Here is a 113529-nt window from a genome sequence, read left to right on the forward strand (position 1 = left end):
AAAGAGTTGGGGTCAGGAGAGTTGAATAAAGATAATTTAGAAAATGGGCTCCAGCACAGTGCTGCCTCTGTAGCCCCCTGTTCCCTCCACACATTCAACTCCCCAAGGCTGCTCTGCTCATGTTTGTTTTGATTTGGCTCCCAGAATTTGGGTCGGGAGGTGGTGGGATGGGTGTGGGGGGTTTGCAGGGGGGCAGGGTGGTTATGTTATGTTATGTTAAGTTATGTTGGAGGACTAAGATGCATGGCAGTGATTAGACAATCTAACTAAACTAGACGGAGTCATGTTATACTGTAGATGTGCTTCTCCAGCTCCTTGTTTTTATGACATGATAGAGAGTTGGAAATGTCTGGCTGCCTGTGGTTAATAAAAAATTAAATAAATAAAATAGGTGGAAGCTGTGCAGAATTTCTGCAGGCTTGGCATTGAAATGTGCCACATGTTAGGCAACAAACTTATGACTACTCAACACACAGAGGCTGTTTTATCACACAAAGCTGTGAAACATCCATCCAGACCAAAGATTTAACAAAGGAGAGCAGCACCAGTTCACGTTATTTCTAACATAACGTCTTAACGTGTACTTGTGTTAATTTATGAACAATGTGGCTACAGGACCACAAAGCTCGATTTAAACCTTGTAGTTTGAACTAAATCTGTTTCTTCTGTCTTGTAAAAGAAATTAATTTTGTGCCCCTTTCACTGTTCCACTCCTCATTTGGACGTCACCATAGTAATATTTTTTCAAAACAGGTATCCACCTCACACCTGGCTGCAGTGCTAAATGACTCTTTTACAATTTGTTAATGACTTGTAAATAGCAAAGCAAGTGTGAAACAAGCCCTGAATGGTTGCTTGGTCTGAAACTGTTGGTTCGTCAGAGTTTATTGGTGAAGTCAGTGAATACACGACTCCTTCTGATACCGGTCCTCCTGAAATGTGTTTCAACTTGATTCTAAACTGTAACTAGAAAACTTTTGTGCCAATACATGGTTATTGTGCAGCAAGCACAGACATAAATATGTCAATAAGTATGTAATCCTGGACATTTACTACTTTGCTACATGACCTGAACCTGGTGAATCCTACATGTTCATGATCGTCAGTACTCGAACATTCTTCAACTGTGTGCACAGTAAATTAGTGAGCTACTCCAAAATACTGACCTACAGCTTAAGCTGATTGACTTGATGGCTGGAGAATATCTATACCATAAAGGCTGCAACACACTGCTGCTACACACACACATCCAAATAGGGACATAGAAAGTTTAATTAGACATTCTCATATTCGCGGTCACACTTTCTCATTACTTTGTGGACAAATCACATCATTACACAACATCAGCTCATAAACATTTTATTATAAAACTCATTTCCTCACAAGACACTGCTCTGAGACATTTTCTTCTATGTTTCCGTAAGATGAGAGGACAATATCCGAGCTACATTTGTTTGTTTATATTGTCATTAAATCCATATATACACATTCTTCAAATTCTAGCTTCATAATTTAACATTTATCAGTATGGTTCAAGGCTTCATTACAGAAGTAAAATGTTTTACGTTTGATACAACAAGTAGCAGAGCTTCATTACAAGTGATCAATACTAACGCAAATGTTGCTTTTACTTTCCCTTTTAATGGAACAGCTTAATGTAGAGAAGTGGCAAAAAGGAAGTGAGGCTGAAAAGCTGCTGGTTTCAATCCCTGGACTATCGATGCGGACCACCTACCAGACATCATTAGTCCAGTAGCTGTGCTGTGCGTCTTCTTAAGTAAATGTGTGCAACAAAGATAATCTCAATATATGCTAAATAAAAACCTTCCGAGTACATCGTACTATTCAGTATGTTTGTGAAATTGACGAAACCGTGTTTAATGCATTTGTGCAAGATCTCTACAGGCCCCTGGTCCAATCAGCAACACTTGAACACTGTGTGACAACATCATTAACATACATTCAACATGTGCTCTTCTGTTCAGTCCAGACCTGCTATGTTTGCTGATTACTGTGTTGCTGCACCCTCCGCTCAAAACACCCAGATTGTTTTAAACGGTTTTCATCCATATGCAACAAAGACCTATATGAGACCCATTGACACGAGCAGCAGACAGGCTTTCCTGGGTTGTTGCTCGAGGAGCAAAGAGAGGTCTAGTCGTATAAGGGGGGCAGGCTGTAGAGAAGAGGAAGGGGGGGGGGGGGGGGTCTCAGGAAAAGTTCAATAAAACAATCTCAAATGGGGGAGGGGCCCCAGACAGAGTGCTGGAGAGGCACTTCTGTTAATTTAAGTACTTGATTCCACACCCTTGCCTGTCCTCTGACTGTTCCCACAAATATTTGAAGTGTGGTTGCTGCAACAATGCTGAGGCCCCTGAAATGGAGAGCAGAGCAAACAGAAACTGGATGGGTCCAATGTTTGTCTAAGGTCTTAATAAAGCCACCCTTCAAGCACCATTGAAACCAAACAAACAGCAGCTCTTTAAAGGCACACAGAACAACTGGGCCCTGCAACAAAATCTAGTTTGGGTCATTTCCTGCCATTATCACCTGATACCATTTTTAGCCTTTGTGACAGCAGGCTTTCCCTCTGGCTTCCAAAAAAGCGAGCGTCACACTGAGAGTACTGTAAGGCCAACTACAGCATGTGGGGTTTGGAATCGCAAATCATAAGAACAGTTTTCCTGAGTGAGATGTGCACGGAGAAAAAAATTACTATGCAAATTGTACAGTTGTGGAAAACCTACACAAATCACTACCATGCTCTCTGTCACCACACAACCAAACTGGGATTGCAAGGAGGCCTGAGGGTGAAAATCCATTTCTGAACATTCTTTCTTCATCCAGCAGAGCTGCCTTCAAGGCCTGTCTGTCACACTGTCATTCGTAAATCCAACAAGTACGCATGGTCTCAGTATAATATTCGTGCTAGAGGAAGAACCAGGAGCGCCACGCAGCAGCTGGAGCTCTGGGACGCAGAGGAATGGTCGGTGTACGGTTCCTCTCTGTCATGTTTAGGATCATAGTCCTCGTCCTCATATATGTCATCTACCTCAGGCTGGTCTGAAACTATGTGGTCCCCTATGGCGCACAGTTTGCTCATGTTCTCCTTGACCACTTCGCAGAAAGGCCTCTCCACCCCATCGCAAACGCAGCGGTTCAGCAGCATGCCATTTGGGATAAACAGCATCTGCTGAATGGTGGCTTTACACTTGGAGGAGCACTTCCTGCCATTGAACAGCTGTCCGCAGTACGATAAGTAGGCCGTGAGGGAGGTGTGGCAGTTGCTGTCCTCCTCGCAGCGCTGCCGGGCCTCCATGCACCCTATCCCCCCGGCATCGCTCGGGTACCTGCGCGGGAGGCACGGCTCTATGGCTCGCTTGGCGCTGAGGCACTCCGCGTCCTGGGCGCAGTCGCAGGTCTCCAGGTCTGGCCCGCTGCGGGTGTGATTCAGTCTTATGAGAGCGTTGATGCAGTGGCTGGGGCACTGCCTCCTGGTCCCTCTGATGTTCCCCTCACATGCTGCTAAGTACTGATTGTACGCAAGACCACATTCGGGTTCGTCGTGGCACCGAATAAGCGCCTGCCAGCAGATTAGCTGGGCATCTAAAGCCACCAGCACCCATGGGAGAAGTGCCAGGGCTCTGCACCAACATTTCATGCTTGGATGGAGTTGTAGTTGTGTGACGTGCACTTTCTCCGCCAGCACATTAGAGTCGGGACCATTTACACATTGAATATGACTGAAGTTCACACGGGTGAACACACAAACAGTTTGTTTCCAGCTCAGTCGTAACAATACGGTTGATCTACAAGAAATTAGCCACAAACGTGCTCGTTAGTTGCCTCCTCCTGGTCAGCTTTGCAACTGTGCGCGTCAGGCTCTGAGTGGGGGGGGTTCACCACGCGTGGCTGCAAAGTCCAGAACCAGCGCCGCTACCGTCACTCCGCGAAGCATGTCCGGTGTAAAAGAGGGGAAATCCTAATCCAGAGTGCGGTCGGTGTCTGCTCAGTGCCAACGCTGCAGCTAGGAGTCGGACGCGCCGCTATCCAAAGTTAACGCACAGTCTGCCCGCAGTAATGGTCCACAGCTCAGCTCGTACACTTGAACTCATCCCTGTTGCCATTGTTAGTCTCGACTCCTCTCCCCAGCTCGACCACGTTTAGCATCCATCCGCGCATTGCCTTGTTGTTATTGTTGTTTGTATTATTATTATTATTATTTGGAAGAGGCTGCTCTCTGTCGCCTTCTGTCCCGCTATGTGCGTCTTTGTCCCTCGTTCTGCTGTTTCGCTTCACGCTCCGCAGAGCATTTCCCCACAACACCCTCCCCCTGTCGAGAAAAAAAAAAAAAAAGAAAAACACAGAAAGAAAAGTTTTCCTTCCCCCCTCTCCCTCTTTCTCTCTCATTTACAATCCTGGCCACCGATTGGTCGTCTTTGAGGAGTTAGCCGTGGGACCCACTTCCACTTCCAGGCCTACAGCAGCACAGCTTTGCGCACAAATCCTCTCAGTACATGACGAGAAAGACTGGATGAAAATGTGGATCACTTTCCACGCATGTAACTCAGGAGCGTCCTCTTGCAGCAAAAACACAAGGTGGGAGCTTGCAAAACGCATTCCTCTTGCAAGAGACACACACACACACACACGGGCAACTTCCCTGTGCAGAAAAAACCAACAAATGTGTTTCTTTTTAGACGTGAACCAGAGCCAGGGGGAAGCTCAGCGATAAGGTTTTCACTGAAAGGTTCGCGCTAATTGTCACTCTTCACTCCTCTCTCTCCCTCTCCCATGCCTCGGAGTTTTAAAGCCCCGATTGACAGAGGAGAATGGAAGAGAATAGTATTTTCTGGCCCGTTTCACCCTAATTGTGTCAGTTTGGCCATGCAGTGGCCCAGTGTCTTTCCAGACTGAAGAATGTTCACGCACTGCGGCCTGTCAATAGAGAGGGGTTTCACCATCAATATATATTACAGCTCCCCCCATTCATCCAACACTTGAAAACTACCAATAGCCCAGGCTTTCCTGCTATTGAAATGGTAACTAACTTGATCCTTTTTTTTTTTTTTTACAAAGCACTGTCAGGTCCCCCCCCCCCACTGAGGGGCTGTGCCAGTTTTGCACCAGCTCCACAAAACCAGATGGATGCCCAACCTGATATCTATTCAAGACTACACTATGTAAGCTGCCTCTGAAAACTACATTTTTGTCTTAACACAAAATGTTGGCAACAACTAGAGAGTTATTTATATTTAAACTTATTATACTGTACAACACAGAAACTTTGGTCTAATGCAAAAACACTAATGCTTCTAAAATATATATATATATATATATATAATTCTGTATTAGTTCAGGTTTTAGTTCACATTGGAGCATGTACTGATTATTTTATTTATTATTCCTTAGCAGTGTTGCTCCATAATGATTTCTTTCCCCACCAAATGTAATACAGTGTTATAATAGGTGCGTCTTTAAATGTTGTGACAACATCCCATCACTGACCTATCAGTCATAATCAATCCGCCTCCCTCCTGGATAAATCTGAGGTTGATTGAGTGAGTGTAGTTTTTGTCTCCACCTGGTGTTCAAGCTGCTGCAGATGGAAGAATGCCAATTACTAACTAAATGCAACATGAGGCTGTTCACTGTGTGAGGGAAATAAAACAAACAAACCAGAAAGGAGGTGCATTATCCTAAAAATCAGTTTATTGCAGTTAAAACTCCAATCACTGAAATACTTCCAGAGATAGAATGATAGAGATACTGAGAAATAAAGAAACAGCCAAAGATCCAGAAGACACTGCGTGTCATGGCAGCCATATGCTAAAAAAATAAAGTTGCACAGGATGACAACACAAAAATTACATCTCTGTATTATTACTATTGTTATTATTATTATTATTATTGAATTATTGTCTCAAGTCACACACTCATACAAAGCAAACAGTTTGCTTTATGGCTTCGGTTCCAACCATTAATGTAGTGTCATCAAACATCTCTATTATAAAATCTCTTATTGCATCGTTTCCTCTGCTTCATATTGACTGAAATGCTCCAAATAAACTGGTCATCTATCACAGGACAGAAACCACTGGCATGAAAATGTGGAGCGTCTCCTCAGTTTTCATTCAGCACTTGTTTGGCACCTACAGAAACGAACAGTCGACATGTTTTGCTCAGATTTTCTCTAAAACTAAAATGTGTACGACTAATGTGTCAAATTCAAACTTTCATAACCTGTTTTTTTGCAGTTGAACCATAAGAGGAAGCAAAGTGGGAACAGATGTGAGATCAGAGCTGACTCAATCAAAGTATATATGAACATCAACAACGTCCTCTCTTGACTCGACGACTGAGCCTTCACTTACCTTTGGCTAGAAAACAACAGAGACGGAGCAGAGCAGCGAGCCCACAGCGACTGCAGAACAACAACGCGAAGAGCGCTTTCAACCACACAGCCTTGTTTTTTTGTTTACAGAGACACCACTTGACATATCACATTGTCTAAACAACACAAATCCACCAGCACAAAACACCACCACTGAGACGCGAGGGGGGTCAATGAGATGGAGGACGGGTCAAAGGTCATGTCAAGGTCGACAGCACTACGAGATCCAGCGAGCTGATGAAAACAGGGTGGAGGGTGAGCCGCTGGACAGCTGATACATTTATATCTTACACAACATGAATATTTTGTTTTCTACACACACTGCAGTTCCACAGTTTGACTTATTTCTGCCATTTCCTTTATATTTGTTCGAGTGGTTTCACTAAAGGCTTCGGCATACAACTCCTAAAGCATTTACAGTTCTCTCATCTGAGCAGCTTTTGTTCGTTTTCCTCTGGATGCAGCACAAAACACAGATTTACTCCCTATGTAGCTGATACTGATGCTAGGTTAAACTATATAGTAATACATATGAAATGAGCAGCAAATCTATCCTGGCCTCTCAAGCATGATTAGCTTTTTACTCCGTTATCGGCTCCGTTTATCTTAATCAAACTACAAACAAGGAATCTGTAGAGACTAAATTAACGGCTTGTCTTAGTAAGAAGTAGCTTACACGTTGTAGAAGTCTACAGAAGACGACTTTGTTTGGACATCCAAGGCACACTGAAGCACGGAGGGGGAAAAAAAAACCTTTATAATGATATGTCTAGGAAAGGCTTAAAAGACTGATGAGGCTCACAGGGAGCTTTCATCAGGACATCAGCGTGCCAACATTAGTAAGCTACTTATGACAAAGATCAGCCTCATTAGTTGCTCTAAATGAATATTGCCCGTTTGAAGAGTTTGTGCTTTTGTACGAGGAATAAAAACAACCCCACAATTCACCGGGTTTCCCAACACATGGCCTCCTCACACGTGTGCGCGTTTTCCTTCCAATCGAGAAGCCGATTTCGCTGACACGCGCCCCCGTCTGGTTGGACACGCACAAGTATGTCAGTGAAATCAGCTCCTGTGCGTTGGAAAGAAAATAAATCAATAAATCAAAACAACCCAAACACACCTGAGACCTCTGCTGCTGGATGGTATTGGTTATCTCATATTTTATCACTGGTCACGTAAGGTAAGGAGAGTGAGGGAGCAGAGGATTTAACAGACAAATATTTGTCAGAGGAAGAGTTATTCTAAAGGCAGATATCTCATTGGTTAAACCTCAATGGGAAGAGAAAATAGGTCGATTTCAACACTGAAGTATGAAGGACGTTCACATTTTCTAGTCAATTTGAAGGTCAGTGGGAAAACTAACTAATTAACTCACCGAGGAGAAACTATTTCGAATCATTTTCTTCCCGTTTAGTAAGACGAACCCCAGGTTTCCTAACGTCACCTTCCTCGTTTCTTGCTTTCTTTTCTGCAGGGCGTCTGTCTAACTTTGTGCAACAACTAAAACTGTTATTATGTGGCTCTGACATTCCACTAAAGCAACAAGAATATTTCTGTCTCCACAGCAGTTCTGCCTCTGAAAAATATTTGTACAAGTAAAATGCTAATCTCTGGGGACTCCGAGGGAGCCAGATCACATGAGACTGCAGTTCTCCGTCTGCTTTTTGAGGTCTTCCAGTGTGGCCTGGGCTTTGTCTTTCAGCTGGTCCATGTCCATGTTCTGGATGTTGGACAGCTGGCCCAGCACGGACTGCTTGTGTGTTTCCTCCTGGTTGTCTTCAGCGATCATCTTGGCCAGCTCTGTTGGCAACACCACGTCATCCCCCGCCTGCTGGATCTGGGTCTCATCTACCTCGTTCTGAGGTGGATACACAAGTGGTTAGACACACATGATTGACACATTCAGCAGGACAGGAGATGAAAAAACACAAAGTTCAAATCCAACCATTGGCTATAACACGTACTAGACCACAGATCATCTTTACCTCTAGTGATGATGGGTTATTTTACCTTTGGTAGTCTGTACTTTTCCCGAAAATGACTTCTAACTGTGGCTCTCTCAGCTTTTTTCTGGGCAAAATTGGCTTCTCGTTCTTTTCTGCAGAAAAAAAAGTAGATCTCAGCTTCAACCAAATGACTTTTTTAATCTTTTTCAAACTGTATGGCCTTTCACTCATGCTACAGGCTTTGAGTTGAACAATGCTAACTCCACAGCCCCACAGATTATGAAAATCAGTGTTCTTTCGCTGCCATGTGCAGTTGTATCTCTGCTTTAAGAGCATCATAAGACGCCTGCTGTATTTGGACCTTGGAGCCCAGCGTTACCACGTGCCCTCTTAACTACAGAGCGCGGAGCCAACAGAAGGTGGAGCAGCGGCAATGCCGTGGGGAGAAAAGCAGGAAGAGATGTTCATCTTACGTGTAGGAGCCCCAGATGCAGTGTCCTGTCAGTCCAGCACTCCTCTGAGGGCTTTCAGTCCTCTTGGGATGTGGACTACTAGAGGTAACCCACTAACTGCAGCAGTTAAACAGCTGTCAGGCCCTCCCACACACATCCTGGACTCACCTCCCTTCGGTTTCAGTGTTTTCATCAAATGGCAAACAAGCAGTTTAGCTTAAACAATGTGAAAAGTGGAGCATCCATTAGAACCATCTCCAACCTACGAAACTGTTTAATAGTTAAAATGAGTGTTTTGCTATTTGTCTTTACAAACATAACAGTATGTGACACCTCCAGCAGAGGGCAGGCAACAAGCTGCTAGCAAAGCTCTCTCCGCTCAGTGCCACTGGAATATTGATGGCTTCAGCTTAGTTCATAATTGTGCCTGATAAATTGTTAAGTTTGCTGAGATGAAGTGTAGCGTCGTGAGTCAACAACATGACATGCTGCCTAAAAAATCTGCTGCTGTGGCTCGAGGGCAAATACAGCCTGAGTAGAGTGGTATTACATCAAGAGAAATCCAGTAGGCGCTCACAGAAACATGAACACCACAGATGATGTTCTACAGAGCAGAGCTACAGTGGCAGAGGTTACATTGGACACCCGGAAGGATCAAATTCTGCCGCATAATCTAAAGACGGAAGGACACTGGAGCACCACGGGCGCGGCGTTTCTGTCTGTGTCCGGTGTGTCAGTGGAAGGTCATTTTATCACGAGGCGCGGCGTTCGTGGTGCTGTCTGTGTGAGCCCGAGTTCACTTTGTGCGAACACTAGCGGGCTCAACACCCAACAGCACACAGGCCCTCGCAGCGCTCGCTTTGCAGCCAGTGAGCAAAGCTTTGTGTCTTTCCCTCCCAAGGGCATCAGATGACCAGGGTTGTCACTGTGGCCTGGCCGCTGAGGGTGATAAACTGTCTACATGCGATATACCAACGTGAGCAATCCACCCCCTCACAGTCTTCTTCTGCTTTAATCCCAGCAAGACTGCTCCATGCTCATCTTCAGCTCCTCTGACCATTTACTCCCTTCCACTGAAGGTCACATTATGATGGGCGTTAAGCACCTTACCATGCCTCCTGTAGTGTGCAGTGGGCTCAGATCAGTTTTAATACTGTCAGACTTATGACTACACTTCCCACTCATGCATTAAACGTCTGCACATGGTACAGTGAGACACTTGGGATTTTTAATCCATGGTAACTATGACCCAGACTGTGAACATCTGAATAGTGGAGTGTTGCTCCAAGTGAGGCATCATGCTCATCTAGTGAGTTACTGTTTGGCAGATGACCTTGTTGTTACCTGACGTCGTCCTCCAGTGGACTCAGGAGATAAACACCACAACAAATGTGCACATTTTGAAAAAGGGATACATCAAGAATTCACTTTTGCAGGTGCCAGGGCGGAAAGATTGAAATGATAACAGCAGGCGTGACGAAAGAATTACATGGCTCTTAGTTGGAGGCTGGTAGCTATTAATACATTGAGCAAAACACAAGTAGATCCAAAAACCAATCTAAACACAATGTGTCCACTCGCTTTGAATGTTTTATATGTAAATTAATCTCAAATGATGAATGATGAAAGTCAAGCCAAGGAAGAGAAAAACTAAATTAATTCAAATGAGTTAATGCTCTCTGATAATATCCAAACATCTATTTTACACACACGCAGCCGGATTCGTTATTCAGCCGCACGCACAGCAGTAGGAACAGTTTGCGCTCCGGGCATCAATCCCTGTAGACATTTCCGTGGAAGAATGATTTCAGGAATCCCAAATTAAAAACGGCTCCACATAATTTGCCGAAGATAAGAGACAGAGAGACGGAGAGCTCCCTGGGCGAGAGGAGCAGCTGTGTGTGGAGCGCTCATGTAATCGCACTGATGCGTAAAAAAGCGCGCGGCGCGCTGGGAGCTCTCAGCTTATTTACCCACAAAAACAGGGCGTTTAATAAACACGCCGAACTTCCACATACTGTAGATTTTCATTACCACTTAACAATCACACGCTTCTATCATTGCCTTACTTTTCCTCCTCTAACTGTTGCTGGTATTGTTCGAATTCCTCTTGAGTCATCCCCTTCGTGGCGGCGTCTGATTTCTCTCCTTCGGATTTCTCCTCCGTCAGTCCGCCTGTCAGGTTCTTCAGCTGTCCTCCCACCACGTGTTTCACCATGAAAGCCATGGCTGCGCTTCTGGTTTTGGGCTAAGAAGTTGAAGGCTTGGTGCGCTCCGGGGAGAGCGGTGACGGCGGATAGAAATCCGTCAAGTGAAGCTTAAACCAGACGTCTGGAGCTGTCACGCAAGAGGATATATCTTTGAAAAGGCTCGAGCGGAGCAAACAAACTGAACTAAATGATTCCAACGGCGCCTCGGAAGCTGGCAGGTTCAGCACCACAAGCCCTGGACAGCTCCGCGCCGTGAACGCTGGAGAGGAGCTGCTCAGTTTATGAGTCAACAAGTTTGGCGGTGAACTCTACCAATCCCGAGACTCCGTCCGCAGCCACCACTCCCTCCACCCAATCCTAGGCACCGCCGAATTGGGTGTGCGCTTTTGCGCGGCGCGCGTCGGGATCCTGGGACGCGCGGGACCCCGCGATTCGTCGTCTGATTATAACTCACGACGGAGTCAGACAGGGCTCCGGGGCGGACACACACCACACGTGACGAGCCTCAGTGTCCTCCTGGCTGTGTTGGTGCCTCTGTGTCTCTCAGGGTCATCAGCGCGCTGGAGCCTGATGCGCAGTTTGTCAACACACGAAGGGCTTCCTAATTGCAAATTAGTCAAATGGCTGTCTGTGGTTAAAACGGCGTGAGTTCGGTTTATCGGCCTAATCACTTAGAAATGACGACGCGCTGTCTCCTCAACAAGGGCTTGTTTAATGTACACGGAAAAGCTCATTTTCCACAAGATGAGTGGAGCCTGAAACGCAGGAGCCCCCGTGGAGTGCGCAAAATGCATCCTTCAATCTACGCAGCTTTTCATCATCTGTTCCCATTCACTGCCTCTGTGAACGTCCTTTGCCCCCAACATGCAGGAATCGGCTAAAATTAGATTTGTTTTTTGTTTCCAGCTGCACCACGACAACACTCACTCTCACACTGACTCGTGTCTGTAGAAGCCTACACAAAAGGCAGTTTACCATGTCAGGTCTGCTGTAGGGGTGTCTGTGCTACTTGCTCCAGTGTTTCTGTGTTTGCTTGAATTTGATTGGGGTGGGGGTGGGGGTGGGGGTGAACAGTTCAACATCCATCGCCATAAAAGATGATTTATTAAAAGGCTGGGTGCTTCTGGGTGACACTGTGTGACGCAGTATTCAGATGGAAAGCCTCACTTCTAAAAATATGATCTACGCATGTGTGTGTGTGTGTGTGTGTGTGTGTGTGTGTGAGGAGTATTTTAAATCTCTGTTTCTCTCTCTGTGAGATTTTTGACATCTAAAACTGTGAAAAGGAACTTTGATCACAAGCCAACAACTCCAACGTCCTGATCCTCGCAGCAGTCTGACACCGAGCCTGGCCTACTTTTCCAGTCCCTGTGGATCAGGAGAGACACGGTGCACAGTCTCTGTGTCTTTTTGTCACGAGCTTAGCGAGGCCCTGTTACCCTATACCTGCCTGGCTTTAAAATTTCCCTTCAACTTCAAAGCTGCTAACAGTGAATAGATTGAAACGTACCCCAGTGAATAAGATCAGAAGTGTAATCTCTGTGAAATTAAATAAAAAGAAAGAATCTGCCTCACCAGCATGTTTCAACATCAGTTCCTATGGTTGTGCTTCTGATATTCACATCTACTCTATCTGTTCCCAACCCAGGTCTCACTCACTTTTTTTTTTTCATGGATTATCACGGAGCCCTGACTACAGGTGCTCTAGCAGGTGCACAGCAGGAGGTTTTAATCCAAGATGATGTATATTGTACACACACACACACACACACACACACACAGTTAGTGAAAAGTGAAATTCACACGTTTCAGAGCTACAGTCCTCACATAATGACATGTTTTGGCAGCTGAGCCGCACACAACAGTGAGCCTGGTCCCAAAAAATGTGACAGCAGAAATGTGTTTATTGGCAAGTACACTAAACTCATGACTAATACATCAGCTGTTTTCACCCCGTTCTTGTGATATACTGTCATCACTGTCGACATGCAAGGTATTATTAGACCCAGAAGAGACACAGTGAGCTCCGGCTTGCACACACACACACACACACACACACACACGACGTCCCTCTTTAAATCATTAGTTTTATTCATGACTTAATGTCTCCTGGAGCTGAATGAGGAGGATCATTACAAAGTAGATGATCCTTTTTATTGTAGTCTCGTTCAGTGGGTACATTTGGAGCGTGCGAGGTAGGTTTACATGCAGTCGTAGGGTGATGCTGATGAAGGCACAAACAGACGTGTGCATGTTTTAGGATGAGCTAGCAGAGGAGGCTTGTTTGGAGGCTGCATGCTGTCTGTGATGACAACATGTTCGCCTGCTTGCGAGGGCAGTTTTCCTCTAAGGATTATTTTTTTGTTTTCTGACTGTGCGGTCGGATATGAAACATAGGAGAAAGACAGAGAGAGAGGTATGACGTTACAAAAATAAAAGCCAGTCAGGAGGAGTGGATGTTGTGGTTACGCAGTTTGTGCTTTAACCTTTTTTTCCACTTTTGTTCATACTTTCTACTTGTGCTGAATTAGTTAAGGCCTTTTACAACATCCATCTAGACCAGTTGTCCTGTCAAAGGTCGTGGATTTGGCTTCAACCGATTTCAGCTGTCATTCAGCAAGAGGCAGGGTTCAGTTTAGACAGGTCACCAGTCTATCACAGGGCTGACACAGAGACATGCAACCATACCCGCTGACATTCGCACCTGCTGACAATTTAGAGTCAGCAATTAACTTAAATGCGTGCCTTTGGACTTTGGGAGGAAACCACAGACCATGACCTTCTAGCTTTGAGACCGTTCCTCTATTGTGCTGCCTTTTTTTGTTCAGCATTTATGAAGCATATGTGCAAGCAAAGCCTTCACAGATGTTTACTCTATAGGACACATGGGTAAGGATCTGAAAAACGGATGAGACAAAGACAGAAATTTACATTTTAAATTACGGACAGACTCAAATAGTCAGTTTGGATTTTAACTTAGAAGAATTCCTGTGGAAAAGGCAACAAAAGGTCACACAGGCCTGTAATACTGTGTTTGTAGCGAGCCAGGAGCAAACACTGTGTGACTCAACGTAAAAGCAAAAGCAACTAGCTGGCTCCCACCCAGACACACTTCCAGCACGGTTACACTTGATCTCCTCGGATTAGGAGCCTGTGTAGGATCAGGAGAGATGGGTTTATGTACACCATCACTCGCCCTCGCTGATCCTCAACCGAGCGCTACACCTTTGTTTCTTTAGACAAGAGATTAGACTCGTCAAATGAATGTGCCCTGCAGCACACAATATCCCCATTCAGGGAGTTTTTAAATTCACACATGTAGAAATGACACCATTAACAAGTCCGTGGCGCGCTTGTCTTAAGGAAAGCAGTGTCAGTGTGTGTGTGTGTGTGTGTGTGTGTGTGTGTGTGGCGCCCACCTCGTGAGATGAGAAAACATCATGCTAATCCCATTAGAAGTGAAAAATGCTCTGTGTACTTGAGGGAAAAAAGGAGTTTTTGTGTCCAGAAACCGTCTGACGGCATTGGGAGAGACGAGAGGTTTGCTGAGATTTGTTTAGCCGTGTCAGGTCGTGACCAGAGATCAAACAGGCAGGTGGGGTCACAGGAGCATGGCACCATATGGTGACGAGCGAGGCGCCCCAGCAGAGGCGGGTTTGATGCCCCACGGGCTGTCTGCAAGGTGTTGCACTGCACCGCATGTCAGCATGGCCACTGTCCCCCCAGCTAACATCAACTACATCCACACGAGCTGAATACTATGGTGACACAGAGACAAAGACCATTTTAACTTTTGGACCTGGGCGTTTGAAGCGTAACAGAGTTGGAAGCCTGGTTTGGATAAATGTTAATCTTAAAGGGTTAATTCACCCAAATTCTGAAGAAGACAAACTGAAAAAATACATTCAAAATTTCAGCAACACGTCCTCCTGGATTCACTGTCCCTATTAGCCCGGATAATCCACAGAACACACTGCCTAACATTTTCAGAGGGACTATTTCTTCAGCAGAAAACAGTTCAGAAGAAAACTGTTGACAGCAAAGTCTGCGGATTATCCAGAATAAATGGGACAGTGTTTCAGGAAAGAGAGGCTGCTGGGAAATGTGTGTTTTTATGTCTTTGCTTTGCACATGATCCAATAAAAAAAAACACTTTACACTATAAACTTACTGTTTTCAGGTGTTTTTAAATGCACTTTCAAGGAAAGCTGTCATTTTACGTTTCTCAGCACTCGGGCTTCCATGAACCAGATACTAACATGAACAGTATTCTGGGGGAATGAATGTAAAAATAACGCTCGGTGTTGCCTGTGAGAAGTCCTGGGTTTAAATCCTGGATGACGCCCCATTTGTCTCAAACTGGCAAATGGGACAAGGAGGAAGTCCATGTTGTCCATGTTGAAGGCCCATTAAAGTCCACACAAAACAAAAAGAGATGCTGCCTTTTATACATCGATGGGTAAATGGAGAAATAAAAGACAAAAGATGTCCTGTACTGATGTATACCAAAATCGTATTTGTTACTTCTGTGTTTCATGGTTTTCTTCAGATTGGATATGTACAATTTCACAGATTCTTTCAACGTAGAAAAAAAAATAAAATTTCTGTGAAAAGTGGAAACTGAAAGCCCAGGCTGGGATTCAGATTACACATTGGCATGGTTGAAAGTGTGAAAACAAGCTGCTAAGAGACACACTCGGTGAGAGAATTCACAGCAGACAAATGTGCAGATCAAAAGTGAGAAAGATGAAACGCAAATGTTCCGAGAACTGGCTGAAATAGGTTGTGAAACTGAGTGTGAGCGGGAAAAAAAAAAGGCCCAGAATGGTCCGAAACATAGCTTCCTCCAAAATTCATCTTCGGTAATGGAGCTTCTTGAATATTGTTTATCCACCTAGCTCTTGTTCCACACTGTCAGACATGTGTTGTTATAATTTACACACTCACACTCACACCTGTCTCAGACTCTCGGAGTCTGTAATATTTCTGTTCTCAAACCCGTGTTGTTTAATCCACACACTGTGCACGTTCTTTTCTGTAAAACTGCTGCCAGTCCGTTAAAGCCACTTTAAAGAAACCAGCCTATATCAAATGCAGCTCCTATCTCCATGTATGCATAGCGTAGTATTAACATTAGCATGCTCCACTTCTGTGCATTCAAATGCATGAACTTGTATTAATGTAAGTAGCTCTGGTGGGTTTAAACCGTATAAGCATTGCAGCTTTACGCCACGCTTTACCCTCTGGGCTACAAAGTGGGCTAAGTCGCCGCCCAGTGAGACACTCTGTGAGTCTCTATGTTACACATCAAGTGATAAAAAAAGGCCTGGATTTTTATCCACGTTTAATTAAGTGCTTCAAATGACCCTTAGCTGCAGCTCTTATCTTATCCAGGAGAAGATTTACAAGTAACTGGGAGCTGTGTGTGAAAATGGAATGACAAAAATGAGAGAGCTAATAGTGTGTTACATAAGGAAAATGTTATTTCACAGAAGACAGCATAAGGACGCTGGGTGTAGAGAGACGGGACGAGCGAGGCAGGAAAGGTCATGGGTCAGCTTCGAGTCCACATTATGACACTATGACACATTTTGCACCTCTCCCTCACTGCTCTTGCGCGTTTGCTTTCCTCTCAGCCGCTCTGCTTCTTATCCTCTCTCCTGTTTCTTCCTCACCCCCTCCCCTCGCTCCTTCTTTCCTTCCAAAGCCTCACCATCCTCCCACCCTCCATCCATCCGTCTATCCATCCATCCATCCCTCCCTCCCTCGTCTGCCCTGCCTGATTTAGACCTCTTGCCTGAGAGGAACATCAGAGCACAATGGGTTAGTGCCGGCTGAGCTTAAATGGAATGAGAAAACCGGAAAATTCTCTTCATGAATAGATGCAAACAATCGGCAGTGTGAGGGTGAACGGAGGCGAGGAGGGCGAGATAAAGCAGGCTGGGAAGTAAGAGCAGCGAGACAAGGATGCAGAGAAATGGTTGGTGAGATAGCTGGAGAAGGCTGAAGGTCAGCGGGGAGGGGGAGGAGGAGGCGAGGAGTGAAGGGTCTTAACTCCAAAAGCCACTTTGACAACAAATTGTTTCCTGACATGACATTTGTGACTTAATAATATGCTGCAGATAATCCCGTGCTTGTGTAGTGGAGTTTTTAGGAGCAGGGTCCTCAATTTCCTAATGCTTTCAATAACGCTCTGCTCCGTTCACCCTCTGCTCTGCTCTGCTCTGCTCGGAGTATCATGTTACGTTTAAGCCGATTTTCTAAGTTTAGAATTTACTGTCTCGTCCTAATTTCTCTACAACCTGTTTCATTTTGTAATAGTGTACACAGGAGTCGCAAAAACTTCAAACCAACTAAACAACACTGCAAACGTGTCAGAAGCATTTATTCAGGTGGTGAATGTCCATCAAATCTGTTAATATGTGCCACGTTATCCTGTGTCAGTGTTAGATATACTATTAAATACATATTTCAAGTGCTGTACCTGAGAGATGCTGTGGTCACCTCACGTGTCACAGCGCTCGCTGTAGTGTGGCCAAAGGTTTTCGAGCATGGTTGCCTCCTCCAACCAGTCAGAGAAGGTTGCACCCTGTGCATCTCATTCTAATATAAAATTACATGTTCTCTTCCAGAAAACTCATCAGCAGATCCAAATCTAGGTTTACAGACCTGTAAAATTCACCGTGGGTTATTTGGTCTGACAGCAGTGGCACATATTGGCAAACGTCTAGATATAGTCCACTGACTTTGACTCTTTATAACTTCAGCTGTGTTTTAGCACTCATCATCATCCAACTGCTGCTTCATGTATGTTTCTTTAGCTGCTAAATGCTCACTGTTCATCAGCCAACTGTGTCTGACGGGTGAGGCCAAAACCAACACTATGAGAGGTGAAAGTTTTAGCTGGACTGGTAAGGAATGAATTAAATGAAAGTCGCTACATATCAGGTAAAACCGAAAGGAGCTGGTTTGTCGGGGATGTTGATCTGTGTGTTGATACTATTCATAAACCTTCTCTGCAAACTCTCAGTACAATGCAATTCTCCACGGAGTCGGAACACACCACAAACACTGCATACTTAATATTTCCCTTGATGCAGCATGCCATATCTTCTCTATAGATCCTATCATCCTGTCGTGTCCCCGAGGTCTGCCTGAAGCCTCAACACTCCATCTGTTTCATGTGCATTAGAGTTGCTGCTTCATTTCTGTCTCTCTCACTCACACACACACACGGTATACTGGGAAACTGTCACATATTCACATAAGTAAAAAAAAAACAAAAAACCATCTTCTGGAAACTGGCTTTATTAGCAGTGGCAGCCATGGTGGAGGTGTTCCTAGCTCCAAATACACAACACCAACCAAATTATGACTTAAAGTCTGCAGCATGGTCCTCACCCCTGTTCCTCCTGTCACACTGACCCAACCTGCACCACAACATCCTCACTGGCCGTGTGTATGTTTGTTTGCCTTTGCATTGCGGCCTCTCTGTCTGACCATTCACGCTTGTGAGCCATGATGTTTACATGGTCCCAGTGGACGCGACCGATTTGAGAACAGCTGAACCATCTCAGGCACGAGGCCGTGTACTGTACTGATCGGAACGGGGGAGGATGACGCCTATATGTGCAGACGTGTGTTCACACAGCAGCGGCTCAATGCCGATGCTCTCTTATGGGCTATAAATAGGTGTCCGACTCATGCAAATGGCACTCGATACGCCTGTTAACAGCAGCATGCAAATTGAGAGCTATAACTCTATTATGTTATGGTTTGAAGCATGTATACTGACAGACTCTTGAATTATAGGCAAGACCTCATGAGAAAAGGTGGATTAGATGCTCATCCTACGATTTCAAATGAGCAGATATATGTCTGATTGTTTTGATTTAAACATCTATTTTGTGTTTTTGATATAATAAATATTGACGAATGATGAAATATTTGATATAAATAATATCTTCTTCTTTCTACTTTCTACAAATGCAAAAATGTCAATATTCGGATAGATGCTGTAACTGTGAGCATCCTCCTCTACACTCGAGCTTCTTTCTCCCTGTACTGCTCTCAAAAACACACATAGCTGACTTCCTGACGGGGCTGCTGCTCACTCCTCTAAGCTCACCATCCCTGATGACCTCATCTGATATAGGCCCTTACACATCACTGCCTCTGAATCCCAGTTAGCCTTATATCAGTAAACACCAAGCGCGCGCGCGCACACACACACACACACACACACACACACACACACACACACACACACACACACACACACACACACACACACACACACACTTAGTGATGTAATGAGAGGCTGTGTTGTTTTCCATGTGAGGACAGACTATGAGTCAGTGTGTGTCTGTGTGCACGTGCGATAGAGTGGGTGGAGGTGGGGCCAGTCGTCCTCATCCTGTCACTTCCCCAGTTCCTCTGTCTGCTCAGGTTCTGGGACGACTCTACAGATAAACAACGGACTACGAAGACAGGTTGTACACCTACTGACAAAAATCAGCTGCTCGTTCACCACAAACATGTTGGTTTTCCAAAAAGTTGATTCTTTAAATCCAACAGAACAACACGTGTGGAAGGATCAGAACAGCACAGCAGGTCTCATCTCTCTAGTTAGCACCATGATGAGCAGCCTGAAGTGTTTTGATTTGACTTGGAGTATTTTTAAAATAAGAAATGTATTAAATGTGCATCTAATAGAGCAGCATTACTGGAAAGTAAAGAAAAGGAACGTATGAACTCATGTAGTGTAAGTAAAAACTAATTTGAGGTACTTTACTTCAGTACTTCCGTCTTATGATACTTCATGTACTCATTAATGCAACATATAATATGCACCATTCTGACAGTGAGTCATTCTGCAGATTTACTTCACTGCATATTTATGCTTCCTGCATATTTTAAACCTTTACTTCATTGATAAGACTGAGAGTTGTGGAAATTCATTAAAGGGTGAGTTCACCATAATTACAATTAAAAAGAACATAATTTGTCACTACCCTCAAAAGGTGTAACAAAAACTAATCTTTGGACAAACAGTGTCAGAGTTGCCCTGGATAATCCAATGACAACAGTGTCAACTGTTTTTCAAGGCTGGATTACCAAACCAGCAAAGCAGGAAACTCCTCCAGGGACTTTCTGGAAACCCTGAGGGCTGAGAGTGTTTGTGTTGCAATGACTTTGTGCTAATTTAAGTGTCATTAACTCAAATATTGAGGGCCTTCAACCTGCCTCTTTGATTTAAAATAGTCTTGAGTATGTAAGTTGATATTGTAAGATAGTATTTAGGCGCAGAAATGGTGTCTGGCTGAACTGATTGAGGAGTAAAGCATGTGTTAACACTGTGTAGAAAGCAAGACGTTGTTTGAATGTTTGAATTGCAAATTAAATAGCTCAAGTAATTCAGCTTTACTGTACTGTGATGGGAGAAGAAATGTCAGTGACAGTGTCTCAAAACCTGAAGGAATAAATCAGCGTGGAGACCGATGCCACTAGTGTCAGTTGAGGAAAGTATTTTTCCACTGTAATTTGAGTGAGCTGATCCTTTAAAACTTCCTCTCCTGTAACATGCAAGCCACTCATCCAGCACAGCACAGGGAGCAGTTACATAAGGTCCTGTGTATCGGTAAATGTCTTCCCGACCTCCGATGCCCCCTACCCAGCCCAAACAACATAAGGCCAGCCCTGATGAAACCCACTGAAAACTGCTCACATGCTCTACTGAATCAAGCCCTCGCCCTTAAGGCAAACTCATCATCTTCATCCCTGCTGGAGTGCTAACGTCCCCTTCCTCTCCTCTCTCTTCCCCTCTGTCAGCCCTTTGCTCACCAAATTCAATTAACTCGGGCTCAATCAGAGCGTCTCTGCACACTTCGCGGCTGAAGGTGAAGGTGAGGTGAGCTCCTAAAGTAGGCCGCTGGTGTCTGTGAAGTCAGGGCCAAATGCCGGAGCCATCTAACTTCCAGACGCTGGACAGGAGGTGGGATTTATGTGACAGGTTGCTTGAAGAAAGTACCATTCCTGGGTGTCGCGGACCTTGCCAAGGTGATGGTGTCCTTGAAGCACCACATAGACACAGGCTACAGAGAGAGTGTCCATCACAGCTTTGTCCCTGCTAACCATGCAACCTGTCACAGTCCAGCAGCGTACACCTGGCTGACACATCCCAGGAAACACAGCAGTTACACAAATATCACAATAAGACAAAGTGCTGTGTGCTGCGGTTGTGGGTGTAAATATAGACTTGAAAATGTGAAGTCTATACATAAAATAATCCGACTCAAACATCTGGACTTCAGTGATGTGAGCTCATGCGGAAAGTGATTGACAGCGGTGCTTTCACAGCCCTTCTTGTCACACATTAGCTGAGACACTTTCGCTTTCTCGTCTTTATTTATGCCATTTTTCTCTCAACGCTTCTCAAATCTAAAGCCGAACATTTGACCCATCACCCGTCGTCCTGCTTTTAAAACACAGAGTGTTCTTAGTTTCACACAGCGTGACGGCTAAAGTAATGCAGTGGTCCCATTTGCATAGTAGCGTAGTAGGACTACACACTACACATGTAGAACTGAATATAGGCTTTTTCCAGGATGTGTTTTCCAAGAAGAATTGAAAGCAAACATTTGTTTGCAATGGAAAATGTCCAAGCAGTAAGAAGTGGATGAACAGGGAGCGGAAATGAGAAACAGTGTCACTGTGAATCGATCAAACTATTAATTCTACACTGACCCACTGTGAATGAGAGTAAAATATTTCCCCTCGAAACGTCTTTGAGGGCTTCACAGGTGCCTTCGTGAGCAACAAACGTCTAAGAGCTCCCACCTCAGCTGTAAGTAAAGCACTGAGCATGTCTTTTAGCCAGTGCAGAGTTAAATTGAACATTCTTGAGAGCCACGTGAGTCATGTGTGACGTTGCAGCTCACGACTGTGTGTGTGTGTGTGTGTGTGTGTGTGTGTGTGTGTGTGCTGGGGTGGGGGGCTGATGAGTAATCCAGCTTGGACTGAGGCAGCAGGCGAGTCTTTGAAGCCAAGTCTCAGCAGAGTGGGGAAATATTGAAGCACAGACCAATCTAAACACACCACTAATGCATCTCTAATGCCAGTAAAGGCACATTTGTGTGAGTTAGTCACCTTGACTGTATGTACGTTAGGTTTACAGACAACTGTCTCCATGAAATAACGTAGGCCACAATAATAACACAGTAGTTTGTTATTACAGCCAGCTGAGCAGGAATAAACTCCTGACTCTTGACCTAGTTGACCAAAACATCCCTGTTGTGGCAGGAATAATCCGGAGTAGAGCGGCTGCAAGAACACAAAAGCTGTAATGTAAAATTGGCTTCAGGCTGCATGATCAGCAACACGTAATGCTTACATAAAGCGTATCCATGGACTGATGTCACTACTATCGGCCAAGTCAGAGCTCAGGTGGCAGCCAGTCAAACCAATCAGCCAATCACACAGAGACAGATCTGACATCCCACAGGAGGCGCAAACGTCAGTCACTTATCCCAAATTTGAGATGTGATGGTCATGATCAAAATAATAGAGAAGGGATGAAATGATCAGCTAAGAGTTGACATGAGATGGGAGTGAGAAAGCTGTGACGCAGCATAGCCTGTAAAGACGTGACAGGTAAAGAAGTTTACATGTTCTTCAGCCAAGATGTTGATGTGGATAATAGGAATTCCCACACATCCACATCCAACCAAGACAAATGATTGCATAATAGTAGAGAGGTGGAGCCTTGGTGTGATGATGAGATGAGTTCAGACCGGTGTCTTCCTGCATAGCGGCAACTACGTTTATTGTAAATATTCCAAATCTGAATAGAAGAGTTTCAGAAATGCTGTAAAACGACTGCAGTTCACGATGATAATTGTTTTTTTGCACACAGTAATAAGAACAAACCATTATCATGCAGTTATGCAACATTTAGAAGACACAGCACTAACACACACACACACACACACACACACACACACACACACACACACACACACACACACACACACACACACACACACACACAAAGGCAGTTGTGGTAGCAGCGTCAACGCCATGATTTGAAATGATCTCTGTTTCCACCCAAATAGTCCTTTAACAAACACAAATGATTTGTAAGGCCTTTGAAGGAGTGATCCATTAAGCCGAGAACACAGACAGACGGGGTCAAAGGTTCAAGCACTGCCCTGAGTGCTGTTCTGTTCGATCTACACATGACGTGACAGCAGTGCAATCGTCCACATTTCATATATTTCATATATTCCTTAACAACAAAAACAAAACAAGCTACTGTACATTACTTTCCGTGCAGCATGCGTGCTCGCTAACAGCTTGCTTTGCTGCGGCTGTGTGATTATACATGTCTATTCACATGTGAGTTGCCACGATGCATCAACTTAATTAATGTGAATGTGCTCGGTGCAGCCCGGAGTCATTCCTGCCCACGGTAAAGAGGCTGTTAGATCACTCACACACTCACACATGTGCACACAGAGAGCTGAACACACTCATACTGGAGCTATTTGGAGACATTTCCCTGCATCTGCGGGTGCACTAATCATGTTTTTGCTCCTCGTAATATCCAAGACAAATCTGTGTTCGTTCGTTGTACTTGCGGAGCCATTCCTGCCTCTTTTGTTTTCCTTTTCAGAGCAGTTTCAGTCGGGTGGCGTGCGCTGTGGGGCTGCAGCTGCTGAGCCACACACTGACTCCTGGCTGCATTCATTAGCTTCTGTGTTTCTAGGAGGGTCTGGCTTATAACCCAGCACAGGCTTTCAGCCTTCATCTGTGTCTCTCCTCCCCCTGCCCTCCATGCCAGGCTGCAGGAGTAAAGCTCAGTTAGTGTGTGTGTGTGTGTGTGTGTGTGTGTGTGAGTGTGTGTGGTCCCACCCCCAGCCTGTGGCTGCACCGGGGCACTGCTTGGGCAAAGGGACGGGCCTTTGGCTACTCAGAGGCAGTGTTTGTTTTTGCTCAAATGTGTCCTCACAGACAACAGAAATCCATCTTGATGCCAAAGTTAATGACTTATATTTTATTATATTACAATCCGAGACAAAATAATCCAGCCTATATGTTTTAAATAAGTGTTGCTGCAGGAGTGAGCTAATGTGCTCTGACCCCAAGGTGCTCCTTAAATTACTAACATCTCTAAAATAAAAAAACAAACTAAAACAATCCAAGGATGTAGCTGTGAATGTCCAGTTGTGACAAGCCTTCGACTGCACGGTTTTGTTTGCAGTCTCCGAGGCATTTTGTGAACCTTAACATTACTCGCGGTCGACTGCGGTTCCTCATGTGTCACAACAGTTTAAAGTCTGTTCTCTTGGGATGCTCGCCGAGTTACCGAAATGAAGCCTGGGTCAGTGGCGAAGGTGGAAAACCCGAAAGACGGAACATTCATTTTCAATTCTGAGACAGCAAATGTTCAGACGCCTCCTCTTCGGCTTCTCGTTACGTCTCTTCGTTTCACAACAAGCATGTCAGGGTGAACACTGCCTCTTGATCATATTCAGTAATATTTCCTATTTCTAATTGTCATGCAATCACTAGTGTCTAGTTTCTAGGTCGTGTCTCAATCTCAAGTGTTTGACTCCCACTATAAATGTTAAATAAAAGTCAGTGTGTGCTCATGCAGCCTGCCACCCAGCTTGTCTATAATAAAAAGTGATAAACTCCTGCTTCTGAATGACAGCAGCCGTGATGAATCCCCGGCGTCGGACTGTTGCTGTGACTCATACTGCGAGGATTCATCAAACCTCACATCATCTGCCAGCTTGTCTGGAGAGAAGATTCTTTCAAGCTGAACCAACAAACTTTGCACACTAGCGTCTCCAAATGGCAGCGAGACATCCCTGAAAAATATTTGAACTTCAAAACCCAGAAATGCTGTGATGTGATGTCAGTAAACTACAGTCGGCCTGTTCGTGTTTACCAGCGCCATTTGTTGCTCGACGTCACGGTACCTAAAAAAAACAAAAACAACAACAAAAAAATCGTTGTTCTGCAGATGGCTTTCGCTTTGTTGTTGAGTTTCATGTAATTGCGTCCTGTGGATGGAGTGTATTTGTATTTTGTCATGTAGTGTTGATGCTGGCCTGCATGTGTGTCTGTGAAGCTGTGCACAGTATTTGCTGTGGTTGGCGTAGCCATAGCACACGGTGCTATCCTTTTAACTCTGTTTTGGGCTCTTGAGCTGATAAGTGATCCTCACTGTTCACCAGGAACACAATACTTTGCCAACTGGTGCTGCTGATCCACTGTTAATATGGAAACATTGATTAGAGCAGCTTTAAGAGAGCATCGACGTTGGAATTGGGTTGTGTTCTTCTAATATTACACTTTTTACACGTTTGTTCACCTCTCATTGTCTGTCCGTCTCCTTTTTAAGAGGACAATATATAAAGGAAAGTTACAACATCAAGTGGTATCTTAATGGTGACTCCCAGGGGCCGCGGGGCCCTTCACGCTCTCCTTATTGAGATGTGTGTTGGCATGGTTCCCCACCGCTGGCAACCAGCGAGCTGGAGGCCCGGGGCAGGAGAAGGTGAAATGTCACGAGCAAAATGCAAATTCATCCTGACAAGCGGTGCAGAAAACATGTTCTCTTCGACTCGGGGAACCTTGATATTTTACAAAGTCAAATGAACATGTCAGCCAACACTGTAGGGCAACTATTGAGTTATTTAAAGAGGAGGTCCTAAAAGCAGGTCGGTGTTACATCACAGGCAGCAGGAACTGTTTACGTGCAGCGCGGTGGACGAGGCTCGCCTTTGTTTTTGGTCGTTATCCTGCTTCTCCAGCTTCGCTCCGTCTGTGAGCCATCACGACCCTCGGAGCGAGACGCGAGGGTGGGCCCATAGAGGAGACGCATCCCGGTTTGCATCAGTCCATCATGACATCACTGCTGCACTTTAAATCCATCAGATCCACTGTCGGACCCGGCCCCTGTGTGTTATCGGTCCCAAGCATGAGCTTCTAAACAGTGTGGCCCACAGCGTGAGCGCTGATTAGCAGCAAGACACAATTAAGTCTTAAGCACATTCAACCTCAGACTTAATTAATTTAAATAGCTTTCTAACTACAATACACTGTTAACGTGGAGATCACACTGTGAGGATGTTTAGAACGTACCGCTCTTCTTACTGTGTTGGTTGTTATGCCAATTAAGCTTAGAGAACTTCACCTATTACCATAAAACCCTCTACTGTGTTAATGTGAATCTGAGCACATTCAGTCCCAATGACTTTAGGCAACAGCAGGTTGACATTTTTATGGCTGTGTGCGAGCGGCATGAGCTCTGGAGTACTTTGGAGAACCATTCTCACTTAACTCAGTCCAGAGCTGCACTGAGAAATCAACCTGACAATAATGATGTTGTAAGGTGGAAGCCGTACATGAATTCTGTACAGAAACACTGCCGGTGTCTCTTATGTCTTAGTGAAAACATGTCCATGTTTCAGAGTTACATCTGTGATGGTATGTGGACATCAGTGCCCATAACATGGGTGACCCTCACAGTATATGTGAGGGTACCATCGACACAGAGGTGTACATTAGGATTTTACAGAGACATATTCCACAATAAAGTCAAAGTCTTTTTCCAGAGGTCAGTGGATTATTTTCAGCAGGCCTCGATCTGCATGTGCTACAACAGTATAGCATCTATTACAAGCAACTGCATTGGGTAGGGATCGCTTCACAGCTCATATGGAGAGAGTGTGGATGCTGTAACATGATACTGACAGGAGGACAGGACATACAGAGAGGAGAAGTCGGGCAGCTGACCCCCGACCCTAGAGATGATGAGCGTCCACTCACTGTCGTTCCCTGAAGAAGAACTATACAATATTTACCAAATGTAAAACATTAGTATGTGAAACATTTAAATAAGACATGAGTTCCTGTATTTCACTCAGAGGAGCTGAAGATCTGTTGGTATAGCACAGGATGTCCTGATGCTGCTCTCTGACTGACATCTGAAGTCATGCTCCCTCCTGTCTCGCAGTCTCTGAACTGTCGCTGTGCTGATGAGTAGCTCTGTTTATTAGGTCATGCCTCCTGCAGTCAGACATGAAAACAGAGAGTTGTCGGCACAAGAGCGAGTCATACTAAGCTCCACTGCAGCACTCACATACGTTAACAGAAAACCAAGGCCGCTGAGAACAAAACGGTGACTAATGGTAAAATTAAGACATCAACATTTACATCGCAGACACAACTGTTACTGTATCAGAGTAAATAGAGCTTGGAGTTGAATAAACTCCATATGTTGCATGTGGCCAACAGGGGACTGATTCAGGCTGCTACACAGCTGTGACACAGCACCAGACACTGAATGCAGCGTTTCACACAAGGACAAAAAAGTGGCACCCGTGTCTGAAAGACTAACATTGTTTTCGGTGCAACTGTCCCCAAATAGAAACTAATTGCAGCAGGAAACAGCCTATTTTTAGGCCTTTCAGCAAAGTGGCGAGGGGAGAAACCGTACAGAAAAAAGGCATGTGATGAGGGAAGATCTCTGTCACCGGGGCCATGTGCACATTTGACACAGCCAGCCGAATGTTGGCCTGATAATGTCAATATCATTTACTTCATCTCCTGTCAGCTCGACGCCCGCTCCCTGTCCCTGAAACAGGCTGAAAATGGAGAACTCCCACACTCTCGATGACAGCGCCGGAGCTGTGCAAACAAACCCCTCAGTAGTGTCAGTAATTCAGGGGTAACGGGAGTTTCTTCCCTACAATCTGCAGCATCACTGAGCCGTCTGGAATAGTTTGACATCTTAGGCAAAACGCTTTCGCTGCGAGTGACATGAAAAGATCAACAGCACTCTCGTGTCTTAGACTGTACAGTAAAGACTGGAGTGGACTTCTGCGTTTTGTCATGGGTTGAAGGTAAAAACTTGTGAGTGGGTGTAAGCAATAACCAACATAAGAGAGGAAGTAGAAACGCAAACCAGAGGTGACCGCCTCTCACTTGTAGGGTAAGTTCGAGTTAAGGTACCATGTTCCAGTTTAGTTAGTTCCTGCGGTTGAAAAGTCCTAAAATGAGCCAGGCCAACTGTTTCCGGTCTTTATGTTTAATTGGCAGCAGCTCTAGTTTCCTAGTTATTTCCTAGTTAGTCACAGGATGTAGTGCTAAGCTTCTCGTCTGACTTTTGCCAAAAAAAATAAAAAATAAAATTGGACGGGTTCAGAGAAAAACATTTCTCACCCACCAGAAAATAACTACTGTTGTGTTTCCCTTGAAAAAACTGAATCATTATGGGTGTGAAAACATGCAGTGGTTTAATGGATTCACATAAGTGTGAAAAGCTTGAGAAACCTGGGAAAAAGTTAAGGTGGAAGCGGTCCATCTGTGCGAATAGAAAGCAGGCTGGAGCTGCAAAAACAACAACAACAACAACAACAACAACAAAAGTTGATAAATGAGAAAAGAGAAGAAGAAAATAAAAAAGCTGACTCATCGTGGGCCAGAGAGACACACAGAAATGTGTCTCTACCAGCGAGACGTGTGGCTTCATGAAATCTGCCACCATGTAACCCAGCAACAGAACATGAAGCCAAGACTGAAGGCAAAAAAACAACACATCTCACTACTTCACCCTCATTCTGTCACAAATGTAAATCTGTCAGGTCCAGCTTGACACAAAGGAGGGCCACAAAAAGCCAGCCGGCTCCCAGTGTCTGCTCCCGGCTCCCCCCTCCCAGCCAAGAGAAAAGAATCGTAATCAGATGAATTCAGGGACTAATTTGTTGCTGTTAAGTTCCGCGTGGCTGCCGTCAGTAGCACAGATCCATAACTTATCGAGAGCTGATTAACACATCAGTCCGCCTGCTAAGACCGCGGAGCTGTGTGGTTGTCAGGATTAGTTAAGTGTGAATGAAAGAGCGAAGCATCCAGACATGAGAGCTGTGCGTTTACGCTCTCTCTCTCTCTCTCTTTTCTGTCAAGACAGGCTCCTGTGGTACCTCACGTTGAGCTCTAATTAATATAATTCATCATGTTTAAAGAGAAATTACAAAGTTTTACTGTACTACGAACATGCTGTAATGTGAAGGGATGTTTTTCTGTCTCTACAGTGACAAGTTGAACAAGAAACTGAATGTCATGACCTTTGCCCCCTGACTTACAATGTAACCATGATGTGTAATATCTCATGTTATATGAATATTAATCCCTCTGACATCACTCCTTCCCAGTTGCAATTTAAGACTTAGGCCCGTGTTGCTCCTTTTCAGCACCCTTGGGTTCTCAGACAGTCTGAGGGCTCCTGGTGGCGACTGTTGGCTAGCAACATTCAAAAATCTTCCCACAATCGGCTAATGACTTGTACTTTTTGCCAGAGCCGAGGAGACAAACGGAGGGGTGGGGGCTCTGCAGCTCTGCATCTCGTGCAGCCATGGCAGCATGGTAAATTGGAGCTGGCGTGATAGGTCCTGACAGCAGCACAGTCTTGGCCATGAGCACACAAACTGCCTTGCTTATGTAACCAGACCCATTGTTACTGCCCTGTCACCGCCATTAAAATTCATAGGAATCACATGAAATTATGCTCCAAATATCCGTTTGCTGCAGTGAGAGACGATACAGGAGGGAGAGCAGGGTTTGGTCAAAATCAAAAAGACAAGCGCTGAAGGAGTTAAAGTGGAAGCACAAGGCTGGAAGATTGTTGGTCTCAACCCACAGTGGGTGAGTGGACGTTCTCCAAAGAGCAGAGGAGGCTCCGTGTTAACTTCTGCAAACCACTCGACTGACAGAACACGAACATAACATACCGCTTCACACCTATGAGGCCGCGCTGACACTTTGCCACCTGTTCGTAGCGCTGATGCTGTCAAAAGATTATCACAGGAGGATTATTTATAGTCGTACATCTGTGAAGAGATCAGGCTTTGAGAGAGACACAAGACACACTTCTTTAGATCATCAGCTCACGGTCGTTTTGTCTCAGGATCTGTGTCACAAGTTACTTACGGCGTGTTAAACAGTCAAATCAAAGAACAAATTTCTCCTCTCATGCGGCTGTTCGACGCTGTTGGATGGGGATGGGAAGCTAAAAGCTAGGTGTCATTTTATTTAGATACGAGGACAAAGCCTGTTGAGAAAATAGGAGCATTTTGCATCTTCAAGCCCCTCACATTTACCTTGTAACGCTCTGTAGAATCCAGAGAGTTCGGTTACTCGAGTGTGGCTGAAAACACAGAAATAATCAGTTAATCTTAATCTAAATACCTGTGCTCTATTATAGCAGTTGAGCTGCTGGCTCGAAATCTAGTAGGAGAATGAATGAACTATGAATGACACTTACTCCTCCTCATCGTCTACTACTATCAAGGTGCCCTTGAGCAAGACACTCAACACTGATCATCTCCTGTCACACTGTTGAGAGACAGAACACGTGCTTTACTGCTGTGTCATGAACTCCAGGAGATGGAATATGTCTCAAACACCATAATGTGGCCTCTTATTAACAGTATTCAGAATAGCAATAGGTCTCTCACTCACTCACACACACACACGCTGATATAATGATGGTGTTTCCACACGGTTCAGATGGAATGATTTATTCATAATCATGATAGCATAATAAAACAATGAACATTGAAAGCACTGACAACTGAACCCCAAGGCCTCTCACACAGCATGCACCACCCCGACCCCAGCGGTCACAGAGACACTGAGCATTCCTAACACCAGGACGTTCCTGGCTTCTGAAAGTCCTTTTCGTTTTCTCTGCCACAGTCAGTTTTATCCTTGTTCTTTTTTTTTTTTTCTTTTTTAAATCCTTTAAATATATTTTGATATAAAAACAAGCCCACGTATGATGACTCGACCATGTTTGTGAACTACTTCTCCTCCTGTTACTGTCCTGCCCCCCCACCCCAACTGGTCCTCTGAGCTGTCTTGGTTGGAGGATAAACGTGATGCTGGCTCCCAAATTCACTCTCTTCCTGTTAATGCTCTCTTAAAAAAAAATAAAAACAAAAACAACAAAAATCCAGCCTGACGAGGAGATGTTGGAGGCGGAGGAGACAGCGTTAAAAAAACGGTTTAGTAACCTCCCTGAAAGAAAAAAAAAAAGAAAGTAAAAGGAAAAAGAATAAAAAAAGGAAACAATAAAAAAGATTTCTTTAAAAAAAGTAATAAAAAAAACTCAAACCACAATAGTCCAATTGAAAAGAAGTGCTGGAGGGAAGTCTGGAGCTCTGTAGACTGGAGGCACTTTGGCACAGAGCGAAGGCCCCACACCTGACACCATGCCGAGGGGAGGGAGGGATCGAAGAAGAGAAGGATGGAATGACAGAGATCTGGGCTAAAAAGCATGCAGAGCCACACGGCGATACAGAATCCAGGAATGATGAGGGGACTGGGGGGAGCACCTGACAAACATGGAGGAAAAGGCCAGCCTCCCCTCCAGTTAATGCCATGTTCAGGAGAGGAGGAGGGGGGATGGAAAATGTAAGAAAGAGAGGGAATATGTAGGAAGAAGAGAAACTTGGACCAAGAGAGGAGAGAGCGAGTGAGCAGTGGCAGGTCTAGAAGGAGGAAAGAGCAGTGGCCCGTCGAAAGAGGAGGGAAAACTGGCAAAAAGCTATACAACACAAACAGGAAGCCGTCCTTTGTGTGGGAGCAGAGGACGTCTGGTGGTGGACGTCTGGAGGTTGGGGGAGGGGGCACAGTTATGGCAGTCCCATGGGTCAACAGACTGGGCAGACAGGAGGAAGGGGCTATGGTCCCTCTTTTTTATTTCCTCCTCCTTCCACTTTGCAGCTGTGCTGGGCTGCGTCTCGCCCCCGCCTCCTCTCCCTCCTACGCCCCCTCCCCCCTCATGCCTCCTCTTCACAGGTAGAGCTCCTTGGCTCTGATATGCTGCAGCTTCTCCCTCAACATACGGAAGGAGGGCCGCATCACTGGGTCCAGGGTCCAGCACTGCTTCATTAGGTCGTACACCACCGGCGGGCAGCCGTCGGGGGCGTCCATCTTGTACCCCTTCTCCACCCGGGGCACCACCTCCTTCAACGGCTGCGGGACAGAGACAGCGATGTTAATGTGAGATTCAGCTGATGCACCTGACTGACTCAACTCCAGCACAAAATTCCAGGCAGAGGTAATAAATATGTTAATGTAACACGGAAAACTAAATTCATAATTTACAGTGCAAATAGAGGCATTTTCATCACCTGCTCCAGCGGTGAAATGCCAAAAATCTAATTATTCTGAGGTCAACACTGAAGGTGCAGAACATTTGATTAATCTTGTAGAAAATAAAAAATAAATAAATATAAATATCTTGATCTCAGCAATGAAGCCTGCCACCTGCTGGCATACATCAGACCTGATTGATTCACAGAGACTTACAATTCTAGGGTAAGGCACGCGCCCAAACGAGTAGATCTCCCAGAGGAGGATTCCGTAACTCCAGACGTCCGACTTGGTGGAAAACCTCTGTTGGAAGAGCCCACATTTCAAACATTAGACAAAAGATCATTGTGCAGCTTCTATGCATCCAAACCAGGTTTTAGGTTGTTTTTATTGATAGTTCAGACATTGGAGTAAAGAAATGTGAGGACATTTGATTTATTAATATCCTTTATTAATATTTATTTATATCATTTTATTGGTGTGCATATTATAATGTCAATCTCACTCTGACAGCTGTCTGACTCCTGTCTGCAGACGTCTGTCAGGTAGAAAATCCTGTTACACCCGACACTGCAGCAGTACACACCCTCAATATTCTGTTTCCCATCTCTTACAGTCACGTTCCCTTGACTACCCCACACTGTTAGTAAGGTGTTTTCAGCATCTTTCTTCTTTATTTCTGTTGCAGTATAACAATGACAAGTTGCTGACAGCTGCATCTTTTCTAATTGTTGTGGGTCCCCCAGTACAATTACTCACAAAGCAAAACTGTATTATTTGTCTGTTGATTCCACTCCACTGAGCTCCACAGAGAGAAATTGCTCCTTTACTCAGAGGAACTAGTAGCCTTAAATAACAATGTAGGTGCACTGGTTGTGCATCAGAAACCCCCTTTATGTAACTTATATCTGTGTTTTCTGCACCTCGTGTAGTTTATGTGTCGTCAGAAAACGTTTACAAATGTTATAAAAATAATCTTAGGTGTTACCAAGCTCTGCTACCTGTCCACCTCTTGTCCTCTCTCACCTTCTCTCTTAGTGCTTCAGGGGAGGTCCATTTGACAGGCAGCTTGGCAGTGTCCTGTATAGAGGAGGCCTCCTTAGTGAGGCCGAAATCGCTGACCTTGGCGATGTTGTCATCGGACACTAGCACGTTACGAGCTGCTAGATCTCGGTGCACAAAGTTGTTAGCCTCCAGGTACTCCATGGCTTCACACACGTCACTAGCATGAGAGATGATGGATGAAGACTGAGATCATTTGACCTTTATAATGATATCATCATTTTGAAGTTAAGCATTCCAAAAAACAGAAGAACACAACAAGCTGAATCAGAGAATACTAGACAATACTTCACACAGCTCACGCTGGAAATGAATCATGAAGGACCTCATGTAGACGCATTCATTTATGCCCACTAATCTGAGTGCAATGGTTTCTGGTTTACAGCATCAGCTAAATGACTGTTAAATTAAAAATTTATGAGGACTTTAAAGCACTTGACTTGCAGATAAAGACGCCATTTATCAAGGCAAACAAGCTGTGTTATGGTTGCTTGTGAAAACAATGGCTCTTTTATGTTTCCAGTCAAGTGAGTGACGCTGTTCTTTTGAAATTCAACTCAAACCCTGACAAGTACAGAGCAGCAGTTCAGCCTAGACCCGGAGCTGTGCTGAATAAACATCTGACATTTGTACAAATCTAACAGGTACTTGAACGCTGATGATGAACAGGACTCACAGTGAGAACTTGAGTAAGCAATCTCCACCGAGCACGGTCCGTCCACGAGAGCGTAAGTAGTCCACTAGGCTGCCCTGTGAAATAGTTCACATTATTATTACACCACAGTTTTATTATGGTTTCATCCTTTTGAGTTCTTATTAAATAGGTATTTAGACTGTTGTCATTTTATATTTATTTATAAGGCTTGTGAAAGATGTTTTAGGCATTTTCTATTAAAGGGAACTACAAAAACGTGTGCTGCTGACCTTGGCCATGTACTCTGTCACGATGTAGAGACTGCCCCTCTCCTCAACAATTACCCCTAGCAACTGCACCAGGTTGTTGTGTCTCAGTTGCCTGTAAAAAAAAAAAGAAAGGGAAAAAATGAATACAACATTTCAAATACTCTGAAGAATGTATAAGACAAATGAACAAAAAACCATCATTTTCATTGGGAGTGTTAAGGAAAGAGTTGGAGGATCTTACGTCATGACGGAGGCCTCTGCGACGAACGCCTGCGCTGTGGCATCATTTTTGATGCACTTGACCGCCACCTTGGTCCCTCTGTAGTCTCCTACCATAACGTCTGACAAGGACACAGACAGAATCAGGTTTTAGTACAATAACCTTGGTCTCCATTACCATGGCTCCATCATTGCTGTCATGAAGTAAGAAAATAAATGAAACTGATTTGCACACCTCCAAACTCTCCTTTGCCAATGGTCTGAAGGAGTTTTAGCTCCTTTCTGTTCAAGGCCCAGCCACCTACAAAGTAAGGACAGATAACCATAAACAGAGCTCACAGTCAGAGAAGCAAATCATCATGTCGTGGTCTGTTATTGTTACTCAACAACTTTGAGGGAAAAACAACTAAGATTTATTAATATGACTTTAGAAGTAAATAACCACAACTACTAAACTACTCAGCAAATAAGTTATATTTAGAAGCAAGTTATACATTCAAAGTAGAGTAAAAATTTCTCTGGTTTTCAATGATAGATTCTTCATCATTTCTCACCTTCCTAATGTAAGAATTAGCCAGCTCAGATGGGCACATAAAGAGCATAGGACAAAAACAGTGGAGAAGAAAGACTCAGTTTGACCTTGAGGGCTGGTGAAGCCCAGCAGTTGTCCCCAGACACACAAAGATTAATTACCCTCTGTTGATTAATGCTATTAGGACTGGGATGATAATGGAGTCTTGTAGGACACTGCATGTTTTGTCTGCATATTGTGTGTACATACATCCTGCAATCCACTTCATGTTTCTGAGGACAGTGTGTCAGTCCATACATAAAAGCACAATAATGTCCCTGTGTGCATTGGTGCCAGTGTCTCTAATGAGCTTAGAGTGTCCTTACTCCTGGAGAACTCGTCTTGTGCTGCCACTGTTCCTTCCATCAACTTCGGTTTAATCAGCCTGGTACAAAGGCCGTCTGCGTCTTTGGTGTAATGCTGGGGACAGAGGAACAGACAAATTACATCAAATGCAAATATTTGGGGAAAAAAGGGAAAAGTCAGTATGTAAGTGGCAAGAATGTGGAAAGTGGAAACAATGAAAATACATGTTTTCATATTTTGTTAAAGAAAAGGATTACATCACTTTGTCTAAATCTGTAGGCATCTAATGTATGGAAATTTCCACTCTACCATCGTAGACCTACTTGAGTGATGTGAAGCTGCTATTCACAAATTCATTCTGACTGGAGAGTCTCTATCCAAGCTTTTAATATGTAAAATGATGTTACCAGAGGTACTTCACAGGACAACATACAATAAGCAATAAAAAGAAGGTTTTATTGCTACTTGTCTTCACTTTAACTCTGTGCTCAGAGTTAATGTGAGCACGTCCCTCTACTTCTGGGTGTTTGTAAAATTAAGGGCGCCTCCACCAAAGAGACACAACATAACAGGCTGAAATTTAGACAGTAGACCAGGGTTAGCCACTGGACCCCAGAAATACAAACACAAACACAAACACTAGCCAAAACCAAACAAACAACAACAAAACAACAACAACAAAAAACAAACAAACAAATCTTTACTTGCTAAACCAATACCTGCCAATTTCAGATTAGACATTAACAATAAATATGCAGATGTTGATGTTTTGGAAATATTCTAATACAATATGAGAAAAAAATCACCTACTACAAGTGTAAAAGACAGAAGTAGAAGAAACCATGTGAGACATAGAATGAATTAATTCCTTCCTTCAGACAGCTGAGGTGATATGTATTAACATATTCTGTGTGTAATCACTAAATTAATAGAACAGCTAAAAGAAGAAGCTCCCTGACCAACAAAATCAGTGCTATACAATTGTCACGTGGTGTATAGACCACAAGTACAAGTTACAATTTTAACCACCAGGGGGCAGCATGGTGAAACAGAGGGCAGCTCATTTTAGTCTAAACAGCACTGAAAGTACAGTAACAACAAATACACAAACTTAGATTTTCTTCGGCATAATTCATTGTCATTTGTCAATAACTGTGCACTGTTTCTACATAATCCGCATCTGGATGCTGCATAATTAATACTATGTCTTTAACACATAGAATTACTTAAATACAGTGTTTTAATGCATGAAAATGTATTTTTAGTACACAATGGTACTGGATAAATCAAGATCTCACCATATATAATTAACAGACAAGGGTGTAATCACTGGGTAAAAATACACAATGGGAATTATAGCTGACAATACATTCACTATACTGTTACACCCTTTTAATCCCATATAAAGCCATCTTTCTAACCACTTCACCAGTATCACTAGATCACTAGATGTGAACAACATACACATCATCATCATTGTGGGTGTGGTGACTGATAAGAAGGAGGCCTGGACCTGTCACTTTACATTTATGCATATACTGTGTATATCTATATTTAGATCTAGAGTATGTGAAGTCTGCTGCAACAGGCCAATAAGAGCAGGGCAGGCAGAGCAGGGGAATAGTCAGCAAGCCGGAAAAACACACAAGAATGTGTGGAATGCTCTCATGGTCTATTACAGAGAGAGAGAGGGAGAGAGAGAGGACACTGGGGAGTGCAGACAGGACAGAACGACTAGAGGAGGGAAAGCAATGTAAAGACTGACATGGATAACTAAGAGACAATATTCCAGGTAACAACGAGACAGGGGGAGAAAGAGAAGGAGGAAGTGGAGGCAGGACCGAGCCCGAAGGGTGTGAGCATGAGAGAGATAAAGAGAGAGATAGAGAGAGATTGTGGGTGGCTGATAACCAGAATGCACCAGGGATGTAGATGGTCTTCATGCCAGCTGGCACATTCCTGTTGTCCACTTTCAATGTCCCGCAAGGCAAAGAGATGACGCACAATTAAAAGTGTGATAGCCGCCAATCCAGCTCTTCTCTTTTATCTGAGAGGATGAAAGCCCCCCCAGTCCTTTCGCTGTCTCTCTTCTTCCCCGCTGCTATCATGACTCCTGTCTTTCCCTCTTCATCTAGAACTTGCTTTCAGATAACAGGCAGGGAATGAGAGGATGAGACTGCTTTTTGAAGAACATCAATGTGCTGTCTAGTTGGATTTTTAGGGAACTTTCCTGGGGACACTGAATTTGTTTGTGCGTTTGTGTTATGTAATGGGTTAATGGAAGTCTTCAGGTGAACAGCAAGATAATCAGAAATGCCACCCTAGCCTCCATGCCAAGGACTAATTTAGCCACTAACTACAATATAAGAAGCTCTGTGTAATAGAGCAGCCTGACAACACACAACCTACATTTCACTGACTTTCAGGAGAGAGGAAGTATCTATTGGAACATGAAAACACAGTGACATTTACAGACAGAGTGTCAGTGGTCAAAGCTTTTCTTACAAACAACACTCTTAACAGCCCCCCCTCTGTGGTTCAGCAGAACACGTTGTGCCTCACAGTTCCTACTGTTATTAAGTGTAGAGACCCACCAACCAATTGGTGCTGGTAATGATGGCCAATTATCCTTTACAGCTGCTACACAGAAAGCCAAGAGTATTATGGGTATCAAGGGTATTATGTAAAGAAAAAATAGGAGCTTAGATGACAGCTATGTTCTCTACTGTCTCCCACCTCCACCAGCTGCATGAGGTTCTCAAAGTACTCCTCCTCGTCGATGGTGAGCTTGCCGTTGTGGTAGATGATGCGATAGTGCTCCACCTTGCCGTCGCAGCTGACGCACAGGGTATAATCACCGGGATAGTTGGTGCTCTCCCTCACCAGGAACAAACCCGTCTCTGGAGGGTAAAGCAGCCGCTCGGCCTGCTCCCGAGTTATCTTCCCATGAAACCAACTTCAGGGAGGGAAGAGAGGCAGAAAATAAAGGTTAGGAAGGGTAAAAGAGAAGTAAACTGATGAGAAGGTGTGTGAGATCAAAAGAAAAGAAAGTAAGACATTTTTGGGAATTGTCTGAGATTGAAAAAGTATAAAATGTTCATGGCCACACAGGTTAATGGACAATAATAGAGTAGTAGAGACCAATTTGATTCATGTATGACAACAGAGAATATCATCTCCTCCCTTTTACAGTTCATACAACATATCAGTTTTCAATTTCACTGCCGCACAGAAGGATCCACTTCCACGTATCACGACCCACAGCCTCCTTCTGAAAAGAGAAGTGAAAAACAACTGTGGGGCGGTAATAGGAAGCCGGTAGCAGCACTTCCAGTCTGTTCAGCTTGAGCAGTACAGAGGCAGGGCCCTGTCTCGTCTTGTGGAGTCACTGAGAAAGTACCTGAACCCAATCAACAGGAAACATGGCACACACACACACACACACACACACACACACACACACACACACACACACACACACACACACACACACACACACACACACACACACACACACACACACACACACACACACACACAAAGCCAAGGGGACGAGTCAGTGCAGCCAGCACTGCAATAACAGGAAAATGTAAAAATGGCTCTGATTAAATGGTGGATAGGACAGGACCATCTCACCTACTTCTGACTCAGAGAGACCAAGAGATGAGCAGACTATTTAACACACACAGTTAGGTAATCAGAGGAAAAAATTATGCTCTGCTAAGATAAAAAGATAAAATGCTAAAATGCTAGTTTTAACTGAGAACAAATAAACCTCCTGATTTAGTAGCTGTTGCCTCAGCAGCACTACATGGTCTTATGGATATATGTATAGACTAATAACAATGGATTATTCTCTCCAACTATTGCCCCATGGCATTTATCACTAACATGAGGTTACTTAACTTATAAAATACAGTAATTCTATAACACAACCTGAGTCATCATTGTAAGGATTCAGAATTTTGATATTTCTTCATTTTTGCTTCAATAGAGTTGTGGTCCAATAGAGCTCAAACACATCACCATCTCAACAACCTCAACCACAATACAACACACCATAGTCCATCGATTTATGTCACTCCTTGTGTGAAAGGTCGTTTTAGCAGCAAATAGTTGCAGCCCACAGGGTCTCTCTATCCGTCTTGGCTGGTGAATGGGTGGTAATCAACATTTATAATTGATTTAGCCCATTTTCCCGTGGCTGCCCCGTCACTCCCTCCTCCTCTTCGTACTCGGCCTGCTCAGACAGCAGAGGCCCTTGTGGTAAAGCAGCTTAATACGGGTTGAGTTGATTAGATCAGCGCAGGCAGCTTCTCCGGTGGACAGCAGCTCCTTAACTCCCACTAATCCGAGTGCAGGCGCCAAGCGTGGAAGTCACAGAGAGACCCATAGTCCCTTGGTGGACACACACTAGTAGTTCTGTCTGCAGCAATTAACTGCAGTTTTCACAAATTACATTATGCCGAAATAAAAGAATGAAATTTGGTAAACAACTTGGTGGAGACAACAGGAAAGAGGAAAGTCAGACAGCATGGTTGGAGACTCCAGATTTCTTTAAGAAAGGTGCTGTAATTTGGAGCAGATGTTTGCCACATGGGGGCAAAAGAGAAAGAAGGCTGAGAAAGGCCAGGGAAGGAGGCGAGGACCATCTCTGCTGCCGACTATAAAGCCATCCGGGTGAGTATGGGGACAGAAGACCACAGCTGAACTCTTATGCAATGCAAAAGAGAGGGAGAGGTCTTCCCCAAGACATCTGTTTGTGATTCATAACGGAGTCAGTAAATCCATGTGGGTCATAACTAATGGCTCCAGAGGAAAGACTTCTGATGGCTTGGGTTAGCAAACAAACAAAAAACACTTAACCATGAGTGATCTCAAAGGCAGCGGTTTGGGCGTCTATTCATTCCTTTAAGTGAAAGTAAGAATAATGACAGCAGTTGGTTTGTTCAACCAACGCTATGAAGCTGTAGTTAACACTGGAGGCAGTTAACTCATGCTGTGTTTGTTTGCAAAACCCTCGCTAGCTAAACTAACGATACCACTGGGCCTCTTAAGAGTCTACACACAACAAGGAGACCTGCTAAACATGTTAAACATGGTGTGGACAGGCGGTATGAGTGTTGGCAAGTGGAGGGGTGGAGGTCAAAGCTTTCAGCAAAAGTTGACAACATGAGACAAATGGGTCAAAAAGTCAATTTAAAGGTTTCCTGAAAGCACTATGTTACAATGTCATAGCACTGACTATTGTGAGCTCTGTATGCGATGCTGGAAAGAAGGCCATGGTTATAACTGTAGACCTTTGGCCAAACAGTTGGGTTTCTCCTTTGTCTCCCTTTTGGTACTTACGGCATAAGACTGAGTTTCCCTCCTGACTTGACTCCTTCCCTTTTCTGGACATAGTTAGCGGGGATGGTGCCCTCTCTGCCCACAGTATTTCTTGCTCTGTACCAGTTGGGATCCTGAAACAACCGAAAACAAGACAACAGAATCTTAATACTGGCATTACAATAAAGTTCCTCTGTAGGTGATAAGCATTCTTTGCCCTCATATCCTCTCTTTAAATACACTCAAAACATACATTAATTTTAGGATTATCTGTTTAATGTAAGTAATACCACCATACATCTGTTAATACTTGTGTTGGTGTCAGCTATAACAACTAAATAAAGAATAAGCTGTTTGAGAAAAAGCAGCTTGAGGGCTTACTTAGTATAATGTGCATTATTTGGAGTTGTGTGCTGAGCTGCCTGCTTTCTTACCCTGGTGACTCCGATGATGGTCAGTACATCTCCTTTACAGAAGGGCAGGTCCTGTTCGTTGGCAGTCTGGAAGTTGTACTTGGCTACACACTCTGTGCCAGTCGACCATGGTGCCTTCATTAAAAAGGACAGAGAGGAACCAGCGTTAATCACGTCAGCTTTTAATGGATATTCAAAAAGGTCTAAATGCATCTAAGAGATTTCCACACATGAAGTACCACAATTTGCTCAAGAACATATGGGGGTGGGGGTTGGGGGGGGTGGGGGAGGGCATGATTAATATCTCAAACATCAAACTGAATGTAAGAACAGAAGGTGTGGTGTAAATTCCAAGCAATAATTTATTTCTGTGTTGTTGTGAATGCTAACCCCACCCACATTAAAGTCTGTGATTAACACACCACAAGGTGGTGAGTCTTGAAAAAGGTTTGAGAAAAATGCTATGACCTGCAAAGATGAGTAACAACAGAGCCATTGAAGTAGGCTAAAGTTTTCATGTTGCCTGGCAAACCTTCTAAACTGTACCGCTACTGTATTTCCTTCCATCTTCTCCTTTTAAACATTTTGCCTGGGTAAACTTTGCTTATTCACGGTTCATAGCTAAATACAATAAAAATAAAAGTAAGCGTATCTCTCTTTTGCTAGATGTTTGTGATTCTGTCTAATACTACGACTGAAATCAATATAGTACTTCAAGTTTTAACTGAATATATTTCAAAGTAAGGATACTTAATCACCAAAATACATTAATTTACACAAGAGCAATAATGTGAGATGGCAGATACTTAGACTTGCAAAGCTAGTTTGCATTAGCAGGAATTAAACTGTCCTGCCTCCGATCCTCTTTTTTCCATCACAATTGAGTTTACAGGATGTCTTATTTAGTTTTGTAGAATAGTAATGTGAATTACTATTCATTACAATGGATAATTTCCATTTTTTAGAGAACAGCCCCTGTGAGTTGGCTAGTTTTAGCTTTAAAGATTTAGTTATAGCTGAGCTTAAGCAGTGCCATGTCACCAGCTAGCCATGGTATTTTGTTACAGCAGACGGTCGGAGACAAAGCATGGGTTAAGTATACAAAATAAAAAAGTGAATTTTTTTGAATGACGCAGAAGCACTAAACAACTGTATAAACAACTGCCTGAAACGTGGAACAAGCCTTTGGCTTATGTTTCACATCTGTTAATATCATCACCCCCAAAAGAGATTAAACAGGTAATAGAAATTAATACATGTCATAATAGCTTACAATGACCATAGATGGAATGCAATTCATACTGGTTTGTTACTTTAAAACAGAATTCTGCTGAACTTTTAACTCAACAGAGGGTTTATCAGACAAAAAAAAAAAAGAAAAAAAGAAAAATACTGTCTAAAATATAATTGTAAATGACCACAAAACCATTGCATCTATTCAGTTTGCACTGTTAGATTGAGTGCTGTGATCGTCAATACAGCAAAACAGAGAGAATGAGATGAAATGAGAAAACCAGGGAACAAAGCAGCAGGTGTGAGTGAGCGAGTTAAGGTCTTTGTACAAGCTGCTTTATTCCTGAAAACACCCAGTACAGCTGAATGTGTCTGATGCAGTCCCAGTCACTATTGCATATTGAGTTTGGACTACTCCTGACAACTGTGCGTAAAAGCTATGTGGATACAAAGAAACCTTGCTTGTCCACAGTTGTTCATTTCTGTACGGCCACTTGAACTGAGGAACTTATTTATGAAAACTGGTTTTGCATGTACTGTTGGAGAAATGTGTAACCTTGTACAAGAAATAAAGCTACTCATGGACAAAATTGTTGGTACCCTTCCATTAAAGAAACAAAAACCCACAAAGGTCAATGACATACCTTGAAACTGACTGAAGTAATAATAAATAAAAAATTACTAAAAAATTAACTCAGAATCAGACATAGCTTTTGAGTTTTGTTTCAACAGAAGTTAAAAAAAACAAAACAAAAAAAAAAACTAATGAAACAGGCCTGGACAAAACTGATAGTACCCTGATCTTACTATTTTGTTGCACAATCTTTTGAAGCAATCTACAATCAAACGATGTCTGTAACTGTCAATAAGACTTCTGCATCTGTCGACAGGTATTTTTGCCCACTACTCATGAGCAAACTGCTCCAGCTGACTCAGGTTTGAGGGGTTCCTCCTCCAGAGTGCATGTTTCAGCTCCTTTCAAATATGTTCAATGTGATTTAGATCAGAACTCATAGAAGGCCACTTAAAAATAGTCCAGTGATTTGTTCTTAGCCATGTTTTTAGCTGTGTTTTGGACTTTACTAATCTCTATAGAAGTTGTTCTGGGTTCTTTAGTTGCCATTTGTATTTTCTGTCTCTTCAATTTGTCATCAATATTTCTCTTATGGTCATGTCCTGGGTTGTTGGCTGCAGTCCCATGAACCTTAAACTTCTGAATAATATGTGCAACTGTAGTCACAGGAACATCAAGATGGTCTTACAGCCTTTACCTTTAACATGTTTGTCTATCATTTTTATTTCTAATCTCCTGAGACAACTCTGTCCTTAGCTTTCTGTGGTTCATATTGAGTGTGGTACACACCATAAACAGCACAGTGACCACTTTTTACCATTTAAATAGGCAGACTAACTGATTACAAGTGTGAAGAAACCTGTGAAGCTAGTTACAGGACACACTTTAGTTTACCATGTTCCTTGGTCAAATTATTTTACATCTTTTCTAGGGGTACCATCATTTTTGTCCAGGCCTGTTTCATTAGTTTGGTTTTTTTTAAAGTTCTGTTGAACCACAACTCATAAACAATATCTGATTTTTGTGAGTTAATTTTTTGTAGTAAATTTTTATTTATTATTACTTTTGTTAGTTTCTTTCTTTAACGGAAGGGTACCAACAATTTTGTCCACTTGTGTAAGTCTAGTTTACCTTTGGAGTGAAATACAAGTCACTCTGTGGTCTGCTGACGGAGGCACTATCGGCTATTAAATCTTTGACCTCTTGGTTGGTTTGGTTGTGGGTTGCTTATATTGCCAGTAGGTCACAGCCCTGCTACTCAAAATGTCTGGAGTCAAGATTTCCCCTGGCGTTATGACATCCTTGCAGAAACCTACTATTTAACTTTAGTGACACACTGCCATCACTGAGAAGCCAGGGCAACACTGAAATCTGTAACTCATTTATGTTGCCATAATCCACATTTATAGCAGGGTCTGAGACTTAAACATCCTGTAACACCTGGATATTGCCTTTGGCATTACAACATAATCAATTACTTGCAACTCTGATTCACTGGCAAAAATCATAACGACAACTTCAGAAAGTTAGTAAGACTCAAGACATGAGAAGAATACATCTAGTGCTTGCATCACAGCCTGAGACATTCAAGAAAATACTAAAATCTTTTATCTTATTTTGCACAAGATTCAAAGTGTTTTGCTTGTCTCTCTGAATTCTCGAAAAGGTGATGTTTTTAAAGACTGCCTGACTGTAGTGAAGCTCTGTGGCATGACAGATGAAAACAACCTGGATCAATAAAGACATGTGAAGGCACAGGATGTAGGACAGAAAGTAATCCCACTCAATGGCTTTAGTTAAACCACTGTGACAGCCTGGTAATGTGAAACCACCAAAAGTGAGCTGAGCACTTTGATGGATGTGTGCACACCAGCTATGAAAACTAAGAAGGTGCTACTGATACAGGTTCATTTCAGAACCTCAGTGCGTTACATAGGTTCTGTTGTGTGTGGCACAACAAAGTTGGCTAGTTTAAAAGGTAGCAATATAAGTTTAAGTTTATATAAGTTTAACATACTGTTGAGTTAACAAATTAACAGAGTTAGCAAGTGTTAATACTTCTATCATCCATGGGGGAAGCACTGCAATGCATTGGATATGTTATCCTGTCAGCGTGACTTCATGTAAGTGGAAGATTCAAAGTGAAACTCACAGCTAAATGCTAATTACCAGGCTTCAGTGTGGGAAATGTTTACAGGCTTAAAATATTGACATCACTAAGCATTTTCATTCTTGACGTTGCAATCAGCAGTTTTACAGAAAAAAACCCTGTGACTGCATGTTACAGAAAGCACTAAAACATAAAAAAGACCTTAAACAAAGAAGATCATCTAAACTGTTTTGAGGACTATGATTGAAGCAAGCTGTACAAGCATTTATATCTGATGTTTAAGCTTAACACTTCAGTGACATGTGACAGTAAACTGCATAAATCCCTTCACAGTCAACATTATAACAACTGACAGTCAAAATAAATGTGAAAGCCACTGGACTCAGACAACATGGCTGTCACTTACTGGTAGTAAGGTGCTAATAAATTAACTAGACAGAAGCCCATTTAGAGAGTCAGAAACATATGTTTGTCATTCATATCTTACATCCTATATATTACGAGGAGCTGTATAACCTCTTTCCGCTGGTCTAGCTGCTAAGAAGCCAGAAGTAGCTTGTGTCAAATGCAAATACAAGTACAAATACAGTGCATCCATAACGTACTTACAATACTTTACAATACTTAACTTTTACCACACTTTGTTATGTCACAGCTTTATTCCAAAATGGATTAAATTCATTATTTTCCTAAAAGAAATCTACAAACAATACCCCATAATGACAATGCGAAAGAATTTGTTTGAGATCTCAGCAAATATAATAACTATTTAGAAAAAAGAAAAAAATCACATGTATCAGATTGTAATCAGATTCCAAACTCTCCGCCATGGCCAAGACCAAAGAGCTGTCCAAGGATGTCAGGGACAAGATTGTAGACCTACACAAGGCTGGAATGGGTTAAAAGAGCATCGCCAACCAGCTTAGAGAGACAGTCACAACAGTTGGTGCGATTTTTAGCAAATGTAAGAAACACAAAAAACTGTCAATCTCCCTCTGTCTGGTGTTTTTCTGGGGGACAGGACAACTGTACTGCATTAATGAGACGATGGTCAGGGCAAGTACTGTCAAATCTCGGGTGAGAACCTGCTTCCCTCACCCAGGGCATTGAAAATGGGTTGTGGATGGGTATTCCAGCATGACGATGACCCAAAACACATGGTCAAGGCAACAAAGAAGTGGCTCAAGATGAAGCACATTAAGGTCCTGGAGTGGCCCAGCCAGTCTCCAGACCTTAATGTCAGCCTCTGAACCTTCATGAGTTGGAGAGGATCTGCAAAGAGGAGTCTGACAAAATTTCTCCTGAGATGTGTGAACACCTGATGAACAACTACAGGAAACGTATGACCTCTGTGATTGCCGATAAGGGTTTTGACGCCAAGTACTAAGTCATGTTTTGTCAAAGGGGTCAAATACTTATTTCATTTATTAAAATGCAATTCAATTTATAACTTTTTATATGCATGGATTTTTTGTTGTTATTCTGTCTCTCACTGTTAAAATAAACCTACCATTAAAATTATAGACTGATCAACTCTATGTCAATGGGAAAACCTACAAAATCAGCAGGGGATTAAATACTTCTTTCCCTCACTGTAGGTATTCCCAGTCTTTGCCATGCCACTCAAAATTGAGCTCTGGTGCATCCCGATTCCACTGATCATCCTTGGGATGTTTCTACAACTTGACTGGAGTCCATCTGTGGGAAATATAGTTGATAGGACATGATTTGGAAAGGGATACACCTGTCTATATAAGGTCCCACAGTTAACAGTGCACATCAGAGCAGAAACCAAGCCATGATGTCCTAGGAATTGTCTGTAGACCTACAAGACAGGATTGTATCGAGGCACAGATGTGGGGAAAGTTACAGAACAAATTCTGCAGCATTGAAGGTTCCAATGAGCACAGTGACCTCCATCATACATAAAGGAAAGAAGTTTGGAACCACCAGGAGTTTTCCTAGAGCGGGCCGTTAGGCCAAACTGGGCAATTGAGGGAGAAGAGTGTAGAAGAAGAACAACCATCTGCGCGGCATTTCACCAATCAGGCCTGTATGATAGAGTGGCCATACAGAATCCACTCCTCAGTAAAAGGCAAATGATAACCCGTTTTTTTTTTTTTTATTAAAAGTAACTTAATTTAGATATATATATATATATTATATTTATTAAATAACTTAATTTATTTAAGATTTCAAACAACCCTCTTCCACATTGTCATTATGGTGTACTGTAGAATTACGAGGAAATGTATTTTAGAGTAATACTGTAAGCACTGTGAATACTTTCTGGATGGACTGTAGTATGAAATCTAATGCTGAAGAAGTGTTTGTCTACAAGTCTAGCTGTAAGCCAGTGTAATTGGAAAACGTCCTGTGTGTTTCACTTACATGGATCCCAGACATGATGAAGGGAATTGGGCAGCAGGTGTCCTCAGGCAGGTAGCGGTTACTGTTCACCTAGTACCATCAGAACTGGAACAAAAAAAGCAGAGTTTTAGAAATACAACATGTCTCTCTTATTACAGATGAACCACTATTAACATAGATGACTAAGTAAAAAAAAAAAAAAAAAAAAAAGGAACAGCGAAGCACAGCAAGCAGTAGAATAACCATTTGAAATTTGTTTTCTCAAATTACTTTACAGTGTGTCATTTTATATGCTCACTCTACAGTGGGGGTGGGTGATTTGACTGTTACAAACAGAAAACGTGTGTAATTATGTGCCAATTTAAGATGCCTAAACTGTCCACATGCATCCTCTTCATTTCTAATTTTTATTTCCTTTGACCAACAAGTTAGATTGCTAATAAGAGACATTTAAAAGATGCACAGCTAGCTGAAACGTGGCTCTTTAATCAACCAAGTTCTAAGGAATAATACAGACTGGATGCAAAAAATGCATGTCTGAGATAATAAATGAGTAGAAGACAGCTCTCTGAAATTAGCCAAGTTTATTGAGCTTCTGCAGCTAACTGGTAGTATTTTAAATGTGACCTTGATGCAGTGACAGAGAAGAGAGAGGAGAGAAACAAAGAGGAAAGAGGGAGAAACAACATGGAGACAAAACTTTCAGAGTTCTTTTTATTAGTCTCTCATTTTAATTTGTGGTTGGCTGTATTTGCCTAGAATAGCGTGGAATTTGTGAAAGGATGTATAGGGTGGTTGTGTGTCCTCATGTGTGCCAACATTAACCCATATGTTTGGCTTTTTATGTCACTGAAAACCCAATGTGTGTGTTTTGTGCATCTTTTAACTATAGCATATCCTTTAAAAATGTTTTCTTTATTTCTACTGTGGCCTTCCATTATCGTAGACACAGTAATAACTCTGCAGTATAGTAAATATTACAACAGCTTGAAGGTGTAACAGTGAGTGAGTTAAGTTTCCCGAAGCAGTCTCCATTCAAAGCATTTCACTTCCGACCAGCCCAGAGAACAGGAAGTTGAAATAGGGAGGGATGTGAGTGAGAGAAGGAGGAAGCAGATGACGCATGTTTTCCAGTATGAGGTAGGGAGGGGCTCTAGCTGGAGTCCAGCGTGAGCGTGAGCACTGTGGTCAATGCCTCCCTTTGGAATGACTATAGCCACTTTCAGGTCAGGTCAGAATAGGTCGCAGCATAAACAAAGTGCTACAAATAACTTCAGTATAATTCACAGTTCAGTTATCCTAGCTAAAGTGTATTCGTAATCCTCTCCTGCCGCTTGGTTTTCTCCCGCATAACTGGGGCAGATGAAACTAATAAGAGTTTAGAGTTTTTACTTATATTCAGTGTATTTAATGAAAAGTAATATTTTGTCCACCAAGTGTAAGCCAATTGCTTTCCACAAGCCCTCTCAAAGTAATTCAGTGGCCAATGTAATTTTAGATCAATGTAAATCATACAGTAAATCCCTTTCAGAGAGCCTGGTGACTTGCTGGCATGCTCTGTGAGAGCATCAACGGCCGAGCTTTACTGCATAGCCATATCCTGTGTTCAAACAGGAAAACAGCCTAATTGCAGACCATTGCAGATCTGTATGAAAAGTGACAGAGTAAAATACATACAAGACTAGGTTGCTCTGGTGGACCTCGAGGGCCCCGCTCCTTTCTCTTTGCCTTTCTACATTTACGGCAATGCTGTTGGAACAGAGCAATGTGGCTCACCAACCCACAGCCACACTAGCTAGCCAATAGAGTAGAGACAAGTGAGTGCTATTCTTATCTCTCTCTTTCTTTCCAGGCTTGAGGAATGCCTGAAAGCTATTCAAGAGCTTCAGCATCTCACTGGTCACATCACTCGCCTTAAGTTAGTCAAATGGTACTCACTATAGGTTGCCAGTAAAAAGAGGTCTTCAGTTAATTTTTTCTATAGCACACAGTAGGGAAACCGTACCAACCATATACACCAACATTTCATTGGGTTTCTTGTAGAAAAGCTATTTCACCAATCACTTAAGCTGAAAATGTGTTAAAATACCAAGAGTGGATTATAAGGTTCAAGGCTGATGGTGCCAAGAACTTCAGGATTGGCGGTTCAATTCCTGGTTCTTGGCCATATGTCGCATGAGACACTATACCCACATAGTAATGTCATAATGTTAGAATTACCCTGGGGATCAAGGGGATAAAGTATATCAAATATTTTTGTGTACATAGATGTACACAGAAACACAATTGGTGGAGCAATATTATGAATGCAATACAATTCACCTTAAGTACATGGCCCTGCTACAGACTGTAGAGAGAAACGGGTTCAGGAAAGATTAATACACTGGATTACTTTTATATTTTATCTACTCCTGACAGTAAAGTAAGCCACAAACCTACATAAAGGCACCAGAATACATGAAAAAGAAAATCCCATGATATACTGCAAATATTTGGTCAACCTAGCTCAGCAGTAGGTTACACATCAAAGTGTACATTTAGCATTCTGGTTCACCCTGTCTACCCGATGTGCCGCAAACAAGTGGAAATCACTTCCTTCTCTGCTCGCCTCCTCCCTTTTCTCTCTGTGCAGAGGAAGCTGCTGGTGACACTGTCATGGCAACATGGCCTTTGATGTAGCACTTCCCAGAGTGTAGAACAACCTTTTCCTTTGCTGTGCCAGATCACAGAAATATTACTATTGTTTGTGTCTTGTGTGCCATTTTCATTATCACTTGTATTGTGTCCTAAATCATTTTTTTCTTGGTCTCATTTTCTGTCTTTGTATTTCCTATCAGCTGCTGTAACCTTCTGCAATGAAGCTGCCTTGCCAAGTGAATAAAGTATCCTGTTGCTCATTTACTGTCTATTGTATAGTATGTCTATATCATCATACCACAATAATAGTTCACTCTGCCCATTCATAAGACTAATTTATTATACCCAGTGTGCTAAATCCTGCTACAACTATACAAAGGCTAAAATTATAGATGTTGAAACAATAAGTTTGAAACTGCCTAATGTGTTTCCTTTAAAATATGTGACTGATTATTCTTTAGGGTGACAACATGTGGGAGACACTACTGTGAAAGAGCTGGGATATCTCCAACAGGAAGTCTGCGGGTTGGGTGATGAGGAGGTTGAGATTGTAACACAAGACTGTGGATATGTGTTGTAGTTTCAGCCTTTGTTTTTCAGAACCATTTCATTCCTAGTTAAAAGTTTAAAACCCTTTCATTATTGCACAAATCAGCCTTCCACTTCCTTGTCACTGGATTAGCTCAAGGATTTTTGGCTTACACTCTAAACCTGGTCTTATTAGCAGACACTCAACTCAAGAAACACAGCACTTAGGTTTGGGATGGGTTTCTACTGGAAACCAACCATGTGAAATGTTTATCTGATTGTTGCTCTGTCATCTTTCTCCAGATGAATAAAAACTTAGAGACCACCAGAGAGGGCTGGGTTGTTGGCTTCTAAAACTACTGTGCCAAATTTTTGTGTTATGTAAACAGGACACTCTGGTACCGGGTAGGCCTAGGGCCATCCCTGATCCAGATTACTCCTCCAAGCACGGTGTCTTTGAGACTTTACAAGTCTACTTCTACTAGGGGACAACTTAGTTCAGCCTAGTTATATGTCTATTTAAAATCAGGATGTCAGTTACAGTCCTGAATGAAATTCAACGTAATGAGCCAGCGTTAAACAATAGCTCCTATCATACTGCACAGAGTGACAGCGTTATATAAACATTAACCAATAAACAACAGTCCCATTCATTTCAAAGTCAGGTTGACCAAGTAAAGCAACATGCATGAACTGTTTGTTGCTAAGACAGCACTTTACAGAGCACCAAATATTTTTATGCTGCAGGTGTATTTGAGAATGCAGTTTTTAAACATGCTTCTAAATGATTAGCTTTTTTCTCTACTGCTTAAACACTGTCCTCAATGGAATAAAATTGCTAGCTATGCTGTTTTTGAAACAAGTAACAAAATTAGACCTAAGTAAACCTCTACACATGTTGGTGACAGTGTTTAAACTGACCAAAAGCATGCCAAAATTTGTTTTTAAGTAAAAAAAAAGAAAATAAAGAAAGTTTACACAACTTAGAACCACCTTTTGTTTGAACCCAACCATTTTTCATATGAGTGAAAGTATAGGAGTATAGGAGTATGTGTGTGTGTCATGCGTGTATTTTTAATCATGATATAATTTAAACTGGGAAACTGTAAAGGCTGTGACACAACTGTAGAGCTGATATAACTATCGAACCCTGACTAATGCTCAGTACAAAGTTTGTAATGCAAAGTATACTGGCATAAAAAAGAAACAGGGGAGAAATATGGAAATGTGTCCTGCTGGGTATGCAAATATACAGTATAAGCTCATGAGGGGGAGAAAAAAAGACAACGCTCACAGGGCCAGGGGCTCTGTACAGTGCAAAGACAGCATGGAACAGTCAACAACAAATGACTGTACTGCATTTGCCCATATGTAAAGTACTTGCCATTAGGTCTTTACGTGTTTCACCGTTTTAGATCACTATGTAATGTTACAAAAATGTATAGTTTGGACTGCAATTATAAACAAACACAGCAACCAACTCTTTCATTTATGGTTGAGGTGGTCACCAATCAGCACAAGTGATTCTGCTCCTTAAGCCCCTTTTCATCAGTAAATCCTTATAACCACACTGCAATCTGACAAAATCCCACTTCTCTGTTCTCCATCTGTCTGCTTACCAAAGCTATGCTCAGTGCACTGATGGTTATAGCATCCGGTACTATCAATTCCATCCAGAGACGATCTGCAGCCATTCTCGATAGCGTGTGCATGCTGGTTATGTTTCTGCTGGCGTTACTCACAACCCAGATGGGTGAATGAATAAAAAAATGCCTGTGCTTCTTCACAATTAACTTCCAATTCAATTTTAAGAATGCATTTTAGTTATTACTGAGTTACCATTTGTCTTAATACATACACAGCCACGGTCATTTACCTATACCTAAACTGTAACTGACATTAAGATGATATACACTGCCCATCCAAAAAAAAAAAAAAAAAGTCACCACCTTGATTTTACTAAGCAAATAGGTAAGAGCCTCCCATTGGATAATTACTGCATGGGCCATTATGTGTTAGCTGGCAACACGTTATTTGACTCAAACTGATGCAGTGAGTAGCTTCTCATTACTTAAACAACCATTTAGGAAGACAAATTATAGGAGACTGATGAAAATACTAAAATTGGGTTAAGAACTGTCCAATGGAAGAAGGTCATGTGGTCTGTTGAGTCCAGATTTACCTTGTTGCAAAATGATACGTTTACGTTCCAAAAGAATAAGGTCAGCTGACTACCAGAATATACTGAATGACCAGGATATTCCATTAATGATTTTTTTTTCTTTGTGTGAAAGGGTGGTTCAGGGAGCATGACACATCATTTTCACACATGACTTTGCCAGACCTCAACCGCACTGAAAATCTTTTAGATGTGCTGAAGAAGACTTTGTGCAGTGGTCCGACTCTCCCATCATCAATACAAGATCTAAAAATGAATACAACTCTGGACGGGAATAAATATTAGGGTAGACATAAATGCTACATTTGTTAGATATGATGTCTGTTCACTAGAACTCTCAACATGAAATCAAAAGAGATGTCTATGCAAATGAAGAAGGCCATTGTTGGGTTGAAAAACAAACCTATCAATGAGAGATAGCCAAAACTTTGGGAGTGGACAATTCAGCAACTTGGAACATTCTTAAAATTAAGGAAATAACTAGCTCAGCAACAGCAGAAGGCCTGGATGACGTGAAGACAACTAAAGTAATTTACCACAGAATTCTGTCTAAGGTGAAGAAAAAACATTTCATAACATCTAGTCAAGTCAAGCATACTCAGGAGGAGGTAGTTGTATCATTGTCAATGTGTACAATCAAGAGACGCTTTATGAATGTAAATACAGAGGCTTCTTGAAGGATGAAATCAAGATTAACTTGGACCAGAAAGATGCGTAGAGATTATCATCTGTGAACATGGTGGAGGTTTTTATGGTATGGGCATGTATGGCTGATAAAAGTAGCAGTATCAATTATGAGGGTATAGGCAAAAAAACCTAATGCAGCTGCGGTAAAGGCCTGACAAAGCAAGGAAGAAACTCAGCATTTGGTCATTGGGTCTTTGAGTTGCATACTTCCAGCAGTAAATGACTGCAAAGGATTTTCATCCAAGTATTGAATGCAGCCCTTATGGTTTTAATTATGAGCTGTACCACAAAAATAGGGGTGTGTGTATAAAAACAGCCGTTTTGTCACAACCCTTGAATTAAAGCTGAAAGTTTTGACTTGGTTTGCTTTTATTTCACATTCAACTGGGTGGAAAGTTGGGTATCCTACTGGAGCCTACATTAATCACTGTACCCTGTATATAAGTATCTCTTTCTGCACCCTAAGCTTTGTTGAGAACTAGAGTAATATTCCACTATGGTGATACCAAAACCTCAGCACAACCCAGTGTCAGCAGATACAATTTGTCACCAATGATCCCTTAACCAAACCTTTCCAACAAAGAAGTGTGCTATACACACAACTTCAGACATTTTAGTATGGATTCTTGATGCTGCAAGATATTCCTCAGCTTATTCAAGACAGCATTTAGAGGGGGAGACTGAAATGGCATAAGGACTAGTGTAAGGAGTCAGGAGATGGTAAATAATACAAGAGAAGAAGAAAGTTCAGAGAAACTGTGGCTTTTCAGTCTTTACTGTGTGTCTGCCTCTGCCATCTGCCACATGAAACATTTCTAGCCATGATTTTATTATTTAATTATTTATTTTTGCTGGGCTGTTTTTACCATCCCACAGAAACTCTTCTCCCTGTGCTCTTCGGCTCAGTGGCAATAGAATGACATAACTTTAAAATGCTGCCCAAGCACAACCACTTTCAGCAACAACCAGCAGCTGCACTAGAAGGATTAATTTTAAGTGCCTTGCTCAAGGGCATCTGAATGTTAATTGTTAAGGGGGGTAAAGGAACGCAAGGTTAATGATATTTTTTTGGCACAGACTCCCCAGATTTGAATAATAATAATAATAATGATAATAATAATAATAATAATAATAATAATATGATAATAATAATAATATAACTTCAGTAGGTAAGTAAGTAAGTGCACTTCTACAACCCAAACTGAAAGTAAGGATGTATACCAAATATTAACAGAAATAAGCAGAAAAAAACAAACAGACGTGAATATTTAATCCACAGCTGCCGTTCCCGATCTGAACGAAAAATAGTAAAGCATGACAGAGAAACCTCTCCCACCACAGTCAGTCAGTTAGTCAGACAGACAGGCAGCCCTCCTGCCTCTCTGACGTAAGATGTGACAGGCTCTAGCTTGCCACTGATGACAGATTACAAAAGCAGGGAGGCAGGAAGTGGAAGAAAGAAAGGAAGAGGGAGAAAGAGAGAGAGAATCCCCCTCTTGAGCTCCCGGAGGCTGCTGGACTGAAGAAAGCAGAGGGGAGGAAGGGTTGTGGTGACGGCTTATTGTTTGAGCTCTGTGTGCTGTGGTTCCAGTCTCAGCGCACAGTCATGCAGCACAGGCTATTTATATCCTCACAATATCCATGTAGGCAGAGGCAGGCTGCAGTCGCTTCCATCATTGCATACATTATGGAGACACTGCATTAAAGAGTCTGCCTGCTGGGGGAGTGCTTGCTTGTACTGCTTTTCTTACAGGATTTCCCCATTTATATTTAGACCACATTGGGAGCTGTTTACTGTGTTTTTTGCTTTTAAACAAGAATGCTAGAAAAAAGGTTTTCAAAAAATTGCAACAAAAGAAAAATACTTTTCAATTATTGTGCTACTAAATATGTAGGAAAAAAAAAACGCTGGTATCAACAATTCCCATATTGCAACTCAACAGCATGATTTTTGTGAAAGTAGCACAGCTTGAATTATTTTTTAAAGACTGTAGTAGATGAACTCCAGAGTAACTATTTTTACAGGATAAATTCTGTTCATGGTAAATTAATTAAAAATGGATGTGTAAAATGTGTGGATCAAATTTGCTCAATGTTATTCCCCTCAGCTCTTTAAATTTACACTGCAGTGTAGAATGCCAAACAATATGGCTCTTTCGTCAGACTATGGATACACAGTAGGCCAAATCTACTTGTATGAAGCTTTTTTTTTTTTCTTCAGGAAATGCAGACAGTAAGACAAAACAGTACTGGTATACAGTACAGCAGGATGCTCAGTACAAGCTTCATTTACTAATAGTAAACTGAATTAATGTACTCACAGGCACAGTAACAGCAGTGTAACTGCGGGCAGATATACAGACTTTCTTCAATAGATAATACAAGAAAGATGAAGAAGAGATCTTGCAGGTAAAGGTACAGAATGACAAGGGACTACTCATTCCAGAGTAGTCTCCCGTCATTCTGTCCTTCTGGAACTAACATGTGGAGACAGATAAGAGTAGAAAGCTCTCAGGATGGTGGTGGGGGGTACAGGCTGAGAGCCAGAGGGTTGGGGAGGCTCACTGTTCTTCTGACAGGACATCTGCCTCACTACTGCACATGCACGCACACTCTGCAGTGCTTTGCTTATGCTGTCAGTGTTGCTGAACTCTCACTGACAACACACAACCACATGAGTACACACAATGCCCTCTTCCACCTAATATATTCTGCCACTTACATACATTTGCATACACATTCTTCAACCAGACCCTAATGTATGCCGTCTCTCAAACAAACACGCACACACACCTACTGAAGTGGGTGGCTTTGAGCATCCCAGGGGGTGAGCTTTCCTCCTCCTTTGACGGCAACACATGACAACTCTTCCATTCAAAGCGAAGAGGAGGAGGAGACGAAGAAGCTAAGCACTGGGACGGAGACACAAAGAACGTCATTAGCAGCAGCCACAGTAGGCTGCTGGTACAATATGGTAGTGGCATTAGTGGTGACTGGAGATCCAAATCTCTTTAATAAAAGCAGCATTCAGTGGCAAAAGCACTGACACCATCGAGAAAAATCAGTGGACTAAAAATGTGAAAAAGCCGTTTAGAGAGGGAACGGCTAAAGGCAAAATCCATATAGAAAATGACAACTGAATACTGTTTGACTCAAAATAGAGCCTATACAGATTACCTAAGAATGGAGTAATTCCAAATTGAGAAAAAAATTGACACACACACAGATTCTAAAAACACACTGACAAACGTGGTTTACCAAAGGAGAACACAATGACAGAGCAGTACTTTCTTTTGAAAACTTTAAACCCATCAACTAACGTTCAACTAGCTGAAACACAAAGGTTGTCAGTGGTCTACAGTAAATGTGGTGTTCTGAAAAATCTGTGTGACAAGACTGGTCTTGGTCACCACAGAATAACAGTCAAATCATAAAGAACGAGATGTAGAAAGAGAGCTATAGAAAACACAAAGATGTTTACAGATGGAGGGGATCAAAAGAGCAAGGGCACAGAGGACAAGTTAAAGCCAGGGTCACTAGGGTCCATGTTACGTCATCTGAAATCTGCAAGGGTCTGTGAGGACGTGCAGTGACTGAGCACGTGTCACACCATTAAAGTGGACACGCTATTTCCCATCCTTGGTTGTGTTATTGTTCTCTTCCTAAAACAACAAACAAAAGAGCTCTTTTTGTTGTCAGGAGGTCCCCATTGTGTTTTCTAAAGCGCATGTGTGGAACACAAAAAGTTACTGTGTAGACTGCAGGCTGTAGAAGTGGATCCATGTTTGTGCACCTCTGAGGGCAAGCACAAACCATGAAGGAGCCTTTAAGAGCACAGACGAGTGGTGGGTATAAATGGAGGAAGGAGACAGATATGAAAGTGATGAAAACTCCCTGGTTTCTTGGCGGAGGACTTTCCCTGCTGATCCTTAATATTAAAAACAGTCATCTGTCGGTTCCAGTGCCAACCATGAATAATAGAGGCTCCACCCAGCTATGGCAGATCTTTGAATTATTAATTCACATCCACAGACTTGCATTAGTGAACAGTGTGGGGCACTCTCCACTGTGTGACGCAGACAAATATGCTACAAACACTGCACTGAACTGAAAATGTGTGTTTACATATAGCATGTGTGCACTAGCATTAAACACATCTTGCTTGCACATTCACATTGACTGGAATTACTGTGCTCTTAAATACATTCAGCATGTATTTCCTTAGAAAAGACCAGTGCAGAGCTGCTAAAACCTTTTACTTTACAGCAAAATACTATTTATATGTTGTTACTTTTATGTCATGTGTTGATCCATTTCAGTCAGACATTTGTAATGCTACCATTACCAGCATTCCAGCAATGCTGAAAAAAGTATTTATATGTAGAAATCATTTTGAAGAAGTGGAATGTGTATATCGCAAGGAGAAATTGAGGAGCAAGCCAACAGGTCATGTTCAGTTGTGATGAAGCTTCTCAGATTATGGCTGAAAACCTGGTTAATGTGCTTTTAGCAATTTGTTGCTAGAAATGAAGGTAATACAAAGTCACTACCCTCATGTTTTCGCTGTGTATCTGTGTATGTCGAATACTGTTGAAATTGTTCCCTTTAAATATGAAATGGCAATTTTGCTTGAAATGCCCACCCCTAATAGTAACCTGGAATGATTTTCAATTTATAGGCTGCTTTGAAAGGGTTCATTTATGACATTTCTTGGCTTCTTAATACGCTTTAGACGTTAAGCTGTCTCGTGAAGACAAAGGGTGGGTACAGAGTCAATATCTCTGATACTGGTGATGGCAGTGACTTGATCGAAGTGGAGAAAATACTTAACCAACATGGCTAAACAAAAAAGCTAATTAAAAAGTCAATGATGTAAAATGAGCTATGTGCGCTATGAACTGTTCGCTCAATATGAAGTAAAATAACCAGTTAATAATCATTAGCGTTTCAGTCACAATAGCCGAACCCTAGAGACAATGTTAACTAGGTCATTCATTTCTTTTTACAGGCTAGCTTCAGAAACATAGCCTAATTAGATGAAAGGAGAACTGTGCGACAGATGTAAAGCAGTGCAATGTTACTTTAGTAGTACGTTACTATGTACAAATGTCAGTCTAGATGTGTGTGGTCAGGGCCAAAAGACTGAGGCATATGTTGTGACTTTTCAGGATAGTTTCGGCCTAGTTTTAAACCCTACGAAAATACCATAACATTACACATACATCCACATGCAAGGACAATGACATGCACACTGACAAATGTGACTCTTGTCACTGGCTCTGCATCTGCAGCATTTACAGCAAGAATTACTTCACCTAGAAAACAATGCTTCCAAGTTACATCTCTCTTGATTAAAGGAGAAGCAACTCACCTTACACACACACACACTGAGTGAACCAACACAACCTGCCAACCAGTCTAGTGTCAAGCAGGAAAAACATCAGCTGTAAACAGTCTCCAATGAACAAATACATGCAGACAAAAGTATTTTAGAGTGTGTGTTCAACAGAGATGGTTGTGTAGGCTGACAATTTGCATTTGGGCAGCACATCCAGAGTCTGGTTTCAACTGTATGTGAGGAGGTTGGCTGATAAGGTCATGGTGTTGGTGTGGGTAAGAAAACCCAGGTAGATGGTAAGGCATACGAGAGGACAATTTCTGCTAATGCAGAGGCAATGTTTGCAGAGGTAGCAACAGCAAATCTTGCCTGCGGAAAGCAGGCCTAAGGGACTTCTTTGGTAAATTCACAAAGGCTCACACACACACACTCACACACACACTCACACACACACACACACACACACACACACACACACACACACACACACACACACACACACACTCACACTCACACACACTCACACTCACACACACTCACACACACTCACACACACTCACACACACTCACACACTTGTGCAGTTATAATCCTGTTCGCTCTCACACCTAGGGATAGGCATATGCCTTTAAGAGAAGTCTGTGTAAACAGGGCTGAGTAGTCTGATCTTAAATTTATTTCACAGTATATGTTCCACATTGATCAGTAACAGTGTGATCTATTTCACAATATGGAACAGCATACCTTACAATTTCCACAAACTGTGACTTTATGCACAAACAGAAACTTCTCCCCGAGTGCCCTTGCCATATTCTCTCTGGGTTCAGTCTAGATACATACGTTGTGTCTTCACACATGAGATAGGTGGCTTTATTTTCCTCAGATGCTGACTCAGATGCCTGGACATCACCAAGAACAACAGATGATGATGTGCGTGAGAGAGTGATAGATAAAGAACAAGATAATGACCCAGTAATAATATATGGGTTTGTATGAGTTTAAGTGAACATGTGTGTGCACCTGGGTAAGAGAATAGAGACTGTAGGTAATTATGAATGAATGAGGGAAAACAAATAAAAATCAGTCGATAAGCAATGCCAGTACCAACGATAATAACAACAAACACTCAACGTCAGTAATCTCATTTCCACAAAAGACCAACACAAATTCTAGGAACCAAGAAGTGAACAAGTTCATGCCATGCTGAAAGGCAGGGAGAGATGAGGTAACTTGCCGTACACTTTCATCACCTACTATATTCATATTCATCATGAAAAGACGTACTGACATCTGGCTAGCTTACTGCCTTGACTAAATAATTTCCAGAGAGAACCCCTATATGAGGTGGAGAAATTACACTGAAGCTTGACACCTGGGCTAATGGCCTGTTTACACCTATAGCCCTTTAGTTCGTTAATAGAACTGAAGTTCGTTTTTCCTCGTGCTTCAGTTCTTTTTGTCTGGTGTGAACATAGTAATCACACTCTGGTGTAGCCCTAAACAAATGCACCGCCTAGAAAACTCTGGTGTGGTCTTCCTGGTGAGAAAGTATAACAAAACAAAACTGGACTAAAAGCTATGAGGGAATTGGATTAGAGAACAGACATTCATGTCTGCATGTTAAACAGGAAAGTAAAACCAAGCAAAAGTCACAACTGCTGCGATTTTACTACAGAGTTTCATGTTGCTCCTATGTAACAATACCTCATAGGGGTCCTCCAGCCAAACACTGCTGACTTTTTTATTAGAATGGATGAGATTTAGCCAGGTGTCTAATAACCTGGCAAAATACTGGCTTCTTCTGTTAGACCAAAACATTTCACAGTTTAGCTTCAATTCTCATTCAGAGTGCTGTGCAACAACAAACCACCGATTGCCTATTTCCAACACTTCAGTCAGCAATTGGAAGAGTTTAAGCAGCAGTATCATGATGATTACATTGTTATGCTCATTCTGTTTGTGACAATATGGGAAAGATACGACCTAAAGAGGAACCCATCTGTCTGCCTCCAAGTCCATCAATCTGTATCCATTTCCACATTCATATCTTTAGCTCCATAGCTCTACGTAAATCATGGGGCTCATTAACTAGTATATTAGTAATATGACCAGATGTAGGCCACAGTCAACAATAAATGTCTCTACACAGTGCAGATCTCTTGGTTTAATCTCTCGGTTTAATCTCTCATTTGAAAACACCCAGGAAAAAATGTCACTTTTATTAAAATGATAGCCTGAGGGGAGTCTTAAACAGAGAAAAGATCCAATAAAATGTTCCTTTAAAAGGAAACCCTGTATTGAAGTAGACCTAAATCAGGTCACTTTACTTCTCAACACTCTATGTGACATCATTAAAGCAGAAACAGTTACTGTATCTTTCAAGTGCAGCGGCTGACTCAACTGCACAAAAACTACCCTGGAGTGCATCAAATGGCAGATAAAAAGAGGAAGCACTGGAGGCTCCCTGCTGAGACAGAACCCACGGTCATTATCAACATCATCAGTGATTCGTCTTTTGTTCTTTTTAGGACACCCATAATAACGACAGCAGAGTTTATTATGTGTATAACTGGAAAAGAACACCATCATCTTCACAATGACTGCACTACTTCCTCTCTATCTCTGTTTTGGCCTAAATAAGGAGGAACCAGGACACAGGTGCGGCGTGTGGGGCAGCAGAGTGATCAGGCAGTGGAAGTAAGCAGGGAAAGCCCCAAATATAAACAGCATGTTGGCATGGGTCGTTGGTTCTGCCCGCTTCTTGCTTGGCTGGGCAACTGGAAAAGGTCAGAGATCAGTTGAATAATTCATCTCTGTCTGACAGTGTGTACGTGGCACTGCATTGCTCTAGCCAAACAACGGTGCGGTATGGCACCACACTGTACGTAAGATATGGATAATGCTGTCCGCATCATGAGACCTGCTCACACATTATTTCACAAAGAAAAATTACTATGGCTGCTATTTAGATTATAAACTTGTAACCAAGACATCACATAACACAACATGCCAACAGGATCTCACCTTAACATATCACACTTAGTATTATTAGTTTGGTTCAATGCAAATTATACAAGCAGCTAATTATCATGTTGGAACAAATAGTAGAACCCTCTGAGCTACTTCCAGTAAGAATCTCGGGATACAAGAATTCAGTCAAAATTAGCCGAGATGTGAAAGGTATAATTCATGGACCTTATCAGACAGTGCAACAGCACTGATCTGATCAATTGTTGAAGTTACACGGAGATGTTACACAGAAATGGACCAAAATTCCATCTTTCCATCTATACAGTAATTACTGGAGACTGGTTAAACATAAAGGCAAATGTGGTTCTGATGTTTTTTGAAACACAGCATCAATACCCAATCATCAATTTTTCTTCTACATCTTCATACTAAACTATATTGTAATGTAGACTGTGCCAAACGATTAACGATTAAGCCCAATAATAGAAAAAGAATCATATCCCTTTTGACTGTTGACAAAGGATCATCTTTCAAGTGTGGTCAAAATAAATGGGTCTATACTAGGGCTGTGCAATATATTCATATATGATATGATGAACAACCAAAATAATTATTATTCATATTATTACAGTATATAGCACTTTTCAAAACAATGTTAGATAATGCTGCACAATAAAAAGACATAGGACATGCAATATAAGTATAACTATTAAAAAAAACAGTAGTTCATAAACAACTGAAGAGATAAATATAAAAACTGTGGTACATAAAAACAAAATATAAAAACAGCAATTCATGAATATATATTTATAACATTTAGCTTTAAGTTACATAAGTAGTGTACACATGCTGCCAACACAGACATGAATGTGCATACACATGTACCTATAATCATACACATCTATTGATAAACAGTTGTAGAAACTAGAAGAGATTAATACAGTGAGTTATAAGAATGCTCTCCTATAGAGACATGTTTGAAGGTCTGATTCAAAAATAGACACTGATTTAGATTGGCTGAAATCCTCTGGAAGTGAATTTCATAAGTGCAAGACTCAATCTCCCTCTGGTGCAAATTAGAGCTAGAAATAGTCTGCAAGTTCTTGCCAGAGCAGTATAAGCAGTGCTTTGGCTCATAACATAACTATAAACTTTAACCCCCTTCTATCTTAATGATTCTTTGCCACATGGCATGCTGTGGTCAAAAGTCATCATCTGAGTTTGGGGTTTGTTTTAAGCATTAAACTCTACTTGTGTGGTTCTAACCTGTAGACTTTCTCTGTCCTGCTTGACATGATTCTTGCATAGGTGGTAAAAAAGGTTAGTGGTGTTTTAAGTGTGTTGTAGGGTCTACAGTACAACAGTACAGTACAGTTCGCAAAGCACGATTTACTGGTCCACTTTTAATACACAAACCACATGCATGTGACAGAAGTAGAGCTGCCTGACATCAAAACAAACTATAATAAATAAAAAGAGGTTGCTAGTGCAGTTGGTGCAGAGAAAAGAGCAGCACATGCATTTTGATATATAAACTATTTCCTCCCAGTAAAACAAACCAAATAAACAATAATCAGATTGCAAGCTCACTAAGTCATTCAGTTTAAAGTGTTCCCACATTCACTATGATGAATAAGAGGGAGTGTGGGGATGTTTGAGTTTGAGCCCTACACAGAAGTAGACTTTTTTTTTTTTTTAGGAAAGAGCTCCTTGTTTTGTCTTGGCTAGTTGGAGTGCTTATCCTGTTCTGAATTGCCCCGTTCTGTGTCATGTTCCCTCTACTCAATGTTTGTTTGAGTTGCACATAGTGCTGTTTGGAACAACACAGTGTCATCCAAATTACAAAAAAATACAATAGAGCATAACATCAAATGTTTCATCTTTTGTGACAATACACACTGCTAGTCTACAGTGATCATCGTACCCTGAGTGGCGACCATCCGTCTCAACCCGAGTTAAACACAGTTGGACACAGGCTTTAAACAGGCACAGGAGACAAATCTAATTTGATGTCCCTGACATTTCCACAATCATCACTACACTGACAATTGTAAAAAGGAGTACGTCAGGAGAAACTAAAGCAGCCAAGTCAGGTCTCTACGAAAGGAGACCATGAACTCTCAAATAAAAAGGAAGCGCCTCCTGCTCATCTCACCCTCAGCTGAAATTTTTATTTGAAACCATTAATTCAAATCAGCTCTAGCACAACCCTAAAACACAAGGATGATGTCATCCAGCTGCTGAGCCACTCATTTAAATCAGAAACCATTTTGTCATGCTGGGTTTCTGTGTAGGTCAGCTCTAGCAATAGAAGCAGGGTAATTAGAGAAGGGAAGCTAAGCTAAGTCAAACCTGGTGACTTAGTAGTTTTTGATTGGCTTATATTGTGTATCTGAGTAGTTTCTCATATTGACGTTTCCAAATTATCACCTCAGGTAGAAACTTGTTAGGTGCTGGTCATAGGAATGCATTTTGTGATCTGATGCATGAATGGAGTCCCTAAACTATGAACTTCGAGATTCAGTAGCAACACATGAACAGCGCAAATGGGAAAAATAAATACAGATCCATTTGACTGGAACAGCATGATCTGAAAATACTAAATCTGGGATTTTTATTAGCTTAGTTTAAAGCAGTCCCCACTGGGGAAATCACTTGAGGCTGTGGGCGTAGTGAAAGACCAGGCATGTGTCAGGCCTGCGGCTCTGCTCATTGTTCAGCTAGCCAGCAGGTGTGGCGGTGGAAGCCTCTTGGCCTTCAAGAACCTGCCTGACTGACCAGCCGCTGCCCAGATGGAGAGGCCTCGGCGAGTGTGCACGCAAGATGGCAGTCATGACAATGGTACTATTCTACTGGGTAACATGATCTCTTGGAGGCAGGGTATGAGGGGGTTGTCTATCATAGCTCAGTAGATGCTGAGCAGGCAACAAGACACAGGAGTGACGCTGTAGCATTAAAAGGTAATGACTGATGACAACGGAGGCCTTTGTCCTCGAGTACCTTTAGTGGATATTATATTAACATTAAGTGTTAGCTTGTTGTGGTGCTGAAACCTGGTGTCCAGATGTAGAAAAAGAGAAAAACAAAGAACTTCAACCCATTGTGCAGCAAATGTGTATGTGAGATAATGTATTAATAGTTTACTTAATCTATAGTAAATATTAGTCAACACAGACCAAGTTCAAAAAGACAGATGGAACTTGTGATAAATAAATTAATTACCTATCAAAAAAGTATCTGTATTACTTCACAATGCTAGTAGCAATTTAAGTGTACGATGAACAGACAACAATAGCGCAGAGTATGTGTCTGGTAAAATTACACAGAACTAGTACTGACCATAACAGACAAATAGCTGTACACATTGCAAACAGTGCTATTGTATGATGCACCTGTTCTGTTTCTAAAGCAGTTTAAAAAGAGGAAGCAGTGCAGGTGCAATGCATTTCTGCTGCTAGTTTCACTTTACATCGCTCTTCCTAAATAGGTGGACCATAGCCCTGCTTGACGCTTTGCATTTTGCAATATCTAAACCTGCATAACTCAGACTGTTCACATACCTTATCAGACACTGTAAAATATTATGATCACAATTAATCATGATGTAAACTGGGAGTGTCTGTATATAAAGTCTAGCCATTCAGTGTACTTCTTTTTAAAGCTAATAACACACTTTACCAGATTGCTAAAATGCAAACAGCCATGAAGTAAATGGTGTTGAATGTATCTGTGCAGACTGATACAGCCTACTGTGTCGAGTATGTCTTCAGCCATCTGTGATGTCCTGTTGCTCATGAGTGTCAGTATAGTGTTAAACTCTGCACCAGAGTCACTATGATAAATCTCTCATCTGCTGTTACATTTGCTGATTAAAGAGACAGTGGACGTTGGAAAGAAGAAGCCACAGGGAGAAAACAAACGAAGCATGGTCATTGTGTTGAGGTTTGAAGGACCTTGGACAGGCTTCAAATGTGCAATCAGATGGTCAGTGTCCAGACAGTGAAGCCATTACTTCCCTGCTGAGCACATAAGCCAGGCTTGGAGCTTAACATAAGACAGTAACACAGCTCAGCTCCTTGCTGCATTACGGATGGAGCAGACTGCAAGTTTCTTTCCTCCTATTAACTCATTGCTACAACACAGCCAATACTGTATGTAGCTGGGCTTCTAGACTTATCCTGTCAGCTCTAGTACTAGTCAAGCTGCACCTCAATTCGAAAGCTCTCACCTAGCCATCAGTCAGTCAGTGAGACCTATTGACATAGAGAAGATAGGAAGGAGAAGAACTAAGTGTGGTCTCCTGCCACCTTTCTAGAAGGGTCTGACTTCACCAACGGAGAGCTGAACAGTCTGACTTCTCAGACTGGGGCTGAGTCACGCTGCGCTTGTGTGCTTCAAATGTTGTCACACAGAAGTGACTTGAATTCTTACACCAGCAGAAAAAGGCACTATTTGCAGCCACTCAGCACAGACCCTCGAGGCACTGTGTCGGGCAGCCTAACACATAGGCAGCAGGTTAGTCCTGACAGACACAGCATATGGATTCCTAACATATTACAGTCTGGTTAACCAGATTCCTCTGGGGATAATGAATGCCAAGCCCTCACACCACCACCTCACTCCAACCAATCCTGACAACAGATTTTACTAAGAGAAAACCCTAAGCCATTATTCTGCCTTTTCAGCACTCTACACTTACTGCACTCAGTTCAGCTTTTATGACAGGTGGGCATCAAAATAAAATGAACTATTTGACAGAAAAGATAATACAGTTTTTAGTCACAATTGAGAAGAAACTTTCACATAAACTAACTCTGAAGACAAAACTGTGTTGTCAAACTGACGTGCAAAAAAGCAAATGTATTGTAATTAAGTCCTTTTGCCAATGTCTACATTCTAACTGATGGTCAACCACAAACCTACTAGCAGTCAGGTACGACAATAGGCAGCAAGATGCGGAGGGTTGATACTTTAGATTCTGAGCAGTAACATGTCTGATAACAACAGGCACTGAGATAATAAGCTAATCTTAACATTTGTTCCCTCAAAACAACCCAGGAGTAAGATTGTAAGAGATTAGGCATATTACAAAGCAGATCAGTGAGGCAGTCTTCACTTAAGACTACACAATTAAAGTAACAATAAACTACAGACACTACATCACTTATGTTGGTTATGCCGCAGCTTGCAGAGGTATGTCAATGTCAACATTACAGTTAGACAGTTACCTGAAGGCACCAAGTGAAGCATGAACAAACAAAAGATGCAGGGAGATCAGGCTTTATGCTGATCTGATTCATGAAATACCTACATTTAACAACAACAAAACTACTGCTGGTGCATTTCATGGTCTTTAACCTAATAAGCCTCAAGCATCCACTCGTTTTCTTTTATAACAAGTAGTTTTCAACAATCATCCGCTGTCGTTATCAACAAGACACCTCTTTTGTAGCGCCTCTCTTTCTCTAAGTATTTGCAGGGACAGGTATTAATCTAAACCCAAGGCAAATAGTAATAGAGGTAATAGTGGACACATTAAGAGGATATGAATGGACAGACAGGGATCAGTGTTTCCTCAAAGTATGGCGCTAAACCCCGTTTCTAGCGCAGCGCGGAGGTGGCTACAGTATCTGGGTCCATTATCGGACATAATCAGCCTCTCCTGCTTTTCGTCCTCACCCCCTCAGCAACATACAACACTGCCAAGCTAAAGTATTAGCACCAGTGCAGTAATGCATGGTGTTTAAATAACAACAACACACACACACTGTCCCTCATTAGGGGCATGATCCACGACAACAAAACGCGTATTAATGCCTAATTTGAGCAGGTCTGTTATACAATAGCAGTTTTATCTTTGGGTCTCCTGACAGTAGCTGACCACGGAGTGTCGGCACATGCTTTAGGAAGACAATATAGATATAGAGAAAATAAAAAGGTTGAGCTCACAAAGCGTTAGCAACGTGTCCGACCATGGAACCAGTGGGAAAGATTGGGGAGGGGGTGGCTCGGAGGTTTTGGGCACAACCGCAAAATCGCCCATAACAGGAGTATAATTGGAGGCAAGATATGCGAACGGGACAGGCTAGTTTTAACAGAGGTTTTGTTTGTGTGTTTGTTAACGTATGAGGGACCAGACTGGAGAGGCAACTAAGATATGTTGAGACCTAGCATAAACCGTGTCCGAAAACGGATCTCGTACCGTCCCACTGGCCGTTAACTAGCAGCTAAGGCTAACGCTCTCAAACAGGTTTCACAGTAGTTAGCCGTGTACGGGTAAAAACCGCTAACCATAACAAAACCCCGCAAAGCCGTGAAGTAAAGCTGAGGCAAAAGCAGAATACGCAGCCCAACAATGACGCCCCCCCCCCCCCTATCAGTGCGCTATCCTGAAGCTCTCCATGCTAAAACATTGCAGCGAGACAAAACGGTGTCTGTGGGCAACTCACCCCGAAGAGACCACTGTGCTGTCGACCAGGTGCTGCTGCAGATCAGCGGTGAAGGCCCATTAGGATGGCTGCTGTGGTCGGGGGGCATCCAGATTTTGTGGCGTTAAGATTAGACAATCCCAAACGTGGCTTTGATTTGACGGTCGTCCGTACTCCGCATATGTGTGTGTGTCACTGTGTGTGTGTGTGTGTGTGTGTGTGTATTAGAGCTGTACGAGGCCTGCTGCTGGAGGAAATGGTCTCCGCTCCGTCAACGGAACGCGCATGCGCAGCGTGGCACAGCCGCGGGGTCAGCGGTGTGTGAGCACAGCCGTGTGGCCAACAGGTGACCACGACAGAGGAGCCGGGGTTCAAACCACCGACCCTGCTGACCTGTTGTCGTTTTTCGTCGTTTTTAGTTGTCTATTTGTGTCTTTTTTTTTTTTTTTGTCGTCATGCCTCTTTTAGGTCATACTGTTTGTGGTCATCTTTTTTGCGTTATTGATCATTTTTGTCGCTTTTGGGTTGTTTTGCATCTTCTCTCAGAGCTCCGTGACTTTAAACAATAAATATTGTCACAATTTAGGTCATTGTGGTAACTTATTCATATACAGCAAGTGGTAACTCAGTGGAGCATGTGTAAAGAGGACTTCCATTGACAAGTATCTTTGATCAAGATCTCCCTGAGGATAATTGATGGCAGGACTTGAAATATGTTATTAAAATATTTAAAAACAAATGTATACAATGATGACAGTTGCAATGATGTATACCAACTATCTGTTTTTTGATCATGCATGCCCTCCCAAGTGTTGAAAAATAAAATAAATGTTTGTCCATTTAACCAATAATCCATCCATGCATCCACCATCCTTACTGCTTGTCCTCTTAATGTTATTAACAGGGCTGCTGGGTCCTATCCAAGCTGTCACTGAGTGAGAGGCGGGGTACACCCTGGACAGGTCACCAGTCTATCACAGAGCTGACAACTATGGACAATTTAGAGTCACCAATTAACCTAACTGCATGTCATTTGATGGTGGGAGGCAAGTGAGAGTGCTCGGATGCAGACACAAAACTCATGAAAATATGACAAACTAACAACATCAGTGAAGCATTAAGGTAGAAATGTGATTATCTGGGGATGCTTTGGCACCCACTTGAATAACTGCAAAAAATTATCAGCAGAATATCACAGATTTGTCAGGCAGTCATTGCTGCAAAGGCTGTTTCTTTCGATGAATGGAAACATGCAAATTAGGTTTCACCATTTGATGACCATTATTCTTTGCTCAAATATGCCTTAAAATGAATTGTTTATATTTTCATGTTTTGTGATGCATTTACAACTATTTAACTGAAAAAAAAAGAATCCACAGGTGTAGAGTTACCTTCTTGACCATGTCATGAAGAACACTTTGTCGCATATAATATATAATAGCGGTTTTAGAGCTTATTGTGTTGCAATCTCTGTTTTTTTTGTATGTTATTACCTTGATTAGCATTTAGATTTTGATGTTTATTCCCCAGACAACTCTTCCTGACTAATTACAACAAATTACAATAAGTACAAACAGGTGTAGTATTGCTGCCCCCTTGTGAGTTAACCTGAACAGTTTCAAAGCGCAGCTTTAACTGATAACGTTAATGTTGGCACCACTATATTCAGTACTCCTGTAAGCTAGAAATGATGAGTTGAGTTGCTTCAGTTGTAGTATCCCCATACTGTGCTTTGTTAACTGTATTAGTACATACTTCTTATGAGACACAATTTCTGTTGCTGAAAATAAGACGAATTACAATAATAAGTTAATTGATGGAAGAGTTTACTTCATGTTCAATTACTGTTACTGACTTGGTAAATACAACTATGCTGATGCAGCTGGTTAAGTTGGAATTAATTCTACCTCCTTTGTGGAGCAGCTAAATCTACAATACACCATATTTGACACTGAACCCTAAACATGTAGAGTCTTAAACACAGCTGCCTGTTCACAAGGATTTCCCCAAGGGCATTAATAAAGTGTCACTAATAATTCATTAATTTATAATCTATAAATTAATTAATCATTTAATTTAATATTAAAATCACAATCATCAAGGTTATTTTATATATTTATAAAGGTCAAGGTTATTTATATAGTATTTTCTCAGTAATAAACCACTCGAAAGTGTAGTCTTTCTGATTTACAAACCCATCAATCAGTAAGACATGTAAGTCTTTGTGCTTTTATTAAATTCTTTGTTTCTTTACAACATGATTTGCCACAGTCATGATACATTTTTCACTGTTTTATTTAGTTTTTGCTGCAGTGGAGAAGAGAAAGGATAATAGTTGTAAGGAAGCACAGAAAAAGAAGCTGTGCTCTTTGGAACCGTTTAATATCCTGAGTACCATTCATTACCTTCGAACACTGTCTTATTCTCCACATATTCTCTGATTGCTATTTTTGGCAGCATCGCCACCATGCACTGTTTTGCCTCCCCTAAAAATTAGCAAAAGGTGTGTAGTGACAAAGTTTTATTTTATTGTGAAAGAGAGTTCCTTACACAAGGACTTGTTATGTAGCTGCCAGTCGAAGAAGAGGTCTTCTTTTTTGGTCCTGAAAGACTTATGCTTTGCACAAGATATCAATGCTGGACGGAGTCAAACAAACTACTATTACTACTACTAGAACTATTGGTTGACGTAGTTTTTAGTAGCTGAAGTTCATACCTCAAAAAAGAGTGTTAAAACAGGCAAACTTCACTCATTTTTAACTTGATTCCTATAGTTCTAGTTTGGAGACTACATGTATATGAATAGCATTAAGCTTCTGTCTGTCTTACCTAGATTAAAAAACATGTTTCTAGCTGAAGAACTATACATGTACAAACTAGAACCATACAAAGCAAGTTTAAAACAACCATCAAATGAAAGCACTCTTTAATAACTAGCTTTTGATACACCGGACTGGACATAATTCCAACAGATGAAGCTAGTCCTTGAATGGTCACTTGTCATTTCACTGTGAGTAGTTGTAATTTCAAGACACACAACAGTGCAGCAAGAGTGCACTCAATTGTAAGACAAATGCAAATATAGATTTTTTTTAATTTTTCATACATTATTCCTGAGATGTATTCAAAAAAATTCAATACAAATATATATTCTGTGTTATGCCACCTGCAACCATTATTTGCCAAAAACACCCATTTGAGTAAAAAAACAAAAGACTACATTAAATTGAAAGACAACGGACATCAAGTGTGTGATGTGCTGTGGGTTAAAGGGTTAAGACTAGATTTTACATGCAATCTAAAGGAGGAAACAGGAACTACGTCTCTGCTGCTCTACTGCTGCTCACCGGGTCAGAGGTCACAGATAGACTCACAGTGGTCAGCATTTTGTAAACATATTTGCATCGTCACAGAGCCCTTATCAAAACACACCAAAGAACAGGAAACCTTTCCTAGTCAAAAACAAGAGGTGTCACATGCAACATGCAGCAACCTCTGGGAGTTTCCAGCAGGTCAGGTGACAAACTTACAGAATGTGCATAGTTTTTTTCCCCCTGACGTTCCCAGTTGTTGCCCCCACTTTGTAACAGAGTGTTGTTTTGTTCCTATAGTTGCTACATGCACAATTGTGCCTTTAGGCAAACACACACCACGGGTGATGTGTGTTGTCCTTTCGCTGTGAAAAAGCAAACCATTGTCCCTATTGTCCATGTTTGCAATAAGAAATGAGTGGATATTTTTTTATGCTGCGTGCAGTGGAATGACAAATTTACATCCAAAAGGTGAGTGGTAACTGATTCCAACTTCCTGGAACACCAGCTTAGGAATGCCAATGTCACAGAGGTAGACTCTGCTGTCTGTGTTGGGTAAAGGTAGAGGAAGTCCCAAAGACAGGGTCCACTTCGCCTCGATGGTCGGATGCTGCTCACTGACTGGAGGATCGATACTGAGTACTGGAGCCCGGTTCTGGTTGGCCCAGTCTGCAGCTGACTGGTACCAGGACTGTTCTTTTAGCAGTGGGTTCTCGTGGCAGTCCAAGCAGTTGATGACCAGATCGACTGGGCTCGCAGGCAGATCTGAAAAACATTATAAGGAGAAAACAATGCCTGCCTTAAAGTCAAAAGGGAAATTTTTCAGTATTTTTAGTGCATGTGATCTTGCTGCTCTACTTAGGAGACATTCCAAAACAATCTTCACTATCTATCCACAGGAATCTGAAATGTTAAAAACATCCGAAGACACTGAAACCTGCACTTCCACTCTGTTGCATCTAGCTTGTCCCTGCATCACACTACAGACCTGATGATTACTTAGCATCTATTATCAAGTGTGCTCTTCACACATTTGCTTAATATAACTGCACATTTAAAAGAAAGAAATGAGACCACAAAATGGTCTGTTTTACAAAAGTGCTTCCAAATGATCACTCAGCAAGTGTTCTGAATGTTGCACCTCCACTAGAGGGCAACATTTGTCTGTGCTGGTTTATTTTAAGGAGTCAAAATGACCTAATGCTCACTTAGATACTCTGTCAGAAACTGGCCCACACGCCCAACTTAGTCCATTTCATCATTGTCTCTGAATGTTGAGTAAACAAGGATTTGATCATCTACAGTAAATGCTCTTTTACCTTGGACGCTGGCCACCTGCTTGCTACTAGTCCTGCCGTAAAGGTTGACCTCACTGGTGACCGACTCCTGCATCTTGACAAAGTTGGGCAGGAACAGGATGACCTCAACTTCGTGGTTGGCCAAGTGTCTACCACAGCTGATTCCCTGAGCTCCTTGAATATGGGGCCCGCACAGAAGGACCACGGTGGGCCTCTGGTGGTTGTTTTTTGGAGTGAGTCTGAGGACATTCAAGAAATGAGATTACTCCACAGAAATGAACAGACAACCCTTTTACAATACCTGTTTAATCAAACAACATTAAAATCACGATTTCAGACACAGGTGAAGCTGACAGGCTAATATCCGACTCAACCCAACAGTACATTAGAACAGCTATGTAAAAATAAAAGGTAGGTAAAAAAACACTGCGTGTACTTTATATTACATCCTTGCTCATCATTAATCTGTATCAAACTGAACCATAATACAACTATGGGAACAAATAAGGGTAAATAGTTGATTTCTAAAATTTCAGTAATATCAAAATAACATTTTTCTAGTTTAAAGGTGCAGTGTATCATACAGGTTGAGACTCTTTCTACTAATCGATACTTGCCAATACTAGTCATGCAATATCAATAACTGAGCTGGTCGCTATTGAGAACCTCGTCATAACTTGTAAGGCAATTAGTGATCTTGGTAATATCCTCCTGTTATTAATTCTCACATATCTACATTATTACATGAGTAACTTTTGTATAGTAGCTACATCCCGCTAAACAGTTCTTCTTTGTGAGTATGGGAACTTTAAAGGGAGATCCTCTTGGCTAAATTATATTCACCACTTTATTGATAATCACAGTTTAAAAACATCCTAGCAGATATAAAATATACAGGAAAAAGTTAATTAGAGGCTTAAATTAAGGCTCGTAGAGCTGTACAGTTTTTTAAATGTGCCTGTTTACTGTCAGTGGAACACCTTTCTAGTGTCTGTGATTCTAGTAATAGAAAATTAAACTTGATCTGATCTCACAGTTCTTTCAGTGTAAATTTGAGACACACAAGTATTACTGTGCTAAATTTATAAAGGGATCTGAGAAATCAAACCTGTTTGTTATATGAGCCACTGTGCTGTGATTCTTTGATCTTAAGTGAGACTTCACGGCTCATAATGGCACAGGTAAACGATACCAAACAGGGCCCCTTTAGCCTGTTAGGATGTTCTCAACCCGCAGTGTGGCCACTCAAAGTTAACACCAGCTTACTTGTGTAGGAACATTATTTTATTTACTTAAATGATCATATTTATGTAAATATGATTGTCATGATTATTGGAAAACCTGGCATACTGTGGACAGTTGCCTGACAGTGGCTCTGCTACACTGTGCTACACATCAGCTGACAAGTCATGTAACCCAGGAACTGAATAACTTTAAACTTCTGCACTAATCCAGTGCCCAGATTGGTAGTGCTTACCTGTTAGGACCACCCAGCAGAGTGAGAGCCATCTGACTTGAGCAAACACCAATCGTTTCCAGCCTGCGCTCAAGAGAAAGGCCCAAGCGTTCTGCAACCGCTAGCAGACGCTTATGAAGCTCATAGGGAATGCTAGGAACCACGAGACCCGAGTCTGTAGAAGGAAGACAGAAAATTAATGCGATTCTATACATTTCTGATATTAACAGAACACAAAGACTCATACATAAATAAATAAAACATCATCCTGTTTGCCAACATACACAAAGTATCCTTACTCATGCAAGACACAAGGCTCAAAGAAACTATTTCTCCACTAGCAATAAACTAATTAACATTCCTCCATTATTATCAAAGTCATGTCAAGCGAAGTGAACCGTCCCTTGCTTATTGGTAAATATATTGGAACATTCCCACAGTAATGAGTCACATAACATTACCTGCCTCTTGATTGTGTGACACAGTGATATACTTCTTACAAAACGAGTGTTTCGGTGAAACGGAGAGAGGCAGATCAGCATGTAGCAAACGTGTCTCAAATAGGATAGGTCAACTAACCTGGGGAATTATCTGTCCAGTATTAAATTTCAAAAAGCTAAACAACTCTAATACTCATATTTGTACATTCTTGGATGCATTGTAATGTAAACTCACACAAAGGATAGCGTTTCTAAGTTAGACCTAATACATCATCATAAACACTATGTTCTTTAGTTATTTATCGTCATGAGTGCACCCTGGAAAACGACGGATGGAGCCCAGAAACTTGACCTCTAAGATAAGTGGAAATGTCGGTCTACAGATAAACATGCTCCCAGGTTGTCCGGGGTTGGTGGTTTCGTGTAAGCAAAACAGATTGTCAAGCAAAGAACCCATTCCCCAGGGAAAAGCCCTTCCTCCTCCTCCTCATGACCTGATCGTCCTCCCATCACGGACGACTCTCCGTTTCCCCTTCTGTTTGTCACTGCTGTCTGCAGTAACAAAGGGAAGATTGGCAGCCTTTACAAAACATGACAAACATGAGACAGTTAGAGTGAGACGCCTATTCCCCGTGGGCCCTGAGTTCACACGCACCATCACATGGTTTCTGACCGATCCCAAACATTTAGCTTTGGGATGTGACTACAATAGCAACTAATGTGGGACCCCCCACATTGGATGCCGTCTCAGTCAAAACAAACAGAGGGCTAGCGTGACAAAAAAGGGGACAAACACCTGTACCTGTATCCCAATGTGTCATGGTGGGAGACTGGGGAGGAATAAACATGGGGGAAGCGTGTGTGTTGACCGGGCTGAACAGTGGATATAAGTCAGTTCCTGAAGTTCAACTGTCTCATTTCCCTGAAGTATTCTGAAGACTGAACATTTGTAGTTCGGATATGCCACTTTGGGTGGCTGTGGCTCAATAGGTAGAGCAGTTGTCTCCCAATCATAGCATTGGTGGTTCGATTCCCGGCTGCGATGTCACATGCCAAAGTGTCCTTGGGCAAGATACTGAACCCCAAGTTGCCCCCGGTGAGTCAGGTCAGGTCGATGTGTGAATGGGTGAATGAGACGCAGTGTAAAGCACTTTGAGTACCAGGTAGGTGGAAAAGCACTATGGAAGTGCAGACCACTTCATCCATTTCCAGCTTTCTTTGATGTACAGAAATTTATAAAGTTTTTAAAAGAAGTCTTTAATGAAAGTAGTCAAAACTACAGGATTTGGTTGTGTTTCGGTTGTGGGCATACTCAGCTCTACTTGGCAACAAGAACACAATGCTACCTCATTTTTGTATCAGAGTTGCACTTGCCTGACAACTGTACACTACATACAGTACACCAAGATAAAAGCTGTTAGCTGGATATATATATTCAGCAGTCAGCCTACCAGCCTCTTTCTATTGAGGACAATGCTTAAATCCTTTTATTTTCAAGTGATATGTCAAGTCACCTAACCTTGTTCTGTTGTGTGTATTTTCTGGTTTACTGCATTACATAACTACAATTCTGCCTTTTATCGCTGTACAAACTGAAGTGTGTGGAAACCTTTATAGAGCCCGTGCTAATCCCTGGCTGTCTATTGCCTGTGGCACATTAGAAGGGTAATGAAAGTCAAGCTGGGGGAACTGCACGGCTCAGGATCCCTTTGATAAATAAAGCTGCTGGGAGGCAGCTAAGTCCTTAATGGTCTCCTAGAGATCTCTGGACTGGTAGCTGAGAATGTGGTGGCCTTATTGGCGTGCATGAATTCGCACACACAGACTCACTCATACACGTACACAAACAAACACACCTCATCTTATGTCACACAACAACCTGGTGTACAAACACACATACACCCACAACTTTTCACCGTTGGCATGCAACTCGGACAGACTGAAACACACATTCAAACGCGCAACATACACACACCCTTATGCACAAGATAATTACATATAAACACACTCATGCCGTGCCTGACTGAAATTGTGGCTTATCTTTAGTTTGGCCTTGCTCCCCTCCCACTATTCTTTTATTGATACCGCACGAAGACTGCTAATATGTTTTAGTGGGCAGAAATCTGGAGTATGCTGAAGCTCACGTGAACGATAAGCACAGGAAAGTCAACTGCCTCTTGTCATGCAAACTGCTGCCTTGAGTGCCAAGTTCAGAGGAAGTGGGAGTTGCACTAGTATGCTCTAATTGCTTTTCAACCATCCCACCAGGTGCACTTCTTAACAACTCTCTTGTTTAATTTTGCCACTAAAAAAAACTACCGCTTTCCCCATACCATGTCCTCCTGCCTGGCACTCTCACACACATGCAGTGATTTATACACACACCCACTCTCAGTGTGGTGTGAAAACAAATTCAAGAGTCAACTAGCTCAACCAGGTAGCTCTGAGTATGCAGCAGCTCTAAAATAAACTGAGCTGGAAGCAATCCTTCAAGCATGACAAGGGAACCGGCGGGACTGAAAGCAATACATGCAGGTTGGATGTGGGCCATGTGTGACTAAGGCTTGTCCTGGTATAGAGAGAGGGTTAGATGAGGCTCTTTCGTTTCTTCTCTGCTGCACTGAAAGAACAGTGCAATTGGAGAGATAGGGCACCGGTTCATTGTGGCACAGAAATGAAGCTTAATGCAGTAATCTCAGAGATTCCTTTTTATCATTTTGGTGGCAAGAGCTCATTATAAGGGGCTTTCTGCATAGTCTTGCCTACAAACCATGTTATCCTTCAACCCATGTAACTTATCTCATTTGAATTTGTGTTAACCTCTGTAGTCATAGTGAGTAGCACTGCTTACGTCAATTTCTCAGGTAAATTTAGAATATTCCAAACCATTTCAGATTACTGTTATTGGAAACTTTCAATGTAGGCCTTGCAAAGCAGAACTTTTTTTTATTGACAGTTCTTAGTACAAGGAAACTTAAGATGAAAATGTCAATACTGCAGCTGGAAGTGGGGGTGGAGATTTAAGCAGGTTGTCTACTACTGTAATGGCCAGGGTCAGTGGTCTGTTCTCTGACAATGTGCTTAACCCCTTTTGCCTCTTGAGGGTGTTCCTCAAAGAGTAGCTTGTTAAATAACAGTGGCTAGCAACTGACTAAATGTGAATTTTAGGTAATGCTGAAATTTCAGCATCTACATGTGTCTACCTAAATCTCAGCGCTTGCCTTGTCTTTGGCAACATGTCCAGTAGTTTCAAGAAACGATCCTACATTAACATAGACGGTGGGTCACATCTGTCCTAATGATCCAGTTTGTATCCTGTTCCTTCAAAGTGATAGGACGTACATAAGTTCAATTAATAAAAGTAACCAAGAAATGAATTAGATAGTCGGCTTGGTTGCGCTTTGAGTTGCGGCCCAGCCTGTTTGCACTGAGGAGGTTTCACTGCACAGCTGGAGTCAATCACACCACAGGAAAGCAAGACAATAGCCGAACTAAACTTACACAGCCTGCAATCACTACAATAAACAATGGTCTATAGAAACAAGCCTGTCAAACCTTCAAGCTAGCGTGTTATGGTAACCCTAACATACAGCTGGGCACGTTGTTTCTCTTTCTCTGTTCTCTCATTGTTGATTTATCTGTTTACTGGCAAAGATTCCAGGTCAAGAGCACTGCAGTTTGTTCCTGCTTCAGAGGTGTTGTTTATGTAAGGCTGTACGGCGGCATGCTAATTACAGACTGCAGAGGATGGGGATTATGATGACAGCCCTGGGAAGCAGATCTGCCTGCACAGTAAGAAAAAGAGGTTCTGCTTGGCAGTCGCCTGCTGATTGCTAGACAAATGCTACTGCTGAGCTGTGTTGTGGCACCACAATCAGCCTCAGATGGAAGTCCTAGAGACACCACTACTGCTGCAGCCATCCTTTCATCTACTGTATAGAGTCTGTGGCAAAAAAAAGCAGAAACTCTTATTGTCCTTACATCAGTTGCCATAGGCTTACTACTCTTCAGGACAGAACAATACTGCACACAGAACTTGAACTTCAGGGCATGTGCTAGTGTGCTATTTACTTATCTTGTTTCTGTATTAACCGGTTATGTAACACTCCTACAATGAGCTGAAGTGTGAGAAAGGACAGGTTCATAATCTCTGTGAGCCTGTACAGTTAGTGTGTGGGGGGGGGTCAAAAATCACCTTCATATTAAATAGTGACCAGGGGTATATAATGCCAGCAAGCCTTCCCCTTGGTGACCTCTCTTTGGCCAACAGGGGAAATAGGCGCTGTGTCCACTGTGATCCCGGCTTCACACTGCATGCTGTTTTTCTCGTGTTTAATACATGGAGACATTGCAGCACATTCCTCGCCGTGCTGAGAGCCCATTTAGTGCTCCGAATCAAAATATTTCAGCTTTTGGCAGGAGCTGTAACTGTGCTTCCACACTGTGCTTGTGTTATTAGATAACCAGATGGTACTCTTGGTCAAAGTTTCAACACAGTGGGAAAAACTACTCTGTCCAAAATAAACATTGTGCTCACAACACTGACATGCTCACTGATAAACTGTCCCAAAGAAGGTTTTCACATGATCACAAAGCACGGGAGAGTGCAGCAGGTGGGTAAGAGTGGGAATGTCATTAGGTTTCCTCAAAGCCACGAAGACAACAAATAGATTTTTCCTTTCCTTATAACTGATCATTACAGCACTGATACCACCTGGTGATTTCAATCTTGTGGTGGACTTAGGCCAGCAGACAAAAAAAACAAACAAACAAACAAAAAAAAAAAACAGCACGATCTACTAGTAGTTGTTTGAGCACACAATACATAACAGCTTGCTGTGTATAAACTGCTCAGGGTAACCATGCTGATCCATGTCCACCACAACATTAAAACAGGGGGATTTAATGGTGTGACTGATTGAGATGAGGCAGCTTCATTGTGTTTTAGATTTTGTTTGGGAATCGTGGAAACAACTTAAAAAGTAAGGCTGTAGACCAAAATCAATAATGTGTTTGTCTGTGTCTCAGCACTTTTCCTTGCCTGCCTGTAGTGCTTGACCACAAACCCACTGGTTGTTACTGAAAATATAAATCTTTTCTTGTCTTCTCTACTGTAAGGCAAAACAAAAAGGACAATATCAAATTCTGCTCAACAGTTGTTTCTGTTCTTGAGGAAAATGCTGGGCAGTTCAGCTGACAACCACACTAATAACTATTGATTTAATTACTGTCTTAGTAAATGAACAGTTCCAATATTGGTTTGCTCACAGTCCATGTATGCAAATGATGTCTTAACTCCACCACGTGAATGTGTGGACGAGTGTGATTATGCATGTTGTTCTCACCAGTACAGTACTCTTTGCCCCCAAGCTGGGGCACTCTTATCTGTCGGTATATGATGGGCTTGCCCTCCAGAATATTCTCATCATGGCGATAGGACAGCGGCTTCTGTTCGGCCTGTGTGCTGGGATGCTGTGCCCTGCTACCATGACTTCTGGTTCCATCAATCTGGGAGAAGACGGCGGCTTTGTCAAACAGAGCCAAATTTCCCTCAAAGTCAAAGTCAGTGTCCAGGTCCTCATCTGTCCTTTCTCCGAAGCACTCGTCATTCTTTGACCTCAGTGGCAGTCCAGCACCTCCATTCCTCACACTGTTCTTCTTTGGCACGGCCTGTGTCGACCCTCGGCTGTTAGATGAAGCTGAGAGGGTTGGAGAAAACAAAGGAATTAAGCTAAATTGCATTAGGGATTGTGTTTCATAGCAATTCTCAGAACCGCTGACAGTTTATATGCATATGACGTTTGGTAAGTCACTCTTTAATACCCTTGTAAAAATGGTTTATAACACACTATAATGTAGATTATACATAGTGGAATATGATGCTTCCTGTGGCACCTATAAGTGGAGGTTGGTGTATAAACAGATAATGAAGGTTAATACATGTCTTCTTAGGAGAAGTTATAATAGCTAATAGCTACCCAAAAAAGTATTTTAGTGCTGCATGCAACTACATTGTGTTCCATACTAAATAAAAAGTTTACTAGGTGAAGTTAACTGTTAAATTTATATGTCCCAAAGTGGTCTGTGAGAAAACACTGGCACCGAGTGAAAATTTGATTAAGGAATTGTATAATATATACTTGTTATATTAAGGATGGAACAAATATAATAAATCAAAGGCGACAGTAACATTCAACATCTGTGTGATTTTTCATTAAAGTGTTATTTTGCTCACTTCATTTAATTCTTCATGAAATATCATCAACTGTATGAGAATCATCACAATCATACAGTGTGGGCAGCTATGTAAACACTAGATGAATATCAAACATCTTTGGTGTGGGTCCTTATGACAACGTTTTATAAACTGTGGGACCAAAACTGAGTGGGAGCCTCTGCTGTGGGCAACCACAGGCCTCTCTTGGATTTAGTCTCAAACCCAAAATACACAGATTACCCAGAAATCCTGCCATCTCTCATCTGTGCTTACATTTAAATCACCTCTGAAAGGAGCTTTGAGCTGTTATACTATACAACATCATGTTGTAAATAGTGTAATCCATGCACAATAAGTTATTGGATTCTGACTAGACACTGGTAACTCATTTCATCTTGTGTTCCTTTGGCTGGCAACTCCTATTGTCCTCTCACGGTAAGTTACTATAACCTGCTGAGAACAAAACACCGCCAATACCCAGAACATACAAAGGCTGCCTCAGCGGGGTGCTCAATAAAGTTTACATACATGTAAGCACAAACAAAAAAACAAAATGAACCAAGAGCAAAAAAAAAAAAAAAAAACTGGAAAAACCTGGCCTTCAACACGAACCATCCTGAGCTCTCACGCTAACAAGGAGACAGAGAGGCACAGTCGCACGCTACTGTCACTGTGACAGCTAAGGTACTTTGGACTCTCTCACGCAAGACATTGGGAGGCTCAGTCATAGAATACTGGTGTTGATACAAACCAGCTATGAGCTAATTTGAAACCTGCCCCAAATTCACAATACAGCCTCACTAGTCTCACGTTTTTCTGTTCATCTTTTGCTGCTTCATACGTGGACGTGCACCTGTGTGCCTAGCACTGCTTTGACTAAATATGAACTAATATTAACGTACCTAAATTTCTTCGAATGTAGGCCAGTGAACTACTACGAATTTATGAGTAGCACGTTGGGCAGAAGGAAGATGGGTTAGTGCGATTGCCTGTGTGAACAATGATAACAGATAGTGTCATTACAACAAGCCAGTGGTGTCTTTATTTACAAGGAAGTCTTTTGTCATGCTATGAATCAAAAATCTGAGTGAGCTGGGCAGAGCTCCAAGTCAAACAGGCTAATGAGTAACAAGTATCAAGACTGTGAACTTCACTGATTTCTGCTTAGACAAACCTACCATCACAAATTAGCACAACTATACAGGCCAGAAATATTTTAAATATACTTCATATGAAAAAATTACATGGCAACCACATTGTGGTTTATGTGTTTATATAAATTCATTTGTGAAGGAGGGGATTATGGGTAAAAACACTAGGCTGCAAATAATTTCATTATGTATGCAGGGGTAACAAGCTGGTTGTGGGAACAGCCTGTCTTCCAAATGCCCTTTAAATGAGATCTGCTCGGGTTTAATGGAATTCGACTCTGCTTTTAGTGGCCTAAGCATCATTCACAAAAGCAGCCCGTTTCTAAATTCCCATCCTACTCTCCCAGAAAGATCAATGGCAGATATTCAGAAACCATTTCTGGAATCTGTGATCTTGTATAAGCAACAGCCCACCCTGCTTTCCCTTCTTTGTGGCCGGGGGCTTCTTGGGAGCATGGCATTGCGTGTGAAAGGACCAGCCCTGCCCAAGCCACTCAGCACTTTCGCCCCATGCAATTTGGGCATTAGCTCCCTGGCCACCAGCCTGAGAGCTGGAGATTAAAATAAAAACTCAAAAGGTAAACATTGCTTCCACAATTGATATCGCCCTGGCCTTTCAAGCACACTGGGACAACTTGGCTTCCTGTTGAGGTGGGGAGGGATTTTCCTGTGCTGAGCACGAGCGAGGGAGAGAGAGGGGCTGGGGAGAGAGAGAACACGAGAGGGCACAGAGGCACGAAAGCCCGGCTTTTCATAACCTTCTCTTTAGGAGCAGAAGCGGAGAGGGAGGGGGAATGTTTATTGATCTTAGTAACACACATATTGTAAAGAGGAACTTTGGTACAAGTCTTTAGCACGCTATGGGAATCTCAGGTTGGGGGGGTCATAGCAAAACAGTATTTGGTCCCATGCTCAATCTTCTTAATAGGAACTAGTGAACAAGGAAAATAACTGATTGTAACTCGTGACAAAAGACACCAGATTCCTATTGTGAAAGTTTCATCTTCCGGGCAGAGGAAACAGCATAGGGTTCATTTTTAAAACCAGGCTGAAGAATATTATATCGTGTCCATTAGACAACTCTATTGACTCCTGACCTCTCCATTGTTTGGTTTCCAGTGTGAAAGTGAACTGACTTTAATGGATTCTTGCAGAGGCTGTCCAAGCACTTCCTGCTGACTGGATGTTGACTAGAGGAAATACTGTTTTAACCCTTATCTAATCAGGAAGATTGAGTAACAAGTTCTGATATTTACAGCTATTAATGTAGCTTGCGGTCAAGAGAATGAACATGATCTTTTCTGTATCAACATGTATCAAAACAGACTCATCACAGAACGACTGGGCCATTTTTATTTAATCATATTTTGCAGGGGAGAATTATCTCAATTAACTCTTGCTGCCATAAATGTGAAGGTTTTAAAATTAGCTATTGTTATTAGGTAAAACTGCTCGTCTACCAACAGAAACAATGCACATATATGTCTCAAATGACTCTTGACATCTGCCTTTCAACATTACTAACCGCAGACTCACAAATTATTATTGGAGATAAAACAGCCCCTCTACTACATATGCTTGGCTCTAATATTAACAACTGTATAAGAGTCAAAATGGCAAAATGCTTTGGCCACTGTGTAAGGCTGTGTATGAGTCAATAATAATGAACAAAATCTCATTAATAACTAAATTCTTATGCCTACTACATACATTTTTTTTTTTGCCAAAGCAGTACCCATGACACATTCAACCATGGTTATCTATCCCCAGAATAAACATACGCACTAATTAGAGCTGCTTAATTAGGGCAAAAATCCTTTTGGTCAATATCGAGATCATGATTACTCGTTCGCTTTGAAAATTTGAAAAATCAACAGTGGACTTTGTTTAATTTACTTAGATTCAGCCAGATGAGAGCAGAAAGGTAGACAAGGTATGAGAAATGTTAAATTTCAGTGCTAGGAAACAGACAGATGTAACTCATTAGGTTAAGGCATTAAGGCTGGTGGAAAAGTGGCCGTAGAACAAACGCAACAAACACATGCTCTGCTATGGCTGTAAAACGCTAAATCACAATAATTAGATAACCAGTGCTATGTAAAAGACCATAAAAACAGAAAATCAAGTATAACTAAGCACATCCGCTGCAGTGTTTCCTACTGAAACTGATTTAACAAAGAACCGTAACATTTGGCTTTTCCTGCTTTCTTCTATTTTCCTGTGTCCTGCTGCCGACTACAGTGTCAGAGTGTAAAAAAGTAAATGAAACTGGGGCTCCTATGAACAACTTGATTGCTGCGGATGCTGCAAACTCACCAACAAAGAAACTTACACGCGATCCTCTACACAAGGCATGTTTAATGTCTTAATCTGCCGATTATCTTCTATAGTCATAGAAATATGAATAAATATTCATATTGTTGGGGATGTAAAATTGAGTGACTAACTCAAATTGTCAATCAATGTTCAGATTTGCTTTACTGAAAGAGTAAACACTACTCTGTAAGTGGCACTGGAGTATTGTGAAAATAGTGATGTTGTGACTTTGCATTTGCAACCACTCTTCAGTGGCAACTTTCTGGGCAAAAGGAGTTGGGTAATATGTGACACTATTGTGTGAAACATTTCCTTAAGAGCAGGAATAGTATCTTCAACAAAAGAGTACTGTATATCTGTTACTGTGGTTAATTCCCATCATCATGACTCTCGAAATTAACTCTGTAACAATAGTCTTCTTCTGTGACGTGGGAACTAGGAAATGCAGCTTCTCGATATTCTTTCATAATCCTTGGATAAACTGGGCTTTCCTAACTTATGAAAACCTACGTCAAACTGTCTTAATATTTGTGAAATGTTACAGAGGATGATATTTGCACGCTCTCCTTGGACAGTGTTCAGTTGTAGCTTGATTAGCACTGAGTGGTGAATGTGTAGGAGTAGTGTTCTGTACAAAACCTGATAAAAAGAAAACATGTCAAATGACATATTACAATAATGTCAAATGTTTGTGTGTCAATTTAGTAATGTTGCCCATTATTAAATATATGACTATACTCCTAACTATGTAATTGTGGGATGTTCCTACCTCTGCGTAGAATGGTGACTGGGCCACTGCAGGCATGAGAGCTACTGCTTGTTACTTGAGGGAGAGCACTCCTGTCACTCTGGCCACGGCGTCCCACTGATAAGGACCTAGGTTCTGTGGCAGCTCCCTGGTCTGAGCTGGGTTTGTTAACGCTATTTTGGAAGTCTAGGAACTTCAACTCCTTGATATCCATGGCACTAGAAGACAAATACATTACTGACTTTGCTTTATTGTACTGGATTTGTTCTTTTTACATGGTTCATACACTTCTTTCTTATTTTCAAACTAAACATGTCGTAAATGTTTTCAGATTTATTTTGAGACAATATGAAAAGTTGCGGAACATTTCGTTTTGATGTGTGTCTCTTTCACGGAACAAATGCTCAACAGTTAAATACCTAAGGGATTAATTCCCATTGAGAATGACTACATCTAATAGCTATTACATAATTATTAACAAATACAGATCGTCGAGAATAAAACTTCCCCCACAATCCACATACACCTCAACAAGAAACAATGGGTTGTCTGTGATAACTTTTCTGCTCCTATTCGTGACTGAATCAATGAAGTACCTCTTACTCACTTACTTACTTACTTACTAATCTAGCTATTCTTCCTGAATTTCAAGCCAAAAATAAGTCACAACCAGTGAGCATTCACAGCACATTCCTCCACCATGACAACACAGTTAAAATAAAATTGTAACTTTGACATAAAGAATATGGTTACAAATTGAAAAACGTCTAGAGCCTGATGTGAACAAAAATAAACATAACAATAGAGATAATAGCTAATCCTACACATTTTTTTTTTTTTTTTTTTTTTAGTCCAAATGTTCAAAAGGTCTAGCAGTGATAATATTGAAAATTTCTAGATGCACAGAAACATAGTTCCAACTTTTCTACTACATGCAAACATTGGGCCTTTTTTTCTTTTGTTTTTTTTTTTACAGAAATTGTTGAAGGAGATAAAAACAACACTGACTACTTGTCTGAAAATTTGGCCTTGGAATGATGAAAATTTGGTACCCTCCCCCTCCTTTCTTACCTAAACGTGACCTCAGGAACAGGACATTTCATCCCATTGTGGTAGGGCTGTCTCAGAGAGATGGTTTGGCTCACATGGTCAACAGATGACACCTCTCCTTGATAAACTCCCAACGTCAGCCCACAGTTTATCGAAACAACACTACCCAACCAGTCTGTGGCCATTCTGCTTACGGTGATCCTGTTGTTTGAAACACAAACAAAATAATTTCTATTCAACATATACTGTCAGAGCTGTATTTTCAATATACATTTGAACCAGGGACACCATGTACTATTGAGAACAACAACATAAACTGCAGTATTAAGTATTTTACATTCACTGTATTGAAATGAAACTATTATGGTTCATTTTTAAGTTTATGTTATTTCCTTCAGTGCAGTATTGCATGTGGACTAAACATACTAGTCCATATATATTATTTGAGAAAGTATTCATACCCCTTCACTTTTTGTGAAAATTGCCACTTCTGTTCATCAGTCTATGCTCAAAAAACCTTAGTGACAAAGTAAAAACAATGTTTTTAGACTTTTTTGCATATTAGAAAACTGTGGTCAGGTGCATGTCATTTGTCATTTTCACTTTATTTATCCTTGAGATGTGTCTAGAACTTGACTGGAGTCCACCTGTGCCAAACTGAATTGGTTAAACAGAGTTAAGACACACACCTGTGCATACCATCTAAGATCCCACAATTCACACTGCATATGAACAAAAAAGTCAAAGGCACTGTATACTTCAGCGGCAACAAAGCTGTCACGGGTTAGGACAACCATTTCTGTAGCTCCAACTGTTCCCAGTGGCCCCAAGCATTATGTCTGGCTTACACCAGACATTGTTCATCACCTGTTAATAACATGTCTACAGTGAAGCATGGTGGGTGCAGGCTGTGGAAGTGCTTGCAGCAGCAATGCAGTCAAGTACAGAGAGTTCCTTGACAAAAACTTGTTCCAAAGTATATAAGACTTGAGAATGAGACGACAGTTCAGCCTTCAGCACAACAATGGCCTGAAGCAAACAGCCGAGACAACACAGGAGTAGATTCAATCTCTGACTGTCCTTGAGTAACCCTGCGAAAGCAGACTTATACTGCACAAGAGAGAGTTTTGGAGAAAAAAAAATCTAAAAGCCATGTTTCCACTTTGTCATTATAAGTTACTGAGTGTAGATTAATGAGCAACAAGGCATTTCAGTAATTTAATCTATAAAGTACAATAAATCGTAAAAAAAAGTGCTTCCTACAATCATTAAATGAGTGAAGTTGAAATATACTCAGCATAAGTGTCTGAAAACTGTTTGTTGTTACAGGATGGTGGCTGCATTTAAAACTGGACCCTTCACTATATGATCCAGTCAGAACCGAGTTTTGTGGAAACACCAGCTACAACGTAGCTAACGATAATTTAATAGCGTTTTCGCGTGCTGTTAGGACATATCAAAAAGCAGAGCATTAAATAGTTAAGAAATAGGCTTAACTATAACATTTTAAAGTCGGTGAACTATAAGTAAAAGTATAAAACTTATTGAGGTAACGTTGCAACTAATAGCTAAGCTGTGTTGGCTAGCTAAACTGTTACCATTAGCTTCACTTCTGTCCACCCTGTTTATTTAAATCTAGGCAGATGGTAGCAAACTTGTGACCAGGGTATATTATTATTTTAATTAGTTAGTTTTATAACCTAAATACACATCTTGCCGATAACGGAGATATATGAGTTACCTTGTTAACAAATCTCTAGCGAGCTGTAAAGGGAAAGACAAAGCTCGAGCTGTTGTTTGGGCCGTTTTTCCGGGTTTGTACGTGACGTCACTTCCTTCCCCACCCACGTGTGTTTGTTGTGATTTTTTTTTCTTTCTCTGAAGTTGACTTCAGTTCACATGATACTGAAACATCAGTGATATCCAGCCCTGTGTGGGCCCGTGATTCTACTACTGTGTGTTCCAGATAAAACAAACATAGAAACAAGATGATCATGACAACATATTTTATTTGAGTTCTGATTAAGGGACTCTTTCATTGCATGTCCTTACATAGACAACCACTGACACATTCAACATAGAAAATATAAACATATAGTCTACAAATATATTCCAATAATTCACTGGAACTCCTTTAGTGCCCTGATACATCATATTTTCTAAAATATAAAGAACTTGATGTCCACACAAAATCACATTTTGGGATACAAATATAGCTTCAGTGTCTTACATCCACATCATATGTAATAAAAAGTATTAGCATACAAAATTATCATTAGGTAATAGCTGTTTGGTTCAGAGCCCAGTGTCAAAGAAAAAACATTGCAGGGGACTAGATCGTAATGCCTATCCAGTAAGACAAAATGTTTTTCTTAAAGTTGAACAAGGCAACTTTTCACTGTGTGTTTTGCAACTTCAGAAAGGAAAATAACAGTTTAGCTTGTTAGACAACACAGCAGAAGAACCAGGTATGTCCTTATACTTCACTAGAAGCAACAATGATGTGCAGAAATATCTCTTAGACAACCACTAACATGACAGAGATATGGTTACGCAAACCTAGAGATCCACGACAATCTGCAACAAGCAAATTTCACTTATTTGCTTCAATTCCATTAACTCTGTGAATTACATTCTGAGAAAGATGCTTCTTTCACTGACCTTGACAGTGTCAGTCAACCTATCATCTGTTTAATCATGCATTGTACATAAATACACAGTGTACAGCTTCAGTGCTCATGGCTTCCTCTTAGTGTGGCTCTCAGGTGGCAGGGTTTGTGCTTCATTGTGAGACCGTATAGTGGTGTCATGTCCAGCGGCACTCCAGGCACCGTTTGGAAGTGAAGCTTCTGGACCATGATCGCCAAGAAGAGATAAACTTCATTTCGTGCAATGACCTCGCCAATACAGCGCCGCTTTCCCAGGCCAAAAGCCATCACCTTCTCCCCTTCCACCTTGTTGACCTCAGTCCCATCGGCGCTCAGGAAGCGGTCTGGGTTGAAAGACATTGGATCCTTCCACAACTCACTGAAAAGTGTAAAGATCAAAGAAGTAAGTATGATAAAAAATAAAGTTTAATCTGTGAATTCAGCCAAGACCAATTGTATATGGGAAGTGGGAGAGAACTGATGTCAACTTCCTCTAAAACCACCAGTGGAGTGACATTAGTAAACGTCATCCTTCGATGCAACAAAAAGAACTTACGGATCGTGGTTTATCTGCCACTGGTTGATGAAGACACAGGTGTCTTTGGGAATGAAGTAGCCATTAAGTGATGTGTCTTTTGTTGTGCTAAAAAGGGAGATAAAAATGTTTATCTTTCTATAACATGCATACTTATTCTAGTAACAAACTTTTTTTTAAAAAATCTTGCACCTAAAAAATATTAACCTCACCAATGTGGGATTGTGAATGGCAGGAATGAAGAGTGGCGAAGGACCTCCAGGATAAAGCCCTCCAGCAAAGGTAGGTTGGGTTTATCAGAGAGACGAGGAGTCCGCTCCAGACCTACTTTGATTTCTAAAAAAGCAATATTACACTGAATATTAGTTCAAGATGAGGATGGAGGTTTTACTACAATCCTGTAACACACGTTTTTTTATTTTGTTAAAGAATCACAACTAGACAGTTTAAAGTACTGCATCTCATGTTAAAAAAGACTTACTCAGTTCTTGATAAAGCCTCTCCTGGATCTCTGGGTAGGCTACCATGTACATCAAAGACCATGACAGGGCAGTGGTGACAGTGTCAAAACCTACAAGAAAAATGTCAATTCTATGAGGACACATCTTTTGTTTAAGCTGAGATAACTTTCAACAAACAGAGCGAGTCAGCGTACCAGCTCCAAACAGGTCATTGACGATTCCTACAATCTTCTCATCTGACACCTGGACATTGGAGTTCTCATCCAGTTTCCTGTCCTCGCAGTGATCAATGAGAGAGTCGGTGATGTCACGGATGTTGTCCTGAAAGAAGTTTAACACAAACTCAATAAAGAAGCTTAAATATAGGTCGTGTACAGCATATGTCTTTTAGGAGCAATGCACCAAGCAGGATTTCATCATTGATTTATTGAGCGACGTACCTTGTCAAAGGTGGCATAGTGGTTGTTGACGATCTTTTGCACAAACTTGTTGAAGCGAGCGTTGAGATCCTTGAACGCCTTCATTGTTGCGCTGGGCAGAAAATGGAGAATAGGGATGAAGTCTGCAGGGTTGCCACTGCCCACCACCTGGTTGAAGTCATGGGCAAGTGTCACCAAGCTAAGCAGCTCCTGGTCGTTGTGATCATAGCGTCGGCCAAAGCAAATTCCACAGATGACATTTGCTACAGAAACCACTACGTGGCGGAATGGGTTGAAGCTGCCATCAGCCTTCATGACAGTGTTGAGCTGTTTGATCAGATACTCTCCCTCTTTGCAGACGTGTTCCTCCAGATAACAGGAATATTCTTGGTCCTTGCTCTTCAGAGTGGCGAAGGAGCGCAGGGCACTGTAGGCCAGCTTTCTTCGGGTACGCCATACGCCAGATTGGTCGGTACTGAAAGCCAGACTCTGGCCATCATTGATGAATTGGAAGCTGTACAGGTCAGGTCTGCCTGCAAACTCGTCTCCTTGCTTGATGAGAGCCTGTCGAACAGTTTCAATGCCACTCAGCACTACCACTGGACGCATACCAATCTGGATCTGGAAGACATGACCGTAGCGTTTGCCCATGGCAGTGAGGCTCAGGTACGGTTTATGGCCAACTTCAAGCACGTTCCCAATGATAGGCAGGGATTTTGGTCCAGGCAGACGACGGAGCCCTTCAGGAATCTCAGTGTGGAAAAACTTGAGAATCATGTAGACTAGACACACCGTTGCAATGGCCAACAAACCCTCAGTAACCGACACTGATCCAATGAATGGCAGTATCATTAGCGCCATGATGACAACTCTTTTTTCCCCCTTTTTGCTCTAACACAACCTGGAAATTAAACAGGAGGGGCATTAGTGCAATGAAGCCTAGAGGAGGAGGAGTGTTATGCAACATGTTGCCAAATGCAACATAACATTTTAACTACCTGACAGCATACATAAGACGGGAGTAAGACAACAACGCTGGTCTATGTGCCACACAACCAGAAGTGGAAGGCTTTAAGTTTATCGCCACCACAATTGGACAAATGGAAAACCCATGTACAAAATACAGTGATTAGAAAGAATCACGTTAAATGTTGCAAATGCAAAGATTAAACTCATAAAATGTATTCTTGCACAACTGTCTGGCGGATGCACTTTACACCTATCTCTGACATTACCTGCTCAGTTATAAATCAATCTGTCTTCATATGCAACTTACCTTGAAGGAAGAGTAAGTGGAAAACAGTGCTGTGATCCAAGAAGGACTTTGCAAAGCAGTAAAAGTATTGTCTAGTAGAGTTATTCTTCCAGTTTACTTTCTTGATGTCCCAAAACAGTAAAGGGGCTCTTGCTTTATAGTGCGCTCCACGCCTTGATTGGTTACTATTCATGTCGTCTCCCTCCCTCCCTCCCTCTCTCTTTCTCTCTCTCTCTCAATCTCTCTCTCTCTCTCTCTGGGATTCATGTGCGTGTGTTTCTTTTAGGCTATATTCACACTTGTTGAAAATAACTTTTAAACCTGCCCGACTTTATAGCCTAAACGCGTTTGATGTTGTATAATTTATGACAGAAGGCATAAATTAACCATCACTGGTGAGATTGATTCCCACTACTATAAAACTTTGCCAAGTTGAGATAACAGTGTTCAGCCTAACGCATGTCTCCTACAGTTCTGCAGGTTGTTACAAAAACTCAAGACTCTCAAGAAATTGTGCGTTTGGTAACATGCGCAATTATCTAAAAACGTACGATTTAAACATAAAAAAATAAAATATGTGCGACTGTTGTGTTTATGCAGTAATATTAGTTGTTTACATTCTTATGCTCATATTATTAAATCCACTCCAGTCTCAATGTCCTGTCTTTTATGTTGCAAATCACTTTCTTATACGTACTGCCAGTGCTGAATCAAAATTGCTATTGATCATTGCGTGGATAATTGAGGACAAGTTTTCATAAGTCAGTAGAGAGCAAGTTGATACAGCTCACGGATTCCTGCCCACCATACACAACACTGTCAGTTAATCCTCTAATGAGATGATGTTGTCATTTCAAACGCATTTGAATCAATATTTTTAGGTATGCTTATTGTCAGCGTGGTGTGAAATTGGATTTTGGACAAGACGGATGAGAATCATTTGTCCTTTGCGCACTATAGTAGTGTTATTAACAATAATCCAGTAAACTTGTCTCCTCTACAAATAATGAGCGATTGGACGCAACCAGCAACTTCAGGCAGCAACAAAATCAAGATTTGGGTGAGAAAGGGGATTTGTGACAGCCGCCACACTTAACAACCACCCAGGCAGGTTTAAGTCCTGATAAAACAGTCAAATGCCATTGCGTGCTTGTACCTGTTAGTTCTCCGCTGGAGTTAAAGATTGACCAGTTGCGTGAGAGCACAGTGATCAAACCCTCGCCTCCCCTTCGAGGAGGAGGCTGGGGGTGGGGGGCAATCGGGCAACACTGCTGGAGTGAAAGAGTAGAAGAGTTCATCCCCCTTTCAACCTTTACTACAAAGAACATGTTCTGAGTATTCAGCAGAGCACGTTTGATGCAACATGTGCCACTAGACATTATTGACTTATAAATATTCAATGCATTCACCTTCTTTGACTCTAAGACATATTTCCCCATTACAATCATAAAACCCCGGTCCTTAAGCAGTTTTTCATTGGAAGCAGCATCTGACCTTTAGTCTGAAAAACTGTGATAGGTCTTATTGAATTTCAAAAATAAAAGCATATGTATATGTTTAAATATGGCGTTGTTTTTAAAAATATATATTAATACAAATATGTGTTTTCTATGTAAACTATATACAATTTAAAATAGAAAGGTCATTTCAATGACAGTTGTCAAAGCACGGTCTTGTGTTAAACGTTGGTGTTTCTGTGGCGATGAACGATGGAGGAAAACATTGATGGCGCCACAAACAAGACCACAAACCGTAGGCACGCCACTTTCTGGTGTGCCCGCAGGTCTCTGTGGCCTTTTTCAGTGTACCCTCTCATCATTTCAGTAGGACAGCAGATCTGCAGCTCTAATCTGTGTTGTTTCTGTTTAGATGTGCCCATGCGCCACAGGCGCACAGACTTAAATACTTGATCACCATAAATACGTGGACTCATCTATATGTGTAACAGCTTTATTGAATGTTTTTCTTTGATTCCATCGGTTAATATGCTAACGTTAATGTCACAAACTAATCTCATAATTAATTGTCTTATTTTGAAAAACACTGAATATTGTAGATCAAAACCCATGAGCGTCTCATTAGGTTTTTGTTTGACTGGACATGTAATATGTTTCTGAACTTTTGTTTAGCATCTTAAAAATTCTGAAATGTGGATCAGACCATATGGCCACGGATGGAAATAATAAAGCACAACGTCAATAGTAGACATTGTGGTTTGTGTGCGTCACCTCTATGAGAAAATAAAAAACAATCTTTAAAAATGAATCTTTTTGTATAATAATAATAATAATAATAATAATAATAAAACATCATTATGTGTCATTGCATTGTGCTTCTCGTTATTTTGCTTGACTTGTGTATTTTAATTATGTCCCACCTGGAGTCACATAAAGAGTTATTCTGACATCTCCTGAAATGATAAAAATAAATTGGCAAAAGAAAAAATGCCTCATGGCCTCCATTTAAAAATGCACTAATAAAGGTATTCTGACAACGCCAGAAAGGATCTTTGCATTATTTATTCATTTTTGTAAATTACCAAGCATTCCCTTTAGGAATATTTTCATAGGCTTTAGGATAATATCTAAAATATTTATTTTTCTTTTGAGATTATTTTCTTCTTTTCTAAATTTTATTTAATGTTACTTATTTATTTTGCAGTGCCAAGAGTTATAAGTGAATTCAATGTCAAACGTCTGCAGCCATATATTGGGTTACAACTGATGTTTTTTATGCTAAACTATACTGTATTTGCACTCAGTCAGAAGTTCGTCGCATTTAAAAATACATATATATTATACAGTACAATTCTCAAAATGAAATCAATTTTAGATTCTGAAATTTTAAAAAGTCCGGTAGGTACATCTTTTAGTTCATTCATTTTGCGTAATCCACAAAACTCCGCGCTGTCCTGACCCTCCCAGCGTGACTCTCCAGGGACTCTTGCCGTGCGCCTCGGCGCTGCGCCTCTGGTGCTGCAGGTTGCGTGAGAAGCGGAGCTACCGTCCAAAGGGGAGGGTTTCGGTCCTCTGGACAATCCTAAATCTGCTTGGTCAAGTCACGCGAAGGCAGCAGCCTCTGGAAAAGACACAAGGGTCTTAAACTTGCAGAACAAAGAGTGTAGGACGCGAGACTCTTTTTATCCCCCGCGCTTGGACACGAAGGTGCACATATTTGCGCGCTACAGCTTCAGTTGATGCGAAGGTCTTAGGACTTTGGAGTCATGCAATCTGCCACTCAGGCTTCATTCGCTGTAGTCATGCAACACGTTGGGGCCGGATTGAGCCGCTACAGAGGCGAGAACCCACCAAGCTCAAAAACAAGTTACAAAAACTGGAGCTAATAAAATAGGCGAACTGGTCCCCTTTCTCTTACGCAGCGGGGCCCAAAGTAGAGCCTGGTAATGTTGGAGAGGGTGCAGAGAGTCATTCGTCAAAATTAAAAACTATTACAATTCATTAACTCAAATTGTCCCAGACAATAAAAAAATAAAATACAAACTTTATTTGGGTGCATTCACGTTCTGACCTGATATTTATATTTCTGCAGAAAACCCCATTTGGATGGTAAAACATAATATAACATGAGAGACATGTTATGATATGATATGAATATTTTGAAAGTACTGATGGAAAAAAACACACCTCTCAAACCAACACATCCACTTACAGAAATATAATATCTATAACTCCAGGAACTTGTTGGAAGATTAATACATATGTCATATTTCAGCTGTAAGGACATGACACTGTTACTTAACAATGAAATACTGTGGACTGATTCGTAACATTTTGTTGTTCTCATGAGTCTGTAGGTAAAGAAGTTCATCTTTCAGCAGTGTTATTGATGGGACATGAATAAACCAAGGAGTACTTGACAGTACAGACTGACTTTATTTCAGCGTAAGGAACATGGGTAAATCTTATATGTGGAACAGAATTTCAAAATAAACTCCTGTTCCAGCTTTCAGCAAGTAAAGTGATTCAATCTTCAGTTGCCTTCTCAGGTGGCGTGTGCTGAGTGTGATTGTGCTGCCCAGGATGAAATTGAACCTGATTAAAGATGAACGCGTCTGTGACTGTGTGTGGATTGCCTGAGGTGAGAGCTGACTTCATTCTCAGTGAGCGCTCAGGCTGCAAGGGGTGTGTGTGTCAGATCACGACAGGTGAGCGGCATTCACGGCTGGAGATGGTGCAACTGTAAATGTCACACAACTGGGCTGAAAAATTGCAAATCGACTGCCAAATTCGCAGCCTGTTCATTTAGAAATGTGTCTTCTCACCAGCCAAGCTTTGCTTTGTACATCATCAAAGTTGATATGCAGCTGCTCCTGCAAGGCAAAGAGCAGGGATTTTCCTTTTTTGTACTGAGACAAAACTATGGAAGCAGAGGAGGAAGGATGTAGACTGTGAATCAGTAGTGAGGTAGACCACTAACTTCTTAAAAAACGATTAAACAGATTACAAGTTACTACAGGAAGTGAGGAGTAATTGTGTGCAGAGTTGACAACAGGTACAGTAGTGGGGGGTCATGCAGAGCTGGACCCTGAACTGGAGGTGTGAGTGTGTTGGTTTTATCTGGAAAAAAAAAAAAAAGAATCCACAGGACTAAATGTTTTGCCCACAGCCATATACCTCTTAGTGAATTCCTGGACATAAAAGCAGGTATAATGACTGTGAAGGTTGTTAGTTTCTACTCACGCAAAGGCTGTCACGCACACACCTTCAAAGCAGGTGTGTGCCTCCGCTTTGCTCTGTGAGTATCTGTCTTTACATACCGGTCCTGTCAGGAGGCTCTTTTTTTTTTCTTTGCGGTGGTTTTTATGGTAGTTTCAGCCGTTGAATGAATACACCTGTATGGTATGGTTATCATTCGGCTAAACAGCCCTTTAGAAAATCAGTAAATGCCAACCAAAAAATGCTTAAACAGATTCTTTGAAAACACACAGTATGAAAATCAGCAGCCAGCAGCATGAACTCTAAATGAACTGTTTAGATAAAGATGTAAAGTCAACTAAAAAGGCAGTCTGTGAGGCAGTGGGGGTCAACATCTGCTTATTAGCTGTTGAGCTGTTTTTGAACGTGACAGTAAAGTTATTACTGGATCCAGGATGAGCTGTGAAACTTCAAGGAAGAGGGAAAACTAAAGAGGAATTTCCCTTCAGTGATCAGTCAGGTATCGCATTAAATTCTCATGTTGCTCGTGAAACTTGCGTGTGGGTGTAAGGACAACAATAGAGCTCACCAGCAAAAAATAATGAGCTAGATTACTTTGTGTTTTACTTTCTTTATGCGGCACAGCTCTGCCAATGGCTTTATCAAACAATGTGAAGTTTAAAAAAAAAAAGAGCCACACACATGGCATCGTTTGAATTTAGTTTGCAGTAACCAGGAGCTGCATTTCTCCTAAACTAACAAACTAACCCCAAAATGTCCAAGTGATGACAGTAGAGTCCGAGATGTTCAGACTTTGAGTCTCCAGTTTGGAGCAAGCTCTACATTTAGGATTATATTGGACTGCAGGTCATGACACCTCACATGACTGTTGCCTATAACCTAATAATAATAATCATTACCTTTGGTATTTTCATGTACATATTACTATTATCTATTATCTGTTGCATGCAACATGATCAAAATACTCAGTCTGACACTAAAACAATAACAAGTCCTTGTTACTTAAATGGATGGTGTTTTCTTCCTAATACTTTGCTTACTTTAATTTTAATCTGAATAAAAAAAAAATAAGTTGAAAGAAAGATTAGAGTATAGAAGTACAAGACAGCATGAAATGAAATGATTCAATTACATAGAGCCCCAAAGTTACGTGCAGTCAATGCACTTTGTTTCTTTCCACTGGAACAGACCTGCAGTGGAGTTCAGTCATCAAGCCTTTAAAAAAAATTCATCTCACTCCCACAGGGGAGGCTGACAGATGATTCTATTGGTACTTGGCACCACATCAGCACAAAATGTGAAACCACCTACGGTAATTTGATCCTATAGATTGTAAATATTGTTTATATGTTGTATATATTTTTTATGTGTTTCTTCCTTTTTGAGCGTGAAACTTTCATCCAGTGGTATTTGAAGACACTCTATATAGACAACTATAGTGCTCAGGTTGAAAATGTTTCTACATAAAGTGCACAGTCCGTGCTTTTGATGTTTTTATAACTCATTCAATAACTTTCTCTAGAGCGCCTTTATTGCTTTATTTAAGCTAATTACTCTCAATGTCTGAAATAGGAGAGTATCAGACAGAGTTACAGGCAGAGGATCGGTTAAAGTGGGAACAGAGGACACAATCAGCAGACAACAAGGTCGATGTGGGTCAACACCTAACCCTAACTCCCAAATCAGCTGAACAACGGCTGCTGATATGTCTTTCACATGCAACCATAAATTTAACACAAACATGCACAGTCCCCGAGGAAAAATATTTTTTTCACACAGGCTATGTGAGTTTGCACGAGAGAGAAATATTTCATGGAAGTACGTGTGTATGTGTGTGAGTACATGGGTGGGGGGTACTGGCTCACCTTCCCTTCCTGACCAGGCATGAATATCAGATTAGTAACTGAGCTAATGGTTTCCCCTCCCTCCCATCCCACAACCCTTCTCCGTCCTTATGCAAGCCGGTATTTGCACTCTGCGGCAATAACAATAGTTGCGTGCGGAAATATCTCGGTCATCCATCTTTCTGTCACCTCTCCCTCTCTAGTGGAGCACGAAGGTGTCATAACTGAGCATAAATAGGCAAGGTCGAGGGGGGTGAAATCATAAAGGGAAACCCCTTAAGATGCGTGTCTGAGGAGAATCGTGACCTGTGTACTGCAAGATAGCACGAAACCCAGCCAGTCACACTGTGCTTGTGTATTTGACTCATTTTTGGCCTGACTCAGCAGAATATCTGTAGCTTAAAAATAACAAATCAATTGATGGAAATGACTTAAAAAGGGTTTTTCCTGAAGTACACACCACAATAAGCAATAAACAGAAAGAAATTCCCAAGACAGCCTGTAAGAGACCTCAACTAGAGTTTTGCAAGAAGCTGCCAGGCTCTAAGGGAGTCACAAGCCGAGCAGCTCAGTGACAGTGACCTGCTCATGAACACGCTCCTCTTGCTGATGATTATGCTGTGCATGTGGGTGATGAGCATTGTTCATGACTGAAAACTGTTTGCTCAGAGCTCTTCTCTCAGCAACAGACTGCAGAGTCCAGCTCTATAACAAACAATGAGCTGGCTCTGCTGACCAGCTTGTCTAACAGCTTGGACACTCTACAAAGCTGCATAGTAATCTCACCCACTCTGCAGCACTACAAACCATTTCCTTGCTCTCAGGGTTACATGCACTATAACCCTGAATTTAGACAGTACCTGGAGGGTTGTACTGTGAGAATGGAAATGTCCAAAGCATTTGGACCTAATATTAAGCTGATAGCTCCCATGTATGAATAGAGTCATTCTCTTCACAGAGAGCGAGAGGGTGTCTTGTTTCTGTCTTCGTGTGTCTTGTCTTGCCTCCTGCACACCCTACTCAGCACTTTATCCCAAACCAGTAGCTGACTCCTGCTGGGTGTTACTAACACAAGGTGTGAGGCAATGGCTTTTGTGGCAGATTTACTGTCAAACTAAAATAAAAACTGAAGCCCCACATATGTTTTTCAAGACTAGAATATTTGGTCATGTTGTATATACTGTTGATTATGGCCCAGGAGGACTCCACTGTTGAAAGAAAGTGTTATTAAAAACACAAAAATGCATATTGACAAACCACAAAGCTTCTGGGAGAATGTCCTTTAGACAGATGAGACAAAACTGGAACTTTTTGCAAGCCACATCAGCTCTACGTTCACAGTTGCAAAAATGAAGCATACAAAGAAAAGAACACTGTACCTACTGCAACACACAGGGGAGGCTTGGTTATGTTCTGGGACTGCTTTGCTCCATCATCACAAATCACAACTAAAAGCACCCAAGAATGGTTAAGAACAAACCATTGGACTGTTCTGAAGTGTCCCTCTGCTAGTCCTGATCTAAATCACATTGAACATCTTTGAAAGGAGCTGAAACATGCCACCTGGAGAAGGCACCCTTCAAACCTGAGACGGCTGGAGCAGTTTGCTCACGAGTAGAAAGTACCTGTTGACAGGTGCAGAAGTCTTATTGACAGTTACAGAAATTGTTTGTTGCAGTGATTGCCCCAAAAGGTTGAACAATAAAATATTAAGGGTACCATAATTTTTGTCCAGGCCAGTTTCAATTTCACTTTGTGTTTTTCTTTGTGTAAGAGAAGAGTGCCAATCATTTTGTCCACATCTGTAATTCTCAGGTAGACAAAAATATAACTAGGAATACAATAAAGAAGTCACTAGCCTTTATGTAAAGACAAGTGTTCCTTGATGATTTTCACAAACCTATTCAGTTACTTAACATAGACTTGTCCACATCCTTTAAACTCAACGCTCTGAGTGATTCTTTCTGTCTTAAGTAGCTAAGAACTCACTGCGTCCACTGTTACTTACTCATGGACCCCTTTGTCTGTAAAGCCTGTGAACATGAGAAATTAGAAATTAGATTTGTTAAAACCCTTTGAACTGTAAATATTTAATAGTAAATGCAATTACATTTAGTGTGACACTGTTGAGAAGGGCTCTGATCTAAGTCTGGATGCTTGGTTATTAGGGATGTGAGACATTTTAGCAGGAGTATTTATTTACAGTATGTTCTTACTTTTGTACTGCAACCTGAAAGTTCTGGTTTCCCTTCAGCTGCCTTTAAAGTGCGGCAAACAGTGTATCTGAAGGCTGTTCATTTCCTCTGCCCTTTAGTGGACATCTTCATGTCCTGTAACATGTTAAAGAGATGTCTAAAGCTACAGGGAATTGGGAAGCTGGAGGCTGTGATGGTTAACTTTTCTTCCATTTCTTTTAAAATGCCCTTATGCAGCACAGCGGAGTACAGTAAACACTTGTGACTGGCTCCTTCCTCACTGTTTCTCACACTGTATCAGACGTTTGAGGCAGAACAAGGTGTGTGTCCTGTCACAACCTAACAGGACCGCTCCACTGGACAACAAAAAAAGGCGTCCATCTGCTGCCCGTCAATCATTTTCTTACTCACTTTCATTCCAGATAGATTTGTAAGAGCTACAGTGCTGATAGAGTCAGAAAAGTGTATGTACTGTATATGCTGCAGTTCTAGGGGTCCAGTGTTGACTGCTAAGTTGAGCAGATCTCCATTTACTTTATAGTGTAGCTGGACCTGAGTCAGTCAAGCTAAATGGGGGCCACAGTGTCGCAGAGCAAGTTCTCAGTCACAATAAATAGATAAATAAATAGTCGCTGTAAATGACTGAGTTTTTAGAATCCATTCTAACAGTCCCTAACAGTTTTATAACACTCATTTTTTTCATTTATAATTACAAATACTGGCAGTAATGTTTGGTGAGTATTTCCACCACAGCCAAATGAACTCTTGTGCTGCCCGCTTAAAAGCATACCTTTAGTTTTTTCTGGATACTTCCCATTCCTACAGTATCCTTTCCCCTGTAGTAAGCAGTAAGTCTGTTGACTGTGGCAGTTTCTGCTCAACTCCATCTGCGTCATATTTATTGGACATATGATAAACAGTAGTGTATAGTTTTTCTCCTGTGGGGTAATAAGATATGGATAAGCTTGGCACGCAAAACAGGTCATGCATGACAAAAATCCACCTCTTCTGCTCGCTACACACACACATTGGCCCCGGCGCAACCCTGCGCTTTGCTGCGCGCACCACCAGCAGTCAACCAATCACCTACGGGTTAATCAGCAGAGACGAGTTCAGCAAGGAAGTGTCACTTGGACTAATTTTCTGGGAACTAAAAGCCAGCAGCGCATTTGCAGTAATTGGGAAATTCAGATTGAGTTTTTATTGAATAAATTTGATTGATTTGTGTTTATTTACACAGCGTGGTCAGAAATGAAAAGGAATATGGGCATAATAAAGCAAAGTCTATGTGCTGGCACGCAAAGGAAAACACCTCAAAGTAGCATTTGTTTCCCCATCAGCAGTGGCAACATGTAAAATCCAGTGTTCCCAGTCAAATCCATGCTGAGAGGACATTGGTGCAAGTAGAAGTGTTAAAGGGAAGAGTTCAGTCCGTTCCTAGGGCAACAGGGGGGGTTGTGCAAGCTGCAGACAGAAAACAGAACCAACTTTTTGCCTACCGAGTGATTGTTCCCTCAATAGACGATCTGCGGGTTAATCATTGTGCCTTGCGTGCAGACTGTGTTTGCTCGGACAGAGCCAAGGGTCGGGAGGTTGTGTACAGAAAGAGCTGAGGGAGGTATCGGTCACCCTTTTCTATCAAAACAATCATCGGCCGTTTTTTTAGACAGCACGCTAAGTTGTGTTAAAAAAAAAAAAAAAAAAAAAGAAAAGACAGAAAAGTTGGCAGTGTCCCATTTGTTGCACAACTGTGTATTTCAGCATCAGCTGGATCAGATCGATGCGCCCGCTGCCTGAAAGAAGCAGCGTCAGGGCGGTGTGTGGGTTTTTTCTCTCGTCAGTTTTCTGATACAGTGCATCACATTGCAACAGCGAAAAAAGAAATTGCATCGCAGCCGTGTTGTTGTGATGTAAACAAATGATTCACGCAGGGACAGAAAGAAAAAGGAAGCGAACAGGTGGTAGATCTTTTGTTTTGCAGACTGTTAGTGAACTCGCACTTACCAACAAAGACTCCCACAGTCAAAGGAAGAAAGGGAAAATCAAAACCTCTTTGGTGTTAACTTGTGAATGTGAATGCACTTACATATCCTGTTTATCCTGGTCTCTGAAATCTGGAAAAGCATTTACAGTGGTTTTGAGATATTCTACTGGAGCATAGCAGGATCATATATGCAATGAAATGAGCAACCAGCTTATATTATATTATTTTTATTGTATGCAGACATTATTTTAAATCTCCAAAATTACTGACTGACTGAAAAGAAAGGTAAGACATTAACTGATGATAATCTGGACCAGACCTAAAAAGCAGGTTCTAGTAACTTGCATGATGTAAATATGTAACATGGACTTAATGCACACACTCAGATCTCATTAGGTTTATCTGGGACCAGAGAACACGTTGCCCTTTGTCCTTACATCTGGAGGATCAGGATGGGATTTATGTAGTGGCTCCTCAGTCTTTCAGGGGGGGGGCATCTGTTTGCAGTGGAGATGTCACTTTCCCTCTGGTCACATTTGAGTCCACAATCAGATTTTCATGGCTTTTTACTGAGGTTACTAGAAACCCCAGCCTGAAGAAACCTGTTTAAAAGCAAAGCCAAACGTGCTATTTTATTCCGCTTGTGGCAATAATATCCGGATAGTGATGACTAGATGTCATAGAAAGGCTTTTTATTTCACTTGATTAACTTGTTACGCGGCTACATTTGTGTTCCATCTGCACGTTTAATGACACAAATGGACAAAGCGTAACTGTGCATGCCACTGTATACCATGTTTAAACCTTGTTCCTACGCCACCAAGTTGTTCTAACCACCATTTTATTTTGTCCCCATATATTTTGGGTTTCTGCATCTGGATCCTCTCGGTTACCAAGCGACTCTATGCAATGGCGGAGTAGAACTTGGAGATGACAGAAGCACATGTGAATATCTCCCATGGCTGCATCGTTTATCTCCTCCTACAAAACTACAGAAAGTGCACATTGTACTGTGTCCACTTGACTGTCATTTGCATTCTGCTTCCTTGACTCTGTTTCTTCTGGTACTCCAAGGGAAGCTTTATAGCATGCATAGTAAGTGCTCACATATACAATTATTCCTATAGTGTTTCTATTACTTTTACTTTTACTTACTTCCTTAGCAGAAATTTCAACTTTCAGGTTTCAGTGGCTTCAGTGGTTTTCATGACAGCATGCAGCAATTGTAAAGTATATATACACTAGGCTACATGTATATGCACCTGTCATTTGAGAAACTGGGGTATAGAAGGTGTTAGAATGATATGCATAATTGCTAAGATGAATAATTCCTTTGCGTGAGGAAGCTCTGGTTATGCAGGTACACGTGGAGCATTGAGGTTGTTGTGTGCCAAGCTTTATCTCCTTAATCAGTTCTCTTTGCCACCGTTAATCATTTGTACATGCCAGGGCTCAGACACACTGGATTCATTACCTGCAGTGGGAGAACAGAGGCAGGATGACGACACCGTGGCTAATAGCGCTGACTTAGCCACTGGACACTGGTGTGAATTACACAGCCAGCGGCCCTGCTTTTGTACCAGTGGGAATAGATTTAATTGTGTGCATTGTGAAGTACTTCAACATCTGATCCCTCTATGTCTCAACACGCTCTTTCATTCAACACAGTGAATGGCAGGGAGACAGATGAAAAGCAACGTGTGAGAGCTGACAAATGTGGTCGCTAGACTGGCGTGTGTATGTCTGCATGTACATATGCATGCATGTATGTGGATTTTGGAGTTTGTGTGTGTGCACGTTAGGGTTAGGCATCTGATTGTGATAGTTAGGGTTAGGGTAAGTGGCTAGGGAATGCATTATGTCAATGAATGTCCTCACATGTATAGTCAGACATGACTGTGTGTTTGCATGTGAGAGAGATAGTTTGGCATTTATAGGGTTTGTTAGCACTCACATGCCTCTTTTTAATGATTTGCAGTGATGACAAGTCATAAAACATGAATAAAAAGTGAGCAACACACATCAACAGCACACTTCTTTGTGCTTACATAGTATAGTGTGTATGTATATTATGCAACGCAGGTAAGACGTGGTGGCTGCCTGTTTGCTGTGCTGGCATGTGTGATAAGAACAGGCAATAATCCAGCAGTTTGTTAGCTTGCAGGCCCTCACACAGCAGGAGATTAAAGATGGTGATCATGATAGAGGAATGTTAAAGAGACACGACAGAAACCGCCACACCTGGCATACGTATATGTCGCAATGCTGGTGTGTGCGTGCATGTTCGCTGGTGCAGGTACGTGTGAAGGTATAAGATGCGTGTCAGGGGCAGACTTGAATGTGTGTGAGAATTACAGAGAGAAGAGCCTAGTTCTTTTTTGCCAATGGGTGTAACCTGGCTTAAATAAATTTTGATCCCTGCAGGGCAGCCCTGTTTGTCATCCACCCATCATTGGGATGTGAGCATCTTGCAAACAACACAACTGAAATGTGTCTGTTCTCTCTTTCTCGTGTTTATGTTAATGTGTTTATAGAAACGCCAACGCACGTCTCATCCATACAGACACACACTTTTTTTTTTTTCTTTCATTCACATAAATTTGCTGCTATACTTGTGAATAAAGCTTGGGCTGGGTAAGGTAACACTGATGAGGAAATGCTACTGATGTCATATGACATGTAGTGACAGGACACAATGTTCACACAGTTGCCCTCCAGTACCACATCAAATGAGGTTACAAATAGATCTGCCAACAACCCATTACCATGCCTGTCAGGCGGGGAATTACTCTGATTTCATCTCAAGCCATTTCTCAATAAATGTTCTTTATGAGCAAACATAATTGTAAGAATTTCACCAAATAAAAAAAGTAAACACCTGCTTGTTACATGACTGATTGCTCTCCGGTGGTTGAAGTGCAGCTTTTTATCGTAGAACTGATTGTTTGTGTGCTCTGGTCAGTGATACTCAAAGGTTATTCTGGTCGCAGTCGTCTTTGTTATCTCCAAAGGGCAGTGTCTTACCTAAACGTGTACATGTAGTACTTAGGCGTGCAATGATTTGTTTTTGAAGGAGTATTATTTATCAAAAAGGCCTTTATTTTGAAGTGATCAGCTGACTAACTGCTGATAACACTGGAGAATGTGGTTGCTGCAGCTGGTGAAGAATGAATGTTACGAGTCACATTATGTGCAACACTACTCAACATATCAACTGGTTTATATGCCCCAAGTTTTATTAAACAATAATATAATGACACAGTGCATATGTGTATAGTGAGGCTGTGAAAGATTCTTACATGTGAAGGAATGATCCCTAAACTCTTGTAACACAAACCATCCCAGTACCTGAGCACATAAATCCACACAGTGTACATAAAGTGAGCAGTAAAAGATGGGAACAAAGAGGAAAGATGTACATGTACGGGTGTGGCCCCAACTATGTCCTCACTAAGCATACGCCTCAGTTTCTTATGTATGTACACAAAGGCAAATGAGTAAATGTGCAGGTATGTCTTTTTGCATTCCACTTCCCACAGCGTGACTCATACGTACAGTATGGTTTTCAAGAATCAGCAGAAATGCTCCAGACTTGCATATAAACATTCTTATATCACGGAGATGTTTTTGTTTGGTGAAGAGAGACTGTGAGACATGCAAAAGCAATTCTGTTAAATATTCTAATCTGCAAAGAGGCTAACACACAGGCCTGTAATCATGCACAGTATGTATGTTTCTCTGCGTCGTACTATAGGTGTGATGGTGAAATAAAAAAAAGGGTTCATCACAATCCTCGGTGTATGATGTCGTTTTTGTTTTGTGTTTGCAAAGCGTTGTCATCGTGGCTCTGGACTCCGCGGTGAGCATGTAAACAGTGTTAGAGACACTCCCATGTTCAGGTGAATGAAAGTGTTTTTGTGAATGACAGCAGCTCTGTCATTCAAGAGCTTTCATACTGAAGATGCACTGTTTTCTTAAGCAGGTTTAGGGCGAGAGGAGAACTCTTACAGTAAAGGCATTTACTGTTGATCACCACTGTGTTAATCGCTCCAGCACCTCAGTTTGGTGGATATTCTTGTCTAAATAACCGCCGAGAGGGGTTTTGTATGATGCAGATGGTCACGTTGCTCTTCCACTAGTCTGTAAAAGTGTGTGTCTGGGTTTTTTTTACTATTACAGTTAATGTTTTCTATGGTAATAAGAATGTGAAACCGCCTGGCAAATGGTGAAATGCTACAGCTGCGCTATTTTTCGGTTTCAAATATCAGAGATAAAAATCCCAAAGAGAGGCATGAATGGGAAGCCATACTGAAGTGTGATCAGTGCCAAGCATGTGACTACACATGTATGACACGTATGAATATCTCAAACAGAGGAATTGACACACTTTTCAGATTCCAGTGCTGATTGACCACATGCCCAACTTCTTGCCAAGAACGTAAACATACAGTAGCTCCTACTTTTGGCATATAAGAAATGAATGTGTTGCTGCTGCAGTCCCTGCATACTCCAGTGCATCTCATACCTCCACTTTGGAGACTGAAACATATCAAAACCTACTGGATGTGCAATAAAATTAGGCCCAGTCATTCATAGTACCCAGACAATGGAACTTCATGATCCAGTGACTTTTTATCTTGCACCACCAACAGGTCACAGTTTTCACATGTTCAGTAGGAGGTTTAGTAACGCATGAATAGATGTGTTTTGATTTTACAAATGCAAATGTTATACATTTAGGTACAGGATATGAACAGTTGGTTTAGTTTAGTAACAGAGGTCCTTCAATCTAAAAACTGAATCAACACGAGTCAACCTTGAACAAGTGTGTATACCTCACAGTTTTGCACCGCAGACAAATGCTCCCTATATAACCTAAACTGAGGGTTAAGTACAAAACATAAATACCAGTGAGAACAGTGCCAAGCCTAATTACACAGTCTTGTCTTATTAGCAAACTTTCACGACCCAGCAGGCGCTGTTCTGTTATTAACTATTATCAACAGGAACCCCACACACTCTGTGTGTGTGTGTGTGTGTGTGTGTGTGTGTGGTTTAAGATATAATTAATAAGTTTACTATTATTCTAATACAGAAGACAGATGCAGTCAGATGTAGGAATGGAAATGTAGAATAGGAACACATAAATAATAATTTCTGTCTTTAATAATTTCTGTCCCACCCAAACAACCTGTATTCCACCTCCAGTCCACACACCTGACGTTAGTATTCATCCACAAATACTTGCACACAGCCTTACTGTACATTTAAATAAAGAAAACATGATACAGCTGTACCTGCAACACTATATAATGATAATATCCTCTGAACATAATCACGCTGAGCCTGTCGTACAGTTAGTTGCCTACTTTTAAAATCAGAAACTTGTAAAAGAAAAACACTAAACTATTAAATTTACATTAGCACACCATGTTTAAAGCCACACTGTTCCTAAACCTAAATAATTTTAGGTTTAGGAAGCCAGCAATTTGTGCAAGTGTCACAGTGCAATGAGGCAGATTATCCTTCTAAAGAATGGACGTCACCACCCCACACTCTTCATTACTATGTTCCAAACTATTTATTTATCGTTAATATTTAATATTAGAATACATGAAAAGACATGAAAATACCTAAAGTAGTCTATTTGGCATCTTTTACACTGACTAAACAGTTTCATTTTGAATCATGTTTCATTTTCAATAAGCTCAGCTGGAATAAAATAATGGTATTTTTCTTTTGTTGATCCATTTATATGTATGTAAAAGATGTTAAAAAGCTATTGCAAACTATTTCTGCATGTTAGCATCATACTGTATGGACACTATACTGTACTGATTCCCAGCTGTTCACAATAAAACAGTAGCATCATCAATAACACCAAATTTAAAACCCCTCACACAGATGCTCTTCATCTCCTCCTGCACCTGTAGATTCCTATCTGAGACACATGCGCCGTGTTTAGACTGCTGCTGAAGCAAATCTAAACATCCATTTTCTATTTTTATTAGCCGGTCATGTGTGGGGAAAACTGCATTAGCATTTCAATCTTTGGTTTTCTTCCTAGTCGACAGACAATAAAGAATAAAACGGTGAGGCTCTTTAAAGTTAAACTGTAGTAGTGTTGATTGTGCCTGACGTGTAACTGGATACCACTTGGGAACTTGACAGGCTGGTAGTAGCTTTCAAATGTCAGTAGTGATGCCTTGTACACACAGAAACCTTGTTGGTGTTTATTCACGTACACCTGGAGGCAGGTGTGTGTTTATTGATGTTCTTTTTTACTCTCTCTTCTATCTTTTTTTATCAGAGTAACATGCTAAATTAATGAAACTAAACAGTGCGACCTATTTTCTACTGCAAGGAGCTATCAACTTCACGGGGCCTCTTTCTGATACTGTTGTTTCACTATTGAGTCAGTGAGGGAAGTTTAAACCTCACTGAAGGAGTGTCTAGATTAAACAGATGTCAAGTTTCTGCAAGTTGATTTTTCACATGAAAATCAACTTGACTGGCGACTGGCGAATCTGTTTCTTTTGCCTGCAAGGCAAAAGAAACAGATTCGCCAGTCTTTAATATTATTACCTGCTGCGAGAGAGGTTCAGCAAATGACAGAAAGATAGAATGATAGGTAAATTCCAAAATAACTTCCTGGCAGAGAAGCAAGCAATTACGTAAATCTGTGCATGATTGACTCGGGATAAATAAAGGGTAAAATAAGGACAGTAGACTCCAGACTCCATGCTACTCTTCAACCAGTTCCTGGCAGCTGCTTTCTAAGCAAGACCTTTGTTATGGTGGGAGTCACTGAGTAATGCTACTGCTGTGTGCACATTGGTCTCTGAGCTCTCATTGAAATCAGCCAATTTTTCAAATCATGCCACTTCCACTAGAAATCCCTCTCTGCTCAGGCCAGTGCAACAGTTTTGTGGTGCTGTGCTGCGTCCCGTAAGTGCGTGTGTTTGCATTCATTTGTCTGCACCAGTGTCAGGATTAGTGTCTGTGCATGCGTGCAGCCTTGACAATCAAAACAAGTGATTTCTACTGAGATCGAACGCTCCAGGTGTCTTAAAGGGTTCTCTGGCCCACATGAGTGCCGTTGGTTTGATTTAGTGGTTCGTCTGCATGCCATCACAGTTATCCAGCTGTGGTTTGGCCCAATAATATCAACAAGTGCTCTGTTTCACACAGCAAGTAACTCCGGAGCAGACGAAGGAGATTAACCGCCACTGCAAAGCCAAACACAGTTGAGAGGAGATGTTACAACTTGCATTTGTTTTGAAGAATGTGAAGAGCGAGGAACACACGTCATTAAAGCAATATTTATTTATTTTTTTAAATCATAAAACAAGCTGGTGTAAAACGCTCCTATTATATTACTGACAGGGAAATGATTGACAAGGTAACGCTGTGAGAACAAAGTAAATTTCCAAACATGAATCGGTGTTAATCGCAGCACTGGTGGCATCGTGTAAAGGCCAAAGCGTTTCGATGACTTGAAGTGGAAGCAAACATTCGTGTTATGACAGTTTTTCCTGTAATATCGGGATGTTTGTGTGTTACACAGACGGGACGACGGAGCGTGTGGTAAATTCCCTTTTAAAGACACATTTACAGTGATTTGAGATACTCTCTGATATTAACAAGTGCTCATTGGGTTTGTCAACCCCTAAAAATAATAACAGGTCACAACTAGACTAGAATAAAAAGGCTGAAGGTAGTGGTGGTAACTAAGTACAGTAAATTGACTAAGGTACTTATGTACAATGTTTATGTGTTCTTACTTTATTGCATGTTTTACTTTGTATGACAACTTTAGTTACTAATTAATTATGCAAAGTATAATCAACTACAGTGAATAATAATGTATTATTATGAATTAACAGAACATAAAGTGGTTCAAATAATCTTCATCTTCACCCTGGGGTTCTGTTTTTGTTCCACACCAAGTCTGTGGACTAACCTTTGCGTTGTATTGTATTAATATAACACTTTATTTGCTGTATTTTTCACCTTTAAAAGTTGAATATGTTTAGTTTCACTCGTGTGTATCCCTCAACGTTTGCTTTTTTTATTGCTACTACTGTAACTACTGGCTCCTGAATAGAAGACATGAAGTCAGTGTTGTTCAGAATGAATAATGATCTGAACTGAACTGAGATTTGAATCTGTACAAGAATTAAACAAAACAAAGCTGGAGCAGTTTAGATCTCTACAAAACCTTTATTTATGAGGCACATTCGTGTTATCATCAACATCAAGTTCAGTAGTGTTAAAAACGCAGCACAAAATGCCACAGCATTGTTTTCAGTATCTCAGTTGGATTGACGCCCAGAGATATCTGTTTCCCTGTCTGCTTGAGAAAATGATTTGAAATGGTACTTCTACTTGTAGAGGAGTGTGTTTTTAGACATGTACTTCCACGTTAACTGTCATGATCTATGTATCTATCTATCTATCTATCTATGTATCTATCTATCTATCTATCTATCTATCTATCTATCTATCTATCTATAAGAAATCGCATTGAAGTCTGCAAATAGTAATACAATAACTAGTGTCATTCATGTTCATGCCTTCTGATGAGGATGACTTGTATGCTTCTAAGCACGTAAAACAACCAAAAAAAAAAGTCGATTCATAGTGCTGCAGGGTGCTGCTGCCACAAGCCAGGTCTGAAGGTCAACAGGAGTAAAAAAGATGAAGCTGTTGTCCTCACGCAAGGCTGCTTTGCAGCGAGAGGCAGCGCTCTTTTTTTTCCCCAAAAGACAACAAAGCTGTGGACTCGTTCATCCGGTTTTTCACACTCTTGGCTCTGCTGCGTGCAATGCGAAAAGCTTGTAAATGACAGAGGAAGCCAAGGTGTATAGAGACCAAGTGCCTCAGGGCAGGGGAGTTTACACAACCTGTTGCCATTAATCCGCCCTCTCAGATTTTTCTATTCAATTCTGCCATAAAGATGCCAATCAAGTGAAACTTTCCTGCAAAGCTAAGTAAAAGCTTCTGCCAGTGCTGTTATGTGCATTTTTGAAACTTGTAATATTGTATTTATGTTAAATCTGTCCAGGACGCTGCTGTAGAGATTTAAATCATGTCTATTCCAGTCTAGGAACTCTAGTGCTCCTGCAGCCATGGCTATGTCCTTTTTTTTTTAACATTAAACCATTTTGTATGTTTAACAACCCATTTCCCATACTTATGAGCCTCGGGGGATCCACAGAGGTTCCCAAACACACCAGAACAAATTACAATGTGTAGACAGCTTCATCTGAAATAAATGTCAGATTAGCCGCTGCTGTTATAATATCGCGTCCTGATTGAGGGATCAGTATTGCTAAAAGAGCCTCATCCACTGGCTTCTTAAACAGCCAGGTAATACATAGTGATCATGGGATTGGTGGCATGCTTTTGACACAGCTAATAAGTCTATTAGTCATCAGACAGGCTCTGATTCTCAGGCCTTTTAGCAGCTCCATTATGAACAGAATGACAGAAGTCGACCTATATCGGAAGAAGGTGTGCCCAGAAACAACGACTGGAAGAGGAACAGGCTTCAAAGAGTAAACTAGGGTGCTTAGCACTCAGCCTCAGGCACGTAACTCAGATTTAAGAATGAGTTAGCGTGTCAAGATAGCGTGTCTTGCTGCAGACCACGCCTGCACCTGTCAGGTGTTTTGTGGCATACCTGTGTTTTTCGTGTTGGAGACCGTATGTGTGTGTGCATGGCTGCATGTGAGATAGTAAGACATGCCTATGTGCGTGTGTTCTCCCTCTCCTTGTTGCACGCAGCTGCATACCCCAGCGCTGATGGATACCCGTGATTTACCTAATGCCTGGAATGGCCACAGATCCCTGGAAACACCTTAGTATTTATTAAAACGTGCAATAGTTCACTAGTTTATTCATCTGATGACACATTAAATCAGACGTTATAAACTGTAACATTTGTGCGTCACCTCCAACTGTGTATTTGGCTTTGATTCAATGACTGTGAGTGAGGCTGTTTCAGCCTGTGCAACATTCGATTAGATCACAAATTTTTAATTACATAATCCATACTCAAATCAACCTTTATATTGTATCTGTGGATAATTTATTAGTAATTTCAACATTCATTATTTAGGTAATAAATACTCCTTCACATCTTCTGCTTAAAGTCTTGGGCCCAAGCTGAAACATGAACAACACTGTTTAAATCGAACAATGAGCTTAGAGACGATATTTAGTTATGTGGTGCTGAGGCCACTATAAGCAGCTCACTCACATTACATATGGTAGTTTTATGCATCTAAAGTAAAAATATGAATTATACCCAAGAGGATCCAAATGAAAGGTAAAATGGAAGATTATTTGTGCTACAGATATGAACAAGAGCTTGAATAAATATGCCCAAATTATGACTAACAATATACAATCAAAGAATTTAATTGCACGTGTAAATGTATTTATCATTGAGATATAAAATTTCATTGAGATTTCAGATTTTATTTTCAAGAGGCCATCTGGCCAAGATAACAGCATCAACACTAAATATATAATGTACAATTATGTAGGAAGTGTGCATGCAACGCTAACAGCATTAGGAGAGAGAGGAGACAATGCGACACTGGCTTATTTGGGTCTCCTCGTGGGCTGCTGCAATGCCACTGACCAAGCAGACCACTGCACAGAAGAAAACTGTGAGCCTGGGGTCAACAGTGAGTAGTGTCTAAACAACCTCTATGTAGTCGCTCTGGTTATACTCCTGTCTAAATGGGCTATGCTTGTCCTGAGGAAACCCAACACTAACTCCTTGATCCTTTTTGTATGGTGCTGGAGACAGGTCCACTGACATCACTGAACAAAGTCTCTTGATCATCTTAATTCATCTTTGTCGCTCATACACAAATAGCTGAGTCACCAGAAAACAGCAGATGACATTGTCCAGGGTTAAGAGTGAATTCATGAAGGGATGAACAGAGCAGAGCAGCTGTGCTACTAACCACCATGTCTTAACGGTATAGACTCACGTAGACTCATCAACTATTGTCTGTTGGCAAGTTGACCAGCTTTCACTCACACTGTTGTTTTTGCACAGCGCAGTAGTGGATGAACCGGGTACCTGAAGTTTTAAATTTCTGGCAGATCACTTACTTAAGGTAGAGAAGGTTCTGGGGCTGAATCTGATTTGAATGACTGGCAGTGTAGGTTTTTTACATACTACATTTTCCTGCCTGAGTCCAAACACAAAAGATAAAATCTAATATTCCCATACTTGCGATTGTTGTCTGTCAGACCTGGTGAACTCCGACTTGGCCTGGGTATGCCCCATACATTCATGTTATTTCCTCCAAAGATCAGCACTGTGTTGTCTTATCTCAGACTTGTACGTGCCACTTCTCTCTCACTGGGTAGTTTCTTCATGGATTACAAAGAAGAAGAAGAGATGAATGATAAACGTGCACTGTGTTGACCTGCTACTGGTACCTGCATTCCTTCTGGAAACTATTTTTATATAT

The 113529-nt window shown here is 41.5% G+C and overlaps 5 protein-coding genes across 6 annotated transcripts; all 5 read right to left on the reverse strand.

Annotated features, from left to right (window-relative positions):
- Positions 1-1353: 1353 nt before the first annotated feature.
- LOC113174014 (growth arrest-specific protein 1) lies at positions 1354-4275 on the reverse strand. Its single transcript, XM_026377641.1, has one exon. The coding sequence runs from the start codon at positions 3659-3661 to the stop codon at positions 2912-2914; it is 750 nt and encodes a 249-aa protein (XP_026233426.1). The 5' UTR covers positions 3662-4275; the 3' UTR covers positions 1354-2911.
- A 1425-nt stretch (positions 4276-5700) lies between these two features.
- On the reverse strand, positions 5701-11320 carry cplx3b (complexin 3b). Its single transcript, XM_026377774.1, has 3 exons — positions 10865-11320; positions 8408-8495; positions 5701-8255 (listed from the first exon to the last, which is right to left on the reverse strand). The coding sequence occupies exons 1-3, from the start codon at positions 11020-11022 to the stop codon at positions 8031-8033; spliced, it is 471 nt and encodes a 156-aa protein (XP_026233559.1). The 5' UTR covers positions 11023-11320; the 3' UTR covers positions 5701-8030.
- Positions 11321-30578: 19258 nt separating this feature from the next.
- LOC113174462 (tyrosine-protein kinase CSK) lies at positions 30579-68289 on the reverse strand. Of its 2 annotated transcripts, XM_026378500.1 has the most exons (13): positions 68049-68289; positions 47284-47367; positions 40997-41110; positions 40584-40696; positions 37971-38190; positions 35255-35348; positions 34593-34658; positions 34380-34479; positions 34160-34250; positions 33912-33985; positions 33200-33395; positions 32390-32476; positions 30579-32053 (listed from the first exon to the last, which is right to left on the reverse strand). In XM_026378500.1, exons 2-13 carry the CDS (start codon positions 47296-47298, stop codon positions 31871-31873), a joined length of 1353 nt encoding a protein of 450 aa, XP_026234285.1. In that variant the 5' UTR covers positions 47299-47367; positions 68049-68289; the 3' UTR covers positions 30579-31870. The 2 variants fall into 2 exon arrangements, with proteins under 2 accessions (XP_026234285.1, XP_026234287.1); XM_026378502.1 differs by lacking the exons at positions 47284-47367; positions 68049-68289 and having other exon boundaries at positions 40997-41116.
- Positions 68290-70242: 1953 nt separating this feature from the next.
- Positions 70243-87835, reverse strand: LOC113174441 (enhancer of mRNA-decapping protein 3). The gene is made up of 7 exons (XM_026378472.1): positions 87756-87835; positions 86036-86215; positions 84986-85182; positions 79878-80231; positions 74114-74267; positions 72658-72875; positions 70243-72103 (listed from the first exon to the last, which is right to left on the reverse strand). The coding sequence occupies exons 2-7, from the start codon at positions 86197-86199 to the stop codon at positions 71769-71771; spliced, it is 1422 nt and encodes a 473-aa protein (XP_026234257.1). The 5' UTR covers positions 86200-86215; positions 87756-87835; the 3' UTR covers positions 70243-71768.
- Positions 87836-88003: 168 nt separating this feature from the next.
- LOC113174458 (cytochrome P450 1A1) lies at positions 88004-91491 on the reverse strand. The gene is made up of 7 exons (XM_026378496.1): positions 91354-91491; positions 90099-90978; positions 89853-89979; positions 89679-89768; positions 89410-89533; positions 89219-89305; positions 88004-89041 (listed from the first exon to the last, which is right to left on the reverse strand). Exons 2-7 carry the CDS (start codon positions 90936-90938, stop codon positions 88744-88746), a joined length of 1566 nt encoding a protein of 521 aa, XP_026234281.1. The 5' UTR covers positions 90939-90978; positions 91354-91491; the 3' UTR covers positions 88004-88743.
- Between the last annotated feature and the right edge of the window lie 22038 nt (positions 91492-113529).

This window comes from Anabas testudineus, chromosome 3 (assembly GCF_900324465.2).
Source record: "Anabas testudineus chromosome 3, fAnaTes1.2, whole genome shotgun sequence".
Classification (NCBI taxonomy): Eukaryota; Metazoa; Chordata; class Actinopteri; order Anabantiformes; family Anabantidae; genus Anabas; species Anabas testudineus.

Excerpts from the sequence above, each read along its gene's own strand:
- LOC113174458 (XM_026378496.1), bottom strand. The coding sequence starts at position 90,938 with ATGGCGCTAATGATACTGCCATTCATTGGATCAGTGTCGGTTACTGAG. Across the intron at positions 89,980-90,098 it reads ACTATGCCACCTTTGACAAG|GACAACATCCGTGACATCAC; the intron begins GTACGTCGCTCA and ends AACTTCTTTCAG. Across the intron at positions 89,042-89,218 it reads TGGCAGATAAACCACGATCC|TGAGTTGTGGAAGGATCCAA; the intron begins GTAAGTTCTTTT and ends TACACTTTTCAG.
- LOC113174462 (XM_026378500.1), bottom strand. Across the intron at positions 33,986-34,159 it reads TGACAGAGTACATGGCCAAG|GGCAGCCTAGTGGACTACTT; the intron begins GTCAGCAGCACA and ends ACTATTTCACAG. Across the intron at positions 32,054-32,389 it reads GCGTGCCTTACCCTAGAATT|CCGTTGAAGGAGGTGGTGCC; the intron begins GTAAGTCTCTGT and ends TCTGTCCCGCAG.
- LOC113174441 (XM_026378472.1), bottom strand. The coding sequence starts at position 86,199 with ATGGCCACAGACTGGTTGGGTAGTGTTGTTTCGATAAACTGTGGGCTG. Across the intron at positions 80,232-84,985 it reads AGTCACCATTCTACGCAGAG|CTTCATCTAACAGCCGAGGG; the intron begins GTAGGAACATCC and ends CAACCCTCTCAG. Across the intron at positions 72,104-72,657 it reads GCAGGTGGCCAGCGTCCAAG|ATCTGCCTGCGAGCCCAGTC; the intron begins GTAAAAGAGCAT and ends AATGTTTTTCAG.
- cplx3b (XM_026377774.1), bottom strand. The coding sequence starts at position 11,022 with ATGGCTTTCATGGTGAAACACGTGGTGGGAGGACAGCTGAAGAACCTG. Across the intron at positions 8,496-10,864 it reads CAACAGTTAGAGGAGGAAAA|AAAAGAACGAGAAGCCAATT; the intron begins GTAAGGCAATGA and ends TTTTTTCTGCAG. Across the intron at positions 8,256-8,407 it reads AAAAGTACAGACTACCAAAG|AACGAGGTAGATGAGACCCA; the intron begins GTAAAATAACCC and ends TATCCACCTCAG.
- LOC113174014 (XM_026377641.1), bottom strand. The coding sequence starts at position 3,661 with ATGAAATGTTGGTGCAGAGCCCTGGCACTTCTCCCATGGGTGCTGGTG.